This window comes from Halichoerus grypus, chromosome 1 (genome assembly GCF_964656455.1).
Source record: "Halichoerus grypus chromosome 1, mHalGry1.hap1.1, whole genome shotgun sequence".
NCBI classification, from domain to species: domain Eukaryota; kingdom Metazoa; phylum Chordata; class Mammalia; order Carnivora; family Phocidae; genus Halichoerus; species Halichoerus grypus.
In genome coordinates, this window is record NC_135712.1 from 9,797,654 (window position 1) to 9,941,832 (window position 144,179).

Consider the following 144,179-nt stretch of genomic DNA (forward strand, 5'->3'; position numbering starts at 1 on the left):
AGGGTTCCCCTTTCTCTGCATCCTTGCCAACATCTGCCATTTCCTGACTTGTTAATTTTAGCCATTCTGACTGGTGTGAGGTGGTATCTCATTGAGGTTTTGATTTGGATTTCCCTGATTCTGAGTGATGTGGAACATTTGTTCATGTGTCTGTTGGCCATTTGTAGGTCTTCTTTCGAGAAATGTCTCTTCATGTCTTCTGCTGATTTCTTCACTGGATTATTTGGTTTTTTGGGTGCTGAGTTTGATAAGTTCTTTATAGATTTTGGTTATGAGCCCTTTATCTGATAAGTTATTTGCAAATATCTCCTTCCATCCCATAGGTTGCCTTTTGGTTTTGCTGACTGTTTCCTTTGCCGGGCAAAAGCTTTTTATCTTGATGAAGTCCCAATAGTTCATTTTTGCTTTTGTTTCCCTGCCTTTGGAGATGTGTCTAGCAAGAGTTGCTGCAGCCGAGGTCTAAGAGATTGTTGCTGTGTTCTCCTCTAAGATTTTGATGGATTCCTGTCTCCCATTTAGGTCTCTCGTCCATTTTGAGTTTATCTTTGTGTATGGTGTAAGGAAACGGTCCAGTGTCATTCTTCTCCGTGTGGCTGTCCAATTATCCCAACGTCATTTGTTGAAGAGACTTTTTTTCTTTTGGATTTTCTTTCCTGCTTTGTCGAAAATTAGTTGACAATAGAGTTGAGGGTCCCTTTCTGGGTTCTCTATACTGTTCCATTGATGTCTGTCTGTTTTTGTGTCAGTGCCATGCTGTCTTGATGATTGCAGCTTTGTGATAGAGCTTGAAGTCCAGAATCGTGATGCCACCAGCTTTGGTTTTCTTTTTCAACATTCCTCTGGCTATTCTGGATCTTTTCTGGTCCATACACATTTTGGGATTATTTGCTCCAGCTCTGTGAAAAATGTCAATGGCGTTTTGATAGAGATTGCATTGAATGTGTAGCTTGCTCTGGGTAGCGTAAGACATTTTAACTAATATTTCTTCTTCAAATCCGTGAACATGTCCTATTTTTCCATTTCTTTGTGTCTTCCTCAATTTCTTTCATAAGTGTTCTTTAGTTTTTCGAGTATAGATCCTTTTCCTCTTTGGTTAGGTTTATTCCTAGGTGTCTTATGGGTTTTGGTGCAACTGTAAATGGGATCAATTCCTTAATTTCTCTTTCTTCTCTCTCATTGTTAGTGTATAGAAATGCAACTGATTTTTTAAAAAATCATATTGAGCACTTTATTATTTTTTTTAGGAATTATTTTTTTATTTTTTTAATTTAAAAAATTTTTTTATTGTTATGTTAATCCCCATACATTACATCATTAGTTTTAGATACAGTGTTCCATGATTCATTGTTTGTGCATAACACCCAGTGCTCCATGCAGAACGTGCCCTCCTCAATACCCATCACCAGGCTAACCCATCCTCCCACCCCCGTCCCCTCTAGAACCCTCAGTTTGATTTTCAGAGTCCATCGTCTCTCATGGTTCGTCTCCCCCTCCGATTTGCCCCCCTTCATTCTTCCCCTCCTGCTATCTTCTTCTTCTTCTTTTTTCTTTCTTAAGATATATTGCATGATTTGTTTCGGAGGTACAGATCTGTGATTCAACAGTCTTGCATCCATTTTCATCAGGGATATTGGTCTGAAATTCTTTTCATTGGGGTCTTTGTCTGATTTGGGGATCAAGGTAATGCTGGCCTTATAGAATGAGTTTGGAAGTTTTCCTTCCATTTCTATTTTTTGAAACCACTTCAGAAAAATAGGTATTAATTCTTCTTGAAATATTTGGTAGAATTCCCTTATGAGCCCATCGGCACTGGACTCCAGAAAGCTAACTGCACAAACTCGCCTTGCTCCCTGAGACTAGACTGTTTTCGGCCCTGTGTCTGGCCTGTGCTGTGCCTTCTGCCAGAAAATCCCCTGTATCAACCAACTGCCCCCGCTCCTCTCCGATCGTCATCTAAGGACCCTTGCTACTCCATGTCTGGTCCCAACATAGAGCTCACGTGGAGGCCGTGCTGAGTTTCAGCCCCACAACCTGAGGAGTCGGAATCGTTCTGTGACAAGGTCTCCAAGGACTCCTATGCTCTTTAAACTGTGAAAGCACCATCGGGGACTCCTGCTCATCTCTCAGTATTCAGCTCAGAGGCCTCCTCGTCCGGAGAGGCCCCCTGCCCTGCCACCCCACCCCAGCCTGCAGCAGGGACAGTTAGAGAGGCGGGGTGGCCCAGCAATGAGGGCACATGCCACCTTCAGGAGCACTTCCAGTCCCCGAGGCTCTCTCTCCTGCTGCCTGTGACTCTGTGGGAGGACACGTCGTATTTGTCGTGGTTCCCGCTGGTAGCAGCGTCGGCTCCATCAGGTAGGACGTGCGTCCCCTTGGAAATCCTCCCCCTGCACTCCAGCCCCTCCCGAAGCTGCCCTTGGGGTCCCTGTTGTGGGAGCAGCTGGGAGGTGAGACCACCTGCTCACGAGGGCCTTCAGGGACGGTGGAAACCTGGCGGGAGCCCAAATTGACAGGGCTACTCCACGCCGCACTCCTCAGAGTGTGGGCTCCCCACTGCGTGCAATGGGTCCAAGCCTTGCTGACTCTCCTCAGGGCCCCACGCAGAGATTTCACTAAGGGTTCCTTGAGGACGCCCAGACAACACACAGCGATCTTACAGAAGGTGGGAGTCTTTCTTCCTGCCTCTCCTCTGACCCCCCCAACTGCCCCAACACAGCCCTGATCTGTCCTCCCCCTCCATCTCCATGATGACCACCCCAGTGCCAGCCCCCAGTGCTCCATGCAGACCCCGTGAGCCCTCTCCCAGAATCCAGCCCCGTCTCCCCCTCCCCTCGTTCCCTTGTCCCCAAAGCCACGCAGATCTGTGCAGAACACACATCACACCCGTGCCCAGCCACCGGCCCCTGTCTCCAGGTCTACACCCGCCCCGGGTGTCTCTACCCTGCACGAGGGAGAGCTCTGTGCAGGGGCCCTGCTGCCTGCCCCCTTCCCTGTCACCTGTGCCCGGTTTCCCCAGCCCCGGCAGCACAGCCCTGCCTCGGCCTTTATACTCCTGTGCTCCCTGCCTGGAACATTCTGCCCCCTGCCCTCCCAGACTACCTCCTGTGACCTTCATCTCAGCCTGAATGTCCCCTCTGGTTGTGGCCCCTGACCCCTGTAGTCATCACCCTATTGGAATTCTCTGCAGAGCAGAGATTGCTATTCCTTGTCCCCTTGTTCTTGATTCCCTGGCCTTGCCCCCACTAGGACGGAAGCCCTGGGGCTCCTCGGGCCCCACCCCATGCTGCAGGACAGCGCTAAAGACATCTTAGAAGCTGCAGAGATACTCACTACATATGTGGGTGCGAATGAAAGCAAATAATACACACAGGCACACTTTGGATCAAATAGAATCATGAGTGCGCGTCCTTCTCCAAATTGCTCCTGGACCCTTTTCTGCCTGCCCTGTGCCCGAGGCTGACTCCCCTACCTGCACTCAGGCCCTCTGGGGGCTGCCTCCTTGCCCAGCAGTCCATGGAGGTCTGGATGGCAGAGGGGGGGCACTTTGCCCCATTCCTGGGACAGCCCCCCACTGGGCTCAGCAGATGCCACTTCCCTGTCCTCCCTCCAGGCCCAGGGGTGGGACCGCCTCCCCCTGTGGCTGGAGGCTGGGAGCCCCCTCCTTGGTCCTGCCCTCTTCCCTGCTGTAGCTGGGGACTGTCCCCCGGCCTCCAACTCCGCACCGTGTGGGAGAAGCGCTCCTGCCTGGGATCTTCCCTGGTCCATCGGACACTCTGCTCTCTGTGCAGAAGATCAAGGAGCCTGTCCTCTCTTTACACATTGCACACACACGTTTTTTCCTTTCAGTAATTTATTTATCTCTAAGCAATTTTTAAAATGGTCAATTCTATTTTTACATTTTCAGGTACTCATAAAACAACTACAGTAGTCTAGATTCTGCATCCTGGGGTGTGTGCGTGTGCACATGCCCACGTGCATGGGAGTGTATGCTTGGTATCAGGAGAAAACTTTGTATTTTGACTGCATACAATTCATAAATGTTAAACAACAAACAGTATCTTAAACAAAACAACAAAGGCTAAGAAGAAAAAAATTGCAGAACAAGGAAGAAATGGTTGCAAATTCCTAAGTTTTCCTATCTATAAATTTAAGACTAAACTAATGCTATGAATTTAGGACTAAAATATGAATTCAGAACTAAAATATGAACTTAGGACTAAAATGTGAATTTAGGACTAAACTTTGAATTTAAGACTAAAATTTGAATTTAGGACTAAAATTTGAATTTACGACTAAAATATGAGTTTTAGGACTAAAATTTGAATTTAGGACTACACTAACTATTTCATACAGTTTGAGTGAGATGTTGTTTTGTTTAAGTTTTCTCTCTCTCTCTTTTTTTAAGGCAATCACATTTTATTCACATAAATACTGAGTTCTTTCTGCGGAACTGTAACCCTAGTCCTAGAGCACAGAAATGGTCTTGTTTGAAAGTCTCAATCCATGTCCACGATAGAGGATGTCTTCAGTCCCAGTGGCATGAATTTAAATCCGAGCACCGTACCTACAGCAGAGAGTTCTAAAGCGTCCGGCAGGGAAGCTATGTCTTCATGACAATGTGGACGAAGCTCTAGTTACACAGTCCGCGATGGGGTTACACCGCTATCCGGCGGAGAGTCACTGTGGCGTCAGTTCCGAAATAGTAGCCGTTTCACTAGAGAGAGAGAGCCATCAGATGTTCTTCACGGAGCTCCGCGCAGATGCTGAGCCGGGCTGTGGCGGCTCAGAGCCCGGCTGCCCTGAGCCTGGTCACCCCTGCAGGCGACTCCGGGTCCCGGGGCCCTCACGGTGGGCCTTCCCTCCCCCCTGGGGGCCAGATGACCCCGGGGACCCCCCGACACTCCCCAGCCTGCGTGGGCTGTGGGCGGAGCAGCAGGACCCAGAGGGTCCCACAGGACAGGCCGGCAGCTGGACTCCACACCGGCTAGCATCCGCCTCAAGCGATCATTCTCTTTCCTTAGCTCCTGGAACTCCCTCTCTCTGGGCGCAGCTCCCACCCAGCTCTTTGTGGCTCTGTCCTGATGGAAGAGGACCAGCTTGCGATAGTAGGAGGTGGTTCTCTCCAGCTCCTTGCCCAGGTCTTGGACCATCTTCTTGTAGAGGTTGCGTCTCTGGCACGCGAAGTTCATTTCTCTGTGCGCGCTGGCCAGTTTCTTCTTCATTTCCAAGCACTGAGCTTCCGCTTGAAACACTTTTTGGTGAAGTTGCAGGATGTATTGGTCCTGTTCATCCAGGGGGTTCTGACGTTTCAGCTTCAGCGGCTGAATCTCCCTGTCCAGCTGTGAAGTTTCCTTCTGCAAAGAGGCTTCGTGGGTTTGCAGGCTGCGGATTTGTCGTGTCAGCTCCGCCATCTCTCGCCTTTCTGCGCACAGTCGTCTGGCTCTGTGTTGCTGTTCCCCTTCGGGACTTGGAGGGGACCGAGGGCAGCCAGCATCGTCAGGGACGCCCTTCAGATCCACTGCTGCCCGATGGGCGGGCTGATCGCCATTTCCTGCTCCCCTCTCTGGCTGGACTCCCCGGCTCCCGGCACCGGCGTGCTCTGCAGGGAGGTCAGGCGGGGGGACGGCCTGCAGCCCGGGTCCGGCCCTGGACGGGGACTGGCTGGCTTGATCTTTCGGGACCGGCTCCATGCATGCCTTCGACGGCTCCAGCCTTTCTTCCCCCTCCTTCTCCTGCCCTTTCTGCCTCCATCTCGAAACGTCTTGGTTGAGCGGTTCGGGTCCTTCTGGAAAAGGAGTGTTTTCACTCCGATCCTTCGTTCTTTTCCTCAGAAGCTGTTCTCCATCCTTCTCCGATGTTCTGAGGATGGGTTTTTCCCCAGGGACCTGGGGCAGGTCGGGAGGCTGGCTCTTCAGTGCCTTCCTCAGAGAGTTGACAGTGTCCCTAAGCACCAGCCTGCTCGGGTCCGTGTTCATTGCCGTCGAGCACAGGGCTTGTAACGAGGGAGGACTGGCCACCACCGCGGGCGGCCTGAGGGCGGCCTCGGCTTGTGTGCTTGGGCCACTCTCCTCACGGCGGGCTCCACACACTTCGTGGCGGGCAGAGGCCCTGTGGCCCAGCGCCTTCGCGCTTCTTCGAGTGAGTCGTCTCTTCACGAGGAGAACCAGCAGCACAGTCCATACGAGCACCGCCCAGGGCAACACGGGGAGACTCGGGCTGTGTCCCCAGCTTCCAGAAATCAGCAGTGCCCCCAACAGGTGCTCCAACATCAGCTGGCAAGTGGATCCGGCGGCCGAGGGGGGGCCCTCCATGGCTGCGTCGGGCTCCACAGCTCTGTCTCCGAGCGCCAGAGTCCTGTGGCCGCAACTGACCACTCAGAACCATGTGGAGAGTTCCACCCATGAGGTCAACGGTGCCCGGCAACCAGGGCAGAGCAGTTGGGCCGGGGGAGGGGAGGCCAGCCAGGTTCTTTTAAAATTTTTTTTAATTTTAATTCAATTAGCAAACATATAGTACATCATTAGTTTCAGATGTAGAGTTCAGCTATCATCAGTTGCATATAAACCCAGTGCTCATCACATCGGGTGCCCTCCTTAATACCCATCACCCATTTATCTAACCCCCAACCCCACATCCCCTCCAGGATCCCTCAGTTTGTTTCCTATAGTTAAGCATCTCTTGGTTTGTCTCCCTCTCTGATTCCTTTCCTTTCAGTTTTCCCTCCCTTTTATGATCCTCTGCACTGTTTCTTATATTCCACGTATGAGTGAAACCATATAATTGTCTTTCTCTGACTGACTTATTTCATTCAGCATAATACCCTCTAGTTGCATCCACGTTGATGTAAATGGTATTCATAATTTATTTAAATTTCTTTTGGAAACTCTTTGTCCCTGGTATACAGAAATACCATATGTATCTCTATATCTACACTCTATATAGAAATATATCCAAAGAAGACATAGGAATGGCTAACAGACACATGAAAAAATGTTCAACATCATCAGCCATCAGGGAAATTCAAGTCAACACCACATTGAGATACCACCTTACACCAGTTCGAATGGCAAGAATTGACAAGGCAAGAAACAACAAATGTTGGAGAGGATGTGGAGAAAGGGGAACCCTCTTACACTGTTGGTGGGAATACGAGTTGGTACAGCCACTTTGGAAAACAGTGTGGAGGTTCCTCAAAAAGTGAAAAATACAGCTACCCTATGACCCAGCAATTGCACTACTGGGTATTAACCCCAAAGATACAGATGTAGTGAAAAGAAGGGCCATATGCACCCCAATGTTCATAGCAGCAATGTCCACAATAGCCAAACTGTGGAAAGAGCTGAGATGCCTTTCAACAGATGAATGGCTAAAGAAGATGTGGTCCATATATACAATGGAATATTACTCAGCCATCAGAAAGGGTGAATACCCACCATTTGCATCAACATGGATGGGACTGGAGGAGAATATGCTGAGTGAAATAAGTCAAGCAGAGAAAGTCAATTATCACATGGTTTCACTTATTTGTGGCACATAAGGAATAGCATGGAGGACATTAGGAGAAGGAATGGAAAAATGAAGCGGGGGAGATCGGAGGGGGAGTCGAACCGTGAGAGACCGTGGACTCTGCGAAACAAGCTGAGGGTTTTAGAGGGGAGGGGCGTGGGGGGATGGGTTAGCCTGGTGATGGGTATGAAGGAGGACACGTACCGCATGGAGCACGGGGTGTTATATGAAAACAATGAATCGTGGAACACTACATCAAAAACTAATGAAGTATGGTGACTAACATAACATAATAAAATAAAATAAAATAAAAAATAAAGATGATAAAGAAATCTGGGAGGAGAGGTGGCTGCATTGGGGATCTGCACAGTGTTCCAAAACCCATGATTCCTCCAAATGGTGCAGATGCACACAGACACCAAGCCATCAGTTGGCTCTTTATGTGACACATCAAGGAGTGAACAGAACGACAGCTGATTTAGAAATCCTAACTGGTGAACAGAGCTTGTTATAGGACAACATGAGGAGAAATACTGTGACCTTGTCCTTCACAGAAGGAAGAAGAACCTTAAATATTAGTCTGATTTAAAGTTGAGACCTAGAGGTTGAGCTCAGCTCTACCACCCACCAGCTGTGGCTTTCCGAAAGGAGCTGGTGGACATCTACACAGATAGCTCACTTTGTAGATGGAGCAAATACAGAAGGTCTCCCGGCTGGACCACGGTGGGATGGGACCACCCGTGCCGGGACCTGAGCCAGTTCGTTCTCCCGCCCTGCTGATTCCTTTCACCGGATTGGCTGGGGAGGCCATAGAGTGGAGTGGAGTTGAAACTCCTGCTTGATTGTGCCCACTGTGATTTTTAGGGTGAAACAGTAGCAGGGCAGGAGTAAACAAAATGCTTTCCAAGGTTAAAAGTGAAAAATGGAAACAAAGTACTTATTGGATCCCATGGAAACTAACACATAACGATACTGACCCACTAGTTTCTTCCTCTGCCCCATTACCAGACAAAATGAATGTAGTTGTGCTGGCAGCAACCTGTGTTTGAAAAACCAAATTCCAACAGACAAGTGAGCAAGTAGACAGATGATGTTACCTTGATCCTTGAACCAGCCTGGATCTGCTGACTATCCAGCTCTTTCCTCATCTGTGAAATGGGCATAAAAAAGTATTGGCCTCCTATGGCTTTTGTGAGTTACACAAAGAGAGCTCTTAGAGCATCACATGGTGCATAACAAGTGCTCCTTGTGTGGTTGTTGTTATGAAGTGGAAATCTCTTTGTATCTCTCACACGTACCAGAGCCTCTTACTTAAAGGATTTCTATCCACACTTTATTCATTTAGTACATTTGTTTACGTGTCATACTGCAAAAGTAGTATTTGCTCTCAGTGAAAAATTTAGAAAACAGAAACGTAAAAGAATCATGTAGGAGCACTGTTTTTGTTGCATTTTAATCTTTTAAAAATGCATACATTGTTATTTTTATAAAATTGGGATCATACAACTGTTTTGTATGCCTATTTTTCAATTCAATGTAATATGTCATGTCTATTATATACATATATTATATATAATAAAATTTCTCTAGATCATTAGGTATCTTTTGGAAACAAGAATGATTTGAAGCACAGACAGGGAGAGCGCCATGTGAGGATACAGGCAGAGACTGGGGTGATGCTTCTACAAGCCAATAGATGCCAAAGATTGCCACCAAAGCCCCAGAAGTTGGCAGAGACAGTGGAACAGATTCTCCCTCACGGCCCTCAGGAGGAACCAACCCTGACGACACCACACTTTGATCTCGACTTGCAGCCTCCAGAACTATTTCAATTCAAGGATAAGAGGACATCCCGAGATGGCTTGAACTCCATCATGATGGGGCTCGCTGAGGGCGGAATGGATGAGGCATTGTCAGTGACTTCAGCTCTCGTCCGTCACACATTCACTTTCCAAGGCACACCAACCAAGAAGGCAGATATTCAGTTAGCTTGTTCTTTATCTTCTGTCTTCTTGACAACCGAAACTGTTTTTATAACTAGAAGATCAACCAACCAAAGAAGCAAGCAAACAAACAAAACCGAGAATGGCCAGAGATGGGGAAGGTAACATCTGGATAATTTGGAAACCTCGATGGGGTTTTTGTGGCAGGGACCAGTTGCATTTGTTTTTACATGGAAAGGTGAGTGTATTTTAAATTCCATACCCTCCGTCTTTCTGCCTCTTCTGATGTGAATTAATAGCCATGTATGGTGTGTTGTCTTTCTGAACTTTTTAGTGTTTTCCATTGGTCTATCCTATAGAGGTTTTGCATATTTTTGGGCAGATTTCTGAATACTTGATATTTTCATTGATAATTGATTTATTTAAATTATTTTCCTTTGTTTTTTCCTTTTTTAATTTAAATTTAATTAGCCAACATAGAGTACAACATTAGTTTCAGATGTAGAGCTCAATAATTCATCAGTTTCATCTAACACCCAGTGCTCATAACATCACATGCCCTACTTAATGCCCATCCCCCATTTACCCCATCACTCCATCCACCTCCAGCAACCCTCAGTTTATTTCCTATAGTTAAGAGTCTGTGATGGTTTTTCTTCTTCTCTGTGACTTCCCATTCAGTTTTCTCTCCCTTCCCCTATGGTCCTCTGTGCTGTTTCTTACATTCCACATGTGAGTGAAACCGTACGACAATTGTCTTTCTCTCGTTGACTTATTTCGCTTAGCATAATACCCTCCAGTTCCATCCCCGGTGATGTAAATGGTAAGCAATCATCCTTTTTGATGGCTGAGTAATATTCCATGGTGTACATATACCACATCTTCTTTATCCATTCATCTGTCGTGGGGCATTCGGGCTCTTTCTACCGTTTGGCTATTGTGGGCATTGCTGCAATAAATATTGGGGTGTATGTGCCCCTTGGGATCACTATCTTTGTATCTTTGGGGTAAATACCTAGTAATGCAATTGCTGAGTCAGAGGGTAGCCCTATTTTGAACTTTTTAAGGGACCTCCCTACTGTTTTCCAGATTGGCTGCACCAGCTTGCATTCCCACCAACAGTGTAGGAGGGTTCCCCTTTCTCTGCATCCTTGCCAACATCTGCCATTTCCTGACTTGTTAATTTTAGCCATTCTGACTGGTGTGAGGTGGTATCTCATTGAGGTTTTGATTTGGATTTCCCTGATTCTGAGTGATGTGGAGCATTTGTTCATGTGTCTGTTGGCCATTTGTAGGTCTTCTTTCGAGAAATGTCTCTTCATGTCTTCTGCTGATTTCTTCACTGGATTATTTGGTTTTTTGGGTGCTGAGTTTGATAAGTTCTTTATAGATTTTGGTTATGAGCCCTTTATCTGATAAGTTATTTGCAAATATCTCCTTCCATCCCATAGGTTGCCTTTTGGTTTTGCTGACTGTTTCCTTTGCCGGGCAAAAGCTTTTTATCTTGATGAAGTCCCAATAGTTCATTTTTGCTTTTGTTTCCCTGCCTTTGGAGATGTGTCTAGCAAGAGTTGCTGCAGCCGAGGTCTAAGAGATTGTTGCTGTGTTCTCCTCTAAGATTTTGATGGATTCCTGTCTCCCATTTAGGTCTCTCGTCCATTTTGAGTTTATCTTTGTGTATGGTGTAAGGAAACGGTCCAGTGTCATTCTTCTCCGTGTGGCTGTCCAATTATCCCAACGTCATTTGTTGAAGAGACTTTTTTTCTTTTGGATTTTCTTTCCTGCTTTGTCGAAAATTAGTTGACAATAGAGTTGAGGGTCCCTTTCTGGGTTCTCTATACTGTTCCATTGATGTCTGTCTGTTTTTGTGTCAGTGCCATGCTGTCTTGATGATTGCAGCTTTGTGATAGAGCTTGAAGTCCAGAATCGTGATGCCACCAGCTTTGGTTTTCTTTTTCAACATTCCTCTGGCTATTCTGGATCTTTTCTGGTCCATACACATTTTGGGATTATTTGCTCCAGCTCTGTGAAAAATGTCAATGGCGTTTTGATAGAGATTGCATTGAATGTGTAGCTTGCTCTGGGTAGCGTAAGACATTTTAACTAATATTTCTTCTTCAAATCCGTGAACATGTCCTATTTTTCCATTTCTTTGTGTCTTCCTCAATTTCTTTCATAAGTGTTCTTTAGTTTTTGGAGTATAGATCCTTTTCCTCTTTGGTTAGGTTTATTCCTAGGTGTCTTATGGGTTTTGGTGCAACTGTAAATGGGATCAATTCCTTAATTTCTCTTTCTTCTCTCTCATTGTTAGTGTATAGAAATGCAACTGATTTTTTAAAAAATCATATTGAGCACTTTATTATTTTTTTTAGGAATTATTTTTTTATTTTTTTAATTTAAAAAATTTTTTTATTGTTATGTTAATCCCCATACATTACATCATTAGTTTTAGATACAGTGTTCCATGATTCATTGTTTGTGCATAACACCCAGTGCTCCATGCAGAACGTGCCCTCCTCAATACCCATCACCAGGCTAACCCATCCTCCCACCCCCGTCCCCTCTAGAACCCTCAGTTTGATTTTCAGAGTCCATCGTCTCTCATGGTTCGTCTCCCCCTCCGATTTGCCCCCCTTCATTCTTCCCCTCCTGCTATCTTCTTCTTCTTCTTTTTTCTTTCTTAAGATATATTGCATGATTTGTTTCGGAGGTACAGATCTGTGATTCAACAGTCTTGCATCCATTTTCATCAGGGATATTGGTCTGAAATTCTTTTCATTGGGGTCTTTGTCTGATTTGGGGATCAAGGTAATGCTGGCCTTATAGAATGAGTTTGGAAGTTTTCCTTCCATTTCTATTTTTTGAAACCACTTCAGAAAAATAGGTATTAATTCTTCTTGAAATATTTGGTAGAATTCCCTTATGAGCCCATCGGCACTGGACTCCAGAAAGCTAACTGCACAAACTCGCCTTGCTCCCTGAGACTAGACTGTTTTCGGCCCTGTGTCTGGCCTGTGCTGTGCCTTCTGCCAGAAAATCCCCTGTATCAACCAACTGCCCCCGCTCCTCTCCGATCGTCATCTAAGGACCCTTGCTACTCCATGTCTGGTCCCAACATAGAGCTCACGTGGAGGCCGTGCTGAGTTTCAGCTCCACAACCTGAGGAGTCGGAATCGTTCTGTGACAAGGTCTCCCAAGGACTCCTATGCTCTTTAAACTGTGAAAGCACCATCGGGGACTCCTGCTCATCTCTCAGTATTCAGCTCAGAGGCCTCCTCGTCCGGAGAGGCCCCCTGCCCTGCCACCCCACCCCAGCCTGCAGCAGGGACAGTTAGGGAGCCGGAGTGGCCCAGCAATGAGGGCACATGCCACCTTCAGGAGCACTTCCAGTCCCCGAGCCTCTCTCTCCTGCTGCCTGTGACTCTGTGGGAGGACACGTCGTATTTGTCGTGGTTCCCGCTGGTAGCAGCGTCGGCTCCATCAGGTAGGACGTGCGTCCCCTTGGAAATCCTCCCCCTGCACTCCAGCCCCTCCCGAAGCTGCCCTTGGGGTCCCTGTTGTGGGAGCAGCTGGGAGGTGAGACCACCTGCTCACGAGGGCCTTCAGGGACGGTGGAAACCTGGCGGGAGCCCAAATGGACAGGCCTACTCCACGCCGCACTCCTCAGAAAGCGGGCTCCCCACTGCGTGCAATGGGTCCATGCCTTGCTGACTCTCCTCAGGGCCCCACGCAGAGATTTTTCTAAGGGTTCCTTGAGGACGCCCAGAAAACACACAGCGATCTTACAGAAGGTGGGAGTCTTTCTTCCTGCCTCTCCTCTGACCCCCCCAACTGCCCCAACACAGCCCCGATCTGTCCTCCCCCTCCATCTCCATGATGACCACCCCAGTGCCAGCCCCCAGTGCTCCATGCAGACCCCGTGAGCCCTCTCCCAGAATCCAGCCCCGTCTCCCCCTCCCCTCGTTCCCTTGTCCCCAAAGCCACGCAGATCTGTGCAGAACACACATCACACCCGTGCCCAGCCACCGGCCCCTGTCTCCAGGTCTACACCCGCCCCGGGTGTCTCTACCCTGCACGAGGGAGAGCTCTGTGCAGGGGCCCTGCTGCCTGCCCCCTTCCCTGTCACCTGTGCCCGGTTTCCCCAGCCCCGGCAGCACAGCCCTGCCTCGGCCTTTATACTCCTGTGCTCCCTGCCTGGAACATTCTGCCCCCTGCCCTCCCAGACTACCTCCTGTGACCTTCATCTCAGCCTGAATGTCCCCTCTGGTTGTGGCCCCTGACCCCTGTAGTCATCACCCTATTGGAATTCTCTGCAGAGCAGAGATTGCTATTCCTTGTCCCCTTGTTCTTGATTCCCTGGCCTTGCCCCCACTAGGACGGAAGCCCTGGGGCTCCTCGGGCCCCACCCCATGCTGCAGGACAGCGCTAAAGACATCTTAGAAGCTGCAGAGATACTCACTACATATGTGGGTGCGAATGAAAGCAAATAATACACACAGGCACACTTTGGATCAAATAGAATCATGAGTGCGCGTCCTTCTCCAAATTGCTCCTGGACCCTTTTCTGCCTGCCCTGTGCCCGAGGCTGACTCCCCTACCTGCACTCAGGCCCTCTGGGGGCTGCCTCCTTGCCCAGCAGTCCATGGAGGTCTGGATGGCAGAGGGGGGGCACTTTGCCCCATTCCTGGGACAGCCCCCCACTGGGCTCAGCAGATGCCACTTCCCTGTCCTCCCTCCAGGCCCAGGGGTGGGACCGCCTCCCCCTGTGGCTGGAGGCTGGGAGCCCCCTCCTTGGTCCTGCCCTCTTCCCTGCTGTAGCTGGGGACTGTCCCCCGGCCTCCAACTCCGCACCGTGTGGGAGAAGCGCTCCTGCCTGGGATCTTCCCTGGTCCATCGGACACTCTGCTCTCTGTGCAGAAGATCAAGGAGCCTGTCCTCTCTTTACACATTGCACACACACGTTTTTTCCTTTCAGTAATTTATTTATCTCTAAGCAATTTTTAAAATGGTCAATTCTATTTTTACATTTTCAGGTACTCATAAAACAACTACAGTAGTCTAGATTCTGCATCCTGGGGTGTGTGCGTGTGCACATGCCCACGTGCATGGGAGTGTACGCTTGGTATCAGGAGAAAACTTTGTATTTTGACTGCATACAATTCCTAAATGTTAAACAACAAACAGTATCTTAAACAAAACAACAAAGGCTAAGAAGAAAAAAATTGCAGAACAAGGAAGAAATGGTTGCAAATTCCTAAGTTTTCCTATCTATAAATTTAAGACTAAACTAATGCTATGAATTTAGGACTAAAATATGAATTCAGAACTAAAATATGAACTTAGGACTAAAATGTGAATTTAGGACTAAACTTTGAATTTAAGACTAAAATTTGAATTTAGGACTAAAATTTGAATTTACGACTAAAATACGAGTTTTAGGACTAAAATTTGAATTTAGGACTACACTAACTATTTCATACAGTTTGAGTGAGATGTTGTTTTGTTTAAGTTTTCTCTCTCTCTCTTTTTTTAAGGCAATCACATTTTATTCACATAAATACTGAGTTCTTTCTGCGGAACTGTAACCCTAGTCCTAGAGCACAGAAATGGTCTTGTTTGAAAGTCTCAATCCATGTCCACGATAGAGGATGTCTTCAGTCCCAGTGGCATGAATTTAAATCCGAGCACCGTACCTACAGCAGAGAGTTCTAAAGCGTCCGGCAGGGAAGCTATGTCTTCATGACAATGTGGACGAAGCTCTAGTTACACAGTCCGCGATGGGGTTACACCGCTATCCGGCGGAGAGTCACTGTGGCGTCAGTTCCGAAATAGTAGCCGTTTCACTAGAGAGAGAGAGCCATCAGATGTTCTTCACGGAGCTCCGCGCAGATGCTGAGCCGGGCTGTGGCGGCTCAGAGCCCGGCTGCCCTGAGCCTGGTCACCCCTGCAGGCGACTCCGGGTCCCGGGGCCCTCACGGTGGGCCTTCCCTCCCCCCTGGGGGCCAGATGACCCCGGGGACCCCCCGACACTCCCCAGCCTGCGTGGGCTGTGGGCGGAGCAGCAGGACCCAGAGGGTCCCACAGGACAGGCCGGCAGCTGGACTCCACACCGGCTAGCATCCGCCTCAAGCGATCATTCTCTTTCCTTAGCTCCTGGAACTCCCTCTCTCTGGGCGCAGCTCCCACCCAGCTCTTTGTGGCTCTGTCCTGATGGAAGAGGACCAGCTTGCGATAGTAGGAGGTGGTTCTCTCCAGCTCCTTGCCCAGGTCTTGGACCATCTTCTTGTAGAGGTTGCGTCTCTGGCACGCGAAGTTCATTTCTCTGTGCGCGCTGGCCAGTTTCTTCTTCATTTCCAAGCACTGAGCTTCCGCTTGAAACACTTTTTGGTGAAGTTGCAGGATGTATTGGTCCTGTTCATCCAGGGGGTTCTGACGTTTCAGCTTCAGCGGCTGAATCTCCCTGTCCAGCTGTGAAGTTTCCTTCTGCAAAGAGGCTTCGTGGGTTTGCAGGCTGCGGATTTGTCGTGTCAGCTCCGCCATCTCTCGCCTTTCTGCGCACAGTCGTCTGGCTCTGTGTTGCTGTTCCCCTTCGGGACTTGGAGGGGACCGAGGGCAGCCAGCATCGTCAGGGACGCCCTTCAGATCCACTGCTGCCCGATGGGCGGGCTGATCGCCATTTCCTGCTCCCCTCTCTGGCTGGACTCCCCGGCTCCCGGCACCGGCGTGCTCTGCAGGGAGGTCAGGCGGGGGGACGGCCTGCAGCCCGGGTCCGGCCCTGGACGGGGACTGGCTGGCTTGATCTTTCGGGACCGGCTCCATGCATGCCTTCGACGGCTCCAGCCTTTCTTCCCCCTCCTTCTCCTGCCCTTTCTGCCTCCATCTCGAAACGTCTTGGTTGAGCGGTTCGGGTCCTTCTGGAAAAGGAGTGTTTTCACTCCGATCCTTCGTTCTTTTCCTCAGAAGCTGTTCTCCATCCTTCTCCGATGTTCTGAGGATGGGTTTTTCCCCAGGGACCTGGGGCAGGTCGGGAGGCTGGCTCTTCAGTGCCTTCCTCAGAGAGTTGACAGTGTCCCTAAGCACCAGCCTGCTCGGGTCCGTGTTCATTGCCGTCGAGCACAGGGCTTGTAACGAGGGAGGACTGGCCACCACCGCGGGCGGCCTGAGGGCGGCCTCGGCTTGTGTGCTTGGGCCACTCTCCTCACGGCGGGCTCCACACACTTCGTGGCGGGCAGAGGCCCTGTGGCCCAGCGCCTTCGCGCTTCTTCGAGTGAGTCGTCTCTTCACGAGGAGAACCAGCAGCACAGTCCATACGAGCACCGCCCAGGGCAACACGGGGAGACTCGGGCTGTGTCCCCAGCTTCCAGAAATCAGCAGTGCCCCCAACAGGTGCTCCAACATCAGCTGGCAAGTGGATCCGGCGGCCGAGGGGGGGCCCTCCATGGCTGCGTCGGGCTCCACAGCTCTGTCTCCGAGCGCCAGAGTCCTGTGGCCGCAACTGACCACTCAGAACCATGTGGAGAGTTCCACCCATGAGGTCAACGGTGCCCGGCAACCAGGGCAGAGCAGTTGGGCCGGGGGAGGGGAGGCCAGCCAGGTTCTTTTAAAATTTTTTTTAATTTTAATTCAATTAGCAAACATATAGTACATCATTAGTTTCAGATGTAGAGTTCAGCTATCATCAGTTGCATATAAACCCAGTGCTCATCACATCGGGTGCCCTCCTTAATACCCATCACCCATTTATCTAACCCCCAACCCCACATCCCCTCCAGGATCCCTCAGTTTGTTTCCTATAGTTAAGCATCTCTTGGTTTGTCTCCCTCTCTGATTCCTTTCCTTTCAGTTTTCCCTCCCTTTTATGATCCTCTGCACTGTTTCTTATATTCCACGTATGAGTGAAACCATATAATTGTCTTTCTCTGACTGACTTATTTCATTCAGCATAATACCCTCTAGTTGCATCCACGTTGATGTAAATGGTATTCATAATTTATTTAAATTTCTTTTGGAAACTCTTTGTCCCTGGTATACAGAAATACCATATGTATCTCTATATCTACACTCTATATAGAAATATATCCAAAGAAGACATAGGAATGGCTAACAGACACATGAAAAAATGTTCAACATCATCAGCCATCAGGGAAATTCAAGTCAACACCACATTGAGATACCACCTTACACCAGTTCGAATGGCAAGAATTGACAAGGCAAGAAACAACAAATGTTGGAGAGGATGTGGAGAAAGGGGAACCCTCTTACACTGTTGGTGGGAATACGAGTTGGTACAGCCACTTTGGAAAACAGTGTGGAGGTTCCTCAAAAAGTGAAAAATACAGCTACCCTATGACCCAGCAATTGCACTACTGGGTATTAACCCCAAAGATACAGATGTAGTGAAAAGAAGGGCCATATGCACCCCAATGTTCATAGCAGCAATGTCCACAATAGCCAAACTGTGGAAAGAGCTGAGATGCCTTTCAACAGATGAATGGCTAAAGAAGATGTGGTCCATATATACAATGGAATATTACTCAGCCATCAGAAAGGGTGAATACCCACCATTTGCATCAACATGGATGGGACTGGAGGAGAATATGCTGAGTGAAATAAGTCAAGCAGAGAAAGTCAATTATCACATGGTTTCACTTATTTGTGGCACATAAGGAATAGCATGGAGGACATTAGGAGAAGGAATGGAAAAATGAAGCGGGGGAGATCGGAGGGGGAGTCGAACCGTGAGAGACCGTGGACTCTGCGAAACAAGCTGAGGGTTTTAGAGGGGAGGGGGGTGGGGGGATGGGTTAGCCTGGTGATGGGTATGAAGGAGGACATGTACCGCATGGAGCACGGGGTGTTATATGAAAACAATGAATCGTGGAACACTACATCAAAAACTAATGAAGTATGGTGACTAACATAACATAATAAAATAAAATAAAATAAAAAATAAAGATGATAAAGAAATCTGGGAGGAGAGGTGGCTGCATTGGGGATCTGCACAGTGTTCCAAAACCCATGATTCCTCCAAATGGTGCAGATGCACACAGACACCAAGCCATCAGTTGGCTCTTTATGTGACACATCAAGGAGTGAACAGAACGACAGCTGATTTAGAAATCCTAACTGGTGAACAGAGCTTGTTATAAGACAACATGAGGAGAAATACTGTGACCTTGTCCTTCACAGAAGGAAGAAGAACCTTAAATATTAGTCTGATTTAAAGTTGAGACCTAGAGGTTGAGCTCAGCTCTACCACCCACCAGCTGTGGCTTTCCGAAAGGAGCTGGTGGAGATCTACACAGATAGCTCACTTTGTAGATGGAGCAAATACAGAAGGTCTCCCGGCTGGACCACGGTGGGATGGGACCACCCGTGCCGGGACCTGAGCCAGTTCGTTCTCCCGCCCTGCTGATTCCTTTCACCGGAAGGGCTGGGGAGGCCATAGAGTGGAGTGGAGTTGAAACTCCTGCTTGATTGTGCCCACTGTGATTTTTAGGGTGAAACAGTAGCAGGGCAGGAGTAAACAAAATGCTTTCCAAGGTTAAAAGTGAAAAATGGAAACAAAGTACTTATTGGATCCCATGGAAACTAACACATAACGATACTGACCCACTAGTTTCTTCCTCTGCCCCATGACCAAACAAAATGAATGTCGTTGTGCTGGCAGCAACCTGTGTTTGAAAAACCAAATTCCAACAGACAAGTGAGCAAATAGACAGATGATGTTACCTTGATCCTTGAACCAGCCTGGATCTGCTGACTATCCAGCTCTTTCCTCATCTGTGAAATGGGCATAAAAAAGTATTGGCCTCCTATGGCTTTTGTGAGTTACACAAAGAGAGCTCTTAGAGCATCACATGGTGCATAACAAGTGCTCCTTGTGTGGTTGTTGTTATGAAGTGGAAATCTCTTTGTATCTCTCACACGTACCAGAGCCTCTTACTTAAAGGATTTCTATCCACACTTTATTCATTTAGTACATTTGTTTACGTGTCATACTGTAAAAGTAGTATTTGCTCTCAGTGAAAAATTTAGAAAACAGAAACGTAAAAGAATCATGTAGGAGCACTGTTTTTGTTGCATTTTAATCTTTTAAAAATGCATACATTGTTATTTTTATAAAATTGGGATCATACAACTGTTTTGTATGCCTATTTTTCAATTTAATGTAATATGTCATGTATATTATATACATATATTATATATAATAAAATTTCTCTAGATCATTAGGTATCTTTTGGAAACAAGAATGATTTGAAGCACAGACAGGGAGAGCGCCATGTGAGGATACAGGCAGAGACTGGGGTGATGCTTCTACAAGCCAATAGATGCCAAAGATTGCCACCAAAGCCCCAGAAGTTGGCAGAGACAGTGGAGCAGATTCTCCCTCACGGCCCTCAGGAGGAACCAACCCTGACGACACCACACTTTGATCTCGACTTGCAGCCTCCAGAACTATTTCAATTCAAGGATAAGAGGACATCCCGAGATGGCTTGAACTCCATCATGATGGGGCTCGCTGAGGGCGGAATGGATGAGGCATTGTCAGTGACTTCAGCTCTCGTCCGTCACACATTCACTTTCCAAGGCACACCAACCAAGAAGGCAGATATTCAGTTAGCTTGTTCTTTATCTTCTGTCTTCTTGACAACCGAAACTGTTTTTATAACTAGAAGATCAACCAACCAAAGAAGCAAGCAAACAAACAAAACCGAGAATGGCCAGAGATCGGGAAGGTAACATCTGGATAATTTGGAAACCTCGATGGGGTTTTTGTGGCAGGGACCAGTTGCATTTGTTTTTACATGGAAAGGTGAGTGTATTTTAAATTCCATACCCTCCGTCTTTCTGCCTCTTCTGATGTGAATTAATAGCCATGTGTGGTGTGTTGTCTTTCTGAACTTTTTAGTGTTTTCCATTGGTCTATCCTATAGAGGTTTTGCATATTTTTGGGCAGATTTCTGAATACTTGATATTTTCATTGATAATTGATTTATTTAAATTATTTTCCTTTGTTTTTTCCTTTTTTAATTTAAATTTAATTAGCCAACATAGAGTACAACATTAGTTTCAGATGTAGAGCTCAATAATTCATCAGTTTCATCTAACACCCAGTGCTCATAACATCACATGCCCTACTTAATGCCCATCCCCCATTTACCCCATCACTCCATCCACCTCCAGCAACCCTCAGTTTATTTCCTATAGTTAAGAGTCTGTGATGGTTTTTCTTCTTCTCTGTGACTTCCCATTCAGTTTTCTCTCCCTTCCCCTATGGTCCTCTGTGCTGTTTCTTACATTCCACATGTGAGTGAAACCGTACGACAATTGTCTTTCTCTCGTTGACTTATTTCGCTTAGCATAATACCCTCCAGTTCCATCCCCGGTGATGTAAATGGTAAGCAATCATCCTTTTTGATGGCTGAGTAATATTCCATGGTGTACATATACCACATCTTCTTTATCCATTCATCTGTCGTGGGGCATTCGGGCTCTTTCTACCGTTTGGCTATTGTGGGCATTGCTACAATAAATATTGGGGTGTATGTGCCCCTTCGGATCACTATCTTTGTATCTTTGGGGTAAATACCTAGTAATGCAATTGCTGAGTCAGAGGGTAGCCCTATTTTTAACTTTTTAAGGAACCTCCCTACTGTTTTCCAGATTGGCTGCACCAGCTTGCATTCCCACCAACAGTGTAGGAGGGTTCCCCTTTCTCTGCATCCTTGCCAACATCTGCCATTTCCTGACTTGTTAATTTTAGCCATTCTGACTGGTGTGAGGTGGTATCTCATTGAGGTTTTGATTTGGATTTCCCTGATTCTGAGTGATGTGGAGCATTTGTTCATGTGTCTGTTGGCCATTTGTAGGTCTTCTTTCGAGAAATGTCTCTTCATGTCTTCTGCTGATTTCTTCACTGGATTATTTGGTTTTTTGGGTGCTGAGTTTGATAAGTTCTTTATAGATTTTGGTTATGAGCCCTTTATCTGATAAGTTATTTGCAAATATCTCCTTCCATCCCATAGGTTGCCTTTTGGTTTTGCTGACTGTTTCCTTTGCCGGGCAAAAGCTTTTTATCTTGATGAAGTCCCAATAGTTCATTTTTGCTTTTGTTTCCCTGCCTTTGGAGATGTGTCTAGCAAGAGTTGCTGCAGCCGAGGTCTAAGAGATTGTTGCTGTGTTCTCCTCTAAGATTTTGATGGATTCCTGTCTCCCATTTAGGTCTCTCGTCCATTTTGAGTTTATCTTTGTGTATGGTGTAAGGAAACGGTCCAGTGTCATTCTTCTCCGTGTGGCTGTCCAATTATCCCAACGTCATTTGTTGAAGAGACTTTTTTTCTTTTGGATTTTCTTTCCTGCTTTGTCGAAAATTAGTTGACAATAGAGTTGAGGGTCCCTTTCTGGGTTCTCTATACTGTTCCATTGATGTCTGTCTGTTTTTGTGTCAGTGCCATGCTGTCTTGATGATTGCAGCTTTGTGATAGAGCTTGAAGTCCAGAATCGTGATGCCACCAGCTTTGGTTTTCTTTTTCAACATTCCTCTGGCTATTCTGGATCTTTTCTGGTCCATACAAATTTTGGGATTATTTGCTCCAGCTCTGTGAAAAATGTCAATGGCGTTTTGATAGAGATTGCATTGAATGTGTAGCTTGCTCTGGGTAGCGTAAGACATTTTAACTAATATTTCTTCTTCAAATCCGTGAACATGTCCTATTTTTCCATTTCTTTGTGTCTTCCTCAATTTCTTTCATAAGTGTTCTTTAGTTTTTCGAGTATAGATCCTTTTCCTCTTTGCTTAGGTTTATTCCTAGGTGTCTTATGGGTTTTGGTGCAACTGTAAATGGGATCAATTCCTTAATTTCTCTTTCTTCTCTCTCATTGTTAGTGTATAGAAATGCAACTGATTTTTTAAAAAATCATATTGAGCACTTTATTATTTTTTTTAGGAATTATTTTTTTATTTTTTTAATTTAAAAAATTTTTTTATTGTTATGTTAATCCCCATACATTACATCATTAGTTTTAGATACAGTGTTCCATGATTCATTGTTTGTGCATAACACCCAGTGCTCCATGCAGAACGTGCCCTCCTCAATACCCATCACCAGGCTAACCCATCCTCCCACCCCCGTCCCCTCTAGAACCCTCAGTTTGATTTTCAGAGTCCATCGTCTCTCATGGTTCGTCTCCCCCTCCGATTTGCCCCCCTTCATTCTTCCCCTCCTGCTATCTTCTTCTTCTTCTTTTTTCTTTCTTAAGATATATTGCATGATTTGTTTCGGAGGTACAGATCTGTGATTCAACAGTCTTGCATCCATTTTCATCAGGGATATTGGTCTGAAATTCTTTTCATTGGGGTCTTTGTCTGATTTGGGGATCAAGGTAATGCTGGCCTTATAGAATGAGTTTGGAAGTTTTCCTTCCATTTCTATTTTTTGAAACCACTTCAGAAAAATAGGTATTAATTCTTCTTGAAATATTTGGTAGAATTCCCTTATGAGCCCATCGGCACTGGACTCCAGAAAGCTAACTGCACAAACTCGCCTTGCTCCCTGAGACTAGACTGTTTTCGGCCCTGTGTCTGGCCTGTGCTGTGCCTTCTGCCAGAAAATCCCCTGTATCAACCAACTGCCCCCGCTCCTCTCCGATCGTCATCTAAGGACCCTTGCTACTCCATGTCTGGTCCCAACATAGAGCTCACGTGGAGGCCGTGCTGAGTTTCAGCCCCACAACCTGAGGAGTCGGAATCGTTCTGTGACAAGGTCTCCAAGGACTCCTATGCTCTTTAAACTGTGAAAGCACCATCGGGGACTCCTGCTCATCTCTCAGTATTCAGCTCAGAGGCCTCCTCGTCCGGAGAGGCCCCCTGCCCTGCCACCCCACCCCAGCCTGCAGCAGGGACAGTTAGAGAGGCGGGGTGGCCCAGCAATGAGGGCACATGCCACCTTCAGGAGCACTTCCAGTCCCCGAGCCTCTCTCTCCTGCTGCCTGTGACTCTGTGGGAGGACACGTCGTATTTGTCGTGGTTCCCGCTGGTAGCAGCGTCGGCTCCATCAGGTAGGACGTGCGTCCCCTTGGAAATCCTCCCCCTGCACTCCAGCCCCTCCCGAAGCTGCCCTTGGGGTCCCTGTTGTGGGAGCAGCTGGGAGGTGAGACCACCTGCTCACGAGGGCCTTCAGGGACGGTGGAAACCTGGCGGGAGCCCAAATTGACAGGGCTACTCCACGCTGCACTCCTCAGAAAGTGGGCTCCCCACTGCGTGCAATGGGTCCAAGCCTTGCTGACTCTCCTCAGGGCCCCACGCAGAGATTTCACTAAGGGTTCCTTGAGGACGCCCAGACAACACACAGCGATCTTACAGAAGGTGGGAGTCTTTCTTCCTGCCTCTCCTCTGACCCCCCCAACTGCCCCAACACAGCCCTGATCTGTCCTCCCCCTCCATCTCCATGATGACCACCCCAGTGCCAGCCCCCAGTGCTCCATGCAGACCCCGTGAGCCCTCTCCCAGAATCCAGCCCCGTCTCCCCCTCCCCTCGTTCCCTTGTCCCCAAAGCCACGCAGATCTGTGCAGAACACACATCACACCCGTGCCCAGCCACCAGCCCCTGTCTCCAGGTCTACACCCGCCCCGGGTGTCTCTACCCTGCACGAGGGAGAGCTCTGTGCAGGGGCCCTGCTGCCTGCCCCCTTCCCTGTCACCTGTGCCCGGTTTCCCCAGCCCCGGCAGCACAGCCCTGCCTCGGCCTTTATACTCCTGTGCTCCCTGCCTGGAACATTCTGCCCCCTGCCCTCCCAGACTACCTCCTGTGACCTTCATCTCAGCCTGAATGTCCCCTCTGGTTGTGGCCCCTGACCCCTGTAGTCATCACCCTATTGGAATTCTCTGCAGAGCAGAGATTGCTATTCCTTGTCCCCTTGTTCTTGATTCCCTGGCCTTGCCCCCACTAGGACGGAAGCCCTGGGGCTCCTCGGGCCCCACCCCATGCTGCAGGACAGCGCTAAAGACATCTTAGAAGCTGCAGAGATACTCACTACATATGTGGGTGCGAATGAAAGCAAATAATACACACAGGCACACTTTGGATCAAATAGAATCATGAGTGCGCGTCCTTCTCCAAATTGCTCCTGGACCCTTTTCTGCCTGCCCTGTGCCCGAGGCTGACTCCCCTACCTGCACTCAGGCCCTCTGGGGGCTGCCTCCTTGCCCAGCAGTCCATGGAGGTCTGGATGGCAGAGGGGGGGCACTTTGCCCCATTCCTGGGACAGCCCCCCACTGGGCTCAGCAGATGCCACTTCCCTGTCCTCCCTCCAGGCCCAGGGGTGGGACCGCCTCCCCCTGTGGCTGGAGGCTGGGAGCCCCCTCCTTGGTCCTGCCCTCTTCCCTGCTGTAGCTGGGGACTGTCCCCCGGCCTCCAACTCCGCACCGTGTGGGAGAAGCGCTCCTGCCTGGGATCTTCCCTGGTCCATCGGACACTCTGCTCTCTGTGCAGAAGATCAAGGAGCCTGTCCTCTCTTTACACATTGCACACACACGTTTTTTCCTTTCAGTAATTTATTTATCTCTAAGCAATTTTTAAAATGGTCAATTCTATTTTTACATTTTCAGGTACTCATAAAACAACTACAGTAGTCTAGATTCTGCATCCTGGGGTGTGTGCGTGTGCACATGCCCACGTGCATGGGAGTGTACGCTTGGTATCAGGAGAAAACTTTGTATTTTGACTGCATACAATTCCTAAATGTTAAACAACAAACAGTATCTTAAACAAAACAACAAAGGCTAAGAAGAAAAAAATTGCAGAACAAGGAAGAAATGGTTGCAAATTCCTAAGTTTTCCTATCTATAAATTTAAGACTAAACTAATGCTATGAATTTAGGACTAAAATATGAATTCAGAACTAAAATATGAACTTAGGACTAAAATGTGAATTTAGGACTAAACTTTGAATTTAAGACTAAAATTTGAATTTAGGACTAAAATTTGAATTTACGACTAAAATATGAGTTTTAGGACTAAAATTTGAATTTAGGACTACACTAACTATTTCATACAGTTTGAGTGAGATGTTGTTTTGTTTAAGTTTTCTCTCTCTCTCTTTTTTTAAGGCAATCACATTTTATTCACATAAATACTGAGTTCTTTCTGCGGAACTGTAACCCTAGTCCTAGAGCACAGAAATGGTCTTGTTTGAAAGTCTCAATCCATGTCCACGATAGAGGATGTCTTCAGTCCCAGTGGCATGAATTTAAATCCGAGCACCGTACCTACAGCAGAGAGTTCTAAAGCGTCCGGCAGGGAAGCTATGTCTTCATGACAATGTGGACGAAGCTCTAGTTACACAGTCCGCGATGGGGTTACACCGCTATCCGGCGGAGAGTCACTGTGGCGTCAGTTCCGAAATAGTAGCCGTTTCACTAGAGAGAGAGAGCCATCAGATGTTCTTCACGGAGCTCCGCGCAGATGCTGAGCCGGGCTGTGGCGGCTCAGAGCCCGGCTGCCCTGAGCCTGGTCACCCCTGCAGGCGACTCCGGGTCCCGGGGCCCTCACGGTGGGCCTTCCCTCCCCCCTGGGGGCCAGATGACCCCGGGGACCCCCCGACACTCCCCAGCCTGCGTGGGCTGTGGGCGGAGCAGCAGGACCCAGAGGGTCCCACAGGACAGGCCGGCAGCTGGACTCCACACCGGCTAGCATCCGCCTCAAGCGATCATTCTCTTTCCTTAGCTCCTGGAACTCCCTCTCTCTGGGCGCAGCTCCCACCCAGCTCTTTGTGGCTCTGTCCTGATGGAAGAGGACCAGCTTGCGATAGTAGGAGGTGGTTCTCTCCAGCTCCTTGCCCAGGTCTTGGACCATCTTCTTGTAGAGGTTGCGTCTCTGGCACGCGAAGTTCATTTCTCTGTGCGCGCTGGCCAGTTTCTTCTTCATTTCCAAGCACTGAGCTTCCGCTTGAAACACTTTTTGGTGAAGTTGCAGGATGTATTGGTCCTGTTCATCCAGGGGGTTCTGACGTTTCAGCTTCAGCGGCTGAATCTCCCTGTCCAGCTGTGAAGTTTCCTTCTGCAAAGAGGCTTCGTGGGTTTGCAGGCTGCGGATTTGTCGTGTCAGCTCCGCCATCTCTCGCCTTTCTGCGCACAGTCGTCTGGCTCTGTGTTGCTGTTCCCCTTCGGGACTTGGAGGGGACCGAGGGCAGCCAGCATCGTCAGGGACGCCCTTCAGATCCACTGCTGCCCGATGGGCGGGCTGATCGCCATTTCCTGCTCCCCTCTCTGGCTGGACTCCCCGGCTCCCGGCACCGGCGTGCTCTGCAGGGAGGTCAGGCGGGGGGACGGCCTGCAGCCCGGGTCCGGCCCTGGACGGGGACTGGCTGGCTTGATCTTTCGGGACCGGCTCCATGCATGCCTTCGACGGCTCCAGCCTTTCTTCCCCCTCCTTCTCCTGCCCTTTCTGCCTCCATCTCGAAACGTCTTGGTTGAGCGGTTCGGGTCCTTCTGGAAAAGGAGTGTTTTCACTCCGATCCTTCGTTCTTTTCCTCAGAAGCTGTTCTCCATCCTTCTCCGATGTTCTGAGGATGGGTTTTTCCCCAGGGACCTGGGGCAGGTCGGGAGGCTGGCTCTTCAGTGCCTTCCTCAGAGAGTTGACAGTGTCCCTAAGCACCAGCCTGCTCGGGTCCGTGTTCATTGCCGTCGAGCACAGGGCTTGTAACGAGGGAGGACTGGCCACCACCGCGGGCGGCCTGAGGGCGGCCTCGGCTTGTGTGCTTGGGCCACTCTCCTCACGGCGGGCTCCACACACTTCGTGGCGGGCAGAGGCCCTGTGGCCCAGCGCCTTCGCGCTTCTTCGAGTGAGTCGTCTCTTCACGAGGAGAACCAGCAGCACAGTCCATACGAGCACCGCCCAGGGCAACACGGGGAGACTCGGGCTGTGTCCCCAGCTTCCAGAAATCAGCAGTGCCCCCAACAGGTGCTCCAACATCAGCTGGCAAGTGGATCCGGCGGCCGAGGGGGGGCCCTCCATGGCTGCGTCGGGCTCCACAGCTCTGTCTCCGAGCGCCAGAGTCCTGTGGCCGCAACTGACCACTCAGAACCATGTGGAGAGTTCCACCCATGAGGTCAACGGTGCCCGGCAACCAGGGCAGAGCAGTTGGGCCGGGGGAGGGGAGGCCAGCCAGGTTCTTTTAAAATTTTTTTTAATTTTAATTCAATTAGCAAACATATAGTACATCATTAGTTTCAGATGTAGAGTTCAGCTATCATCAGTTGCATATAAACCCAGTGCTCATCACATCGGGTGCCCTCCTTAATACCCATCACCCATTTATCTAACCCCCAACCCCACATCCCCTCCAGGATCCCTCAGTTTGTTTCCTATAGTTAAGCATCTCTTGGTTTGTCTCCCTCTCTGATTCCTTTCCTTTCAGTTTTCCCTCCCTTTTATGATCCTCTGCACTGTTTCTTATATTCCACATATGAGTGAAACCATATAATTGTCTTTCTCTGACTGACTTATTTCATTCAGCATAATACCCTCTAGTTGCATCCACGTTGATGTAAATGGTATTCATAATTTATTTAAATTTCTTTTGGAAACTCTTTGTCCCTGGTATACAGAAATACCATATGTATCTCTGTATCTACACTCTATATAGAAATATATCCAAAGAAGACATAGGAATGGCTAACAGACACATGAAAAAATGTTCAACATCATTAGCCATCAGGGAAATTCAAGTCAACACCACATTGAGATACCACCTTACACCAGTTCGAATGGCAAGAATTGACAAGGCAAGAAACAACAAATGTTGGAGAGGATGTGGAGAAAGGGGAACCCTCTTACACTGTTGGTGGGAATACGAGTTGGTACAGCCACTGTGGAAAACAGTGTGGAGGTTCCTCAAAAAGTGAAAAATACAGCTACCCTATGACCCAGCAATTGCACTACTGGGTATTAACCCCAAAGATACAGATGTAGTGAAAAGAAGGGCCATATGCACCCCAATGTTCATAGCAGCAATGTCCACAATAGCCAAACTGTGGAAAGAGCTGAGATGCCTTTCAACAGATGAATGGCTAAAGAAGATGTGGTCCATATATACAATGGAATATTACTCAGCCATCAGAAAGGGTGAATACCCACCATTTGCATCAACATGGATGGGACTGGAGGAGAATATGCTGAGTGAAATAAGTCAAGCAGAGAAAGTCAATTATCACATGGTTTCACTTATTTGTGGCACATAAGGAATAGCATGGAGGACATTAGGAGAAGGAATGGAAAAATGAAGCGGGGGAGATCGGAGGGGGAGTCGAACCGTGAGAGACCGTGGACTCTGCGAAACAAGCTGAGGGTTTTAGAGGGGAGGGGCGTGGGGGGATGGGTTAGCCTGGTGATGGGTATGAAGGAGGACACGTACCGCATGGAGCACGGGGTGTTATATGAAAACAATGAATCGTGGAACACTACATCAAAAACTAATGAAGTATGGTGACTAACATAACATAATAAAATAAAATAAAATAAAAAATAAAGATGATAAAGAAATCTGGGAGGAGAGGTGGCTGCATTGGGGATCTGCACAGTGTTCCAAAACCCATGATTCCTCCAAATGGTGCAGATGCACACAGACACCAAGCCATCAGTTGGCTCTTTATGTGACACATCAAGGAGTGAACAGAACGACAGCTGATTTAGAAATCCTAACTGGTGAACAGAGCTTGTTATAAGACAACATGAGGAGAAATACTGTGACCTTGTCCTTCACAGAAGGAAGAAGAACCTTAAATATTAGTCTGATTTAAAGTTGAGACCTAGAGGTTGAGCTCAGCTCTACCACCCACCAGCTGTGGCTTTCCGAAAGGAGCTGGTGGACATCTACACAGATAGCTCACTTTGTAGATGGAGCAAATACAGAAGGTCTCCCGGCTGGACCACGGTGGGATGGGACCACCCGTGCCGGGACCTGAGCCAGTTCGTTCTCCCGCCCTGCTGATTCCTTTCACCGGAATGGCTGGGGAGGCCATAGAGTGGAGTGGAGTTGAAACTCCTGCTTGATTGTGCCCACTGTGATTTTTAGGGTGAAACAGTAGCAGGGCAGGAGTAAACAAAATGCTTTCCAAGGTTAAAAGTGAAAAATGGAAACAAAGTACTTATTGGATCCCATGGAAACTAACACATAACGATACTGACCCACTAGTTTCTTCCTCTGCCCCATTACCAGACAAAATGAATGTAGTTGTGCTGGCAGCAACCTGTGTTTGAAAAACCAAATTCCAACAGACAAGTGAGCAAGTAGACAGATGATGTTACCTTGATCCTTGAACCAGCCTGGATCTGCTGACTATCCAGCTCTTTCCTCATCTGTGAAATGGGCATAAAAAAGTATTGGCCTCCTATGGCTTTTGTGAGTTACACAAAGAGAGCTCTTAGAGCATCACATGGTGCATAACAAGTGCTCCTTGTGTGGTTGTTGTTATGAAGTGGAAATCTCTTTGTATCTCTCACACGTACCAGAGCCTCTTACTTAAAGGATTTCTATCCACACTTTATTCATTTAGTACATTTGTTTACGTGTCATACTGCAAAAGTAGTATTTGCTCTCAGTGAAAAATTTAGAAAACAGAAACGTAAAAGAATCATGTAGGAGCACTGTTTTTGTTGCATTTTAATCTTTTAAAAATGCATACATTGTTATTTTTATAAAATTGGGATCATACAACTGTTTTGTATGCCTATTTTTCAATTCAATGTAATATGTCATGTCTATTATATACATATATTATATATAATAAAATTTCTCTAGATCATTAGGTATCTTTTGGAAACAAGAATGATTTGAAGCACAGACAGGGAGAGCGCCATGTGAGGATACAGGCAGAGACTGGGGTGATGCTTCTACAAGCCAATAGATGCCAAAGATTGCCACCAAAGCCCCAGAAGTTGGCAGAGACAGTGGAACAGATTCTCCCTCACGGCCCTCAGGAGGAACCAACCCTGACGACACCACACTTTGATCTCGACTTGCAGCCTCCAGAACTATTTCAATTCAAGGATAAGAGGACATCCCGAGATGGCTTGAACTCCATCATGATGGGGCTCGCTGAGGGCGGAATGGATGAGGCATTGTCAGTGACTTCAGCTCTCGTCCGTCACACATTCACTTTCCAAGGCACACCAACCAAGAAGGCAGATATTCAGTTAGCTTGTTCTTTATCTTCTGTCTTCTTGACAACCGAAACTGTTTTTATAACTAGAAGATCAACCAACCAAAGAAGCAAGCAAACAAACAAAACCGAGAATGGCCAGAGATGGGGAAGGTAACATCTGGATAATTTGGAAACCTCGATGGGGTTTTTGTGGCAGGGACCAGTTGCATTTGTTTTTACATGGAAAGGTGAGTGTATTTTAAATTCCATACCCTCCGTCTTTCTGCCTCTTCTAATGTGAATTAATAGCCATGTATGGTGTGTTGTCTTTCTGAACTTTTTAGTGTTTTCCATTGGTCTATCCTATAGAGGTTTTGCATATTTTTGGGCAGATTTCTGAATACTTGATATTTTCATTGATAATTGATTTATTTAAATTATTTTCCTTTGTTTTTTCCTTTTTTAATTTAAATTTAATTAGCCAACATAGAGTACAACATTAGTTTCAGATGTAGAGCTCAATAATTCATCAGTTTCATCTAACACCCAGTGCTCATAACATCACATGCCCTACTTAATGCCCATCCCCCATTTACCCCATCACTCCATCCACCTCCAGCAACCCTCAGTTTATTTCCTATAGTTAAGAGTCTGTGATGGTTTTTCTTCTTCTCTGTGACTTCCCATTCAGTTTTCTCTCCCTTCCCCTATGGTCCTCTGTGCTGTTTCTTACATTCCACATGTGAGTGAAACCATACGACAATTGTCTTTCTCTCGTTGACTTATTTCGCTTAGCATAATACCCTCCAGTTCCATCCCCGGTGATGTAAATGGTAAGCAATCATCCTTTTTGATGGCTGAGTAATATTCCATGGTGTACATATACCACATCTTCTTTATCCATTCATCTGTCGTGGGGCATTCGGGCTCTTTCTACCGTTTGGCTATTGTGGGCATTGCTGCAATAAATATTGGGGTGTATGTGCCCCTTCGGATCACTATCTTTGTATCTTTGGGGTAAATACCTAGTAATGCAATTGCTGAGTCAGAGGGTAGCCCTATTTTTAACTTTTTAAGGAACCTCCCTACTGTTTTCCAGATTGGCTGCACCAGCTTGCATTCCCACCAACAGTGTAGGAGGGTTCCCCTTTCTCTGCATCCTTGCCAACATCTGCCATTTCCTGACTTGTTAATTTTAGCCATTCTGACTGGTGTGAGGTGGTATCTCATTGAGGTTTTGATTTGGATTTCCCTGATTCTGAGTGATGTGGAGCATTTGTTCATGTGTCTGTTGGCCATTTGTAGGTCTTCTTTCGAGAAATGTCTCTTCATGTCTTCTGCTGATTTCTTCACTGGATTATTTGGTTTTTTGGGTGCTGAGTTTGATAAGTTCTTTATAGATTTTGGTTATGAGCCCTTTATCTGATAAGTTATTTGCAAATATCTCCTTCCATCCCATAGGTTGCCTTTTGGTTTTGCTGACTGTTTCCTTTGCCGGGCAAAAGCTTTTTATCTTGATGAAGTCCCAATAGTTCATTTTTGCTTTTGTTTCCCTGCCTTTGGAGATGTGTCTAGCAAGAGTTGCTGCAGCCGAGGTCTAAGAGATTGTTGCTGTGTTCTCCTCTAAGATTTTGATGGATTCCTGTCTCCCATTTAGGTCTCTCGTCCATTTTGAGTTTATCTTTGTGTATGGTGTAAGGAAACGGTCCAGTGTCATTCTTCTCCGTGTGGCTGTCCAATTATCCCAACGTCATTTGTTGAAGAGACTTTTTTTCTTTTGGATTTTCTTTCCTGCTTTGTCGAAAATTAGTTGACAATAGAGTTGAGGGTCCCTTTCTGGGTTCTCTATACTGTTCCATTGATGTCTGTCTGTTTTTGTGTCAGTGCCATGCTGTCTTGATGATTGCAGCTTTGTGATAGAGCTTGAAGTCCAGAATCGTGATGCCACCAGCTTTGGTTTTCTTTTTCAACATTCCTCTGGCTATTCTGGATCTTTTCTGGTCCATACACATTTTGGGATTATTTGCTCCAGCTCTGTGAAAAATGTCAATGGCGTTTTGATAGAGATTGCATTGAATGTGTAGCTTGCTCTGGGTAGCGTAAGACATTTTAACTAATATTTCTTCTTCAAATCCGTGAACATGTCCTATTTTTCCATTTCTTTGTGTCTTCCTCAATTTCTTTCATAAGTGTTCTTTAGTTTTTCGAGTATAGATCCTTTTCCTCTTTGCTTAGGTTTATTCCTAGGTGTCTTATGGGTTTTGGTGCAACTGTAAATGGGATCAATTCCTTAATTTCTCTTTCTTCTCTCTCATTGTTAGTGTATAGAAATGCAACTGATTTTTTAAAAAATCATATTGAGCACTTTATTATTTTTTTTAGGAATTATTTTTTTATTTTTTTAATTAAAAAAATTTTTTTATTGTTATGTTAATCCCCATACATTACATCATTAGTTTTAGATACAGTGTTCCATGATTCATTGTTTGTGCATAACACCCAGTGCTCCATGCAGAACGTGCCCTCCTCAATACCCATCACCAGGCTAACCCATCCTCCCACCCCCGTCCCCTCTAGAACCCTCAGTTTGATTTTCAGAGTCCATCGTCTCTCATGGTTCGTCTCCCCCTCCGATTTGCCCCCCTTCATTCTTCCCCTCCTGCTATCTTCTTCTTCTTCTTTTTTCTTTCTTAAGATATATTGCATGATTTGTTTCGGAGGTACAGATCTGTGATTCAACAGTCTTGCATCCATTTTCATCAGGGATATTGGTCTGAAATTCTTTTCATTGGGGTCTTTGTCTGATTTGGGGATCAAGGTAATGCTGGCCTTATAGAATGAGTTTGGAAGTTTTCCTTCCATTTCTATTTTTTGAAACCACTTCAGAAAAATAGGTATTAATTCTTCTTGAAATATTTGGTAGAATTCCCTTATGAGCCCATCGGCACTGGACTCCAGAAAGCTAACTGCACAAACTCGCCTTGCTCCCTGAGACTAGACTGTTTTCGGCCCTGTGTCTGGCCTGTGCTGTGCCTTCTGCCAGAAAATCCCCTGTATCAACCAACTGCCCCCGCTCCTCTCCGATCGTCATCTAAGGACCCTTGCTACTCCATGTCTGGTCCCAACATAGAGCTCACGTGGAGGCCGTGCTGAGTTTCAGCCCCACAACCTGAGGAGTCGGAATCGTTCTGTGACAAGGTCTCCAAGGACTCCTATGCTCTTTAAACTGTGAAAGCACCATCGGGGACTCCTGCTCATCTCTCAGTATTCAGCTCAGAGGCCTCCTCGTCCGGAGAGGCCCCCTGCCCTGCCACCCCACCCCAGCCTGCAGCAGGGACAGTTAGAGAGGCGGGGTGGCCCAGCGATGAGGGCACATGCCACCCTCAGGAGCACTTCCAGTCCCCGAGCCTCTCTCTCCTGCTGCCTGTGACTCTGTGGGAGGACACGTCGTATTTGTCGTGGTTCCCGCTGGTAGCAGCGTCGGCTCCATCAGGTAGGACGTGCGTCCCCTTGGAAATCCTCCCCCTGCACTCCAGCCCCTCCCGAAGCTGCCCTTGGGGTCCCTGTTGTGGGAGCAGCTGGGAGGTGAGACCACCTGCTCACGAGGGCCTTCAGGGACGGTGGAAACCTGGCGGGAGCCCGAATGGACAGGCCTACTCCACGCCGCACTCCTCAGAAAGCGGGCTCCCCACTACGTGCAATGGGTCCATGCCTTGCTGACTCTCCTCAGGGCCCCACGCAGAGATTTTTCTAAGGGTTCCTTGAGGACGCCCAGACAACACACAGCGATCTTACAGAAGGTGGGAGTCTTTCTTCCTGCCTCTCCTCTGACCCCCCCAACTGCGCCAACACAGCCCCGATCTGTCCTCCCCCTCCATCTCCATGATGACCACCCCAGTGCCAGCCCCCAGTGCTCCATGCAGACCCCGTGAGCCCTCTCCCAGAATCCAGCCCCGTCTCCCCCTCCCCTCGTTCCCTTGTCCCCAAAGCCACGCAGATCTGTGCAGAACACACATCACACCCGTGCCCAGCCACCAGCCCCTGTCTCCAGGTCTACACCCGCCCCGGGTGTCTCTACCCTGCACGAGGGAGAGCTCTGTGCAGGGGCCCTGCTGCCTGCCCCCTTCCCTGTCACCTGTGCCCGGTTTCCCCAGCCCCGGCAGCACAGCCCTGCCTCGGCCTTTATACTCCTGTGCTCCCTGCCTGGAACATTCTGCCCCCTGCCCTCCCAGACTACCTCCTGTGACCTTCATCTCAGCCTGAATGTCCCCTCTGGTTGTGGCCCCTGACCCCTGTAGTCATCACCCTATTGGAATTCTCTGCAGAGCAGAGATTGCTATTCCTTGTCCCCTTGTTCTTGATTCCCTGGCCTTGCCCCCACTAGGACGGAAGCCCTGGGGCTCCTCGGGCCCCACCCCATGCTGCAGGACAGCGCTAAAGACATCTTAGAAGCTGCAGAGATACTCACTACATATGTGGGTGCGAATGAAAGCAAATAATACACACAGGCACACTTTGGATCAAATAGAATCATGAGTGCGCGTCCTTCTCCAAATTGCTCCTGGACCCTTTTCTGCCTGCCCTGTGCCCGAGGCTGACTCCCCTACCTGCACTCAGGCCCTCTGGGGGCTGCCTCCTTGCCCAGCAGTCCATGGAGGTCTGGATGGCAGAGGGGGGGCACTTTGCCCCATTCCTGGGACAGCCCCCCACTGGGCTCAGCAGATGCCACTTCCCTGTCCTCCCTCCAGGCCCAGGGGTGGGACCGCCTCCCCCTGTGGCTGGAGGCTGGGAGCCCCCTCCTTGGTCCTGCCCTCTTCCCTGCTGTAGCTGGGGACTGTCCCCCGGCCTCCAACTCCGCACCGTGTGGGAGAAGCGCTCCTGCCTGGGATCTTCCCTGGTCCATCGGACACTCTGCTCTCTGTGCAGAAGATCAAGGAGCCTGTCTTCTCTTTACACATTGCACACACACGTTTTTTCCTTTCAGTAATTTATTTATCTCTAAGCAATTTTTAAAATGGTCAATTCTATTTTTACATTTTCAGGTACTCATAAAACAACTACAGTAGTCTAGATTCTGCATCCTGGGGTGTGTGCGTGTGCACATGCCCACGTGCATGGGAGTGTACGCTTGGTATCAGGAGAAAACTTTGTATTTTGACTGCATACAATTCATAAATGTTAAACAACAAACAGTATCTTAAACAAAACAACAAAGGCTAAGAAGAAAAAAATTGCAGAACAAGGAAGAAATGGTTGCAAATTCCTAAGTTTTCCTATCTATAAATTTAAGACTAAACTAATGCTATGAATTTAGGACTAAAATATGAATTCAGAACTAAAATATGAACTTAGGACTAAAATGTGAATTTAGGACTAAACTTTGAATTTAAGACTAAAATTTGAATTTAGGACTAAAATTTGAATTTACGACTAAAATATGAGTTTTAGGACTAAAATTTGAATTTAGGACTACACTAACTATTTCATACAGTTTGAGTGAGATGTTGTTTTGTTTAAGTTTTCTCTCTCTCTCTTTTTTTAAGGCAATCACATTTTATTCACATAAATACTGAGTTCTTTCTGCGGAACTGTAACCCTAGTCCTAGAGCACAGAAATGGTCTTGTTTGAAAGTCTCAATCCATGTCCACGATAGAGGATGTCTTCAGTCCCAGTGGCATGAATTTAAATCCGAGCACCGTACCTACAGCAGAGAGTTCTAAAGCGTCCGGCAGGGAAGCTATGTCTTCATGACAATGTGGACGAAGCTCTAGTTACACAGTCCGCGATGGGGTTACACCGCTATCCGGCGGAGAGTCACTGTGGCGTCAGTTCCGAAATAGTAGCCGTTTCACTAGAGAGAGAGAGCCATCAGATGTTCTTCACGGAGCTCCGCGCAGATGCTGAGCCGGGCTGTGGCGGCTCAGAGCCCGGCTGCCCTGAGCCTGGTCACCCCTGCAGGCGACTCCGGGTCCCGGGGCCCTCACGGTGGGCCTTCCCTCCCCCCTGGGGGCCAGATGACCCCGGGGACCCCCCGACACTCCCCAGCCTGCGTGGGCTGTGGGCGGAGCAGCAGGACCCAGAGGGTCCCACAGGACAGGCCGGCAGCTGGACTCCACACCGGCTAGCATCCGCCTCAAGCGATCATTCTCTTTCCTTAGCTCCTGGAACTCCCTCTCTCTGGGCGCAGCTCCCACCCAGCTCTTTGTGGCTCTGTCCTGATGGAAGAGGACCAGCTTGCGATAGTAGGAGGTGGTTCTCTCCAGCTCCTTGCCCAGGTCTTGGACCATCTTCTTGTAGAGGTTGCGTCTCTGGCACGCGAAGTTCATTTCTCTGTGCGCGCTGGCCAGTTTCTTCTTCATTTCCAAGCACTGAGCTTCCGCTTGAAACACTTTTTGGTGAAGTTGCAGGATGTATTGGTCCTGTTCATCCAGGGGGTTCTGACGTTTCAGCTTCAGCGGCTGAATCTCCCTGTCCAGCTGTGAAGTTTCCTTCTGCAAAGAGGCTTCGTGGGTTTGCAGGCTGCGGATTTGTCGTGTCAGCTCCGCCATCTCTCGCCTTTCTGCGCACAGTCGTCTGGCTCTGTGTTGCTGTTCCCCTTCGGGACTTGGAGGGGACCGAGGGCAGCCAGCATCGTCAGGGACGCCCTTCAGATCCACTGCTGCCCGATGGGCGGGCTGATCGCCATTTCCTGCTCCCCTCTCTGGCTGGACTCCCCGGCTCCCGGCACCGGCGTGCTCTGCAGGGAGGTCAGGCGGGGGGACGGCCTGCAGCCCGGGTCCGGCCCTGGACGGGGACTGGCTGGCTTGATCTTTCGGGACCGGCTCCATGCATGCCTTCGACGGCTCCAGCCTTTCTTCCCCCTCCTTCTCCTGCCCTTTCTGCCTCCATCTCGAAACGTCTTGGTTGAGCGGTTCGGGTCCTTCTGGAAAAGGAGTGTTTTCACTCCGATCCTTCGTTCTTTTCCTCAGAAGCTGTTCTCCATCCTTCTCCGATGTTCTGAGGATGGGTTTTTCCCCAGGGACCTGGGGCAGGTCGGGAGGCTGGCTCTTCAGTGCCTTCCTCAGAGAGTTGACAGTGTCCCTAAGCACCAGCCTGCTCGGGTCCGTGTTCATTGCCGTCGAGCACAGGGCTTGTAACGAGGGAGGACTGGCCACCACCGCGGGCGGCCTGAGGGCGGCCTCGGCTTGTGTGCTTGGGCCACTCTCCTCACGGCGGGCTCCACACACTTCGTGGCGGGCAGAGGCCCTGTGGCCCAGCGCCTTCGCGCTTCTTCGAGTGAGTCGTCTCTTCACGAGGAGAACCAGCAGCACAGTCCATACGAGCACCGCCCAGGGCAACACGGGGAGACTCGGGCTGTGTCCCCAGCTTCCAGAAATCAGCAGTGCCCCCAACAGGTGCTCCAACATCAGCTGGCAAGTGGATCCGGCGGCCGAGGGGGGGCCCTCCATGGCTGCGTCGGGCTCCACAGCTCTGTCTCCGAGCGCCAGAGTCCTGTGGCCGCAACTGACCACTCAGAACCATGTGGAGAGTTCCACCCATGAGGTCAACGGTGCCCGGCAACCAGGGCAGAGCAGTTGGGCCGGGGGAGGGGAGGCCAGCCAGGTTCTTTTAAAATTTTTTTTAATTTTAATTCAATTAGCAAACATATAGTACATCATTAGTTTCAGATGTAGAGTTCAGCTATCATCAGTTGCATATAAACCCAGTGCTCATCACATCGGGTGCCCTCCTTAATACCCATCACCCATTTATCTAACCCCCAACCCCACATCCCCTCCAGGATCCCTCAGTTTGTTTCCTATAGTTAAGCATCTCTTGGTTTGTCTCCCTCTCTGATTCCTTTCCTTTCAGTTTTCCCTCCCTTTTATGATCCTCTGCACTGTTTCTTATATTCCACGTATGAGTGAAACCATATAATTGTCTTTCTCTGACTGACTTATTTCATTCAGCATAATACCCTCTAGTTGCATCCACGTTGATGTAAATGGTATTCATAATTTATTTAAATTTCTTTTGGAAACTCTTTGTCCCTGGTATACAGAAATACCATATGTATCTCTATATCTACACTCTATATAGAAATATATCCAAAGAAGACATAGGAATGGCTAACAGACACATGAAAAAATGTTCAACATCATCAGCCATCAGGGAAATTCAAGTCAACACCACATTGAGATACCACCTTACACCAGTTCGAATGGCAAGAATTGACAAGGCAAGAAACAACAAATGTTGGAGAGGATGTGGAGAAAGGGGAACCCTCTTACACTGTTGGTGGGAATACGAGTTGGTACAGCCACTTTGGAAAACAGTGTGGAGGTTCCTCAAAAAGTGAAAAATACAGCTACCCTATGACCCAGCAATTGCACTACTGGGTATTAACCCCAAAGATACAGATGTAGTGAAAAGAAGGGCCATATGCACCCCAATGTTCATAGCAGCAATGTCCACAATAGCCAAACTGTGGAAAGAGCTGAGATGCCTTTCAACAGATGAATGGCTAAAGAAGATGTGGTCCATATATACAATGGAATATTACTCAGCCATCAGAAAGGGTGAATACCCACCATTTGCATCAACATGGATGGGACTGGAGGAGAATATGCTGAGTGAAATAAGTCAAGCAGAGAAAGTCAATTATCACATGGTTTCACTTATTTGTGGCACATAAGGAATAGCATGGAGGACATTAGGAGAAGGAATGGAAAAATGAAGCGGGGGAGATCGGAGGGGGAGTCGAACCGTGAGAGACCGTGGACTCTGCGAAACAAGCTGAGGGTTTTAGAGGGGAGGGGGGTGGGGGGATGGGTTAGCCTGGTGATGGGTATGAAGGAGGACATGTACCGCATGGAGCACGGGGTGTTATATGAAAACAATGAATCGTGGAACACTACATCAAAAACTAATGAAGTATGGTGACTAACATAACATAATAAAATAAAATAAAATAAAAAATAAAGATGATAAAGAAATCTGGGAGGAGAGGTGGCTGCATTGGGGATCTGCACAGTGTTCCAAAACCCATGATTCCTCCAAATGGTGCAGATGCACACAGACACCAAGCCATCAGTTGGCTCTTTATGTGACACATCAAGGAGTGAACAGAACGACAGCTGATTTAGAAATCCTAACTGGTGAACAGAGCTTGTTATAAGACAACATGAGGAGAAATACTGTGACCTTGTCCTTCACAGAAGGAAGAAGAACCTTAAATATTAGTCTGATTTAAAGTTGAGACCTAGAGGTTGAGCTCAGCTCTACCACCCACCAGCTGTGGCTTTCCGAAAGGAGCTGGTGGAGATCTACACAGATAGCTCACTTTGTAGATGGAGCAAATACAGAAGGTCTCCCGGCTGGACCACGGTGGGATGGGACCACCCGTGCCGGGACCTGAGCCAGTTCGTTCTCCCGCCCTGCTGATTCCTTTCACCGGAAGGGCTGGGGAGGCCATAGAGTGGAGTGGAGTTGAAACTCCTGCTTGATTGTGCCCACTGTGATTTTTAGGGTGAAACAGTAGCAGGGCAGGAGTAAACAAAATGCTTTCCAAGGTTAAAAGTGAAAAATGGAAACAAAGTACTTATTGGATCCCATGGAAACTAACACATAACGATACTGACCCACTAGTTTCTTCCTCTGCCCCATGACCAAACAAAATGAATGTCGTTGTGCTGGCAGCAACCTGTGTTTGAAAAACCAAATTCCAACAGACAAGTGAGCAAATAGACAGATGATGTTACCTTGATCCTTGAACCAGCCTGGATCTGCTGACTATCCAGCTCTTTCCTCATCTGTGAAATGGGCATAAAAAAGTATTGGCCTCCTATGGCTTTTGTGAGTTACACAAAGAGAGCTCTTAGAGCATCACATGGTGCATAACAAGTGCTCCTTGTGTGGTTGTTGTTATGAAGTGGAAATCTCTTTGTATCTCTCACACGTACCAGAGCCTCTTACTTAAAGGATTTCTATCCACACTTTATTCATTTAGTACATTTGTTTACGTGTCATACTGTAAAAGTAGTATTTGCTCTCAGTGAAAAATTTAGAAAACAGAAACGTAAAAGAATCATGTAGGAGCACTGTTTTTGTTGCATTTTAATCTTTTAAAAATGCATACATTGTTATTTTTATAAAATTGGGATCATACAACTGTTTTGTATGCCTATTTTTCAATTTAATGTAATATGTCATGTATATTATATACATATATTATATATAATAAAATTTCTCTAGATCATTAGGTATCTTTTGGAAACAAGAATGATTTGAAGCACAGACAGGGAGAGCGCCATGTGAGGATACAGGCAGAGACTGGGGTGATGCTTCTACAAGCCAATAGATGCCAAAGATTGCCACCAAAGCCCCAGAAGTTGGCAGAGACAGTGGAGCAGATTCTCCCTCACGGCCCTCAGGAGGAACCAACCCTGACGACACCACACTTTGATCTCGACTTGCAGCCTCCAGAACTATTTCAATTCAAGGATAAGAGGACATCCCGAGATGGCTTGAACTCCATCATGATGGGGCTCGCTGAGGGCGGAATGGATGAGGCATTGTCAGTGACTTCAGCTCTCGTCCGTCACACATTCACTTTCCAAGGCACACCAACCAAGAAGGCAGATATTCAGTTAGCTTGTTCTTTATCTTCTGTCTTCTTGACAACCGAAACTGTTTTTATAACTAGAAGATCAACCAACCAAAGAAGCAAGCAAACAAACAAAACCGAGAATGGCCAGAGATCGGGAAGGTAACATCTGGATAATTTGGAAACCTCGATGGGGTTTTTGTGGCAGGGACCAGTTGCATTTGTTTTTACATGGAAAGGTGAGTGTATTTTAAATTCCATACCCTCCGTCTTTCTGCCTCTTCTGATGTGAATTAATAGCCATGTGTGGTGTGTTGTCTTTCTGAACTTTTTAGTGTTTTCCATTGGTCTATCCTATAGAGGTTTTGCATATTTTTGGGCAGATTTCTGAATACTTGATATTTTCATTGATAATTGATTTATTTAAATTATTTTCCTTTGTTTTTTCCTTTTTTAATTTAAATTTAATTAGCCAACATAGAGTACAACATTAGTTTCAGATGTAGAGCTCAATAATTCATCAGTTTCATCTAACACCCAGTGCTCATAACATCACATGCCCTACTTAATGCCCATCCCCCATTTACCCCATCACTCCATCCACCTCCAGCAACCCTCAGTTTATTTCCTATAGTTAAGAGTCTGTGATGGTTTTTCTTCTTCTCTGTGACTTCCCATTCAGTTTTCTCTCCCTTCCCCTATGGTCCTCTGTGCTGTTTCTTACATTCCACATGTGAGTGAAACCGTACGACAATTGTCTTTCTCTCGTTGACTTATTTCGCTTAGCATAATACCCTCCAGTTCCATCCCCGGTGATGTAAATGGTAAGCAATCATCCTTTTTGATGGCTGAGTAATATTCCATGGTGTACATATACCACATCTTCTTTATCCATTCATCTGTCGTGGGGCATTCGGGCTCTTTCTACCGTTTGGCTATTGTGGGCATTGCTGCAATAAATATTGGGGTGTATGTGCCCCTTCGGATCACTATCTTTGTATCTTTGGGGTAAATACCTAGTAATGCAATTGCTGAGTCAGAGGGTAGCCCTATTTTTAACTTTTTAAGGAACCTCCCTACTGTTTTCCAGATTGGCTGCACCAGCTTGCATTCCCACCAACAGTGTAGGAGGGTTCCCCTTTCTCTGCATCCTTGCCAACATCTGCCATTTCCTGACTTGTTAATTTTAGCCATTCTGACTGGTGTGAGGTGGTATCTCATTGAGGTTTTGATTTGGATTTCCCTGATTCTGAGTGATGTGGAACATTTGTTCATGTGTCTGTTGGCCATTTGTAGGTCTTCTTTCGAGAAATGTCTCTTCATGTCTTCTGCTGATTTCTTCACTGGATTATTTGGTTTTTTGGGTGCTGAGTTTGATAAGTTCTTTATAGATTTTGGTTATGAGCCCTTTATCTGATAAGTTATTTGCAAATATCTCCTTCCATCCCATAGGTTGCCTTTTGGTTTTGCTGACTGTTTCCTTTGCCGGGCAAAAGCTTTTTATCTTGATGAAGTCCCAATAGTTCATTTTTGCTTTTGTTTCCCTGCCTTTGGAGATGTGTCTAGCAAGAGTTGCTGCAGCCGAGGTCTAAGAGATTGTTGCTGTGTTCTCCTCTAAGATTTTGATGGATTCCTGTCTCCCATTTAGGTCTCTCGTCCATTTTGAGTTTATCTTTGTGTATGGTGTAAGGAAACGGTCCAGTGTCATTCTTCTCCGTGTGGCTGTCCAATTATCCCAACGTCATTTGTTGAAGAGACTTTTTTTCTTTTGGATTTTCTTTCCTGCTTTGTCGAAAATTAGTTGACAATAGAGTTGAGGGTCCCTTTCTGGGTTCTCTATACTGTTCCATTGATGTCTGTCTGTTTTTGTGTCAGTGCCATGCTGTCTTGATGATTGCAGCTTTGTGATAGAGCTTGAAGTCCAGAATCGTGATGCCACCAGCTTTGGTTTTCTTTTTCAACATTCCTCTGGCTATTCTGGATCTTTTCTGGTCCATACAAATTTTGGGATTATTTGCTCCAGCTCTGTGAAAAATGTCAATGGCGTTTTGATAGAGATTGCATTGAATGTGTAGCTTGCTCTGGGTAGCGTAAGACATTTTAACTAATATTTCTTCTTCAAATCCGTGAACATGTCCTATTTTTCCATTTCTTTGTGTCTTCCTCAATTTCTTTCATAAGTGTTCTTTAGTTTTTCGAGTATAGATCCTTTTCCTCTTTGGTTAGGTTTATTCCTAGGTGTCTTATGGGTTTTGGTGCAACTGTAAATGGGATCAATTCCTTAATTTCTCTTTCTTCTCTCTCATTGTTAGTGTATAGAAATGCAACTGATTTTTTAAAAAATCATATTGAGCACTTTATTATTTTTTTTAGGAATTATTTTTTTATTTTTTTAATTAAAAAAATTTTTTTATTGTTATGTTAATCCCCATACATTACATCATTAGTTTTAGATACAGTGTTCCATGATTCATTGTTTGTGCATAACACCCAGTGCTCCATGCAGAACGTGCCCTCCTCAATACCCATCACCAGGCTAACCCATCCTCCCACCCCCGTCCCCTCTAGAACCCTCAGTTTGATTTTCAGAGTCCATCGTCTCTCATGGTTCGTCTCCCCCTCCGATTTGCCCCCCTTCATTCTTCCCCTCCTGCTATCTTCTTCTTCTTTTTTCTTTCTTAAGATATATTGCATGATTTGTTTCGGAGGTACAGATCTGTGATTCAACAGTCTTGCATCCATTTTCATCAGGGATATTGGTCTGAAATTCTTTTCATTGGGGTCTTTGTCTGATTTGGGGATCAAGGTAATGCTGGCCTTATAGAATGAGTTTGGAAGTTTTCCTTCCATTTCTATTTTTTGAAACCACTTCAGAAAAATAGGTATTAATTCTTCTTGAAATATTTGGTAGAATTCCCTTATGAGCCCATCGGCACTGGACTCCAGAAAGCTAACTGCACAAACTCGCCTTGCTCCCTGAGACTAGACTGTTTTCGGCCCTGTGTCTGGCCTGTGCTGTGCCTTCTGCCAGAAAATCCCCTGTATCAACCAACTGCCCCCGCTCCTCTCCGATCATCATCTAAGGATCCTTGCTACTCCATGTCTGGTCCCAACATAGAGCTCACGTGGAGGCCGTGCTGAGTTTCAGCTCCACAACCTGAGGAGTCGGAATCGTTCTGTGACAAGGTCTCCAAGGACTCCTATGCTCTTTAAACTGTGAAAGCACCATCGGGGACTCCTGCTCATCTCTCAGTATTCAGCTCAGAGGCCTCCTCGTCCGGAGAGGCCCCCTGCCCTGCCACCCCACCCCAGCCTGCAGCAGGGACAGTTAGAGAGCCGGAGTGGCCCAGCAATGAGGGCACATGCCACCTTCAGGAGCACTTCCAGTCCCCGAGGCTCTCTCTCCTGCTGCCTGTGACTCTGTGGGAGGACACGTCGTATTTGTCGTGGTTCCCGCTGGTAGCAGCGTCGGCTCCATCAGGTAGGACGTGCGTCCCCTTGGAAATCCTCCCCCTGCACTCCAGCCCCTCCCGAAGCTGCCCTTGGGGTCCCTGTTGTGGGAGCAGCTGGGAGGTGAGACCACCTGCTCACGAGGGCCTTCAGGGACGGTGGAAACCTGGCGGGAGCCCGAATGGACAGGCCTACTCCACGCCGCACTCCTCAGAAAGCGGGCTCCCCACTACGTGCAATGGGTCCATGCCTTGCTGACTCTCCTCAGGGCCCCACGCAGAGATTTTTCTAAGGGTTCCTTGAGGACGCCCAGACAACACACAGCGATCTTACAGAAGGTGGGAGTCTTTCTTCCTGCCTCTCCTCTGACCCCCCCAACTGCGCCAACACAGCCCCGATCTGTCCTCCCCCTCCATCTCCATGATGACCACCCCAGTGCCAGCCCCCAGTGCTCCATGCAGACCCCGTGAGCCCTCTCCCAGAATCCAGCCCCGTCTCCCCCTCCCCTCGTTCCCTTGTCCCCAAAGCCACGCAGATCTGTGCAGAACACACATCACACCCGTGCCCAGCCACCGGCCCCTGTCTCCAGGTCTACACCCGCCCCGGGTGTCTCTACCCTGCACGAGGGAGAGCTCTGTGCAGGGGCCCTGCTGCCTGCCCCCTTCCCTGTCACCTGTGCCCGGTTTCCCCAGCCCCGGCAGCACAGCCCTGCCTCGGCCTTTATACTCCTGTGCTCCCTGCCTGGAACATTCTGCCCCCTGCCCTCCCAGACTACCTCCTGTGACCTTCATCTCAGCCTGAATGTCCCCTCTGGCTGTGGCCCCTGACCCCTGTAGTCATCACCCTATTGGAATTCTCTGCAGAGCAGAGATTGCTATTCCTTGTCCCCTTGTTCTTGATTCCCTGGCCTTGCCCCCACTAGGACGGAAGCCCTGGGGCTCCTCGGGCCCCACCCCATGCTGCAGGACAGCGCTAAAGACATCTTAGAAGCTGCAGAGATACTCACTACATATGTGGGTGCGAATGAAAGCAAATAATACACACAGGCACACTTTGGATCAAATAGAATCATGAGTGCGCGTCCTTCTCCAAATTGCTCCTGGACCCTTTTCTGCCTGCCCTGTGCCCGAGGCTGACTCCCCTACCTGCACTCAGGCCCTCTGGGGGCTGCCTCCTTGCCCAGCAGTCCATGGAGGTCTGGATGGCAGAGGGGGGGCACTTTGCCCCATTCCTGGGACAGCCCCCCACTGGGCTCAGCAGATGCCACTTCCCTGTCCTCCCTCCAGGCCCAGGGGTGGGACCGCCTCCCCCTGTGGCTGGAGGCTGGGAGCCCCCTCCTTGGTCCTGCCCTCTTCCCTGCTGTAGCTGGGGACTGTCCCCCGGCCTCCAACTCCGCACCGTGTGGGAGAAGCGCTCCTGCCTGGGATCTTCCCTGGTCCATCGGACACTCTGCTCTCTGTGCAGAAGATCAAGGAGCCTGTCCTCTCTTTACACATTGCACACACACGTTTTTTCCTTTCAGTAATTTATTTATCTCTAAGCAATTTTTAAAATGGTCAATTCTATTTTTACATTTTCAGGTACTCATAAAACAACTACAGTAGTCTAGATTCTGCATCCTGGGGTGTGTGCGTGTGCACATGCCCACGTGCATGGGAGTGTACGCTTGGTATCAGGAGAAAACTTTGTATTTTGACTGCATACAATTCATAAATGTTAAACAACAAACAGTATCTTAAACAAAACAACAAAGGCTAAGAAGAAAAAAATTGCAGAACAAGGAAGAAATGGTTGCAAATTCCTAAGTTTTCCTATCTATAAATTTAAGACTAAACTAATGCTATGAATTTAGGACTAAAATATGAATTCAGAACTAAAATATGAACTTAGGACTAAAATGTGAATTTAGGACTAAACTTTGAATTTAAGACTAAAATTTGAATTTAGGACTAAAATTTGAATTTACGACTAAAATATGAGTTTTAGGACTAAAATTTGAATTTAGGACTACACTAACTATTTCATACAGTTTGAGTGAGATGTTGTTTTGTTTAAGTTTTCTCTCTCTCTCTTTTTTTAAGGCAATCACATTTTATTCACATAAATACTGAGTTCTTTCTGCGGAACTGTAACCCTAGTCCTAGAGCACAGAAATGGTCTTGTTTGAAAGTCTCAATCCATGTCCACGATAGAGGATGTCTTCAGTCCCAGTGGCATGAATTTAAATCCGAGCACCGTACCTACAGCAGAGAGTTCTAAAGCGTCCGGCAGGGAAGCTACGTCTTCATGACCATGTGGACGAAGCTCTAGTTACACAGTCCGCGATGGGGTTACACCGCTATCCGGCGGAGAGTCACTGTGGCGTCAGTTCCGAAATAGTAGCCGTTTCACTAGAGAGAGAGAGCCATCAGATGTTCTTCACGGAGCTCCGCGCAGATGCTGAGCCGGGCTGTGGCGGCTCAGAGCCCGGCTGCCCTGAGCCTGGTCACCCCTGCAGGCGACTCCGGGTCCCGGGGCCCTCACGGTGGGCCTTCCCTCCCCCCTGGGGGCCAGATGACCCCGGGGACCCCCCGACACTCCCCAGCCTGCGTGGGCTGTGGGCGGAGCAGCAGGACCCAGAGGGTCCCACAGGACAGGCCGGCAGCTGGACTCCACACCGGCTAGCATCCGCCTCAAGCGATCATTCTCTTTCCTTAGCTCCTGGAACTCCCTCTCTCTGGGCGCAGCTCCCACCCAGCTCTTTGTGGCTCTGTCCTGATGGAAGAGGACCAGCTTGCGATAGTAGGAGGTGGTTCTCTCCAGCTCCTTGCCCAGGTCTTGGACCATCTTCTTGTAGAGGTTGCGTCTCTGGCACGCGAAGTTCATTTCTCTGTGCGCGCTGGCCAGTTTCTTCTTCATTTCCAAGCACTGAGCTTCCGCTTGAAACACTTTTTGGTGAAGTTGCAGGATGTATTGGTCCTGTTCATCCAGGGGGTTCTGACGTTTCAGCTTCAGCGGCTGAATCTCCCTGTCCAGCTGTGAAGTTTCCTTCTGCAAAGAGGCTTCGTGGGTTTGCAGGCTGCGGATTTGTCGTGTCAGCTCCGCCATCTCTCGCCTTTCTGCGCACAGTCGTCTGGCTCTGTGTTGCTGTTCCCCTTCGGGACTTGGAGGGGACCGAGGGCAGCCAGCATCGTCAGGGACGCCCTTCAGATCCACTGCTGCCCGATGGGCGGGCTGATCGCCATTTCCTGCTCCCCTCTCTGGCTGGACTCCCCGGCTCCCGGCACCGGCGTGCTCTGCAGGGAGGTCAGGCGGGGGGACGGCCTGCAGCCCGGGTCCGGCCCTGGACGGGGACTGGCTGGCTTGATCTTTCGGGACCGGCTCCATGCATGCCTTCGACGGCTCCAGCCTTTCTTCCCCCTCCTTCTCCTGCCCTTTCTGCCTCCATCTCGAAACGTCTTGGTTGAGCGGTTCGGGTCCTTCTGGAAAAGGAGTGTTTTCACTCCGATCCTTCGTTCTTTTCCTCAGAAGCTGTTCTCCATCCTTCTCCGATGTTCTGAGGATGGGTTTTTCCCCAGGGACCTGGGGCAGGTCGGGAGGCTGGCTCTTCAGTGCCTTCCTCAGAGAGTTGACAGTGTCCCTAAGCACCAGCCTGCTCGGGTCCGTGTTCATTGCCGTCGAGCACAGGGCTTGTAACGAGGGAGGACTGGCCACCACCGCGGGCGGCCTGAGGGCGGCCTCGGCTTGTGTGCTTGGGCCACTCTCCTCACGGCGGGCTCCACACACTTCGTGGCGGGCAGAGGCCCTGTGGCCCAGCGCCTTCGCGCTTCTTCGAGTGAGTCGTCTCTTCACGAGGAGAACCAGCAGCACAGTCCATACGAGCACCGCCCAGGGCAACACGGGGAGACTCGGGCTGTGTCCCCAGCTTCCAGAAATCAGCAGTGCCCCCAACAGGTGCTCCAACATCAGCTGGCAAGTGGATCCGGCGGCCGAGGGGGGGCCCTCCATGGCTGCGTCGGGCTCCACAGCTCTGTCTCCGAGCGCCAGAGTCCTGTGGCCGCAACTGACCACTCAGAACCATGTGGAGAGTTCCACCCATGAGGTCAACGGTGCCCGGCAACCAGGGCAGAGCAGTTGGGCCGGGGGAGGGGAGGCCAGCCAGGTTCTTTTAAAATTTTTTTTAATTTTAATTCAATTAGCAAACATATAGTACATCATTAGTTTCAGATGTAGAGTTCAGCTATCATCAGTTGCATATAAACCCAGTGCTCATCACATCGGGTGCCCTCCTTAATACCCATCACCCATTTATCTAACCCCCAACCCCACATCCCCTCCAGGATCCCTCAGTTTGTTTCCTATAGTTAAGCATCTCTTGGTTTGTCTCCCTCTCTGATTCCTTTCCTTTCAGTTTTCCCTCCCTTTTATGATCCTCTGCACTGTTTCTTATATTCCACGTATGAGTGAAACCATATAATTGTCTTTCTCTGACTGACTTATTTCATTCAGCATAATACCCTCTAGTTGCATCCACGTTGATGTAAATGGTATTCATAATTTATTTAAATTTCTTTTGGAAACTCTTTGTCCCTGGTATACAGAAATACCATATGTATCTCTATATCTACACTCTATATAGAAATATATCCAAAGAAGACATAGGAATGGCTAACAGACACATGAAAAAATGTTCAACATCATTAGCCATCAGGGAAATTCAAGTCAACACCACATTGAGATACCACCTTACACCAGTTCGAATGGCAAGAATTGACAAGGCAAGAAACAACAAATGTTGGAGAGGATGTGGAGAAAGGGGAACCCTCTTACACTGTTGGTGGGAATACGAGTTGGTACAGCCACTGTGGAAAACAGTGTGGAGGTTCCTCAAAAAGTGAAAAATACAGCTACCCTATGACCCAGCAATTGCACTACTGGGTATTAACCCCAAAGATACAGATGTAGTGAAAAGAAGGGCCATATGCACCCCAATGTTCATAGCAGCAATGTCCACAATAGCCAAACTGTGGAAAGAGCTGAGATGCCTTTCAACAGATGAATGGCTAAAGAAGATGTGGTCCATATATACAATGGAATATTACTCAGCCATCAGAAAGGGTGAATACCCACCATTTGCATCAACATGGATGGGACTGGAGGAGAATATGCTGAGTGAAATAAGTCAAGCAGAGAAAGTCAATTATCACATGGTTTCACTTATTTGTGGCACATAAGGAATAGCATGGAGGACATTAGGAGAAGGAATGGAAAAATGAAGCGGGGGAGATCGGAGGGGGAGTCGAACCGTGAGAGACCGTGGACTCTGCGAAACAAGCTGAGGGTTTTAGAGGGGAGGGGCGTGGGGGGATGGGTTAGCCTGGTGATGGGTATGAAGGAGGACACGTACCGCATGGAGCACGGGGTGTTATATGAAAACAATGAATCGTGGAACACTACATCAAAAACTAATGAAGTATGGTGACTAACATAACATAATAAAATAAAATAAAATAAAAAATAAAGATGATAAAGAAATCTGGGAGGAGAGGTGGCTGCATTGGGGATCTGCACAGTGTTCCAAAACCCATGATTCCTCCAAATGGTGCAGATGCACACAGACACCAAGCCATCAGTTGGCTCTTTATGTGACACATCAAGGAGTGAACAGAACGACAGCTGATTTAGAAATCCTAACTGGTGAACAGAGCTTGTTATAAGACAACATGAGGAGAAATACTGTGACCTTGTCCTTCACAGAAGGAAGAAGAACCTTAAATATTAGTCTGATTTAAAGTTGAGACCTAGAGGTTGAGCTCAGCTCTACCACCCACCAGCTGTGGCTTTCCGAAAGGAGCTGGTGGACATCTACACAGATAGCTCACTTTGTAGATGGAGCAAATACAGAAGGTCTCCCGGCTGGACCACGGTGGGATGGGACCACCCGTGCCGGGACCTGAGCCAGTTCGTTCTCCCGCCCTGCTGATTCCTTTCACCGGAAGGGCTGGGGAGGCCATAGAGTGGAGTGGAGTTGAAACTCCTGCTTGATTGTGCCCACTGTGATTTTTAGGGTGAAACAGTAGCAGGGCAGGAGTAAACAAAATGCTTTCCAAGGTTAAAAGTGAAAAATGGAAACAAAGTACTTATTGGATCCCATGGAAACTAACACATAACGATACTGACCCACTAGTTTCTTCCTCTGCCCCATTACCAGACAAAATGAATGTAGTTGTGCTGGCAGCAACCTGTGTTTGAAAAACCAAATTCCAACAGACAAGTGAGCAAGTAGACAGATGATGTTACCTTGATCCTTGAACCAGCCTGGATCTGCTGACTATCCAGCTCTTTCCTCATCTGTGAAATGGGCATAAAAAAGTATTGGCCTCCTATGGCTTTTGTGAGTTACACAAAGAGAGCTCTTAGAGCATCACATGGTGCATAACAAGTGCTCCTTGTGTGGTGGTTGTTATGAAGTGGAAATCTCTTTGTATCTCTCACACGTACCAGAGCCTCTTACTTAAAGGATTTCTATCCACACTTTATTCATTTAGTACATTTGTTTACGTGTCATACTGTAAAAGTAGTATTTGCTCTCAGTGAAAAATTTAGAAAACAGAAACGTAAAAGAATCATGTAGGAGCACTGTTTTTGTTGCATTTTAATCTTTTAAAAATGCATACATTGTTATTTTTATAAAATTGGGATCATACAACTGTTTTGTATGCCTATTTTTCAATTTAATGTAATATGTCATGTCTATTATATACATATATTATATATAATAAAATTTCTCTAGATCATTAGGTATCTTTTGGAAACAAGAATGATTTGAAGCACAGACAGGGAGAGCGCCATGGGAGGATACAGGCAGAGACTGGGGTGATGCTTCTACAAGCCAATAGATGCCAAAGATTGCCACCAAAGCCCCAGAAGTTGGCAGAGACAGTGGAACAGATTCTCCCTCACGGCCCTCAGGAGGAACCAACCCTGACGACACCACACTTTGATCTCGACTTGCAGCCTCCAGAACTATTTCAGTTCAAGGATAAGAGGACATCCCGAGATGGCTTGAACTCCATCATGATGGGGCTCGCTGAGGGCGGAATGGATGAGGCATTGTCAGTGACTTCAGCTCTCGTCCGTCACACATTCACTTTCCAAGGCACACCAACCAAGAAGGCAGATATTCAGTTAGCTTGTTCTTTATCTTCTGTCTTCTTGACAACCGAAACTGTGTTTATAACTAGAAGATCAACCAACCAAAGAAGCAAGCAAACAAACAAAACCGAGAATGGCCAGAGATCGGGAAGGTAACATCTGGATAATTTGGAAACCTCGATGGGGTTTTTGTGGCAGGGACCAGTTGCATTTGTTTTTACATGGAAAGGTGAGTGTATTTTAAATTCCATACCCTCCGTCTTTCTGCCTCTTCTGATGTGAATTAATAGCCATGTATGGTGTGTTGTCTTTCTGAACTTTTTAGTGTTTTCCATTGGTCTATGCTATAGAGGTTTTGCATGTTTTTGGGCAGATTTCTGAATACTTGATATTTTCATTGATAATTGATTTATTTAAATTATTTTCCTTTGTTTTTTCCTTTTTTAATTTAAATTTAATTAGCCAACATAGAGTACAACATTAGTTTCAGATGTAGAGCTCAATAATTCATCAGTTTCATCTAACACCCAGTGCTCATAACATCACATGCCCTACTTAATGCCCATCCCCCATTTACCCCATCACTCCATCCACCTCCAGCAACCCTCAGTTTATTTCCTATAGTTAAGAGTCTGTGATGGTTTTTCTTCTTCTCTGTGACTTCCCATTCAGTTTTCTCTCCCTTCCCCTATGGTCCTCTGTGCTGTTTCTTACATTCCACATGTGAGTGAAACCATACGACAATTGTCTTTCTCTCATTGACTTATTTCGCTTAGCATAATACCCTCCAGTTCCATCCCCGGTGATGTAAATGGTAAGCAATCATCCTTTTTGATGGCTGAGTAATATTCCATGGTGTACATATACCACATCTTCTTTATCCATTCATCTGTCATGGGGCATTCGGGCTCTTTCTACAGTTTGGCTATTGTGGGCATTGCTGCAATAAATATTGGGGTGTATGTGCCCCTTCGGATCACTATCTTTGTATCTTTGGGGTAAATACCTAGTAATGCAATTGCTGAGTCAGAGGGTAGCCCTATTTTTAACTTTTTAAGGAACCTCCCTACTGTTTTCCAGATTGGCTGCACCAGCTTGCATTCCCACCAACAGTGTAGGAGGGTTCCCCTTTCTCTGCATCCTTGCCAACATCTGCCATTTCCTGACTTGTTAATATTAGCCATTCTGACTGGTGTGAGGTGCTATCTCATTGAGGTTTTGATTTGGATTTCCCTGATTCTGAGTGATGTGGAGCATTTGTTCATGTGTCTGCTGGCCATTTGTAGGTCTTCTTTCGAGAAATGTCTCTTCATGTCTTCTGCTGATTTCTTCACTGGATTATTTGGTTTTTTGGGTGCTGAGTTTGATAAGTTCTTTATAGATTTTGGTTATGAGCCCTTTATCTGATAAGTTATTTGCAAATATCTCCTTCCATCCCATAGGTTGCCTTTTGGTTTTGCTGACTGTTTCCTTTGCCGGGCAAAAGCTTTTTATCTTGATGAAGTCCCAATAGTTCATTTTTGCTTTTGTTTCCCTGCCTTTGGAGATGTGTCTAGCAAGAGTTGCTGCAGCCGAGGTCTAAGAGATTGTTGCTGTGTTCTCCTCTAAGATTTTGATGGATTCCTGTCTCCCATTTAGGTCTCTCGTCCATTTTGAGCTTATCTTTGTGTATGGTGTAAGGAAACGGTCCAGTGTCATTCTTCTCCGTGTGGCTGTCCAATTATCCCAACGTCATTTGTTGAAGAGACTTTTTTTCTTTTGGATTTTCTTTCCTGCTTTGTCGAAAATTAGTTGACAATAGAGTTGAGGGTCCCTTTCTGGGTTCTCTATACTGTTCCATTGATGTCTGTCTGTTTTTGTGTCAGTGCCATGCTGTCTTGATGATTGCAGCTTTGTGATAGAGCTTGAAGTCCAGAATCGTGATGCCACCAGCTTTGGTTTTCTTTTTCAACATTCCTCTGGCTATTCTGGATCTTTTCTGGTCCATACAAATTTTGGGATTATTTGCTCCAGCTCTGTGAAAAATGTCAATGGCGTTTTGATAGAGATTGCATTGAATGTGTAGCTTGCTCTGGGTAGCGTAAGACATTTTAACTAATATTTCTTCTTCAAATCCGTGAACATGTCCTATTTTTCCATTTCTTTGTGTCTTCCTCAATTTCTTTCATAAGTGTTCTTTAGTTTTTCGAGTATAGATCCTTTTCCTCTTTGGTTAGGTTTATTCCTAGGTGTCTTATGGGTTTTGGTGCAACTGTAAATGGGATCAATTCCTTAATTTCTCTTTCTTCTCTCTCATTGTTAGTGTATAGAAATGCAACTGATTTTTTAAAAAATCATATTGAGCACTTTATTATTTTTTTTAGGAATTATTTTTTTATTTTTTTAATTTAAAAAATTTTTTTATTGTTATGTTAATCCCCATACATTACATCATTAGTTTTAGATACAGTGTTCCATGATTCATTGTTTGTGCATAACACCCAGTGCTCCATGCAGAACGTGCCCTCCTCAATACCCATCACCAGGCTAACCCATCCTCCCACCCCCGTCCCCTCTAGAACCCTCAGTTTGATTTTCAGAGTCCATCGTCTCTCATGGTTCGTCTCCCCCTCCGATTTGCCCCCCTTCATTCTTCCCCTCCTGCTATCTTCTTCTTCTTCTTTTTTCTTTCTTAAGATATATTGCATGATTTGTTTCGGAGGTACAGATCTGTGATTCAACAGTCTTGCATCCATTTTCATCAGGGATATTGGTCTGAAATTCTTTTCATTGGGGTCTTTGTCTGATTTGGGGATCAAGGTAATGCTGGCCTTATAGAATGAGTTTGGAAGTTTTCCTTCCATTTCTATTTTTTGAAACCACTTCAGAAAAATAGGTATTAATTCTTCTTGAAATATTTGGTAGAATTCCCTTATGAGCCCATCGGCACTGGACTCCAGAAAGCTAACTGCACAAACTCGCCTTGCTCCCTGAGACTAGACTGTTTTCGGCCCTGTGTCTGGCCTGTGCTGTGCCTTCTGCCAGAAAATCCCCTGTATCAACCAACTGCCCCCGCTCCTCTCCGATCGTCATCTAAGGACCCTTGCTACTCCATGTCTGGTCCCAACATAGAGCTCACGTGGAGGCCGTGCTGAGTTTCAGCCCCACAACCTGAGGAGTCGGAATCGTTCTGTGACAAGGTCTCCAAGGACTCCTATGCTCTTTAAACTGTGAAAGCACCATCGGGGACTCCTGCTCATCTCTCAGTATTCAGCTCAGAGGCCTCCTCGTCCGGAGAGGCCCCCTGCCCTGCCACCCCACCCCAGCCTGCAGCAGGGACAGTTAGAGAGGCGGGGTGGCCCAGCGATGAGGGCACATGCCACCTTCAGGAGCACTTCCAGTCCCCGAGCCTCTCTCTCCTGCTGCCTGTGACTCTGTGGGAGGACACGTCGTATTTGTCGTGGTTCCCGCTGGTAGCAGCGTCGGCTCCATCAGGTAGGACGTGCGTCCCCTTGGAAATCCTCCCCCTGCACTCCAGCCCCTCCCGAAGCTGCCCTTGGGGTCCCTGTTGTGGGAGCAGCTGGGAGGTGAGACCACCTGCTCACGAGGGCCTTCAGGGACGGTGGAAACCTGGCGGGAGCCCAAATTGACAGGCCTACTCCACGCTGCACTCCTCAGAAAGCGGGCTCCCCACTGCGTGCAATGGGTCCAAGCCTTGCTGACTCTCCTCAGGGCCCCACGCAGAGATTTCACTAAGGGTTCCTTGAGGACGCCCAGACAACACACAGCGATCTTACAGAAGGTGGGAGTCTTTCTTCCTGCCTCTCCTCTGACCCCCCCAACTGCCCCAACACAGCCCCGATCTGTCCTCCCCCTCCATCTCCATGATGACCACCCCAGTGCCAGCCCCCAGTGCTCCATGCAGACCCCATGAGCCCTCTCCCAGAATCCAGCCCCGTCTCCCCCTCCCCTCGTTCCCTTGTCCCCAAAGCCACGCAGATCTGTGCAGAACACACATCACACCCGTGCCCAGCCACCGGCCCCTGTCTCCAGGTCTACACCCGCCCCGGGTGTCTCTACCCTGCACGAGGGAGAGCTCTGTGCAGGGGCCCTGCTGCCTGCCCCCTTCCCTGTCACCTGTGCCCGGTTTCCCCAGCCCCGGCAGCACAGCCCTGCCTCGGCCTTTATACTCCTGTGCTCCCTGCCTGGAACATTCTGCCCCCTGCCCTCCCAGACTACCTCCTGTGACCTTCATCTCAGCCTGAATGTCCCCTCTGGTTGTGGCCCCTGACCCCTGTAGTCATCACCCTATTGGAATTCTCTGCAGAGCAGAGATTGCTATTCCTTGTCCCCTTGTTCTTGATTCCCTGGCCTTGCCCCCACTAGGACGGAAGCCCTGGGGCTCCTCGGGCCCCACCCCATGCTGCAGGACAGCGCTAAAGACATCTTAGAAGCTGCAGAGATACTCACTACATATGTGGGTGCGAATGAAAGCAAATAATACACACAGGCACACTTTGGATCAAATAGAATCATGAGTGCGCGTCCTTCTCCAAATTGCTCCTGGACCCTTTTCTGCCTGCCCTGTGCCCGAGGCTGACTCCCCTACCTGCACTCAGGCCCTCTGGGGGCTGCCTCCTTGCCCAGCAGTCCATGGAGGTCTGGATGGCAGAGGGGGGGCACTTTGCCCCATTCCTGGGACAGCCCCCCACTGGGCTCAGCAGATGCCACTTCCCTGTCCTCCCTCCAGGCCCAGGGGTGGGACCGCCTCCCCCTGTGGCTGGAGGCTGGGAGCCCCCTCCTTGGTCCTGCCCTCTTCCCTGCTGTAGCTGGGGACTGTCCCCCGGCCTCCAACTCCGCACCGTGTGGGAGAAGCGCTCCTGCCTGGGATCTTCCCTGGTCCATCGGACACTCTGCTCTCTGTGCAGAAGATCAAGGAGCCTGTCTTCTCTTTACACATTGCACACACACGTTTTTTCCTTTCAGTAATTTATTTATCTCTAAGCAATTTTTAAAATGGTCAATTCTATTTTTACATTTTCAGGTACTCATAAAACAACTACAGTAGTCTAGATTCTGCATCCTGGGGTGTGTGCGTGTGCACATGCCCACGTGCATGGGAGTGTACGCTTGGTATCAGGAGAAAACTTTGTATTTTGACTGCATACAATTCGTAAATGTTAAACAACAAACAGTATCTTAAACAAAACAACAAAGGCTAAGAAGAAAAAAATTGCAGAACAAGGAAGAAATGGTTGCAAATTCCTAAGTTTTCCTATCTATAAATTTAAGACTAAACTAATGCTATGAATTTAGGACTAAAATATGAATTCAGAACTAAAATATGAACTTAGGACTAAAATGTGAATTTAGGACTAAACTTTGAATTTAAGACTAAAATTTGAATTTAGGACTAAAATTTGAATTTACGACTAAAATATGAGTTTTAGGACTAAAATTTGAATTTAGGACTACACTAACTATTTCATACAGTTTGAGTGAGATGTTGTTTTGTTTAAGTTTTCTCTCTCTCTCTTTTTTTAAGGCAATCACATTTTATTCACATAAATACTGAGTTCTTTCTGCGGAACTGTAACCCTAGTCCTAGAGCACAGAAATGGTCTTGTTTGAAAGTCTCAATCCATGTCCACGATAGAGGATGTCTTCAGTCCCAGTGGCATGAATTTAAATCCGAGCACCGTACCTACAGCAGAGAGTTCTAAAGCGTCCGGCAGGGAAGCTATGTCTTCATGACAATGTGGACGAAGCTCTAGTTACACAGTCCGCGATGGGGTTACACCGCTATCCGGCGGAGAGTCACTGTGGCGTCAGTTCCGAAATAGTAGCCGTTTCACTAGAGAGAGAGAGCCATCAGATGTTCTTCACGGAGCTCCGCGCAGATGCTGAGCCGGGCTGTGGCGGCTCAGAGCCCGGCTGCCCTGAGCCTGGTCACCCCTGCAGGCGACTCCGGGTCCCGGGGCCCTCACGGTGGGCCTTCCCTCCCCCCTGGGGGCCAGATGACCCCGGGGACCCCCCGACACTCCCCAGCCTGCGTGGGCTGTGGGCGGAGCAGCAGGACCCAGAGGGTCCCACAGGACAGGCCGGCAGCTGGACTCCACACCGGCTAGCATCCGCCTCAAGCGATCATTCTCTTTCCTTAGCTCCTGGAACTCCCTCTCTCTGGGCGCAGCTCCCACCCAGCTCTTTGTGGCTCTGTCCTGATGGAAGAGGACCAGCTTGCGATAGTAGGAGGTGGTTCTCTCCAGCTCCTTGCCCAGGTCTTGGACCATCTTCTTGTAGAGGTTGCGTCTCTGGCACGCGAAGTTCATTTCTCTGTGCGCGCTGGCCAGTTTCTTCTTCATTTCCAAGCACTGAGCTTCCGCTTGAAACACTTTTTGGTGAAGTTGCAGGATGTATTGGTCCTGTTCATCCAGGGGGTTCTGACGTTTCAGCTTCAGCGGCTGAATCTCCCTGTCCAGCTGTGAAGTTTCCTTCTGCAAAGAGGCTTCGTGGGTTTGCAGGCTGCGGATTTGTCGTGTCAGCTCCGCCATCTCTCGCCTTTCTGCGCACAGTCGTCTGGCTCTGTGTTGCTGTTCCCCTTCGGGACTTGGAGGGGACCGAGGGCAGCCAGCATCGTCAGGGACGCCCTTCAGATCCACTGCTGCCCGATGGGCGGGCTGATCGCCATTTCCTGCTCCCCTCTCTGGCTGGACTCCCCGGCTCCCGGCACCGGCGTGCTCTGCAGGGAGGTCAGGCGGGGGGACGGCCTGCAGCCCGGGTCCGGCCCTGGACGGGGACTGGCTGGCTTGATCTTTCGGGACCGGCTCCATGCATGCCTTCGACGGCTCCAGCCTTTCTTCCCCCTCCTTCTCCTGCCCTTTCTGCCTCCATCTCGAAACGTCTTGGTTGAGCGGTTCGGGTCCTTCTGGAAAAGGAGTGTTTTCACTCCGATCCTTCGTTCTTTTCCTCAGAAGCTGTTCTCCATCCTTCTCCGATGTTCTGAGGATGGGTTTTTCCCCAGGGACCTGGGGCAGGTCGGGAGGCTGGCTCTTCAGTGCCTTCCTCAGAGAGTTGACAGTGTCCCTAAGCACCAGCCTGCTCGGGTCCGTGTTCATTGCCGTCGAGCACAGGGCTTGTAACGAGGGAGGACTGGCCACCACCGCGGGCGGCCTGAGGGCGGCCTCGGCTTGTGTGCTTGGGCCACTCTCCTCACGGCGGGCTCCACACACTTCGTGGCGGGCAGAGGCCCTGTGGCCCAGCGCCTTCGCGCTTCTTCGAGTGAGTCGTCTCTTCACGAGGAGAACCAGCAGCACAGTCCATACGAGCACCGCCCAGGGCAACACGGGGAGACTCGGGCTGTGTCCCCAGCTTCCAGAAATCAGCAGTGCCCCCAACAGGTGCTCCAACATCAGCTGGCAAGTGGATCCGGCGGCCGAGGGGGGGCCCTCCATGGCTGCGTCGGGCTCCACAGCTCTGTCTCCGAGCGCCAGAGTCCTGTGGCCGCAACTGACCACTCAGAACCATGTGGAGAGTTCCACCCATGAGGTCAACGGTGCCCGGCAACCAGGGCAGAGCAGTTGGGCCGGGGGAGGGGAGGCCAGCCAGGTTCTTTTAAAATTTTTTTTAATTTTAATTCAATTAGCAAACATATAGTACATCATTAGTTTCAGATGTAGAGTTCAGCTATCATCAGTTGCATATAAACCCAATGCTCATCACATCGGGTGCCCTCCTTAATACCCATCACCCATTTATCTAACCCCCAACCCCACATCCCCTCCAGGATCCCTCAGTTTGTTTCCTATAGTTAAGCATCTCTTGGTTTGTCTCCCTCTCTGATTCCTTTCCTTTCAGTTTTCCCTCCCTTTTATGATCCTCTGCACTGTTTCTTATATTCCACATATGAGTGAAACCATATAATTGTCTTTCTCTGACGGACTTATTTCATTCAGCATAATACCCTCTAGTTGCATCCACGTTGATGTAAATGGTATTCATAATTTATTTAAATTTCTTTTGGAAACTCTTTGTCCCTGGTATACAGAAATACCATATGTATCTCTATATCTACACTCTATATAGAAATATATCCAAAGAAGACATAGGAATGGCTAACAGACACATGAAAAAATGTTCAACATCATTAGCCATCAGGGAAATTCAAGTCAACACCACATTGAGATACCACCTTACACCAGTTCGAATGGCAAGAATTGACAAGGCAAGAAACAACAAATGTTGGAGAGGATGTGGAGAAAGGGGAACCCTCTTACACTGTTGGTGGGAATACGAGTTGGTACAGCCACTTTGGAAAACAGTGTGGAGGTTCCTCAAAAAGTGAAAAATACAGCTACCCTATGACCCAGCAATTGCACTACTGGGTATTAACCCCAAAGATACAGATGTAGTGAAAAGAAGGGCCATATGCACCCCAATGTTCATAGCAGCAATGTCCACAATAGCCAAACTGTGGAAAGAGCTGAGATGCCTTTCAACAGATGAATGGCTAAAGAAGATGTGGTCCATATATACAATGGAATATTACTCAGCCATCAGAAAGGGTGAATACCCACCATTTGCATCAACATGGATGGGACTGGAGGAGAATATGCTGAGTGAAATAAGTCAAGCAGAGAAAGTCAATTATCACATGGTTTCACTTATTTGTGGCACATAAGGAATAGCATGGAGGACATTAGGAGAAGGAATGGAAAAATGAAGCGGGGGAGATCGGAGGGGGAGTCGAACCGTGAGAGACCGTGGACTCTGCGAAACAAGCTGAGGGTTTTAGAGGGGAGGGGGGTGGGGGGATGGGTTAGCCTGGTGATGGGTATGAAGGAGGACACGTACCGCATGGAGCACGGGGTGTTATATGAAAACAATGAATCGTGGAACACTACATCAAAAACTAATGAAGTATGGTGACTAACATAACATAATAAAATAAAATAAAATAAAAAATAAAGATGATAAAGAAATCTGGGAGGAGAGGTGGCTGCATTGGGGATCTGCACAGTGTTCCAAAACCCATGATTCCTCCAAATGGTGCAGATGCACACAGACACCAAGCCATCAGTTGGCTCTTTATGTGACACATGAAGGAGTGAACAGAACGACAGCTGATTTAGAAATCCTAACTGGTGAACAGAGCTTGTTATAAGACAACATGAGGAGAAATACTGTGACCTTGTCCTTCACAGAAGGAAGAAGAACCTTAAATATTAGTCTGATTTAAAGGTGAGACCTAGAGGTTGAGCTCAGCTCTACCACCCACCAGCTGTGGCTTTCCGAAAGGAGCTGGTGGAGATCTACACAGATAGCTCACTTTGTAGATGGAGCAAATACAGAAGGTCTCCCGGCTGGACCACGGTGGGATGGGACCACCCGTGCCGGGACCTGAGCCAGTTCGTTCTCCCACCCTGCTGATTCCTTTCACCGGAAGGGCTGGGGAGGCCATAGAGTGGAGTGGAGTTGAAACTCCTGCTTGATTGTGCCCACTGTGATTTTTAGGGTGAAACAGTAGCAGGGCAGGAGTAAACAAAATGCTTTCCAAGGTTAAAAGTGAAAAATGGAAACAAAGTACTTATTGGATCCCATGGAAACTAACACATAACGATACTGACCCACTAGTTTCTTCCTCTGCCCCATTACCAGACAAAATGAATGTAGTTGTGCTGGCAGCAACCTGTGTTTGAAAAACCAAATTCCAACAGACAAGTGAGCAAGTAGACAGATGATGTTACCTTGATCCTTGAACCAGCCTGGATCTGCTGACTATCCAGCTCTTTCCTCATCTGTGAAATGGGCATAAAAAAGTATTGGCCTCCTATGGCTTTTGTGAGTTACACAAAGAGAGCTCTTAGAGCATCACATGGTGCATAACAAGTGCTCCTTGTGTGGTTGTTGTTATGAAGTGGAAATCTCTTTGTATCTCTCACACGTACCAGAGCCTCTTACTTAAAGGATTTCTATCCACACTTTATTCATTTAGTACATTTGTTTACGTGTCATACTGCAAAAGTAGTATTTGCTCTCAGTGAAAAATTTAGAAAACAGAAACGTAAAAGAATCATGTAGGAGCACTGTTTTTGTTGCATTTTAATCTTTTAAAAATGCATACATTGTTATTTTTATAAAATTGGGATCATACAACTGTTTTGTATGCCTATTTTTCAATTTAATGTAATATGTCATGTCTATTATATACATATATTATATATAATAAAATTTCTCTAGATCATTAGGTATCTTTTGGAAACAAGAATGGTTTGAAGCACAGACAGGGAGAGCGCCATGTGAGGATACAGGCAGAGACTGGGGTGATGCTTCTACAAGCCAATAGATGCCAAAGATTGCCACCAAAGCCCCAGAAGTTGGCAGAGACAGTGGAACAGATTCTCCCTCACGGCCCTCAGGAGGAACCAACCCTGACGACACCACACTTTGATCTCGACCTGCAGCCTCCAGAACTATTTCAATTCAAGGATAAGAGGACATCCCGAGATGGCTTGAACTCCATCATGATGGGGCTCGCTGAGGGCGGAATGGATGAGGCATTGTCAGTGACTTCAGCTCTCGTCCGTCACACATTCACTTTCCAAGGCACACCAACCAAGAAGGCAGATATTCAGTTAGCTTGTTCTTTATCTTCTGTCTTCTTGACAACCGAAACTGTTTTTATAACTAGAAGATCAACCAACCAAAGAAGCAAGCAAACAAACAAAACCGAGAATGGCCAGAGATCGGGAAGGTAACATCTGGATAATTTGGAAACCTCGATGGGGTTTTTGTGGCAGGGACCAGTTGCATTTGTTTTTACATGGAAAGGTGAGTGTATTTTAAATTCCATACCCTCCGTCTTTCTGCCTCTTCTGATGTGAATTAATAGCCATGTATGGTGTGTTGTCTTTCTGAACTTTTTAGTGTTTTCCATTGGTCTATCCTATAGAGGTTTTGCATATTTTTGGGCAGATTTCTGAATACTTGATATTTTCATTGATAATTGATTTATTTAAATTATTTTCCTTTGTTTTTTCCTTTTTTAATTTAAATTTAATTAGCCAACATAGAGTACAACATTAGTTTCAGATGTAGAGCTCAATAATTCATCAGTTTCATCTAACACCCAGTGCTCATAACATCACATGCCCTACTTAATGCCCATCCCCCATTTACCCCATCACTCCATCCACCTCCAGCAACCCTCAGTTTATTTCCTATAGTTAAGAGTCTGTGATGGTTTTTCTTCTTCTCTGTGACTTCCCATTCAGTTTTCTCTCCCTTCCCCTATGGTCCTCTGTGCTGTTTCTTACATTCCACATGTGAGTGAAACCATACGACAATTGTCTTTCTCTCGTTGACTTATTTCGCTTAGCATAATACCCTCCAGTTCCATCCCCGGTGATGTAAATGGTAAGCAATCATCCTTTTTGATGGCTGAGTAATATTCCATGGTGTACATATACCACATCTTCTTTATCCATTCATCTGTCGTGGGGCATTCGGGCTCTTTCTACCGTTTGGCTATTGTGGGCATTGCTGCAATAAATATTGGGGTGTATGTGCCCCTTCGGATCACTATCTTTGTATCTTTGGGGTAAATACCTAGTAATGCAATTGCTGAGTCAGAGGGTAGCCCTATTTTTAACTTTTTAAGGAACCTCCCTACTGTTTTCCAGATTGGCTGCACCAGCTTGCATTCCCACCAACAGTGTAGGAGGGTTCCCCTTTCTCTGCATCCTTGCCAACATCTGCCATTTCCTGACTTGTTAATTTTAGCCATTCTGACTGGTGTGAGGTGGTATCTCATTGAGGTTTTGATTTGGATTTCCCTGATTCTGAGTGATGTGGAGCATTTGTTCATGTGTCTGTTGGCCATTTGTAGGTCTTCTTTCGAGAAATGTCTCTTCATGTCTTCTGCTGATTTCTTCACTGGATTATTTGGTTTTTTGGGTGCTGAGTTTGATAAGTTCTTTATAGATTTTGGTTATGAGCCCTTTATCTGATAAGTTATTTGCAAATATCTCCTTCCATCCCATAGGTTGCCTTTTGGTTTTGCTGACTGTTTCCTTTGCCGGGCAAAAGCTTTTTATCTTGATGAAGTCCCAATAGTTCATTTTTGCTTTTGTTTCCCTGCCTTTGGAGATGTGTCTAGCAAGAGTTGCTGCAGCCGAGGTCTAAGAGATTGTTGCTGTGTTCTCCTCTAAGATTTTGATGGATTCCTGTCTCCCATTTAGGTCTCTCGTCCATTTTGAGTTTATCTTTGTGTATGGTGTAAGGAAACGGTCCAGTGTCATTCTTCTCCGTGTGGCTGTCCAATTATCCCAACGTCATTTGTTGAAGAGACTTTTTTTCTTTTGGATTTTCTTTCCTGCTTTGTCGAAAATTAGTTGACAATAGAGTTGAGGGTCCCTTTCTGGGTTCTCTATACTGTTCCATTGATGTCTGTCTGTTTTTGTGTCAGTGCCATGCTGTCTTGATGATTGCAGCTTTGTGATAGAGCTTGAAGTCCAGAATCGTGATGCCACCAGCTTTGGTTTTCTTTTTCAACATTCCTCTGGCTATTCTGGATCTTTTCTGGTCCATACAAATTTTGGGATTATTTGCTCCAGCTCTGTGAAAAATGTCAATGGCGTTTTGATAGAGATTGCATTGAATGTGTAGCTTGCTCTGGGTAGCGTAAGACATTTTAACTAATATTTCTTCTTCAAATCCGTGAACATGTCCTATTTTTCCATTTCTTTGTGTCTTCCTCAATTTCTTTCATAAGTGTTCTTTAGTTTTTCGAGTATAGATCCTTTTCCTCTTTGGTTAGGTTTATTCCTAGGTGTCTTATGGGTTTTGGTGCAACTGTAAATGGGATCAATTCCTTAATTTCTCTTTCTTCTCTCTCATTGTTAGTGTATAGAAATGCAACTGATTTTTTAAAAAATCATATTGAGCACTTTATTATTTTTTTTAGGAATTATTTTTTTATTTTTTTAATTAAAAAAATTTTTTTATTGTTATGTTAATCCCCATACATTACATCATTAGTTTTAGATACAGTGTTCCATGATTCATTGTTTGTGCATAACACCCAGTGCTCCATGCAGAACGTGCCCTCCTCAATACCCATCACCAGGCTAACCCATCCTCCCACCCCCGTCCCCTCTAGAACCCTCAGTTTGATTTTCAGAGTCCATCGTCTCTCATGGTTCGTCTCCCCCTCCGATTTGCCCCCCTTCATTCTTCCCCTCCTGCTATCTTCTTCTTCTTTTTTCTTTCTTAAGATATATTGCATGATTTGTTTCGGAGGTACAGATCTGTGATTCAACAGTCTTGCATCCATTTTCATCAGGGATATTGGTCTGAAATTCTTTTCATTGGGGTCTTTGTCTGATTTGGGGATCAAGGTAATGCTGGCCTTATAGAATGAGTTTGGAAGTTTTCCTTCCATTTCTATTTTTTGAAACCACTTCAGAAAAATAGGTATTAATTCTTCTTGAAATATTTGGTAGAATTCCCTTATGAGCCCATCGGCACTGGACTCCAGAAAGCTAACTGCACAAACTCGCCTTGCTCCCTGAGACTAGACTGTTTTCGGCCCTGTGTCTGGCCTGTGCTGTGCCTTCTGCCAGAAAATCCCCTGTATCAACCAACTGCCCCCGCTCCTCTCCGATCATCATCTAAGGATCCTTGCTACTCCATGTCTGGTCCCAACATAGAGCTCACGTGGAGGCCGTGCTGAGTTTCAGCTCCACAACCTGAGGAGTCGGAATCGTTCTGTGACAAGGTCTCCAAGGACTCCTATGCTCTTTAAACTGTGAAAGCACCATCGGGGACTCCTGCTCATCTCTCAGTATTCAGCTCAGAGGCCTCCTCGTCCGGAGAGGCCCCCTGCCCTGCCACCCCACCCCAGCCTGCAGCAGGGACAGTTAGAGAGCCGGAGTGGCCCAGCAATGAGGGCACATGCCACCTTCAGGAGCACTTCCAGTCCCCGAGGCTCTCTCTCCTGCTGCCTGTGACTCTGTGGGAGGACACGTCGTATTTGTCGTGGTTCCCGCTGGTAGCAGCGTCGGCTCCATCAGGTAGGACGTGCGTCCCCTTGGAAATCCTCCCCCTGCACTCCAGCCCCTCCCGAAGCTGCCCTTGGGGTCCCTGTTGTGGGAGCAGCTGGGAGGTGAGACCACCTGCTCACGAGGGCCTTCAGGGACGGTGGAAACCTGGCGGGAGCCCGAATGGACAGGCCTACTCCACGCCGCACTCCTCAGAAAGCGGGCTCCCCACTACGTGCAATGGGTCCATGCCTTGCTGACTCTCCTCAGGGCCCCACGCAGAGATTTTTCTAAGGGTTCCTTGAGGACGCCCAGACAACACACAGCGATCTTACAGAAGGTGGGAGTCTTTCTTCCTGCCTCTCCTCTGACCCCCCCAAGTGCCCCAACACAGCCCCGATCTGTCCTCCCCCTCCATCTCCATGATGACCACCCCAGTGCCAGCCCCCAGTGCTCCATGCAGACCCCGTGAGCCCTCTCCCAGAATCCAGCCCCGTCTCCCCCTCCCCTCGTTCCCTTGTCCCCAAAGCCACGCAGATCTGTGCAGAACACACATCACACCCGTGCCCAGCCACCGGCCCCTGTCTCCAGGTCTACACCCGCCCCGGGTGTCTCTACCCTGCACGAGGGAGAGCTCTGTGCAGGGGCCCTGCTGCCTGCCCCCTTCCCTGTCACCTGTGCCCGGTTTCCCCAGCCCCGGCAGCACAGCCCTGCCTCGGCCTTTATACTCCTGTGCTCCCTGCCTGGAACATTCTGCCCCCTGCCCTCCCAGACTACCTCCTGTGACCTTCATCTCAGCCTGAATGTCCCCTCTGGTTGTGGCCCCTGACCCCTGTAGTCATCACCCTATTGGAATTCTCTGCAGAGCAGAGATTGCTATTCCTTGTCCCCTTGTTCTTGATTCCCTGGCCTTGCCCCCACTAGGACGGAAGCCCTGGGGCTCCTCGGGCCCCACCCCATGCTGCAGGACAGCGCTAAAGACATCTTAGAAGCTGCAGAGATACTCACTACATATGTGGGTGCGAATGAAAGCAAATAATACACACAGGCACACTTTGGATCAAATAGAATCATGAGTGCGCGTCCTTCTCCAAATTGCTCCTGGACCCTTTTCTGCCTGCCCTGTGCCCGAGGCTGACTCCCCTACCTGCACTCAGGCCCTCTGGGGGCTGCCTCCTTGCCCAGCAGTCCATGGAGGTCTGGATGGCAGAGGGGGGGCACTTTGCCCCATTCCTGGGACAGCCCCCCACTGGGCTCAGCAGATGCCACTTCCCTGTCCTCCCTCCAGGCCCAGGGGTGGGACCGCCTCCCCCTGTGGCTGGAGGCTGGGAGCCCCCTCCTTGGTCCTGCCCTCTTCCCTGCTGTAGCTGGGGACTGTCCCCCGGCCTCCAACTCCGCACCGTGTGGGAGAAGCGCTCCTGCCTGGGATCTTCCCTGGTCCATCGGACACTCTGCTCTCTGTGCAGAAGATCAAGGAGCCTGTCCTCTCTTTACACATTGCACACACACGTTTTTTCCTTTCAGTAATTTATTTATCTCTAAGCAATTTTTAAAATGGTCAATTCTATTTTTACATTTTCAGGTACTCATAAAACAACTACAGTAGTCTAGATTCTGCATCCTGGGGTGTGTGCGTGTGCACATGCCCACGTGCATGGGAGTGTACGCTTGGTATCAGGAGAAAACTTTGTATTTTGACTGCATACAATTCGTAAATGTTAAACAACAAACAGTATCTTAAACAAAACAACAAAGGCTAAGAAGAAAAAAATTGCAGAACAAGGAAGAAATGGTTGCAAATTCCTAAGTTTTCCTATCTATAAATTTAAGACTAAACTAATGCTATGAATTTAGGACTAAAATATGAATTCAGAACTAAAATATGAACTTAGGACTAAAATGTGAATTTAGGACTAAAATTTGAATTTAAGACTAAAATTTGAATTTAGGACTAAAATTTGAATTTACGACTAAAATATGAGTTTTAGGACTAAAATTTGAATTTAGGACTACACTAACTATTTCATACAGTTTGAGTGAGATGTTGTTTTGTTTAAGTTTTCTCTCTCTCTCTTTTTTTAAGGCAATCACATTTTATTCACATAAATACTGAGTTCTTTCTGCGGAACTGTAACCCTAGTCCTAGAGCACAGAAATGGTCTTGTTTGAAAGTCTCAATCCATGTCCACGATAGAGGATGTCTTCAGTCCCAGTGGCATGAATTTAAATCCGAGCACCGTACCTACAGCAGAGAGTTCTAAAGCGTCCGGCAGGGAAGCTATGTCTTCATGACAATGTGGACGAAGCTCTAGTTACACAGTCCGCGATGGGGTTACACCGCTATCCGGCGGAGAGTCACTGTGGCGTCAGTTCCGAAATAGTAGCCGTTTCACTAGAGAGAGAGAGCCATCAGATGTTCTTCACGGAGCTCCGCGCAGATGCTGAGCCGGGCTGTGGCGGCTCAGAGCCCGGCTGCCCTGAGCCTGGTCACCCCTGCAGGCGACTCCGGGTCCCGGGGCCCTCACGGTGGGCCTTCCCTCCCCCCTGGGGGCCAGATGACCCCGGGGACCCCCCGACACTCCCCAGCCTGCGTGGGCTGTGGGCGGAGCAGCAGGACCCAGAGGGTCCCACAGGACAGGCCGGCAGCTGGACTCCACACCGGCTAGCATCCGCCTCAAGCGATCATTCTCTTTCCTTAGCTCCTGGAACTCCCTCTCTCTGGGCGCAGCTCCCACCCAGCTCTTTGTGGCTCTGTCCTGATGGAAGAGGACCAGCTTGCGATAGTAGGAGGTGGTTCTCTCCAGCTCCTTGCCCAGGTCTTGGACCATCTTCTTGTAGAGGTTGCGTCTCTGGCACGCGAAGTTCATTTCTCTGTGCGCGCTGGCCAGTTTCTTCTTCATTTCCAAGCACTGAGCTTCCGCTTGAAACACTTTTTGGTGAAGTTGCAGGATGTATTGGTCCTGTTCATCCAGGGGGTTCTGACGTTTCAGCTTCAGCGGCTGAATCTCCCTGTCCAGCTGTGAAGTTTCCTTCTGCAAAGAGGCTTCGTGGGTTTGCAGGCTGCGGATTTGTCGTGTCAGCTCCGCCATCTCTCGCCTTTCTGCGCACAGTCGTCTGGCTCTGTGTTGCTGTTCCCCTTCGGGACTTGGAGGGGACCGAGGGCAGCCAGCATCGTCAGGGACGCCCTTCAGATCCACTGCTGCCCGATGGGCGGGCTGATCGCCATTTCCTGCTCCCCTCTCTGGCTGGACTCCCCGGCTCCCGGCACCGGCGTGCTCTGCAGGGAGGTCAGGCGGGGGGACGGCCTGCAGCCCGGGTCCGGCCCTGGACGGGGACTGGCTGGCTTGATCTTTCGGGACCGGCTCCATGCATGCCTTCGACGGCTCCAGCCTTTCTTCCCCCTCCTTCTCCTGCCCTTTCTGCCTCCATCTCGAAACGTCTTGGTTGAGCGGTTCGGGTCCTTCTGGAAAAGGAGTGTTTTCACTCCGATCCTTCGTTCTTTTCCTCAGAAGCTGTTCTCCATCCTTCTCCGATGTTCTGAGGATGGGTTTTTCCCCAGGGACCTGGGGCAGGTCGGGAGGCTGGCTCTTCAGTGCCTTCCTCAGAGAGTTGACAGTGTCCCTAAGCACCAGCCTGCTCGGGTCCGTGTTCATTGCCGTCGAGCACAGGGCTTGTAACGAGGGAGGACTGGCCACCACCGCGGGCGGCCTGAGGGCGGCCTCGGCTTGTGTGCTTGGGCCACTCTCCTCACGGCGGGCTCCACACACTTCGTGGCGGGCAGAGGCCCTGTGGCCCAGCGCCTTCGCGCTTCTTCGAGTGAGTCGTCTCTTCACGAGGAGAACCAGCAGCACAGTCCATACGAGCACCGCCCAGGGCAACACGGGGAGACTCGGGCTGTGTCCCCAGCTTCCAGAAATCAGCAGTGCCCCCAACAGGTGCTCCAACATCAGCTGGCAAGTGGATCCGGCGGCCGAGGGGGGGCCCTCCATGGCTGCGTCGGGCTCCACAGCTCTGTCTCCGAGCGCCAGAGTCCTGTGGCCGCAACTGACCACTCAGAACCATGTGGAGAGTTCCACCCATGAGGTCAACGGTGCCCGGCAACCAGGGCAGAGCAGTTGGGCCGGGGGAGGGGAGGCCAGCCAGGTTCTTTTAAAATTTTTTTTAATTTTAATTCAATTAGCAAACATATAGTACATCATTAGTTTCAGATGTAGAGTTCAGCTATCATCAGTTGCATATAAACCCAGTGCTCATCACATCGGGTGCCCTCCTTAATACCCATCACCCATTTATCTAACCCCCAACCCCACATCCCCTCCAGGATCCCTCAGTTTGTTTCCTATAGTTAAGCATCTCTTGGTTTGTCTCCCTCTCTGATTCCTTTCCTTTCAGTTTTCCCTCCCTTTTATGATCCTCTGCACTGTTTCTTATATTCCACATATGAGTGAAACCATATAATTGTCTTTCTCTGACTGACTTATTTCATTCAGCATAATACCCTCTAGTTGCATCCACGTTGATGTAAATGGTATTCATAATTTATTTAAATTTCTTTTGGAAACTCTTTGTCCCTGGTATACAGAAATACCATATGTATCTCTGTATCTACACTCTATATAGAAATATATCCAAAGAAGACATAGGAATGGCTAACAGACACATGAAAAAATGTTCAACATCATTAGCCATCAGGGAAATTCAAGTCAACACCACATTGAGATACCACCTTACACCAGTTCGAATGGCAAGAATTGACAAGGCAAGAAACAACAAATGTTGGAGAGGATGTGGAGAAAGGGGAACCCTCTTACACTGTTGGTGGGAATACGAGTTGGTACAGCCACTTTGGAAAACAGTGTGGAGGTTCCTCAAAAAGTGAAAAATACAGCTACCCTATGACCCAGCAATTGCACTACTGGGTATTAACCCCAAAGATACAGATGTAGTGAAAAGAAGGGCCATATGCACCCCAATGTTCATAGCAGCAATGTCCACAATAGCCAAACTGTGGAAAGAGCTGAGATGCCTTTCAACAGATGAATGGCTAAAGAAGATGTGGTCCATATATACAATGGAATATTACTCAGCCATCAGAAAGGATGAATACCCACCATTTGCATCAACATGGATGGGACTGGAGGAGAATATGCTGAGTGAAATAAGTCAAGCAGAGAAAGTCAATTATCACATGGTTTCACTTATTTGTGGCACATAAGGAATAGCATGGAGGACATTAGGAGAAGGAATGGAAAAATGAAGCGGGGGAGATCGGAGGGGGAGTCGAACCGTGAGAGACCGTGGACTCTGCGAAACAAGCTGAGGGTTTTAGAGGGGAGGGGGGTGGGGGGATGGGTTAGCCTGGTGATGGGTATGAAGGAGGACACGTACCGCATGGAGCACGGGGTGTTATATGAAAACAATGAATCGTGGAACACTACATCAAAAACTAATGAAGTATGGTGACTAACATAACATAATAAAATAAAATAAAATAAAAAATAAAGATGATAAAGAAATCTGGGAGGAGAGGTGGCTGCATTGGGGATCTGCACAGTGTTCCAAAACCCATGATTCCTCCAAATGGTGCAGATGCACACAGACACCAAGCCATCAGTTGGCTCTTTATGTGACACATCAAGGAGTGAACAGAACGACAGCTGATTTAGAAATCCTAACTGGTGAACAGAGCTTGTTATAAGACAACATGAGGAGAAATACTGTGACCTTGTCCTTCACAGAAGGAAGAAGAACCTTAAATATTAGTCTGATTTAAAGTTGAGACCTAGAGGTTGAGCTCAGCTCTACCACCCACCAGCTGTGGCTTTCCGAAAGGAGCTGGTGGACATCTACACAGATAGCTCACTTTGTAGATGGAGCAAATACAGAAGGTCTCCCGGCTGGACCACGGTGGGATGGGACCACCCGTGCCGGGACCTGAGCCAGGTCGTTCTCCCGCCCTGCTGATTCCTTTCACCGGAAGGGCTGGGGAGGCCATAGAGTGGAGTGGAGTTGAAACTCCTGCTTGATTGTGCCCACTGTGATTTTTAGGGTGAAACAGTAGCAGGGCAGGAGTAAACAAAATGCTTTCCAAGGTTAAAAGTGAAAAATGGAAACAAAGTACTTATTGGATCCCATGGAAACTAACACATAACGATACTGACCCACTAGTTTCTTCCTCTGCCCCATTACCAAACAAAATGAATGTCGTTGTGCTGGCAGCAACCTGTGTTTGAAAAACCAAATTCCAACAGACAAGTGAGCAAGTAGACAGATGATGTTACCTTGATCCTTGAACCAGCCTGGATCTGCTGACTATCCAGCTCTTTCCTCATCTGTGAAATGGGCATAAAAAAGTATTGGCCTCCTATGGCTTTTGTGAGTTACACAAAGAGAGCTCTTAGAGCATCACATGGTGCATAACAAGTGCTCCTTGTGTGGTTGTTGTTATGAAGTGGAAATCTCTTTGTATCTCTCACACGTACCAGAGCCTCTTACTTAAAGGATTTCTATCCACACTTTATTCATTTAGTACATTTGTTTACGTGTCATACTGCAAAAGTAGTATTTGCTCTCAGTGAAAAATTTAGAAAAGAGAAACGTAAAAGAATCATGTAGGAGCACTGTTTTTGTTGCATTTTAATCTTTTAAAAATGCATACATTGTTATTTTTATAAAATTGGGATCATACAACTGTTTTGTATGCCTATTTTTCAATTTAATGTAATATGTCATGTCTATTATATACATATATTATATATAATAAAATTTCTCTAGATCATTAGGTATCTTTTGGAAACAAGAATGGTTTGAAGCACAGACAGGGAGAGCGCCATGTGAGGATACAGGCAGAGACTGGGGTGATGCTTCTACAAGCCAATAGATGCCAAAGATTGCCACCAAAGCCCCAGAAGTTGGCAGAGACAGTGGAACAGATTCTCCCTCACGGCCCTCAGGAGGAACCAACCCTGACGACACCACACTTTGATCTCGACCTGCAGCCTCCAGAACTATTTCAGTTCAAGGATAAGAGGACATCCCGAGATGGCTTGAACTCCATCATGATGGGGCTCGCTGAGGGCGGAATGGATGAGGCATTGTCAGTGACTTCAGCTCTCGTCCGTCACACATTCACTTTCCAAGGCACACCAACCAAGAAGGCAGATATTCAGTTAGCTTGTTCTTTATCTTCTGTCTTCTTGACAACCGAAACTGTTTTTATAACTAGAAGATCAACCAACCAAAGAAGCAAGCAAACAAACAAAACCGAGAATGGCCAGAGATCGGGAAGGTAACATCTGGATAATTTGGAAACCTCGATGGGGTTTTTGTGGCAGGGACCAGTTGCATTTGTTTTTACATGGAAAGGTGAGTGTATTTTAAATTCCATACCCTCCGTCTTTCTGCCTCTTCTGATGTGAATTAATAGCCATGTATGGTGTGTTGTCTTTCTGAACTTTTTAGTGTTTTCCATTGGTCTATCCTATAGAGGTTTTGCATATTTTTGGGCAGATTTCTGAATACTTGATATTTTCATTGATAATTGATTTATTTAAATTATTTTCCTTTGTTTTTTCCTTTTTTAATTTAAATTTAATTAGCCAACATAGAGTACAACATTAGTTTCAGATGTAGAGCTCAATAATTCATCAGTTTCATCTAACACCCAGTGCTCATAACATCACATGCCCTACTTAATGCCCATCCCCCATTTACCCCATCACTCCATCCACCTCCAGCAACCCTCAGTTTATTTCCTATAGTTAAGAGTCTGTGATGGTTTTTCTTCTTCTCTGTGACTTCCCATTCAGTTTTCTCTCCCTTCCCCTATGGTCCTCTGTGCTGTTTCTTACATTCCACATGTGAGTGAAACCATACGACAATTGTCTTTCTCTCGTTGACTTATTTCGCTTAGCATAATACCCTCCAGTTCCATCCCCGGTGATGTAAATGGTAAGCAATCATCCTTTTTGATGGCTGAGTAATATTCCATGGTGTACATATACCACATCTTCTTTATCCATTCATCTGTCGTGGGGCATTCGGGCTCTTTCTACCGTTTGGCTATTGTGGGCATTGCTGCAATAAATATTGGGGTGTATGTGCCCCTTCGGATCACTATCTTTGTATCTTTGGGGTAAATACCTAGTAATGCAATTGCTGAGTCAGAGGGTAGCCCTATTTTTAACTTTTTAAGGAACCTCCCTACTGTTTTCCAGATTGGCTGCACCAGCTTGCATTCCCACCAACAGTGTAGGAGGGTTCCCCTTTCTCTGCATCCTTGCCAACATCTGCCATTTCCTGACTTGTTAATTTTAGCCATTCTGACTGGTGTGAGGTGGTATCTCATTGAGGTTTTGATTTGGATTTCCCTGATTCTGAGTGATGTGGAGCATTTGTTCATGTGTCTGTTGGCCATTTGTAGGTCTTCTTTCGAGAAATGTCTCTTCATGTCTTCTGCTGATTTCTTCACTGGATTATTTGGTTTTTTGGGTGCTGAGTTTGATAAGTTCTTTATAGATTTTGGTTATGAGCCCTTTATCTGATAAGTTATTTGCAAATATCTCCTTCCATCCCATAGGTTGCCTTTTGGTTTTGCTGACTGTTTCCTTTGCCGGGCAAAAGCTTTTTATCTTGATGAAGTCCCAATAGTTCATTTTTGCTTTTGTTTCCCTGCCTTTGGAGATGTGTCTAGCAAGAGTTGCTGCAGCCGAGGTCTAAGAGATTGTTGCTGTGTTCTCCTCTAAGATTTTGATGGATTCCTGTCTCCCATTTAGGTCTCTCGTCCATTTTGAGTTTATCTTTGTGTATGGTGTAAGGAAACGGTCCAGTGTCATTCTTCTCCGTGTGGCTGTCCAATTATCCCAACGTCATTTGTTGAAGAGACTTTTTTTCTTTTGGATTTTCTTTCCTGCTTTGTCGAAAATTAGTTGACAATAGAGTTGAGGGTCCCTTTCTGGGTTCTCTATACTGTTCCATTGATGTCTGTCTGTTTTTGTGTCAGTGCCATGCTGTCTTGATGATTGCAGCTTTGTGATAGAGCTTGAAGTCCAGAATCGTGATGCCACCAGCTTTGGTTTTCTTTTTCAACATTCCTCTGGCTATTCTGGATCTTTTCTGGTCCATACAAATTTTGGGATTATTTGCTCCAGCTCTGTGAAAAATGTCAATGGCGTTTTGATAGAGATTGCATTGAATGTGTAGCTTGCTCTGGGTAGCGTAAGACATTTTAACTAATATTTCTTCTTCAAATCCGTGAACATGTCCTATTTTTCCATTTCTTTGTGTCTTCCTCAATTTCTTTCATAAGTGTTCTTTAGTTTTTCGAGTATAGATCCTTTTCCTCTTTGGTTAGGTTTATTCCTAGGTGTCTTATGGGTTTTGGTGCAACTGTAAATGGGATCAATTCCTTAATTTCTCTTTCTTCTCTCTCATTGTTAGTGTATAGAAATGCAACTGATTTTTTAAAAAATCATATTGAGCACTTTATTATTTTTTTTAGGAATTATTTTTTTATTTTTTTAATTAAAAAAATTTTTTTATTGTTATGTTAATCCCCATACATTACATCATTAGTTTTAGATACAGTGTTCCATGATTCATTGTTTGTGCATAACACCCAGTGCTCCATGCAGAACGTGCCCTCCTCAATACCCATCACCAGGCTAACCCATCCTCCCACCCCCGTCCCCTCTAGAACCCTCAGTTTGATTTTCAGAGTCCATCGTCTCTCATGGTTCGTCTCCCCCTCCGATTTGCCCCCCTTCATTCTTCCCCTCCTGCTATCTTCTTCTTCTTTTTTCTTTCTTAAGATATATTGCATGATTTGTTTCGGAGGTACAGATCTGTGATTCAACAGTCTTGCATCCATTTTCATCAGGGATATTGGTCTGAAATTCTTTTCATTGGGGTCTTTGTCTGATTTGGGGATCAAGGTAATGCTGGCCTTATAGAATGAGTTTGGAAGTTTTCCTTCCATTTCTATTTTTTGAAACCACTTCAGAAAAATAGGTATTAATTCTTCTTGAAATATTTGGTAGAATTCCCTTATGAGCCCATCGGCACTGGACTCCAGAAAGCTAACTGCACAAACTCGCCTTGCTCCCTGAGACTAGACTGTTTTCGGCCCTGTGTCTGGCCTGTGCTGTGCCTTCTGCCAGAAAATCCCCTGTATCAACCAACTGCCCCCGCTCCTCTCCGATCATCATCTAAGGATCCTTGCTACTCCATGTCTGGTCCCAACATAGAGCTCACGTGGAGGCCGTGCTGAGTTTCAGCTCCACAACCTGAGGAGTCGGAATCGTTCTGTGACAAGGTCTCCAAGGACTCCTATGCTCTTTAAACTGTGAAAGCACCATCGGGGACTCCTGCTCATCTCTCAGTATTCAGCTCAGAGGCCTCCTCGTCCGGAGAGGCCCCCTGCCCTGCCACCCCACCCCAGCCTGCAGCAGGGACAGTTAGAGAGCCGGAGTGGCCCAGCAATGAGGGCACATGCCACCTTCAGGAGCACTTCCAGTCCCCGAGGCTCTCTCTCCTGCTGCCTGTGACTCTGTGGGAGGACACGTCGTATTTGTCGTGGTTCCCGCTGGTAGCAGCGTCGGCTCCATCAGGTAGGACGTGCGTCCCCTTGGAAATCCTCCCCCTGCACTCCAGCCCCTCCCGAAGCTGCCCTTGGGGTCCCTGTTGTGGGAGCAGCTGGGAGGTGAGACCACCTGCTCACGAGGGCCTTCAGGGACGGTGGAAACCTGGCGGGAGCCCGAATGGACAGGCCTACTCCACGCCGCACTCCTCAGAAAGCGGGCTCCCCACTACGTGCAATGGGTCCATGCCTTGCTGACTCTCCTCAGGGCCCCACGCAGAGATTTTTCTAAGGGTTCCTTGAGGACGCCCAGACAACACACAGCGATCTTACAGAAGGTGGGAGTCTTTCTTCCTGCCTCTCCTCTGACCCCCCCAACTGCGCCAACACAGCCCCGATCTGTCCTCCCCCTCCATCTCCATGATGACCACCCCAGTGCCAGCCCCCAGTGCTCCATGCAGACCCCGTGAGCCCTCTCCCAGAATCCAGCCCCGTCTCCCCCTCCCCTCGTTCCCTTGTCCCCAAAGCCACGCAGATCTGTGCAGAACACACATCACACCCGTGCCCAGCCACCAGCCCCTGTCTCCAGGTCTACACCCGCCCCGGGTGTCTCTACCCTGCACGAGGGAGAGCTCTGTGCAGGGGCCCTGCTGCCTGCCCCCTTCCCTGTCACCTGTGCCCGGTTTCCCCAGCCCCGGCAGCACAGCCCTGCCTCGGCCTTTATACTCCTGTGCTCCCTGCCTGGAACATTCTGCCCCCTGCCCTCCCAGACTACCTCCTGTGACCTTCATCTCAGCCTGAATGTCCCCTCTGGTTGTGGCCCCTGACCCCTGTAGTCATCACCCTATTGGAATTCTCTGCAGAGCAGAGATTGCTATTCCTTGTCCCCTTGTTCTTGATTCCCTGGCCTTGCCCCCACTAGGACGGAAGCCCTGGGGCTCCTCGGGCCCCACCCCATGCTGCAGGACAGCGCTAAAGACATCTTAGAAGCTGCAGAGATACTCACTACATATGTGGGTGCGAATGAAAGCAAATAATACACACAGGCACACTTTGGATCAAATAGAATCATGAGTGCGCGTCCTTCTCCAAATTGCTCCTGGACCCTTTTCTGCCTGCCCTGTGCCCGAGGCTGACTCCCCTACCTGCACTCAGGCCCTCTGGGGGCTGCCTCCTTGCCCAGCAGTCCATGGAGGTCTGGATGGCAGAGGGGGGGCACTTTGCCCCATTCCTGGGACAGCCCCCCACTGGGCTCAGCAGATGCCACTTCCCTGTCCTCCCTCCAGGCCCAGGGGTGGGACCGCCTCCCCCTGTGGCTGGAGGCTGGGAGCCCCCTCCTTGGTCCTGCCCTCTTCCCTGCTGTAGCTGGGGACTGTCCCCCGGCCTCCAACTCCGCACCGTGTGGGAGAAGCGCTCCTGCCTGGGATCTTCCCTGGTCCATCGGACACTCTGCTCTCTGTGCAGAAGATCAAGGAGCCTGTCCTCTCTTTACACATTGCACACACACGTTTTTTCCTTTCAGTAATTTATTTATCTCTAAGCAATTTTTAAAATGGTCAATTCTATTTTTACATTTTCAGGTACTCATAAAACAACTACAGTAGTCTAGATTCTGCATCCTGGGGTGTGTGCGTGTGCACATGCCCACGTGCATGGGAGTGTACGCTTGGTATCAGGAGAAAACTTTGTATTTTGACTGCATACAATTCGTAAATGTTAAACAACAAACAGTATCTTAAACAAAACAACAAAGGCTAAGAAGAAAAAAATTGCAGAACAAGGAAGAAATGGTTGCAAATTCCTAAGTTTTCCTATCTATAAATTTAAGACTAAACTAATGCTATGAATTTAGGACTAAAATATGAATTCAGAACTAAAATATGAACTTAGGACTAAAATGTGAATTTAGGACTAAACTTTGAATTTAAGACTAAAATTTGAATTTAGGACTAAAATTTGAATTTACGACTAAAATATGAGTTTTAGGACTAAAATTTGAATTTAGGACTACACTAACTATTTCATACAGTTTGAGTGAGATGTTGTTTTGTTTAAGTTTTCTCTCTCTCTCTTTTTTTAAGGCAATCACATTTTATTCACATAAATACTGAGTTCTTTCTGCGGAACTGTAACCCTAGTCCTAGAGCACAGAAATGGTCTTGTTTGAAAGTCTCAATCCATGTCCACGATAGAGGATGTCTTCAGTCCCAGTGGCATGAATTTAAATCCGAGCACCGTACCTACAGCAGAGAGTTCTAAAGCGTCCGGCAGGGAAGCTATGTCTTCATGACAATGTGGACGAAGCTCTAGTTACACAGTCCGCGATGGGGTTACACCGCTATCCGGCGGAGAGTCACTGTGGCGTCAGTTCCGAAATAGTAGCCGTTTCACTAGAGAGAGAGAGCCATCAGATGTTCTTCACGGAGCTCCGCGCAGATGCTGAGCCGGGCTGTGGCGGCTCAGAGCCCGGCTGCCCTGAGCCTGGTCACCCCTGCAGGCGACTCCGGGTCCCGGGGCCCTCACGGTGGGCCTTCCCTCCCCCCTGGGGGCCAGATGACCCCGGGGACCCCCCGACACTCCCCAGCCTGCGTGGGCTGTGGGCAGAGCAGCAGGACCCAGAGGGTCCCACAGGACAGGCCGGCAGCTGGACTCCACACCGGCTAGCATCCGCCTCAAGCGATCATTCTCTTTCCTTAGCTCCTGGAACTCCCTCTCTCTGGGCGCAGCTCCCACCCAGCTCTTTGTGGCTCTGTCCTGATGGAAGAGGACCAGCTTGCGATAGTAGGAGGTGGTTCTCTCCAGCTCCTTGCCCAGGTCTTGGACCATCTTCTTGTAGAGGTTGCGTCTCTGGCACGCGAAGTTCATTTCTCTGTGCGCGCTGGCCAGTTTCTTCTTCATTTCCAAGCACTGAGCTTCCGCTTGAAACACTTTTTGGTGAAGTTGCAGGATGTATTGGTCCTGTTCATCCAGGGGGTTCTGACGTTTCAGCTTCAGCGGCTGAATCTCCCTGTCCAGCTGTGAAGTTTCCTTCTGCAAAGAGGCTTCGTGGGTTTGCAGGCTGCGGATTTGTCGTGTCAGCTCCGCCATCTCTCGCCTTTCTGCGCACAGTCGTCTGGCTCTGTGTTGCTGTTCCCCTTCGGGACTTGGAGGGGACCGAGGGCAGCCAGCATCGTCAGGGACGCCCTTCAGATCCACTGCTGCCCGATGGGCGGGCTGATCGCCATTTCCTGCTCCCCTCTCTGGCTGGACTCCCCGGCTCCCGGCACCGGCGTGCTCTGCAGGGAGGTCAGGCGGGGGGACGGCCTGCAGCCCGGGTCCGGCCCTGGACGGGGACTGGCTGGCTTGATCTTTCGGGACCGGCTCCATGCATGCCTTCGACGGCTCCAGCCTTTCTTCCCCCTCCTTCTCCTGCCCTTTCTGCCTCCATCTCGAAACGTCTTGGTTGAGCGGTTCGGGTCCTTCTGGAAAAGGAGTGTTTTCACTCCGATCCTTCGTTCTTTTCCTCAGAAGCTGTTCTCCATCCTTCTCCGATGTTCTGAGGATGGGTTTTTCCCCAGGGACCTGGGGCAGGTCGGGAGGCTGGCTCTTCAGTGCCTTCCTCAGAGAGTTGACAGTGTCCCTAAGCACCAGCCTGCTCGGGTCCGTGTTCATTGCCGTCGAGCACAGGGCTTGTAACGAGGGAGGACTGGCCACCACCGCGGGCGGCCTGAGGGCGGCCTCGGCTTGTGTGCTTGGGCCACTCTCCTCACGGCGGGCTCCACACACTTCGTGGCGGGCAGAGGCCCTGTGGCCCAGCGCCTTCGCGCTTCTTCGAGTGAGTCGTCTCTTCACGAGGAGAACCAGCAGCACAGTCCATACGAGCACCGCCCAGGGCAACACGGGGAGACTCGGGCTGTGTCCCCAGCTTCCAGAAATCAGCAGTGCCCCCAACAGGTGCTCCAACATCAGCTGGCAAGTGGATCCGGCGGCCGAGGGGGGGCCCTCCATGGCTGCGTCGGGCTCCACAGCTCTGTCTCCGAGCGCCAGAGTCCTGTGGCCGCAACTGACCACTCAGAACCATGTGGAGAGTTCCACCCATGAGGTCAACGGTGCCCGGCAACCAGGGCAGAGCAGTTGGGCCGGGGGAGGGGAGGCCAGCCAGGTTCTTTTAAAATTTTTTTTAATTTTAATTCAATTAGCAAACATATAGTACATCATTAGTTTCAGATGTAGAGTTCAGCTATCATCAGTTGCATATAAACCCAGTGCTCATCACATCGGGTGCCCTCCTTAATACCCATCACCCATTTATCTAACCCCCAACCCCACATCCCCTCCAGGATCCCTCAGTTTGTTTCCTATAGTTAAGCATCTCTTGGTTTGTCTCCCTCTCTGATTCCTTTCCTTTCAGTTTTCCCTCCCTTTTATGATCCTCTGCACTGTTTCTTATATTCCACATATGAGTGAAACCATATAATTGTCTTTCTCTGACGGACTTATTTCATTCAGCATAATACCCTCTAGTTGCATCCACGTTGATGTAAATGGTATTCATAATTTATTTAAATTTCTTTTGGAAACTCTTTGTCCCTGGTATACAGAAATACCATATGTATCTCTGTATCTACACTCTATATAGAAATATATCCAAAGAAGACATAGGAATGGCTAACAGACACATGAAAAAATGTTCAACATCATTAGCCATCAGGGAAATTCAAGTCAACACCACATTGAGATACCACCTTACACCAGTTCGAATGGCAAGAATTGACAAGGCAAGAAACAACAAATGTTGGAGAGGATGTGGAGAAAGGGGAACCCTCTTACACTGTTGGTGGGAATACGAGTTGGTACAGCCACTTTGGAAAACAGTGTGGAGGTTCCTCAAAAAGTGAAAAATACAGCTACCCTATGACCCAGCAATTGCACTACTGGGTATTAACCCCAAAGATACAGATGTAGTGAAAAGAAGGGCCATATGCACCCCAATGTTCATAGCAGCAATGTCCACAATAGCCAAACTGTGGAAAGAGCTGAGATGCCTTTCAACAGATGAATGGCTAAAGAAGATGTGGTCCATATATACAATGGAATATTACTCAGCCATCAGAAAGGGTGAATACCCACCATTTGCATCAACATGGATGGGACTGGAGGAGAATATGCTGAGTGAAATAAGTCAAGCAGAGAAAGTCAATTATCACATGGTTTCACTTATTTGTGGCACATAAGGAATAGCATGGAGGACATTAGGAGAAGGAATGGAAAAATGAAGCGGGGGAGATCGGAGGGGGAGTCGAACCGTGAGAGACCGTGGACTCTGCGAAACAAGCTGAGGGTTTTAGAGGGGAGGGGGGTGGGGGGATGGGTTAGCCTGGTGATGGGTATGAAGGAGGACACGTACCGCATGGAGCACGGGGTGTTATATGAAAACAATGAATCGTGGAACACTACATCAAAAACTAATGAAGTATGGTGACTAACATAACATAATAAAATAAAATAAAATAAAAAATAAAGATGATAAAGAAATCTGGGAGGAGAGGTGGCTGCATTGGGGATCTGCACAGTGTTCCAAAACCCATGATTCCTCCAAATGGTGCAGATGCACACAGACACCAAGCCATCAGTTGGCTCTTTATGTGACACATCAAGGAGTGAACAGAACGACAGCTGATTTAGAAATCCTAACTGGTGAACAGAGCTTGTTATAAGACAACATGAGGAGAAATACTGTGACCTTGTCCTTCACAGAAGGAAGAAGAACCTTAAATATTAGTCTGATTTAAAGTTGAGACCTAGAGGTTGAGCTCAGCTCTACCACCCACCAGCTGTGGCTTTCCGAAAGGAGCTGGTGGACATCTACACAGATAGCTCACTTTGTAGATGGAGCAAATACAGAAGGTCTCCCGGCTGGACCACGGTGGGATGGGACCACCCGTGCCGGGACCTGAGCCAGGTCGTTCTCCCGCCCTGCTGATTCCTTTCACCGGAAGGGCTGGGGAGGCCATAGAGTGGAGTGGAGTTGAAACTCCTGCTTGATTGTGCCCACTGTGATTTTTAGGGTGAAACAGTAGCAGGGCAGGAGTAAACAAAATGCTTTCCAAGGTTAAAAGTGAAAAATGGAAACAAAGTACTTATTGGATCCCATGGAAACTAACACATAACGATACTGACCCACTAGTTTCTTCCTCTGCCCCATTACCAAACAAAATGAATGTCGTTGTGCTGGCAGCAACCTGTGTTTGAAAAACCAAATTCCAACAGACAAGTGAGCAAGTAGACAGATGATGTTACCTTGATCCTTGAACCAGCCTGGATCTGCTGACTATCCAGCTCTTTCCTCATCTGTGAAATGGGCATAAAAAAGTATTGGCCTCCTATGGCTTTTGTGAGTTACACAAAGAGAGCTCTTAGAGCATCACATGGTGCATAACAAGTGCTCCTTGTGTGGTTGTTGTTATGAAGTGGAAATCTCTTTGTATCTCTCACACGTACCAGAGCCTCTTACTTAAAGGATTTCTATCCACACTTTATTCATTTAGTACATTTGTTTACGTGTCATACTGCAAAAGTAGTATTTGCTCTCAGTGAAAAATTTAGAAAAGAGAAACGTAAAAGAATCATGTAGGAGCACTGTTTTTGTTGCATTTTAATCTTTTAAAAATGCATACATTGTTATTTTTATAAAATTGGGATCATACAACTGTTTTGTATGCCTATTTTTCAATTTAATGTAATATGTCATGTCTATTATATACATATATTATATATAATAAAATTTCTCTAGATCATTAGGTATCTTTTGGAAACAAGAATGATTTGAAGCACAGACAGGGAGAGCGCCATGTGAGGATACAGGCAGAGACTGGGGTGATGCTTCTACAAGCCAATAGATGCCAAAGATTGCCACCAAAGCCCCAGAAGTTGGCAGAGACAGTGGAACAGATTCTCCCTCACGGCCCTCAGGAGGAACCAACCCTGACGACACCACACTTTGATCTCGACTTGCAGCCTCCAGAACTATTTCAGTTCAAGGATAAGAGGACATCCCGAGATGGCTTGAACTCCATCATGATGGGGCTCGCTGAGGGCGGAATGGATGAGGCATTGTCAGTGACTTCAGCTCTCGTCCGTCACACATTCACTTTCCAAGGCACACCAACCAAGAAGGCAGATATTCAGTTAGCTTGTTCTTTATCTTCTGTCTTCTTGACAACCGAAACTGTTTTTATAACTAGAAGATCAACCAACCAAAGAAGCAAGCAAACAAACAAAACCGAGAATGGCCAGAGATCGGGAAGGTAACATCTGGATAATTTGGAAACCTCGATGGGGTTTTTGTGGCAGGGACCAGTTGCATTTGTTTTTACATGGAAAGGTGAGTGTATTTTAAATTCCATACCCTCCGTCTTTCTGCCTCTTCTGATGTGAATTAATAGCCATGTATGGTGTGTTGTCTTTCTGAACTTTTTAGTGTTTTCCATTGGTCTATCCTATAGAGGTTTTGCATATTTTTGGGCAGATTTCTGAATACTTGATATTTTCATTGATAATTGATTTATTTAAATTATTTTCCTTTGTTTTTTCCTTTTTTAATTTAAATTTAATTAGCCAACATAGAGTACAACATTAGTTTCAGATGTAGAGCTCAATAATTCATCAGTTTCATCTAACACCCAGTGCTCATAACATCACATGCCCTACTTAATGCCCATCCCCCATTTACCCCATCACTCCATCCACCTCCAGCAACCCTCAGTTTATTTCCTATAGTTAAGAGTCTGTGATGGTTTTTCTTCTTCTCTGTGACTTCCCATTCAGTTTTCTCTCCCTTCCCCTATGGTCCTCTGTGCTGTTTCTTACATTCCACATGTGAGTGAAACCATACGACAATTGTCTTTCTCTCATTGACTTATTTCGCTTAGCATAATACCCTCCAGTTCCATCCCCGGTGATGTAAATGGTAAGCAATCATCCTTTTTGATGGCTGAGTAATATTCCATGGTGTACATATACCACATCTTCTTTATCCATTCATCTGTCGTGGGGCATTCGGGCTCTTTCTACCGTTTGGCTATTGTGGGCATTGCTGCAATAAATATTGGGGTGTATGTGCCCCTTCGGATCACTATCTTTGTATCTTTGGGGTAAATACCTAGTAATGCAATTGCTGAGTCAGAGGGTAGCCCTATTTTTAACTTTTTAAGGAACCTCCCTACTGTTTTCCAGATTGGCTGCACCAGCTTGCATTCCCACCAACAGTGTAGGAGGGTTCCCCTTTCTCTGCATCCTTGCCAACATCTGCCATTTCCTGACTTGTTAATTTTAGCCATTCTGACTGGTGTGAGGTGGTATCTCATTGAGGTTTTGATTTGGATTTCCCTGATTCTGAGTGATGTGGAGCATTTGTTCATGTGTCTGTTGGCCATTTGTAGGTCTTCTTTCGAGAAATGTCTATTCATGTCTTCTGCTGATTTCTTCACTGGATTATTTGGTTTTTTGGGTGCTGAATTTGATAAGTTCTTTATAGATTTTGGATATTAGCCCTTTATGTGATAAGTTATTTGCAAATATCTCCTTCCATCCCATAGGTTGCCTTTTGGTTTTGCTGACTGTTTCCTTTGCCGGGCAAAAGCTTTTTATCTTGATGAAGTCCCAATAGTTCATTTTTGCTTTTGTTTCCCTGCCTTTGGAGATGTGTCTAGCAAGAGTTGCTGCAGCCGAGGTCTAAGAGATTGTTGCTGTGTTCTCCTCTAAGATTATGATGGATTCCTGTCTCACATTTAGGTCTCTCATCCATTTTGAGTTTATCTTTGTGTATGGTGTAAGGAAACGGTCCAGTGTCATTCTTCTCTGTGTGGCTGTCCAATTATCCCAACGTCATTTGTTGAAGAGACTTTTTTTCTTTTGGATTTTCTTTCCTGTTTTGTCGAAAATTAGTTGACAATAGAGTTGAGGGTCCCTTTCTGGGTTCTCTGTACTGTTCCATTGATGTCTGTCTGTTTTTGTGTCAGTACCATGCTGTCTTGATGATTGCAGCTTTGTGATAGAGCTTGAAGTCCAGAATCGTGATGCCACCAGCTTTGGTTTTCTTTTTCAACATTCCTCTGGCTATTCTGGATCTTTTCTGGTCCATACAAATTTTGGGATTATTTGCTCCAGCTCTGTGAAAAATGTCAATGGCGTTTTGATAGAGATTGCATTGAATGTGTAGCTTGCTCTGGGTAGCATAAGACATTTTAACTAATATTTCTTCTTCAAATCCGTGAACATGTCCTATTTTTCCATTTCTTTGTGTCTTCCTCAATTTCTTTCATAAGTGTTCTTTAGTTTTTCGAGTATAGATCCTTTTCCTCTTTGGTTAGGTTTATTCCTAGGTGTCTTATGGGTTTTGGTGCAACTGTAAATGGGATCAATTCCTTAATTTCTCTTTCTTCTCTCTCATTGTTAGTGTATAGAAATGCAACTGATTTTTTAAAAAATCATATTGAGCACTTTATTATTTTTTTTCGGAATTATTTTTTAATTTAAAAAATTTTTTTATTGTTATGTTAATCCCCATACATTACATCATTAGTTTTAGGTAGAGTGTTCCATGATTCATTGTTTGTGCATAACACCCAGTGCTCCATGCAGAACGTGCCCTCCTCAATACCCATCACCAGGCTAACCCATCCTCCCACCCCCCCCAGAACCCTCAGTTTGTTTTTCAGAGTCCATCGTCTCTCATGGTTCGTCTACCCCTCCCACACTCTGCTATTATTAATTGCCCCGGTTTCTCACCAGTGTTTCTGAATGCTTGTCTGCCAGTGGCCTACCTCAGAATCACTGGTGCTTGTTGAAGCTGCCATTCTTGGGCTTCACCCCACACCTAAAAGCCCCGAATCTCTGGGGATGAGGACCTAGAAGGTGCAGTTTTTTTCTTTAAAAATAAAAAAAATTAAAAAAAATTTTTTTAGTAGACTCCACACCCAATGTGGGGCTTGAACTTACGACTCCGAGATTAAGAGTCTCACACTCCCCAGATCGAGCCAGCTAGGCACCCCTAGAAAGTGTAGTTTTAATAAGCACCCAGGGATGCTTTCAGCATTAATACCCTAGGAGCATGACCTTACACCTTGCTGGTTTTCCAACTGTCTTCTCTCCATTCCAGCTAGACTCCCACTCCCATTAGTTATTGAATTCTTATATGCTAACTTCTAATTATGGCTGTTATTATAGTTTCAGAAATGCACCATCTCCAAAATCCTCATGATCTGACTTTAAAACTCTGCAGAACATGGGAGACAGTATGGTGTGGGAGGGGGCTGAGGGGGCGGGTGAGGAGCAGAGAGATATGGAAGGCGTTAGGTTTTGAGGTCCTTCAAACCTGGGTTTGATTTCCAATTCTGCTGCCGAACTAGCTAAATGACCTTGGTTGATTTGACCTTGTGAAACTCAGATTTCCTAGCTCTTGGGGGATGGTAATTTGTCAGGCAGGGCTGTTAAGGAGGACAAAATGAAACCACACATGTGGTGCTGGGAGGTATGACTGTGTGGTAGCTTTTGTTGATCTTTAGTTTATTCCTTTTATCTTCTCCGTTCTTGTTCTTCTGTCTTTGGTTGTCTTAGCTCCTTATCATTGTCCTTATTATCTCCTTGGATATGATGTTTACCTTCTTAAATTCTCTTTTGCATCTTCTTTTTAAGATACTGCTCTCTAAAATGATTTCAGCTTATTCAAACCTTTTATTATTTTTTAACTTTTTTTTCTTTTAAGTAGGCTCCATGCCCGGTGTGGAGCCCAACATGGGGCTTGAACTCATGACCCTGAAACCAAGACCTGAAACCAAGACCTGAGCTGAAACCAAGAGTCAGACACTTAACCGACTGAGCTACCCAGGCACCCCCAAACCTTTTATTTTTGAGGTACAGTCTAGAAATTTCTCAGGCTGACAGTCTGTGGTAGATACCTGCTCTTTAGTCTGCTCAGCACCCCTCCCTCCAGTATCAGCACTTCTCTTCACCTTCACGGTCCTGCCATTCCTCCCCCATCATGGACGGTTAGGGGAGGCCAGCTGGTGGGATAGGCACCTGACTTGGGCGTGCCACTTGCGGCACCATGTCCTTCCCACCGTGGGATTGGTCTCAGGAGTAGCCATGTGACACAAGCAGGGCCAATCAGTGTGATTTTCTGTAGTTTTCTGGGTGGGACTTACAGGGAAGGCTTGCTTTGCTTTTGGAGGCCCAAGTCTCCTGGAGCTTTGAGATTCCTTTAGGCTGCTAACACTTGCTTGAGGGTGGGGAGTAGGAGTGGGGGAAGAAGGCAGTGTCTGTTGCCTCCTGAGGCTTACTCCCACTCTTGCTCGTAGGGAAACACCTTTCTAATCTCTTTTGGAGGGGGACCCTCTGTGGAGATGCTGGGTGCTGGCTCCTCAGGACTTACGACTTTTTTAATTGTCTGTATTCCATACCTCTTCTCTTTTCCAAGTCATGTACACAGTCAATGTGGTCGAGTTTGGGGAAGCATCTAGGCAGAGGCATTTGTCATACCTGGAATCGCCATTCCCCCCATCCCTTAGGTTCTGTTGGTGAGATTGACCCATCAGATCCAACCCTTTTATCTAATACAGTAGACTCTTTCCCAGGGACCCCCACAATCTCCCTATCCCTACCTTATATTGATTCCCCTTACTTGGCCCTATTCTACCTGCCCCCAGGCTCAACAGATATCCAAGTAATTTCTGGGAGGCTTCTGCCCCCATGATACTTGGTGGATGACATGTGTGTGTTGCTGGGCCATCTATCTCTACAGTCCTCATTCATACCCTAGCCAGGACTTTTGTTGTACATATTCTTAGAACCATGAAGAAGTGTGTACATATATCATTGAAGTATGGGAATAGTTAATAATACAGGAGTCAGTAGTGGATGCAAGTTCAATAATACAATTCTATTTAATTGGTGAAAACTTCAGTGGGGTGTGGTGGAAATAGGAGGAGGTGGGAGTCAGGGTATATATATAATATTTTTGCCTCTGCCTTTGGGTAGATGTGAAGTTTGGACTAGTCAGGAAGACCCATCTTCCCACACTTTTCTCATTGACAAAACAAAGGATTTGTTTTACATAAACCTCCCAACTCTATGGATGACTCTGTGACAAAGGTTTTTTTTTTTTTTAAAGACTTTATTTATTAGAGAGAGAAAGTGGGAGAGAGCAAATGAGGATGGGGGAAGGGCAGAGGGAGAAACAGACTCCCTGCTGAGCAGAGAGCCCAATGTGGGGCTCGATCCCAGGACCCCAGGATCATGACCTGAGGTGAAAGCAGACACTTAACTGACTGAGCCACCCCCCCACCCCCCCGTGACACAGGTTTTAAATGGAAATTTAGTGTCACATGGCAGTGGACTTTGAGCTGTGAGCCCAGGGCCCATAGTGTTGAAGGGCAGGGTTCTGGGGTCTAGAGGGGTTGACTCAGAGGATGGGAGAAAGTCAAGTGGATGAATCTCTGAATCTCCATCCTCTTGCTATAAGAAGACCAGCTCTGATCTCATCAATCTTATATATTGAAGACCTATATGTAATTTTATTCATTAAAATTGCACTGCTGCTAAAAAAATGCTGGAACCTGGAACACCCCTCCTGCCCCATTTATTCAAGCAAGTACCACCATTTTTATCTTGGTCTAGCTTGGTATAACCAGACTTACCTTTCAGTACTCCCCAAATGAACTCTCTACATCAATCAGGCAGATAATCTCACAGTCTTTTAAATATGTCATGCCCATTCCCATTTACATGGGAAGTTTACATGTTAACAATGATCTAGCCTTGGAAAATAGGAAATTGCCAAGTGCAAGAATATTTTAGTTTCTCAAGTTACTAAAATTAGTCTCACTTAGCAATATAGTGTGTAGTTGGGCTAATGAGACAAGTGAGGCCACACTGCTGGCTGGAGGGCCATAGGAGTAAAGTAGTTGATAGCTTTGAATCTTTGATGTTTCTGATGTAACACCTCTGGGGACAGGGGCAGCAAGTCATGAGCTTCACTTCTAATGAGATGAGCAGGGGAAAGGCATCATCCTGTCCTGAGCTGTGGCCATAGGGCTGCTGTGGGGTGCACCTGGCTGATTCATAAGATTTGATCAGATGAAATCATTTCTTTGAATGGTCGCCTGGAGAAGGGGGGCAGCAAAAGCATTAGGAGTCACTGACATGCTCACTGTTCACTCTGCTTAGGATTCCCTCCTGGAACACATGGGCTAGAGGCTTGACATCTACTCTCTGGGTCTCTGGGGGCCAGGACAGTGGGTACAGGACAGGCTTTATTCTTCACATTCATCTACAACACCACCCTGCAGGTGTGTGGATTTATCAGGAATTAGTGGAAGGATTGGGGTTTAATTAAGATAAATCACAACATAAAAGGGCAGGGATAATAAAAACTTTCTATATAAAATATAGCCTTTTTTTTTTAAGTTGAAAGGCAAAGTTACCATGAAGTTCAACATGGCCCAGTTCCTGGTATAGCATCTCTGGCCTAAAGTTTCTTTTCTCATATCATTCTGTTTTTGGCATCAAGATTATGTTAGCATAAAAAGTAAGTTGTACTGTTTTCTCTTTTCCTAGTATCTGAAAAAATTTATGAGATACTAGAATCCCTCTTCCTTGAATGTTTGATAAAACTTATCTACAAAAACATTTCTATATGAGAAATTATTGTTATTATTTTTACTTTTGCATATACTTAAAATTTTCCATAATAAAAAGTGGAGGGAATAGTATAATAAACCCCATGTATTTAGTCAGCTGAGAAAGATTTTAAATTAGAGATTAAATTTTGTAAATGCTATAGGACCATTCAGGTTCTATATCTTCCACAGTCATTTTTGACAACTAATATTTTTTCTAGGTAACTAGCTATTTCAATTAAATTCTCAGATTATTGGCAAAAGTTGTTCATAATTTTCTCTTTTTAATTTGTACATCTATATTTCTGTTTCCATTTTTCATTCTTAATCCTTTTTATTTGTGCCTCTCTCTTTTCTTCAATCAGACTTACAGAGGTTTACCAATGTTTATTTCAGAGTCATTTGAGTCTACTTTTTTCTTGCTGTTCCTTTGTTTCAGTGTCTGGACTGAGCTGCATCCCAGGGCTGGAACTGAGGGTGGGCAAGGAGAGACTTTCAAGACCAAGCTAAAGAAGGTCACTTTCAGGAAGATAGTATATATTAAAAGCCATGCCATTGAGAAAGACAACAACAATAATAATTTTAATACTAATATAGGTATAATTATTGTGTGTGGAGGACTAGGTTAGGTATTTTACACACGTTGACTCATTTAAGCAAGATTTCCATTATTAACTTCATTTTCATATGAGGAAACAGGCTCTGTGTGATTAAGTAATTTTCTCAAAATCATATAGTTTATTGATGGTATTTGACTTCAAATGTGTTTCTCCTATTACCTCATTAGCTATGAACAGCGGGAAAACTGGGTGGGTTTCTGGAGATCTTGAAAGCCTGGGACATGAGACATGAAAAGCCAACGGGATAAATAAAGGTTCAGCTTGTCACCTACTTCCTTGGCCATTCTGGCCCACATGATGAGTTCCATTTTAAATGACTTGATCTTTATTTTATTCTGGGAACTCCAGGGAGAAAAAAACTTATCTGATAAAAAGATGCAAATGGAAATAAATGCCTTTTTTCAATACAAGGGAAAAGTATTTCTTCAGAAATGAATTTTTAGTATGAAAAATTTGGGCAAATACTATTAAAAATTAAAGTACAGTGTTAATGTTTGCCAAAAAACTGAGCTGACCTAGAAGCTTTCTTTTTTTTTTTTTTAAGTTTTTCACAGCAAAAATATAAAGATGATAATTTGGCTTTTATTATTGTTTTGCTTCAGTACTTTTCAAAGAAAACTAATATTTAGTATCTCTGAGAAAACAGGTAAGGAGATAATTGGTAACAAAATCAACTTAACAGAATATCTCTAAAATAAAGACTATTATAGAAACACTACATAAACTATAAAAAATGACTATACTTCCTTTACAAAGAAAGCATATATATTCAGAAACTTAAGCATAAAAATCATCTCAGCTTTTAAAGTATATTGGAAAGACTTTATCTGCTAACACTTTTATCTCCTTATAAAATATTTGCTTTCTTTGAGCAATGTAGCAATGAAGAAGTGTGTCATGTAAACTCTGTCCATAATGTCTGGAAACATAGGTGAATGAATATACTGTTGTCAAAGACATCTTTAATCTGTTAAAAGTAAAAATAATATTAGCTATATCCAGATTTTATGGACATCCTGTATTATAATATTTTTGAGTACTGGAATATATCTATGAGATGGCCTGTTAGTTTCTTAAACTCACATTTCTTTTTTCCTTTACATCCTTGGTATCACTGCCCAGAGCACCCTCTCTCTGAGACTTCCTCTTTCTGCTTCTTACTCTCCCATACCTCAGCAGCTGCTGCTGATGTGTTTACTCTAGATGGTTCCACCCTCCCTCCATGATTGGGCCATTGAGAGATAAGCTGGGCCAATCAGTTCTGGGCACACGGAATTGAGTCTCTGAAATTCCAAGTACCAAGGGACATGTGAAATCCAAGAGTCATGAAGTGGCCACATTTGTTCTTTAGAGCTGAGGGGTGGCCCTTTTCCACCCTGTGAGAAGAGAAGCAGAGAATAAAGTTCTAAAGAGAGTGAACAATTATGTATTTGGACAAAGAGAAGCAGAAATGTGAGGCAGAAAGTAATGGTGGAAGTCCTTCACGAGGCCTCATTATCCTCAGACTCCATGAAGTATTCTGGAATCCATCTGACAAATTTCCTTTTCTCATTAAGGTAGCACAGATTGGTTTCTGTTACTGTTATGCAAAGAGCCTTGACTAAAACAATCTCTACTGCTCCAGAGCTAGCATTCAAGGTTGTTATGGTCTTGGAGCAAAGGCTTCTGCTAAGAAAATTGCTGGAAGAAAAAAACAAAAACAAAAACCTAATTTATGATAAGCATTTATGGAAAGAAGAGGGCCAGTAAATATACATGTTCTGAAAGTGGGAAGTGGGATGTTTTCCTGTTCCATTTTAGAAAGATTGAAACTTGTTCCACTAGAAATCAGAAGAATAGATCACCAAAATGAGCATGAGGCCACAAACCAGCCTTTTGTTGAAAGGGTTGCTCTCAGCTTATTTATGACAGTTATAAAAATAATTAACCATGGTGCATATACAATTACTACCTCTTATGGAACAACATTGATCTATGCAGTCCTAGAATCGCATATCAAGTCATCCATGTGTTCATTGTGTTTGAGTACACCTTCAGGAAGCATCAAGAAGGAACACGGTGGATACTTAGGTTTCTGATTTTTTTTTGTGAAAAGAACTCTATTATTTCTTTTTAAACTCCCTTTCCTTCTTCCTTTCTTAGTGTTTAGTCCTGTTCTAATAGAACATTTTGCTCTGATGGAAGTATTCCATATCTGTGCTATTCAATATGGTAGCAACTAACCACGTGTGGCAACTGAGCCCTTGAAATGTGTGGTTAGCTTGACTGAAGAGCTAAATTTTAAATTTTATTTCGTTTTAATTAGTTGAAAATTAAATTTAAATAGCTACATGTCACTAGTGATACTGAATTGGACAGTGCAGATTTAGTCTGTCAATCCATTCTAAAGTTTTCGCTTCTGGATCTAAGACATCATTTGTGATTTTATAGTGGTTTGAATTACCCATCTGATTTCCCTAACTCTCACATTTCCCACTTCAAAACGATCAGTGGCTGAAAGAGGCAGACTGTATCCTTTCAATCAAATTTGATTTTGTTTTTTGGATGGATTCCTCTCCCCCAATTCTAGTTTATTCTAGATGGGAGTTCTGTGGTTGGGTGTGGGTGAATTGTGGCTTTCTACTATATTGTTGGCATTCATGAAACAGGCTGGATGCTGAGGGCAGTCAAATGCAAGCTGGGAGGAAAGGTATTTGCTTATCTTTCAGCTTGTTTGAAGACCAAACCACAGCCATGTTGGGAGAAAGTAGCTTGGTGAGATAGAACCAGCGCACACTAGGGAGACTTCATCTCGGCTCACCACAAAACCTCAATGTTGATACACCTTTCTATTCTTTATGAACCTCAATGATAGACTTTCCTGGGTCTCAGTTGCTGTGAAGAGGTTGCTTGAACTGAGGAGTAGTATGTTTATTACATGTAATTATTTCCATAGTTGCTGTAGTGTTTTAAATAAACTGAGAGCGAACCTTTCTATAAGAGGTGGGTCAACAGCTTTGTGTTCCTTGTAGGTTACCTCTTGGTTCTTGGTAGGATGGGTTCCAGTCTTCCGGTATCAAGTTCAAGCATGCTGGATCCAGAGTGGGGGTCTTTTGAGATACAACTGAATACACTGATTCAAATGACAAAAACTGCAGACTGGTTGCAGAGAAGGGCCCATCTAACAGAGACAGACAAGAGCGTCTTTTCTGCTGTGTCTCATCAGGTTTCTTTATCAGCAACTTAATTGCTACCTGATTTCCTTCCTTAGTGCCCTGCTGAGAAGCAGCCCTGGTCTCAGCAGCTGGGTCATTTTGTTTTGTGTCCAGATCTTGTCCAACTCTATGGCTGTAACCATTCACAGGCTCTGTAAAGTCAGTCAATATGCATATGTTGTCAGCAGAAAAACTTTTTTTCCCCCAACTTTCCTGAAAAGGTATGGGAAAGCATTTCTCTTCCCACTTTGACCATCTGATTCTCGAAATGCCAGAGGTTGGAGGTGTAGGGTGGGTTACCTACTGGTGCAGTGAGTGGTGAATCCACCTCTCTAGAGGGCTAGAGCTCAGAAGCAGGAGAGCAAGCAGGTTGAAATTTGCAACAACTTCCTGCTATTATCCCAGCAGGTATCCCATTGTCAAGAGAATCCAGAAAGACTGGACTGCCCTTCCTGACTAATGAGCATCTGTGTGATACTCATTACTCTTGTCCTTGCATCTCACATGGCCACAGCTTTGAGGAACGCTGGGTAAGGTCTGTGAACCAGGCAGGTGCGCCCAGAGTCCTCTGCCTGTGAATTTCACCTCAACCCAACCTCTTATGGTGAGCCAGGAGCAAGCAGCCACTGGACTGGACTCCAGGTTTTCCCTGAAGCTCCCTCTGCTAAGCAGCATCTTTACCCTGGCTGATTCATCAAGGTGAAGATGAGCACTCAAGGGGGTGCCCATTCTCTCCCTTCACCTCCCATTGACTTTAAACATCCCTTCACTTACTCATTCAATAGTTACTGATCTGGCACCAACTATAGACCTGCAGTCTTCACTGGGAGACACTTGCACAACCTGTTTCCTCCTAATCCACAGAACAGCTTCCAGACACATTTCCTTCCTTAAAAGCTCTCTCTAGGCTTTCTGTACCATCTATGCCCCAGGGACATCAGGAAAAGCATGACATTTCAAATGTGTTTTTCTACTTAAGTCCTCCTTGTGGATGCAAAGTGAACATAATGTGACAAAAATAGGACCAAAGAGGCTGGAGTTAGTAACATAAAAAACCTTTATTATTTACTTACTTATTTATTTTTTTTAGAGAGGGAGAGGGGAAAGGGGCAGAGAGAGAATCCTAAGCAGGCTCCATGCTCAGCCCTCGATCCCACCACCCTGAGATCATGATCTGAGCCAAAATCAAGAGTCGGATGCTTAACTGATTGAGCCACCCACGTGCCCCCCACCTTTTTTTTCCCCACAGAAACCTTTATAGTACAAGATAATTTACAGGAATTTTTTCTTTTTTCCTGCTTCCAGTGTCCAAGGTGAGAGCAGGGCTTTGTGTCCAGGAGACCTGGAGCTGCCCTTGCTCACATGGCAGAAGCAACAGAGGCGGAGGCATTCTGCTTTCAGAAGTATGTGGTCCCGTTAAGAGAGGGTGGGAGGCAGAAATGGAAATGCTGGGACTCCCTGAATGATGCCCTGAGGCTGGGAAGTAGCTGCAGTTCTTGTGTGTAGGCTGGAGGCCATTCCATGAAGTCCCTAGAGAAAAGGGGGCCTCTGATGGGTCTGGAGTATATGAGGGCTGAGGTGTGTGAGGGCTGGGTGTGTGAATATTGGGATATGTAAGGATTTGGTGTGTGGGCTGGGGTATGTAAGGATTGGATATATGAGGGCTGGGGTGTGTTAGGGTAGGGGTGTGTGAGGTTTGGGGTGTGTTAGGGCTGGGGTGTGTGAGGTTTGGTGTTTGTGAGGGCTGGGGTGTGTGAGGATAAGATTTTGTGATCTCTTGGGCCTTGTGGTGGGGACCAGGTATTGTGTGTGGAGGGCACTGAATAGAAAGGGGGGCTTTAGAAGCCACTGAGACTGACCCCTGACCCAAGCTTCAGATGTGACATCACAATACTATAAGTAGACCCTTCTCTGGCAAGTGCAGAATCATTCACAGCCGACAGGTAGAAGCAACCCTGTGTCCACTGACGGCTGACTGGGTAAACACGATGTGATATATCTATGCAATGGAACATTATTGAGCCCTAAAAGGAAGGAAATCCTGAGGCATGCTACAACATGGATGAACCCTAAAGACATTGCGCTCGGTGAAACAAGCCCGACCCCAAAGGACGAACACTGTATGATTGCACTGATATGCTGTCCCTATAGTAGTCTAGCCCACAGAGAGAAGGTAGAATGGTGGGAGCTGTGGGCTGCAGGAGGGGGATGGGGTTAGTGTTTTACAGGGACAACTTTCAGTTTGGGAAGATGGAAAAGTCTGGAGATGGTTGGTGGTGATGTTTGCACAACAATGGGAATGTACCTAATGCCACTGAATTGTACACTTAAAAATGGTTAAGATGGTAAATGTTTTGTTATGTGTGTTTTAGCACAATTTAAAAAAATGGAAAGGACAACAAAATGGGCCTAACCTGGTACAACTTTTACCAGTGGAAGGAGAAACCTGGAATTAACCTCCCGAAGAGTAAGCTGGAGTAAGAAAGAGGGAGGCTAAGCTGTCTCACAGAGCATCAAGTTAGAGCAAATTTCTGGTGTATTGAAATGGAAGAAATATCATCCCAAATCTCATCTAAGTGGGTTGTGTACTGGGCGGCCCCAGTCCCTGGGCCCAAGCTTGTACATGTGTTTTGCATTCCTTGAACAAGATGGACATTCGTTTCTCTCTCCCGGAGCCGTGAGGAGCAGTGAAGTGCTGGAAGCTTGGTGAGGTCTCCCTGGGACCGGCTGGTGGGGTGGATCTCCATTCTCTCCAGCCTCGTGATTTATCTCGGATGCTAACACTTGTGGAGCACACTCTCTGCTCTGCTTAGCGTCCCCCCAGGGGGAGATGCCCCCAAATCCTCTAACGGGAGGAGAAACCCAGTCACATGGGTGCAGCACTGGGGTAGGGGGAGGTCAACCCGCTTCAGCACAACTGAACGGAGCCGAGTGCCCACCTCCCGACTGGCCTCTAGGAGACAGCGCATGGCTCCAGGCGGTGCAGCAGGAAGAAGTAAAGGGTTTCCTCCCGAGAGAGCCCCAAATGCAGCTGTAGGTTGAGCTTCACCACAAACTTAGTTCTCCCAGGGTCACGGCACTAAGCTTTTGGGGGGGGCTGGATTGGCACACCAGCCAGGCCAAGCCCTTTTGTTCCCGGCGGTGACAGGAAAGGGTGCACTCGGAGGGCAGAGTGCTGGGCAGCACCGAGCGCGGGGCCTTCCGCTGCACCGTTCCCTCCCCTCCTTGCTCTCTGCCCCCAAGGCCACCTGCGGAAATCAGGTCTTCAAATTGCAGGGACTCTGAAGCCTGCGGGAGAGCCGCTGCTCGGGCAGCCCCACACTGTGGGGCTCCGCTTGCCCCTCCTGGTGGCCAAGTCAGAAGCAGCCTTGGGTTGGAGTCGTGGACCTGACCTCTTGCTGCCACAGTGGGCCTGGCCTTTGAGATCCAGTGTCTCCGTGTGCGGCTGGGGTCCTATTCCAGAGTCACTTCAAGGTGAGCTGCTCGCCTTCAAAGTCCTTTGATACTTTAGCTTAAGCTGCTCTCCCGTTTGAGGCACAGATTCAAGTAACAGCTGGAGCCCTTTGTTTATAGCTCTCTCATCTCACATTTCTGGGTGGATTTCTTTTTGGAGATAATGTTCTAAGAATCACCTTTGAAATGAGAATTTATCAGCTGAGGGACTGTTCTCTTTGAATTGTCAGAATAAGAATAAAAGTAACTCCCTGAAGTGCAGTTTCCTAGGCCCACCACAAAGATGGGCATGAACCCCAGCATCCCCAGGACTATTCTTTTTGGTTTTTATTTTTTATTTAAATATTTTTTGATTTCAGTATCGACACACAATGTTGCATTAGTTTCAAGTGTACAGCATAGCGATTTGATAAGTCTATGGTTATGCTGTGCTCACTCCAAGTGTAGTTTCCATCTGTCACCGTGCAGTGTGGTTACAGTGCCATTGCCCATAGTCCCTGTGCTGTGCTTTCATCCCCGTGACTTATTCATTCTATAACTGGAAGCCTATACCTCCAACTCCCCTGCACCCATTTCACCCATCCCCCCATTCCCCTTCCCTCTGGCAACCATCAGTTTGTATTCAGTATTTATAGTCTGATTCTGCTATTTGTTTATTCATTTTTTTTTTAGATTCCACATATGAGTGAAATCATATGGTATTTGTCTTTCTCAGTCTGACTTATTTCATTTAGCATAATACCCTGTAGGACCATCTGTGTTGTCACAAATGCCAAGATCTCATCCTTTTTTATGGCTGTGTAATATTCCATTGTGTGTGTGTGTGTGTGTGTGTGTGTGTGTGTGTGTGTGTGTATACCACATCTTCCTTTTCCATCTGTTGATTGATGGATATGTAGATGGCTTCTATATTTTGGCTCTTGTAAATAATGCTGCAATAAACATAGGGGTGCATATATCATTTTGAATTTGTGTTTTTGCTTTCTTTGGGTAAATACCTGGTAGTGGATTATTGGCTCATATGATATTTCCATGTTTAATATTTTGAAGAACCTCCATACTCTTTCCCACAGCGGCTGCACCAATTTACATTTGTACCAACAGTGTATGAGGGTTCCTTTTCCCCCATATCCTGACCAACACTTGTTATTTCTTGTCTTTTTGATTTTAGCCGTTCTGACATGTGTGAAGTGGTATCTCATTGTGGTTTTGATTTGCATTTCCTTGATGATGAGTGATGTTGAACATCTCTTTATGTGTCTCTCAGCCATCTGTATGTCTTTGTTGGAAAAATGTCTACTCAGTTTCTCTGCCCATTTTTTAATCAGATTGTGTTTTTGGTGTTGAGTTGTATAAGCTACTTATATATTTTGAATATTAACCCCTTATTGGATATATCATTTGCAAATATTGTTTCCCATTCAGTAGTTTGCCTTTTTTTTGTTGTTGTTGGGTTTCCTTTGCTGTGCAACGAAATCGATACCAAGAAATTGGTAGCTTTTCTATACACTAAGTAGCAGAAAGAGAAATTAAAAAGACAATTCCACTTATAATTGCATCAAAAAGAATAAAATACCTAGGAATAAACTAAACCAAGGAGGTGAAAGTCCTGTACTCTGAAAACTATAAAACACTGATGAAAGAAATTGAAGATGACACAAATAAATGAAAAAAGATTCCATGCTCATGGATTGGGAGAACCAATACTGTTAAAACGTCCACACTGTCCAATGCCATCTACAGCTTTGATACAGTCCCTATCAGAAGGCCAACACCATTCTTCACAGAACGTAGAGGAAATAATACTAAAATTTTATGTACCACAAAAAACCCCAAATGGCCAAAATGATCTTGAGAATGAACAACAAAGCTGGAGGTATCACAGTCCCAGATATCAGGATATAATACAAAGCTATAGTAATCAAAACAGTATGGCACTGGCACAATAATAGACACATAGATCAATGGACTCGAACAGAGAGCCTAGAAATAGACCCATGTTTATATGGTCAATCAATCTTTGGCAAAGGAGGGAAGAATATACAAGGAGGAAAAGATAGTCTGTTCAATAAATGATGCTGGAGAAACTGGACAGCAAAATGCAAAAGAATGAAACTGGACCACTTTCTTACACTATACACAAAAGTAAAACTCAGAATGGATTAAAGACCTACATGTGAGACCTGAAACCACAGAAATCTTAGAAGATCACACAGGTGATATTTTCTCCGACATTGGCCATGGCAACATTTTTCTAGACATGTCTTCTATGGCAAGGGAAACAAGAGCAAAAATAAACTGTTGGGACTATGCTTTATTTCATTTTCCTCAAAGAATAACACAGCGGTTGTCACCTGCTTCTTCCGTGTCCCTACTGAGCAGCCAACTGGTCCCCCTGTACTCTTGGCTCTGCCACTTCCTGCTGACTATGTCTCTGGGAGTCTTAGCTTCATCATCTGTAAAGTGGGTATAATAGTTCAGGGTTGCTGACACTTTGAGTGTCCATATGTGAAAGTACTTTATTGATTTATAAATGCTATACAAAGGGACATTACTTTTCTGCTAAGAAGTCTGTGAGCGAATGGGTCATTTGGCCCTCTCTGGACTCACTGCCTGGGAGTGGGGAAATAAGTCTTGATCATGCTGCCATTTTAAAACGTTTTAAACCAAGACCATTTCTCTCTCCTCCTCTTGGCTCTCTCCTCCCTGCCACTTTTGTCCAGGAGGTCATGAAGATTACTTTTCATTTCTTTTTCTCTTTCCTGGTAGCCCAGCCTCTCTCTTTAGAGAGGCTCTCAGAGTTGTTTCCCCTTGAATTTCTGCTTTTTACCATTGTGTTTACAACAAGAGTCAACTGCAGGTAATGCTTGGAGCCAGTGAAAGTATTAGAAAGACGCATAGTTCTTGTCTTCTGACCCACAGAGACTGAGGTCAGTGTTAAGGCAGGAATTTTTTTTTTTTTCCCCCGGAGGAGGTCATCAACCAGGAGGATGAAGAACCACAGAGAGTGGGCTGAGCTCGGGGCTGGCGTGGGCAGCTGGTAAACTCACTTCCTGAGAACGCTCTGCAATCCTGATTCGGCTCTGCCCCTATACTCCTGAATCTCTCTTTACATCCAGCCGGGGCTGGATTGTGTTCCTAGGCCTACAGGGAAGTTAATATTTGTTCTATGGTTTGTTTACAATTTGAATCTGATTGTGAGATTCAAGTCAGTAGTGGCTTTTGGGGAGGAGAGGCGAAAGTTATCCAAATATTGTGACATGGGCAACATTTCTGTTGATTTTAATGAACTTTGTACAGTTTTCTGAGGCTCTTGGCAGCTTGGTGCTGGCCTGATTCTTTGTGTAATATGAGGCTGCCACACAGATTTGGCCACATAGTACTTAGGAGTGTGGTTCATCGACTGTGAACCTGGACACGCATGTTCTGGATTTTATTGCCAACCAACCGTCTTGAGGGAATGATTAGCTCACCAATGTAACATTTCTCCCTGACCCTTGGTATTCCAGCTAGTTCTTATTGAAATTACCATGTGACAACTCTTGGTGGTGTCCCTGTGGAGAAGACAGAGGGACATTGTATGAAAATTGCCTTCGTACTTGGCATTTTGGCTGGCTATCTCAGGAGGGTCGCTGTTGTACAGAGTGATCTGCTCTGTCAAGGGTGGAAGGGAAAAAAGGAGGAGCTTCTAGCTCTCCTACAGGATGTCAGATTGTTAGAAGCAGAGCTGGTGAAAGAGAAGACACTGGGGAAATCCAGCAAGCCAAGAGCATTGTATGGTGTGTGGACATGAGGGGAAATGGAAATCCCACTGTTTAGGTGAAATCAAAGGCTTTGAATAATCATAGATTCACAGTAAGTTGCAAAAAAGTATATCTATATACAGGGAATTCCCATATACCTGTCACCCCTGTACCATCTTGCATAACTGTGGCATGGTGACAAAACTAGGAAATGAAGCATAGTGCTTTTGAAACAGGGGACACATTGAAATAAATCATAGCACTATTGTAAAGATAGTGTTGACAATTTTTTGAACCCCTACTATGTGCCAGTCAGGGGACAGAGCAGCTGGAGTGTAAACAAATCAGTCTTGGGTCCTCCCCTGAGGGAGTTACAGAACAACCAGGGAGACTGACATTAAATTGGAAATTATGCTGATAATTCATTAATCACAATTGTGATAAGTACTAAGAAACAAAAATATAGCCAAAAGAAAAAAAAAAAGGAAATTACATGAAAGAAACCTTAACAATTTCCTTGATGTTTAGTAATCTTATTTTAAGACTTGCCTATGATTCTGGAGTAGCTACAGCTTTTTTTTTTTAGACCATATTTTTTTTGTTGTTATGTTAATCCCCATACATTACATCATTAGTTTTAGATGTAGTGTTCCATGATTCATTGTTTGTGCATAACACCCAGTGCTCCATGCAGAACGTGCCCTCCTCAATACCCATCACCAGGCTAACCCATCCACCCACCCCCCTCCCCTCTAGCACCCTCAGTTTGTTTTTCAGAGTCCATCATCTCTCATAGTTCTTCTCCCCCTCCGATTTGCCCCCCTTCATTCTTCCCCTCCTGCTATCTTCTTCTTCTTCTTTTTTTTTTCCTAAACATATATTGCATTATTTGTTTCAGAGGTACAGATCTGAGATTCAACAGTCTTGCACAATTCACAGCGCTTACCAGAGCACATACCCTCCCCAGTGTCTATCACCCAGTCACCCCATCCCTCCCACCCCACCCCCCACTCCAGCAACCCTCAGTTTGTTTCCTGAGCTTAAGAATTCCTCATATCAGTGAGGTCATATGATACATGTCTTTCTCTGTTTGACTGATTTCGCTCAGCATAATACCCTCCATTTCCATCCACGTCGTTGCAAATGGCAAGATCTCATTCCTTTTGATGGCTGCATAATATTCCATTGTATATATATACCACCTCTTCTTTATCCATTCATCTGTCGATGGACATCTTGGCTCTTTCCACAGTTTGGCTATTGTGGGCATTGCTGCTATAAACATCGGGGTGCACGTACCCTTTCGGATCCCTACTTTTGTATCTTTGGGGTAAATACCCAGTAGTGCAATTGCTGGATCATATGGTAGCTCTATTTTCAACTTTTTGAGGAACTTCCATACTGTTTTCCAGAGTGGCTGCACCAGCTTGCATTCCCACCAACAGCGTAGGAGGGTTCCCCTTTCTCCGCATCCCCGCCAACATCTGTCATTTCCTGACTTGTTAATTTTAGCCATTCTGACTGGTGTGAGGTGGTATCTCACTGAGGTTTTGATTTGGATTTCCCTGATGCCGAGCGATGTTGAGCACTTTTTCATGTGTCTGTTGGCCATTTGGACGTCTTCTTTGGAAAAATGTCTGTTCATGTCTTCTGCCCATTTCTTGATTGGATTCTTTGTTCTTTGGGTATTGAGTTTGATAAGTTCTTTATAGATTTTGGATACTAGCCCTTTATCTGATATGTCATTTGCAAATATCTTTTCCCATTTTTTCGGTTGTCTTTTGGTTTTGTTGACTGTTTCCTTTGCTGTGCAAAAGCTTTTTATCTTGATGAAGTCCCAATAGTTCATTTTTGCCCTTGCTTCCCTTGCCTTTGGCGATGTTTCTAGGAAGAAGTTGCTGTGGCTGAGGTCGAAGAGGTTGCTGCCTCTGTTCTCCTCTAGGATTTTGATGGACTCCTGTCTCACACTGAGGTCTTTCAACCATTTGGAGTCTATTTTTGTGTGTGGTGTAAGGAAATGGTCCAGTTTCATTCTTCTGCATGTGGCTGTCCAATTTTCCCAACACCATCTGTTGAAGAGACTGTCTTTTTTCCATTGGACATTCTTTCCTGCTTTGTCAAAGATTAGTTGACCATAGAGTTGAGGGTCCATTCTTGGGCTCTCTATTCTGTTCCATTGATCTATGTGTCTGTTTTTGTGCCAGTACCATACTGTCTTGATGATGACCGCTTTGTAATAGAGCTGGAAGTCCGGAATTGTGATGCCGCCAGCTTTGCTTTTCTTTCTCAACATTCCTCTGGCTATTTGGGGTCTTTTCTGGTTCCATACAAATTTTAGGATTATTTGTTTCATTTCTTTGAAAAAAGTGGATGCTGTTTTGATGGGGATTGCATTGAATGTGTAGATTGCTCTAGGTAGCATTGACATCTTCACAATCCATGAGCATGGAACGTTTTTCCATTTCTTTGTGTCTTCCTCAATTTCTTTCATGAGTATTTTATAGTTTTCTGAGTACAGATCCTTTGCCTCTTTGGTTAGATTTATTCCTAGGTATCTTATGGTTTTGGGTGCAATTGTAAATGGGATTGACTCCTTAATTTCTCTTTCTTCTGTCTTGTTGGTGTATAGGAATGCCACTGACTTCTGTGCATTGATTTTATATCCTGCCACTTTCCTGAATTCCTGTATGAGTTCTAGCAGTTTTGGGGTGGAGTCTTTTGGGTTTTCCGCATAAAATATCATATCATCTGCAAAGAGTGAGAGTTTGACTTCTTCTTTGCCAATTTGGATGCCTTTTATTTCTTTTTGTTGTCTGATTGCTGTGGCTAGGACTTCTAATACTATGTTGAATAGCAGTGGTGATAGTGGACATCCCTGCCGTGTTCCTGACCTTAGGGGGAAAGCTCTCAGTTCTTCCCCATTGAGAATGATATTTGCTGTAGGTTTTTCATAGATGGCTTTTATGATATTGAGGTATGTACCCTCTATGCCTATACTCTGAAGAGTTTTGATCAAGAAAGGATGCTGTACTTTGTCAAATGCTTTTTCTGCATCTATTGAGAGGATCATATGATTCTTGTTCTTTCTTTTGTTAATGTATTGTATCACGTTGATTGATTTGCGGATATTGAACCAACCTTGTAGCCCAGGGATAAATCCCACTTGGTCGTGGGGAATAATCCTTTTAATGTACTGTTGGAGCCTATTGGCTAGTATTTTGGTGAGAATTTTTGCACCCATGTTCATCAGGGATATTGGTCTGTAGTTCTCCTTTTTGATGGGGTCTTTGTCTGGTTTTGGGATCAAGGTAATGCTGGCCTCATAAAATGAGTTTGGAAGTTTTCCTTCCATTTCTATTTTTTGGAACAGTTTCAGAAGAATAGGTATTAATTCTTCTTGAAATGTTTGGTAGAATTCCCCTGGGAAGCCATCTGGCCCTGGGCTTTTGTGTTTTGGGAGATTTTTGATGACTGCTTCAATTTTCTTAGTGGTTATAGGCCTGTTCAGGTTTTCTATTTCTTCCTGGTTCAGTTTTGGTAGTTGATACATCTCTAGGAATGCATCCATTTCTTCCAGGTTATCTAATTTGCTGGCATATAGTTGCTCATAATATGTTCTTATAATTGTTTGCATTTCTTTGGTGTTGGTTGTGATCTCTCCTCTTTCATTCATGATTTTGTTGATTTGGGTCATTTCTCTTTTCTTTTTGATAAGTCTGGTCAGGGGTTTATCAATCTTGTTAATTCTTTCAAAGAACCAGCTCCTAGCTTCGTTGATCTGTTCTACTGTTCTTTTGGTTTCTATTTCATTGATTTCTGCTCTGATCTTTATTATTTCTCTTCTCCTGCTGGGTTTAGGCTTTATTTGCTGTTCTTTCTCCAGCTCCTTTAGGTGTAGGGTTAGGTTGTGTACTTGAGACCTTTCTTGTTTCTTGAGAAAGGCTTGTATTGCTATATACTTTCCTCTTAGGACTGCCTTTGCTGCATCCCAAAGATTTTGAATAGTTGTGTTTTCATTTTCATTGGTTTCCATGAATGTTTTTAATTCTTCTTTAATTTCCTGGTTGACCCATTCATTCTTTAGTAGGATGCTCTTTAGCCTCCATGTATTTGAGTTCTTTCCGACTTTCCTCTTGTGATTGAGTTCTGGTTTCAAAGCATTGTGGTCTGAAAATATGCAGGGAATGATCCCAATCTTTTGGTACCGGTTGAGACCTGATTTATGACCTAGGATGTGATCGATTCTGGAGAATGTTCCATGGGCACTAGAGAAGAATGTGTATTCTGTTGCTTTGGGATGGAATGTTCTGAATATGTCTGTGAAGTCCATTTGGTCCAGTGTGTCATTTAAAGTCTTTATTTCCTTGTTGATCTTTTGCTTAGACGATCTGTCCATTTCAGTGAGGGGGGTGTTAAAGTCCCCCACTATTATTGTATTGTTGTTGATGTGTTTCTTTGCTTTTGTTATTAATTGCCTTATATAATTGGCTGCTCCCATGTTAGAGGCATAGATATTTACAATTGTTAGATCTTCTTGTTGGATAGACCCTTTAAGTAGGATATAGTGTCCTTCCTCATCTCTTATTACAGTCTTTGGTTTAAAATCTAATTTGTCTGATATAAGGCTTGCCACCCCAGCTTTCTTTTGGTGTCCATTAGCATGGTAAATGGTTTTCCACCCCCTCACTTTCAATCTGGGGGTGTCTTTGGGTCTAAAATGAGTCTCTTGCAGACAGCATATCGATGGGTCTTGTTTCTTAATCCAATCTGATAGCCTGTGTCTTTTGATTGGGGCATTTAGCCCATTTACATTCAGGGTAACTATTGAAAGATAGGAATTTAGTGCCATTGTATTGCCTGTAAGGTGACTGTTACTGTATATTGTCTGTGTTCCTTTCTGGTCTATGTTGCTTTCAGGCTCTCTCTTTGCTTAGAGGACCCCTTTCAAGATTTCTTGTAGGGCTGGTTTCGTGTTTGCAAATTCCTTTAGTTTTTTTTTTGTCCTGGAAGCTTTTTATCTCTCCTTCTATTTTCAATGACAGCCTAGCTGGATATAGTATTCTTGGCTGCATATTTTTCTCATTTAGTGCTCTGAATATATCCTGCCATTCCTTTCTGGCCTGCCAGGTCTCTGTGGATAGGTCTGTTGCCAATCTAATGTTTCTACCATTGTAGGTGACATATCTCTTCTCCTTAGGTGCTTTCAGGATTTTCTCTTTGTCTCTGAGACTCATAAGTTTTACTATTAGATGTCGTGGTGTTGACCTATTTTTATTGATTTTGAGAGGGGTTCTCTGTGCCTCCTGGATTTTGATGCCTGTTTCCCTCCCCAAATTAGGGAAGTTCTCTGCTATAATTTGCTCCAATATACCTTCTGCCCCTCTGTCTCTTTCTTCTTCTTCTGGGATCCCAATTATTCTAATGTTGTTTCGTCTTATGGTATCACTTATCTCTCGAATTCTGCCCTCGTGATCCAGTAGTTGTTTATCTCTCTTTTTCTCAGCTTCTTTATTTTCCATCATTTGGTCTTCTATATCACTGATTCTCTCTTCTGCCTCATTTATCCTAGCAGTTAGCGCCCCCATATTTGATTGCACCTCATTAATAGCCTTTTTGATTTCTACTTGGTTAGATTTTAGTTCTTTTACTTCTCCAGAAAGGGTTTCTCTAATAACTTCCATGCTTTTCTCAAGCCCAGCTAGTATCTTTAAAGTGATGATTCTGAACTCTAGATCTGACATTGTACTAATGTCCGTATTGAGTAGGTCCCTGGCAGTCGGTACTGCTTCTTGTTCTTTTTGTTGAGGTGATTTTTTCCATCTTGTCATTTTGTCCAGAGGAGAACAGATTAATGAGAGAACAAAATGCTAACAGGGTAACAATGTTCCCAGAAAATATACTCTAAACAAATCAGAAAAGACCTGAAGCAGTGGGAAAAGAAAGGGAAAGAGAGAAAAAAGAAAAAGAGAAAAAAAAAGGAAAAGAAAAAGATAAAGATAAAAACAAACGAAAACAGAAAACAACAACAACAACAAAAAAAACAGAATGTCATCAAATATGATCAGGCTGGTATATAGATCAGTGCCACACACTAGATTTTGGGTGTATTTGGTCTGTTAGAAGAAAGGGCCTCCCAAAATTTTAAAGAAAGAAAAACATATATGTACAAAAATAAGGGTTGATATGATGAAGGGATGGAATATGACTGTAAAGATGGAAATTATAAAAAATTTTGTAAAAGGAATTGATAAGAAGTTGTTTGAAAAAAGAAAGAAGAGGATTTAAAAAAAAAAGAGAAAAAAAAGGGAGAGAATGTCATCAGGCAGGGGAGTAGAAAAAAACCATACAATAGAGATTTAGGGTATATTTTGATCTGTTAGAAGAAATTATCTCAAAATTTTAAAGAGAGAACAACTTATGTATATATGCCAAAAATACGGGTAACTACTATGAAGGGATAGAATATGACTCTAAAAATGAAAAATAAAAATGAAAAATAAAAATGTTTGTTTTTTTTTAAAAGGGATTGATAAGATGTTGGTTGAAAAAGGGAAAAAGAAAAATTCAAAAAAAAAAAAAGACAGTTAAAAAAAATTAACTTTGAAAGACTAAAGAATCATGGTCAAAAAGCCATGAATTCTATGTGCAGTATTCCCCCAGCGCTGGAGTTCTGCCGTTCTCATTGATCGGTAAACTTGGTCTTGGCTGGCTGTTCTCACTGATCTTCTGGGGGAGGGGCCTGTTGCTGTGGTTCCCAAATGTCTTTGCCGGAGGCAGAATTGCCCCGCCCTTGCCGGTCCGGGCTAAGTCATCTGCTCGGGTTTGCTCTCGGGAGCTTTTGTTCCCTGCAAGCTTTCCGTACAGCTTTGGAGGCGGAGAGTGAAAATGGCGGCCTCCCAGTCTCCGCCCTGGGGGAGCCGAGAACTCGGGGTCCCGCTCCTCAGTGCGCCCCCAGAGAAAAGCCGTCAGTCACTACCGTCTCCCTGGTCTCCGGCCGCACTCCGTGCTCACCCGGCCTGTGACCGAGCGTTCCTATCTCCGGCACCTGACCCCGTGTGGAGTCTCCAAACCCTGCACATCCCTGCCGTGCGCTCCCGTGCCACTCCTCCCGGGGGAAGAAGGTGAGTCTCCCCGGATCTGCCGCTTGTTGGGTCCCTGCTGGAGGAGCAGTGGCCCGACTGTGCTGCGGATCACGGTTTATAGCAACCCCGAGCTGAGAGCCCGCGCCTGGGCTCCGTCTCTGCAGCCGGCTTCCCTGCTCCATACCTGGGAGCTCTGCCGCACTCAGGCACCCCCGGTCTTTCTGTGACCCCGAGGGTCCTGAGACCACACTGTCCCACGAGGGTTCCACCCCCCACTTCGCCACCAGAGTGACGTCCCTCAGCGGAGCAGACTCTAAAAGTTCCGATTTTGTGCTCCGTGGCTCTATCACTTGCCAGAAGCGGCCGACGGAGGCCCCCTCCCCCGCCGTCTATCCTCCCGAATAACGCCTCGGATTCACTTCTCCGCACGTCCTACCTTCCAGAAAGTGGTCGCTTTTCTGTTCAGAGAGTTGTTGCTCTTCTTTTCTTCGATCTCTTGTTGAGTTTGTAGGTGTTCAGATTGGTTTGATCCCCATCCAGCTGAATTCCTGGGACCAGACGAAGTCCAGGTCTCCTACTCCTCCGCCATCTTGCTCCGCCCCTTGGAGTAGCTACAGCTTTAAAGTTTGCTCCTATGTACATTTATAATTATGTCCTTTTCTGGGCTTATTTTTGTCAGATTTCCTCCTTTTTTTTTCTCCCTGGTCTGTGGAAGCCAAGTATGTCCTGGAGTGAATGGGCACCGACAGCTGTGCCCACAAATGGCACTTTATGAGGGTGTTTTTAATGAAAGTCAGCAATTTGGCTGCAGAATGGGAATCAGAACTCAGAGGCCTGCTTGTTGGTATCGTCAGCGAGTAGGAGTGAGAGCACCAAAACGCACGTCTGCCAATGGGGAGAATTCTGGAATGTTGGCCGGGTTTGACAAGACCCCAGCACATCCTGATTGTAAAGCCTGCTGCCTCTGGCTTCAGAGGGCCGCTTTGGCAAGCCACACAGAGAGTTCAAATGTACAAAGTTCATTCATGTGGTTCATAGCTATGACCTACTTTGGGATCCTTATGGTTTAAGTGAGGAGAGGGACAATTAGATTTATGTTCTCTGTTAAATCCAAGAAGTGGTATCTGGGCAACTCAAGCTGAACGCACACAAGAGAGTGACCCTCCCCACCTACTTGGTAAACTTGGTGCAGGTGGCAGAAATAATACCTGGATAAATACCACCGGTCACTTAGGACATTTTCTTTATATCAACATTTGCTGTAGGAGGTTCTCATGTCTCCCGGCTCTTGCCAAGCAAACAGTGTGCTTTAGACAAGAAGTGGGAAACAAAGGTTTGCCAGAAATGGTCAGGAGTAATGGGCCTTAGCAGTGGTGTTTGCAATGGAGTTTCTCCTCTGATGTCAACTCTGGCTTTTGTTAGATGCAGTCCTGAATTAGGATACCAGGAGGCACGTGATATATAGAAGTGCTGACTTTCCATCTGTTCAAGTGGAGTGTCTTTTGTAAGTTTTCATTACTCATTCTGTGTTCTGCATCACCGAGCCTTTCAAAATGCACTCTTGATACAGAAGCAAGATCTCCACTTCAATCTCTGTATTTGGCCACCTGAAAATTCCAGTAATTGGCCTCCATCATTGAATAAGTAGGGGAGGGGAAGGCCCCACGAAAACCATTGCCCCAACCCAATTGCCCCCCCCCCCCCCGCCGTCTATGGGGAAATCACAGGATCTGCTGATGATCCTCCTGATGTTAGTCTTTTTGTTGAATTTCATTTTAATTATAATTTTTAAGAATGATTTTTCCCCTCAGAATGCTGGAGTCGAGTTTGGGAGAATTTGTTATGGTTAAGGAATGCTGGTGAGTGGATGGGTTTGCTCTTGGTCCTGGAAGCCTCAGGTATCGGTCCTTGCAGGCAGATGCTGCTCCAGTTCCTGGGGCAGGGCCGAATCACCCTGTATCCCCTAGGGCCTGGCATTGTGCACCACACATATTAGCCCTTGGTGCATGATGCCTGCTTCGCTGTTGAAAACTTGTAGCCGGATGGTATGGGGCTTAAGAGCTGGGCTTTGGAGAAGATATATGATTTTGAATCCTGCTCCTGCCACTTATTCTCTGAGTCTTTGGGTAAACCACTCTACCTCTCTGAGACCCAGTTTCCTCATGTATGAAATGGGGATAATAAGGTCCACCACACAGAGCTGTGAAAATGAAATGAGATGGTGCCTCACACTTGGTATAGAGCCTGTGGAGTGCCTCTTCCCTCATTAAAGTGTAAGCCCCATGGGGGTAAGGAAGTATCTGTTCCCTACTATAGCCCCATGCCTGGCACATAGTAGGTGCTCAATAAAATATTTGTTAGATTAATGAACATCTGTTATAGATTTTCCTGTGATATTACCATGAAGAGAAAGAAGTTTAAAGATTTGAGGAATGGTGATATGAGACAGTTATATTGGAAACAAAATAAACTAATTGGAGAAATATTTTTTATCAGCATGAGTTATCCATGTGTATCTTAGTATTGGGCATTAATTTCACTTTAAAAAAATGATTTATTTATTTTTTTAGAGAGCGAGAGAATGCGGGGGAGGGGCAGAGGGAGAGAATCTTCAAGCAGTCTCCCCACTGAGCGGGGAGTCCAAGTGGGGGGGCTCAATCTCATGACCCATGAGATCATGACCTGAGCCAAAAGCAAGGGTCAGACCCTTAACCAATTGAGCCAGGAGGCACCCCCATTAATTTCACTTTTAAGTAAATTTATTATTTTAGTTGAGAAGTCATCATTTGTTTTTCTAGATGATGTTTTTCAGGATTCCTGAGAGAAACTGACTTACATAATTTTATATCTTTGGCAAATATACATATATATTTTAAAGATTTATTTATTTATTTTAGAGAGAGAGAGAAAGTGTGGTGGGGAGGGGCAGAGGGAGAGAAAGAAACTCAAGCACACTCCCCACTGAGCGTGGAGCCAGCCCTGGGGCTCTGTCTCACAACCCTGAGATCATGACCTGAGCCGAAATCAAGAGTTGGATGCTTAACCAACTGAGCCACCCAGGTGCTCCTGTATGTATGTATGTATGTATGTGTATATATATATAATATTTAAATATATATATTATAATATTTAATATATATATAATATTTAAATATATATAATATTTAAAAAATATATATATATTTAAAGATTATTTAGAGACAGAGAGAGAGCAGGAGGGGCAGAGGGAGAGGGAGAGAGAATCTCAAGCAGACTCTGTGCTGGGTGTGGAGCCTGATGAGGGGCTCAATCTCATGACCCTAAGATTACAACCCAAGCGAAAACAAAGAGTTGGATGCTTAACTGACTGAGCCACTCAGGCGCCCCCATATATATTTTTAATAGAATTATGGTTTTTGGTTTCCCATGGAATATGGCAAAGATTTCCTCTCTCTTCCATTCCTTCTCTTTCCCCTTCCTTTCTTGCTATCTTTCTCTGCCTCCAAGATGAAATACTACAGTGCATTAAAATATTTCTGAGCATTAAGGATGTAGGGAATACATCCTTCTGGGCCAAATCCACTGGAATGGGCCAAATCTACGTAAGGATGTAGGGTGTTTGAGTATGTTAGCTTCTAAGGGAAAGTTTTAAATAAAGTTGAAACTGTTTTTCTTTAGGAATTACTCAGCTTTGTAATTCCATAGGTAATTAGTAATTTTTCTGTTCTCCAAATTGCCAAAATCTGATATCGACCGGTAGTCAGTTTGGAGCATCACTATGTGTCTGACTCAGTTGGGAATGAGGTGGGCACTCATTCAGAGCACTCATTGCAAAGTACAGGGTGGCTCTAAGTGTTTTAGGGACAGTTCTTTAACCCACCGCCAGATGGAGAAGGTACTCCACTGAAGGTCTGATTCATGTTTGCCTTGTTGAAACAGGTTTTGGCACTTTTCTCCTTTCTGGACAGTTAGCATTTTTTGGATGCAGAAAAGAGAGCAACACATGAGGGCCTATATTTTAACACTTTATGTAGGAATTAAAGTACATGTTGTTATGGACTTTGGCACTTAATGTGCCCGCTTAAAATATCTAAAGGTTTATGTATTTTTAACCTTTAAGAGACTGGTATTGACATATGAGTTTGATTTTTTTTTCTTAAGATAGACTTTGATTTCCCATTTCATGACTTCCAACCACCAGGCTGACATCCCCTTTCTCTGTGGGGTCATAACACAAGGTGAATAATTAAGAGCAAGAGTGTTGGAGATTCATAGCTCTGTGTTCATGTCTAAACTATTCCACTTGGGTGAGCCACTTACCCAGTCCATCCCTCAGTTTCCTCTAATGTGAAATGCTTATTTCACAGAATTGCTGGGGGGTATGAATGGGTTGATCTAGCTGATGGCCCCTGTATAGCACCTATGCCAGGGGTGCCTACAACAGTTGTGTCTATGTTAGCTGTGGAAAGGCGGTTAAGAACAATATTTTCCCCTCAGTTTTACTGAGATATAATAGACTATGAAATATTTTATGTCTCTCCTGAAAGCATTAAAATTTCAGACTATGCTAAATTATCATTTAATTATGGCCCCTTTGCTTGCTCTTCCAATTGTCACCTGCACCCTTGGGATAGGCTACTCCAGTGGTTCTTGGGGGTAGTGATATTGCCTCCCCAGGGAACAGTTGGCCATGTCTGGAGATAGTGTTGGTTGCCACAGTTGGAGAGTGGGTGTTAAGTGGCATCAACTGGGTAGGAGCTAGGGATGTTGCCAAACATCCTACAATGCACAGGACATGCCCCACAACAAAGAATGATCTAGCCCTAAATATCAATAGTACCAAGGTTGAGAAACACTGGGCTATAAGTTACTCAGAAGAAGAAAAGTTTCTTGTCTTTGGTCTTGTCAATTCAACTTGATTAAATTCCAAACATATACTAATCAGGACCTGTGCTAGATTCTGGAACAACTAAGGATGAAAAGACACAGACTCAGTCCAGGATGTGTGAAGGGTCTGGGGTTGTGCTCTATTTACAAGCTAGTACATTAGCCTGTTACTGTTTCATGGATGCCAGCAGAAGACACAAGGCTCCTGGGTCAAAGACAAAGGACTTGTTAATCATGGCATAGCAAATGGAATGAGCATTATGTTGACATAGGTTCCCTTTATCTCCTGTCCTACAGGGCAACATGAGGGTGCCTAGGTGGATATTAAGCATGCAGTGGGTTTGCAGCACAGTGGAGGAACACAGAACTCAGGGATTCCAATGCTCTTAATAATAAGTGGTAAGCAAATCTCTTCTTTGGGGGGAAAACAGTATCTTGTCCCTCAAGTGTATAAAGAATAATATACAAGGCACAGAGGATATGGAGCAAGGTATTTCAGATTGGTAGTGTTTGAGAAGGCTTCATGGAGGAGGAGATATCTGAACTGGGTTTTGAAGGGTGAATAGGACTTTAGCCCACAGACAAGGGGAAAAAAGTTTTCTCTTTTCTTCCTGACAATAAATTAACTTCTGTACATCTCAGCACAGGTTATGTGAGGACAGGGGACACTCTAGCTAAGTTAGATCAAACTCTGGCTAAGTTTGATTAACTAGTGAGCACATGTGGACTGTTGCCAATTATGTTACAATATTATAAACTTAACATCTAACATTAATTTACTACCAGGGTCTCCTCAACACAGGAGAGTATGTTAGGCCAAGGTTGATAGACTGGAAAGCAAGGCCTGCTGGATCACCCATAGAAGGCACTGCAGAGGTGATAAAAGCAAGGAATGCTGAGTCTAATGGGTAAGCATGAGCCATTTGGGTAAGCACCGGAACAGTGTCTTGTTGCTCATGGTAGTATAATCTGGGGACACTGGCTGTATTCAAAGCATCAAAGGCTGCACAGGCAGGGTGTAAAATGGTGCCTAACTGTGGGGAATCCTATGTGATACTATCCTGGAATAGAATATTACACCACAATGAAAATGGTGGGACTGGGCTCCATACACGAACATGGATAAATTCCAGTCTTTTAATCAGAAAACCAGAAACCATTCTACATATTTTCAGCAGGAAGAGTTGAATACAGGAAATCCGGTCCTACAAAATTATTGGAAGGGATAGGGAAGGAGCAAAACCCAAGGGTGGGGGTGCTCCCAGCAGATCAAGAAGTCACAGCAGCCACTATTGCTAATGCAGAGTCCATGTAATTCTGCCACCATCATTGCCTGAGGATGAGGAAATCTGCCTTTGTCCTCCCATCCACCTCTCATTGGTAATAGAATAGAAACCCTGTTTGCAAGGGATTCTGGGAGTTGTTCTCAGGCCTCCACATCCTGTGACAGAGCTGAGAGCAAAGAAGGGGGTGGGATGATGCTGGGGGTCCAGAGACAAGAGTAACATGATACGTGATAAAACAGCTCCCTGAAGATTACATATAGCATGATCCCATTTTCATACAATGGTGTGTTAGAGCTGGCTTGAACTGGCTTATGAGACCCAAAAATTAAATTTTCAGCAACTTTGTAAGACAGTTGTTAAACACAGCCAATATTAAAAATTAAATTATATAAATTTACAGTAAAATAAATTGTACTAAAGACAATGGTAATAAATATGCTAAACTCATCACCTAGTTATCTTACTGAATTTTACTCTTATCTATGCTTTTGAGGTTGTTTATACCTATTCTAGCTGTGTGGTGAAAACCCTATATACTGATGTGCTACTACAATCTATTTCAAACTCTGTGTTTGGTGGCATCACTGTGGTAGCTTGAAATAGGCCACCAGGAGAGAGCTTATAACTTACATGAAAGAGACTAGCTAATGCTACAAACTAGGGCTTGATCATTCTGTATCAACATGCACATCTGGACATAACAAAATGGTGGACAAAATGTTAATAATGTTGAACAGATTAAACTTAAAAGTTGGTATGTCTGTGGCTGTTACATCGTGAATAGCACAAGAATTGAGGAAATAGGGCACCTGGGTGGCTCAGTCGTTAAGCGTCTGCCTTCGGCTCAGGTCATGATCCCAGGGTCCTAGGATCGAGCCCCACATCGGGCTCTCTGCTCCGCGGGAAGCCTGCTTCTCCCTCTCCCACTCCCCCTGCTTGTGTTCCCTCTCGCTGTCTCTCTCTCTGTCAAATAAATAAATAAAATATTAAAAAAAAAAAAAAAAAAGAATTGAGGAAATAGTCTTCCAATATTTGAAAACTACTGTCTGATTCAACAAAGAAATTGCTCACATGATTGATGAGAAATTTACTCTCTACCATATACTTTTGTCATTTTGCTTTCTTCTTACTTACTAATGTAAACAAAAATATCAACCAACATATGTCTTGGAACTACATTGGTTTCTCCATTGCAACCATTGGTTGGCTGCAGTTATGAAGGTGTGGCAAAATTCAACAACAAAAAAATCTGTGTGAATCAACTAACTGTGATTTACAAAGGATGTTATAGGATTTTATGTATTTGATCATTATTTGTAAATTGTGTGCGATATGTCCTTTGTATAAAAAAATGTATAACAAACTTATATAGGGAAACACACATGTGCACACATACACGCACACACACACATTTGATTTTTGGAGAGGTGGTTGTTAAATATTTACCATCACACCTCTGCATATACAACAGCGAGGGGATGATGAGCAACATTCCAGATAGCAGTTACCTTTGGGGGAAGATCTAAACATGGATATATACCTAGGCCCCTTCTGCTTGGACTTTCTCCCCTCATTTGCCATCTACCCTGTCATCCAAGTTCAAAGTTGGGGCATCACTGAGGAATCCTCTCCCCAGCTCACATCTCATCCACCAACTATTGTTGACTCGTCCTCCTGAATGTGTCATGGTGTTCACGATTCCACGTGCTTGGAACCCAACGAGAAACACCTCTTGCCACTGGTTCCTCACCTCTGACATGCAGGGAGCAGCCTGTGGTGGAGGATGTGTTTGCCAGAGATCATGGAGGACAGAGAGGGAGCCAGAGAGTTCTCTGTTTCACCTGGGTTCTTCAGCAAAGTGGCTGTGGGCATTTATCAATCTAGGGGAAGCCAAGCTCTGCAAAAAAACAATCAATGGAGGTATGTAATCAATATAGAGGGAACTTGGGGCAGTTCATAAGAAGACACCGAGTTAGGTCCCTGAAAAAAAGAGAGTGACATCCCAGGGTAGGCCCCGCAGAAATAACACAGGAGAGGATAAGCAGAGTCCAGGAAGAGAGATGCTGCCCGGAGTGCTGGGGCTGCTGTAGGGGTGGAGCAAGAGGAAACTGGCACTCAGGGCTTTGCTCTGGCCCCACGGTGAAAAGGGGCCACCTGCCTGTGTCTGGAGGCAGGACATAGGCCCCAGGAACTACACCCCCCCCCCACAACACAGCTGCTTCTCAATGGAAACTCCTGGAGGAGAAAGTCAGAAAAGAGGGTGGAGTGTGGAGAGCAGCTGGGGAAGTGGGCTCTGTGAGGTTGGGGACCGCAGTTCCCCTGACGAGAGCAGGAACTCATTCCTGAGGCTGCCCTCGTCAACTGTGTGCATAGGACAGTCATCGCCTGTGCTCCAGGCAGACACCCTCTCTGCTTAGATGTGCTTTTCTATACCAATAACACAGCCTCCCCCTGCCTCCCTCTCTTTCGCCCTATGTCTCTCTAGCACACTGTCCTTACTTAGGCTTCAAAGGAGAGAGAGGAGGAGGAGCATGTTGTCGTACCAAGAGTGCCCTGGGTCTTACCCCACTGACATCAGCATCTTGCTGATTACAGTTCTTAGATGTGGATATATCTAATGCCCAAGTTGACTCTGAGGCGAATGAACATACATCTAATTTAGTTTTCAGTTCACAGGCAGGGTCTAATAGTTCTGCTGTTTTCACCAAGTCTTGCATTTGAAAGCCTGGTCAGTGTTCAACGTGGAGGCCCAGACCAGGTGGAACCCACTTTACTCATGTGGTCCAGTCCCGTAGACTGAGCTGGGCACAACCTGGGAGCCACGTACTCTTTCAGGATGTATGTAGCTCAGCTTCCATATGAGTGTGTTCTAGGTCTTATACAGACAGATTGCAAAGAAATGAAAGCGTGTTTGTGTCTGGTAATTTGGAAATTCACAACGTAAAGACACTAACTACCCAGTCAAGGCAACCACAAAGTCTGAGGATACAAAAGGGCTTGATTCCACTTAATGAGGGAACACAAATTGAAGATGTGGCTTCATACTTCTCCCAACAGAGCAAGAAGCTGGGCGGTCCTGTGCCCAAGGAGAAGCTTCTGAGTTCACTGTGCCGACCCTGGAGGATGACTGTGCCCAGGGTCAGACCTCAGGGGGCCTCAGTATTAAAGACCCTCTTCCTTTTTGTCCCTTCCATCAGCTGCCGTGTCCTCTGGGGCATTCGCTGGAAATACAGGTCCCAGCTCCAGCCCCAAGAAACCTCTCTGCTTAGCAAAAGCCCCTGGCCAGCCCTGGTTCCCTGAGAAAAGGAGGAGGCTGCTATGCTTTGTACACATGCATCCACCTCTCCCCACTAGAACATTCCTTAACGGGAGATCGCCACCTGGTTTTTCAACAGTCTGCAGTCTTACAGAAGTCATTCATTCATTCATTCATGCATGCATTCATTCATTCTTCTCACTCCATCTCATCCTGCCTCAGTTCTGGAGGTGGGGTGGGGCACGCACCCTGTTAGCTGTGGGGAACTCTCCTTTGGAGCAGAGGAGAGCATGCTTTCTTGGATGCCAGCTTCTGTGTTTCCTGTGTTTAAGACTGCCCACTTCCCTGGCATCCCTCAGACATGGACACGGAAGGCCTTATCCCTGTGCAGAGACAGGCACAGCAAGAAGGGGCAGGGCAGGAAGGGGAGGCTGCAGAGCGACGAGGTCTACCAGGAAGCCTGTTAGTGTGGCCCACAGCCAGGCCTCCAGCTGTCCTATTATTTCCTGCTTGTGCTGGCGCTGTTCAGGCTTTGTCTGGTTCTAGTCCTGGAAGGGAAACACTGGCTGATGCTCCAGTCCATTAATCATTTTCAGGCTTTGCGACTAACCACGGAGCTGGATGGAACGTTCTCTTAAGACATGGAAGGGCTCTATGGTTAGATCAAAAGGAGCCCCTCTTCGTAATTTGGCAGCTATGTTGAGAGGCTGCTTGGCCTTGGCTGTGGGTGTGGTCACTCTCATCACATTGCACTGAAATTCTCTGCACTGTTTGCCCAGCTGGTGTCTGTTTAGAGAGCTATTTAGATTCTTCTAAAGAAAGGAAAGCTTTCCATTCTCAGAGAAACCACAGTGATTAAGTACATATAAGAGAAAAGCATTATGATGACTAATCAGAACAAAATCAATGATTCCCTTTTTGCATTATACATGATGACGTTTATAGTCCACTGCTTTTAGCAAGAGTGTGGGTGTGACTTTGGGGTCAAGAAGGAGCTGGGAAGAGCCACCCTGATGCCACTGAGCAGGGGACCTGCTGGTGGGGAGAAGGACTGGAAACATTAATGATGTGATTAGGTGCCCAATCAATATCTGACCCGGGAAATTCTTAACCTTGTAATAGGAGGGAGCCAAGAATTTCTGGTTACCTTTGATGTGGTCATTTGAGGCCACCCAACCTAACCTCTCTGTCCTGGGGGACACTTTCCACAAAACCTGACTTGAAGCCTGAAGAATGTCATGTTCCCCCTAAATTTCTACCCAGCCAAGAAAGTGGAAAGACACCTTTGTGTGAATATATCAGTGACAGGATGCTCACCACCTCATGAAACTGTTCCAGTTTTTGAATGGCTTTAATCATTTGAAAGGTCTCCCTCACATTTGGTTGAAAATTGTGTCTCTGTCACTTTTCTCTATCAGTCTTGGCACAGCTTTGGGAACTATATGGTAAAATCTAGCTGGCTTCACACTGGTTCTTGCAGCATTTAAAGATGACACGGTGTTTGTGCTGTCTGTCTCTTGTCTGAATGTCCTCACTGATTCAAAGAACACTGTTCACCACTCTGCCACTTCCTGCAGGTGTCCCCCAGTTCTGACTGAGGAGGGGGGCATATGTTGTTCATATTTGGATATCTGTTGACCTCTTTGCTCATGACACTATACTTTTATTAATTCATCCATCCTAAGATCTTGTTCGTTTTTTTTGGCAGCTGTGTCACACTATTGGCTCATGTTTACCTTAAAGTCTGAAGAGCAATCAACCTCCTATTCATTTAAATTTCCATGTACCAGAGGGTTTGGAAAGAAGCAGAAGCAAAAATGTTGACCTCGTCACTACTGACTTGTTTTGCTTTTATCAGGGCCTTTGAATGTGACATTTGATACTAGAGTTTTAGGCAAGTGGATATGTTATGTTGATAGGCAACTTTGCATGTTTTTTGTACTTAATGTGATAGGATCACATCAAGTTCATGTACTCCTTTGGGAATGGTGGCTGGAGCTTTGTTAGACTGTGTGTACAGACCACAGCGACATGAGCTGTTCAACAGGCTGAAGGTGTTAATGTCAGTAAGGAGCCGGCCCTGCCCCATTTCGAAGTTTGAGAGCATTTGTGGGCAATCTTTACAGGGCCCTGGGATAATCTTCTGACCTCCTGTAAATAGCCTTTGTGTGTCTGGTGCCTGGGTTAGATTCGGGGTAAGCAAAGTGGCACCAGACACAGTCCCAGCCTTCAGCGTCCAGGACAGCCTTTGGGGTAACTACTCCTGTGCTTTATCCAGAGCAGGCCTTCCAAAACTGTTTGTTGGGTGGGCACATTAATTTAAAAGTATGTTTGTTTTGTTTTCCTGAACCAATAGACAGATAGTGCCTAAGAGGTTATCTACTTTGAGTAGACAGAGCTTGTCCAAAAATCTGTCTTCATCTGTCATTGTTGGGACAGTTGGCAATCTGGAGATGAGCATGGACTGGAGAGGGCGCCTGACTGAGCCATGGAGGTCCTGGCCACTGGGAAACAGGAGCAGTTTCTGTCTTCGCCTCCCATGCTGAGTCGTTAGCCTAAATCCCAGGAGCCTAGGCAACTTGCTCCTTCTGTGGGTTTCCTTAGGGCTTTTGCCTAATATTGAACACTGGACATTTACAAATTTTATTTATAACCTGTTAACTTTCCCCCATGAGTACATCTTGCCTCCCTGCCTAGTTTGTCTGATCACTGGTATCCTCCACAGACTTCAGTATGGCATTTTGCCCATCAAAAGGCCTAGATAAATAAATGTGGAATTCAACTGTGAAGATCTGAGAGGAGCCGACTTCTCCCTCAGAAGAAAGGGCAAGAGAAAAAAACCAGACTTTTAGGAAATTCATGCTCTGGGCCAGGCACTGTGCTGGGAACTTTATATTTGTTATTTTCCATAATCTCCATAAGACTTTCAAGTATTAGTATCCTCATTTTGCAGAACAGAAAACTACATCTCAGAGAAGTGAAGGAGCCTATCAAAGTTGATATGAAGAAGAAGAAGAGATAGGTAGGATTTGAACTCAGGATTCTCTGTTGGCAGGAGCAGCAATGCTGTGGAGCCTGTCTGCTTTCTGTGAAGGCTCAGAGGGGCTGGAAGCAAAGACATGGTGTGTGGCCGTTAAGTTGACATACAGCCACCTTTGAGTTATCAACCAGAACCATCTTACTGCTGGAGATAGGAAAAGGCCAGGCCTGAAAGAACAAAGAAGCAAATAAATAAGAAAAGAAGGTGTGGGGGGGGCACTGGGTGGCTCAGTCAGTTAAGCGCCTGCCTTTGGCTCAGGTCATGATCTCAGGGTCCAGGGATCAAGCCCCACATTGGGCTCCCTGCGTGGCAGGGAGTCTGCTTCTCCCTCTGCCCCTCCACCCCACTTGTGCTCTCTCTCTCTCACTGTCTCAAATAAATAAGTAGTCTTAAAAAGAAGGTGGGAGTATGAAGAAGGAGGGAGGAAAATTGCAGATTAAAATTCCCTATGCAGGAAGAACCTCACATCTATTCAGTAGAGCAAAGGGTTCATCAATGAAGTAATTTATAAACCCATGAGAAGGCATACCAATGGCATGAGTTTATCTTAGCCCTTTTCTCCCCAAAGGAGGAAGGAGTATTCTTCGCTATGGAAGACAAGGACTTTTAATAGTGTTGGGGAGCTTTGAAAAGGTGGATCGTGTTTGGAAACTATGAGTCACTAGGTTAGCACTAGGCTGTCCTGTAGCAGTAAATAAGTCTCGAGGTCTCAGTGGCTTACACATAGAGAGTTCTTTCTTGCTTGTGATAATTCCAGTGTGAGTTGGGCGAGCCTTCAGGGCAGCTGCCCCCCATGCAAGGACTTAGTGATACAGGTCGCTTCCACCTTGGGAAGCCACCATTTCAGCACGGGGCTTCCCGGTCAAGCACCAGTGTTTAAATGCTTCAGCATGGAACGTCACAGATCACTTCCACTCACAACCCGTTGGCCAGAACTAGTCCCATGGCACTACCCAACATGATGTGCCCCACTTGGCTGGAAAGTGTGGGGGGATGCTTAGGTATGTATGGATTACTCAATGTCTCTGACACATTTCCCTTACTTTCTTCCGCTCAAAACCCACTTGAAGGCAGTTTATTGGTCTTGAGAAAAAGAACATAGACTCCTGAATATATTATGTTCAGCCCCTTGCCTCGTCCACCATGTTCCAGTCACATTAGACATTTTTCACGTCTTTTAGTTCAACATGCTTTCTCTTACCTACTCTCTTGATTTTCTGCCTCCCTGATAAACTCTCCTCCTTCTGTTTTTCTCTGGATAACTCCTATGATTATTTATGTTGAGACTTAGATAGTGCCTCCTGTAGAAACCTTTCCTGAAGCTCTAAGTTGGGGTTAGAGCTTCTTTGAGCATCCATATCATCCTTTATTTCCCCCATCACATTACACTGTGGAAATTCACTATTTATTAGTCTATAATCTATCAGATCGTGGGTTCTCTGATGCTTGGGACCATTGTAAGAGCCCCTAGCTACCACGTCCAGGACAAAGAAGATGCCTGCTTAGTGGACTCTGGTTGGAAGAGGGAAAGGATTCTTCTAAGGCAGAATGTATATGATGATACTATTGCAGATTTGATTCTAATGTTAATCTGGAAAAGCAAATGTGCTAAAGAGCCAAGAAATTTTTGAAAAAGAGTAATAGGGGAGATTTGTACTTTCCTTAATGTGAAAATGAATTTAATTCATAGTAATTAAAAGAGTGAGATGTGGGGCACCTGGGTGGTGCAGTCGGTTAAGCGTCTGACTCTTGATTTTGGCTCAGGTCATGATCTCATGGGTTGTGGGATCGAGCCCCATGCCGGGCTCCATGCTCAGCAGGGAGTCTGCTTGAGATTTTATCTCCCTTTCCCTCGTCCCCTCTTGCTGCTCATGCTCTCTGTCAAATCAATCAATCAATCAATCAATCCTTAAAAAAAAAAAAAAAAAAAGAGTGAGATGCCTGCCCAGCATTCAGCCAAGAGATTAGCAGAATAAAATAAAGAGTTGATATTGCACACTTGAGTCCAAATTCTGTAGGCAAGCCAGGCCAGCTGGAAACTCAGCCAAGGTTTTTATTTGCAGAATCAAGGCATAATTGTTTCTTCTTTTGAAAACCTCAGTCTTGGCTCTCAAAGCCTTCAACTGTATATGGAAAACTGGTATATGCTAAAGGAGTCATTTTAAATCAGTGACAAGAGGATGAATTAGTGAATAAATTATATTTTACGACTGGCTGTTATTTGGTAAAATTGAAAAACAATAAAACAAAGATTTAAGAAGTTAAAAAATTTTTTAAAAGTTATATTCCTTGCTTGTACCACATACAAAAGTAAATTTGAAATGATTATAGATCTGAACATAAGAAAAATCTGTAAACTACTAGTAAAAACATAGGAAATATTTTCATTATGTTGGAGTGGGCAAGGCCTTTTAAATAATGACATGTGACCTGGGAGTCATACTGTTTTAGAATGATACATTTGATAGCATTGAAAGAAAAACTCTCTTATATAGCAAAAAGCAATAAAATCCCAATTAAAAAAATATCAAGGTGGGGAAAATATTCACTATATATAGTTACAAAAAATTAACATAAGAACTGCCTAAGTGCCTACAAAATCAGTAAGAAGCAATGAACAATCCAGTTTAAAATAGCAAAGGATATGAAAAAGCAATTCACAGGAGAAAAAGTATAAATAGCTTATAAATAGAAGAGGTGCTTAATCTCACTGATAATAAAATTAATACAAATTAGAATGACTAAAAAACATTTCCTCCAGATTACAAGCATTAAGAGAATTAACAGTAGTCAGTATTGATGGTGGTATAATATTTTAGAGAAAAATTTGACAATATCTACTAGAAGAAAGAAGTGCCTATGTTGTGACCTTATAATTCTACTGCTTCATCTACCAGGGATTGGTTAAGTGACTTCTAGAATGTTATTCAGTGTTTAAAGGAGTGAGGTATATTTTCTGTGTATTCTGACATAAAAAAATCTGTAATAGAAATTTAGATTTAAAAAGTGACTTATAGGGACACCCGAGTGGCTCAGTCGGTTAAGCATCCAATTCTTGATATCGGCTCAGGTCATGATCTTGGGATTGTAAGATCGAGCTCCATGTCAGGCTCCATGCTGGGTGTGGAGCTTGCTAAAGATTCTATCTCTCCTTCTCCCTCTTCCCCTCCCCCACTAAAAAATAAAAAAGAAGTGACTTACAGAATAGTTTGCAATACATGATCTCATTTTGTTAAAAACATGCATGTATGTTTCATGTATGCCAGGAAAGCAGCCTGGAAAAACGCACAGCAAGCTCTTAGTGGAGGTAATAGCTAAAGAGTATGATTTGGAGAACTTCATTTCTTATTTTCCACATTTTAGTATTATTATTTTTAAAATAAGGGTGATACTTGTTTATGTTACTTTAAAACAGAGATGAAAAAGACACTGCTTCGTTGATCTTACCAAAGCTCTGACTAGTTAGATGGGATCTTAGATACAGGCAAACGCATGGGGTGTCATGTCATTCATTCATTCCTTCATTCATTCATCATGTATTTTGGTGGATACCTTTGCTGTGTGAGGTTCTTTTTTTCTACATGGCTCTCTCTCATCTGTGTAATATCCTTTCTCATTTTACTCCAAAAAATGAAGAGTTTGGAAAACAGTTAAGAACCTAGAGCAAAGTATGCTTGTGAGGGACCCTTTTGCACGTCTGGCAGTGGGCACCACGATGGCTGACAACCAAACATTGATCAGTTGTTTGCTTGGATGTCTAAGAAAGCCCCTTTCTAATCCAGTCCGAAAGACTCATGTTGGAAGAGAGGATATTTTTATTGGAAAAAAAAAGTCCCCTCTGTATTCATATTGTGGGTTGATAATGTGTTGGCTGTCTCTACTTCAGAGCTGTCAATCTTGTTGCTCCGTAAGCTCTTGGCAGCACTCAAGTCACGTACTCCAAAGATAGTTGGATACAACTAAAATGAAGGGTTACTCTTTGAACTTTGTCCTGTCATGGCATTCAAATGCCATGTGAATGTTGGTTTACTGAATGCAAAACCAGAATGTTATGATAAGTGCCCATTATCTTGGGTTGTAATAGGAGACTTTGTAGGCATGGCAAATGTGCCATTGAATACATTTTTGCTTTTGCTCTTATTTTTGGCCTGTGCTGAATTGTATTGCCTTCTGTTATTCACTTAATACCAAGGTGAAGCATGTTTTGGCTACTAAGTCCTAAATTCAGATGTATGAAATACAAGGATTTTCTGAAAGGGTTTTGGATAGACTTAAACATATAAAACAGATAAAATAAATTATGATTATTCATATTGCAAGATGACACAGCAATAAAAATATTCAATGCAGTATCTTTAAAGACTAATTTTCATCATTCAGATAAAATATGGTGTAGTCAAATTTTATGCCACTTTAAGAGCAGAATCTATAATGAAGTCAGGCATAGTATATTTTACAATCAAAATATCCCAAGTCTCTCAATTCAATTTGGCTTCTAGTAAGTACAAATGGGAAGCACTCTTATTCTTTCGTCTCTCTCTATCTTTTTGTCTTGCATTTTACTCAGTTGTAGTCTCAGACAAGTGGACTCCTGCTCCTAGTGCACAAGCAGAGCTGCTCTGCAGTCAGAGGTGTCCATCAGCTGGAGGGCGGGTGAGGTTGTAAGAAGTTGAAGGAGTTTTGGCTTTAAAGTACAAATGAAGTGCAGAATTTATGCAATTTGTCCAGCTAATTCCAGCAAAACTCCAGAGGATAGAATAGCAGCAGTGGGCTGTAAGAAGGTACCCAATGGGATAGAATTTATAATTTAAAACAATTCTGGTTCCATTTATTGAAGAGACTGTCTTTTTTCCATTGAAAGAGCCAAGATGCCCTTCAACAGATGAATGGATAAAGAAGATGTGGTCCATATATACAATGGAATATTATTCAGCCATCAGAAAGGATGAATACCCAACTTTTACATCAACATGGATGGGACTGGAGGAGATTATGCTAAGTGAAATAAGTCAGGCAGAGAAAGTCAATTATCACATGGTTTCACTTATTTGTGGAACATAAGGAATAGCATGGAGGACATTAGGAGAAGGAAGGGAAAAATGAAGGGGGGAGAAATCGGAGGGAGAGATGAACCATGAGAGAGTATGGACTCTGAGAAACAAACAGGGTTTTAGAGGGGAGGGGGTGGGGGGATTGGTTAGCCCAGTGATGGGTATTAAGGAGGGCACGTACTGCATGGAGCACTGGGTGTTATACGAAAACAATGGATCGTGGATCACTACATCAAAAACTAATGATGTACTGTATGGTGACTAACATAACATAATAAAATTAAAAAACACACACACACACACACAAAACACAAAAAACAATTCTGGTTTTCTAAATTCACCTTATTGGGGGCACTTGGGTGGCTCAGTTGTTAAGCATCTGCCTTCGGCTCAGGTCATGATCCCAGGGTCCTGGGATCGAGCCCCACATCGGGCTCCCTGCTCCGTGGGAAGACTGCTTCTCCCTCTCCCACTCCCCCTGCTTGTGTTCCCTCTCTTGCTGTCTTTCTCTCTCTCACAAATAAATAAATAAAATCTTAAAAAAAAAATAAATTCATCTTATTGGTTAAATAGGTAGAATTCCCTGAAAATTGTGGTTATTTTCTTAGGTTCAGTGACTGCACAAACACAATATCAATATCTTACTTGCTATACAGTTTTCTTTCTTTTAAAAAGGAAACAACAACAACAACAAAAAACTAAGGATGTGAATTCGAGAAAGATGAGAAAAGATTTCACATGATTTTGCAAATCATTGTATCTTGTGCCTGTGCTCATCTTTTTCTTTACATCCAACTCATTGACTTATTTATATCCCAATGCAAGGCTAGTGTTTTAGGGCTTGTGCCAGACCCAGCTTATGGACCCACCCAGATCCGCCCACTGCACTCTGCACATCTACCTAGCCTGGCTTGGACTGCTCCTGCTGCTGCCACCACAACTGCTTCAGGGCAAGCCGCTCTCCATGCAGCCCTGACTGGCAAGAAGAGGCTGATGCACTTGAAGAGGCTGGGGGCTATGTCTTGAAAGTGTAGAGAAATGAAAACCCCATGGGGCTAACTTTGCCCAGTGGGAGGCTGCTGATAGGAAGAGGCTGATCTCAGCAACTGTTCTGAGATGTCATAGTCCCTACAACCTTCCCAAAGACATCCCAACCAGGCTGTTAGGAAGCTTTGGCCAACTTGATGCCCTGCCCCTCTGCATTTAGGTTCCCTCTCCCCTGCCTCGTTGCTCCCCTCACCCTAACCCTGCTTCTCTAGGACCACACTTTGCAGTGAAGTGTTAGCACATAAGTGTATGCTCCGGGATCTCTTGTCTAGAGAACTTGGGCCAAAAGATTTGGAACTTGTACTGACCCCAGGAAGCAGACCCTCTTGTGGGCTTTGTGGTAAGCACATGGCGACAACATCTGGCATCCGGTAGCATCACAGCTACCAAAGCTTTTATCTGTAGCTAATGAGGATAAGGAGGAAGTGGAGGTAAAGTGTGGAGATATCAACTCACTGTGAGACTTGATCCATTTTGGGGCAATGAAAATTATAAGGATCGTGATGTGGGATAATCACTTTGGAAGGCACTGGAAACTTTGCAAAAAGAAAGGAATGGATGGAAGACAGCTAATTGCTATCTTGCAGCTCTCTCTGAAAGCCAGGGTATTCCTGTGGTAGCTTTAAGGGGGTTCTCATCTCCTATAGCAGCAAGACAGAAGGTTCTAAAAGTCAGGATCTGATAAGAAGGGCGGAGGAAATGCAAAAGACTAATTGTATAGTCTTAAAGTCCCTTCAGTGTCAAAGAAAATTCCCTGATGGAGAAAGAGGAGACCTTGAGAATGTGGATGGTGACATTTGCCTGTTGAGACTGAGAATATTGGATCCCAAAGGCCTGAAGCTTCCTGGCTGGCAGAGGCTGCAGAGATCAGCCTCCCCTTCCCAGGGGATTATGCTGTGACCTCACAGAGAAGATGCTTCACAGCTAAGCATTGTTTTCCTTGAGATCTCTTCCCATCATTCATCCTTCTCTCCTGACTAATAACCAGAGTCAGGTCTGAGCACAGCTTTGGTGAGGACATGTACTCCCTGCTCCAGGAGAAATCAGTCTGTGTGTCAGAAGACTTATAGGAATTGGCAAATGTGTCAGCAAAGACATGTAGAAGTGGATCTCAAGGGTATTAGGTTGTCACCATCACTGGAGCTGGTCTTAGTAGTCTGTTGCAGTGACTCCTTGACAGTAGGCAGGATGGCCTACAATTGATAGGACAGAGATGCTGGATTATGTTTGGCATAATTTGAAGGAAAGAGTCAGGCTCAAAGAGTTAGGAATGTTAAAATGGATTTACTATGTAAAACCTGAGTACCCTCCACTTAACTATGTTTCTTGAAAAGAGACCGGAGGGCACTTCCTTCTGAAGGCAATAGGAATACCTAAATTAAGGGCTCACTGGCATCGGTGAGAGGTCGGTGTCTGTCTTCTGTAGGCTGGGGCTAATGATGATAAACACTGCCGTGGAACTGGGCTTCTTAATGTCAATGAGGGTAATGAGATTCCAGAGCAGCTTTTAACCACCAGAGGCAAAGGTGGCCATAATTATCATAATTGGAAGCACTGCAGAGTAGCACTTAGGGTGCCTTAACCTTCAGAGATTTATAGCAATGTCTAATAAATAATGTTCCTCAGCAGGAGACAGATGGACAGCTGACTAGGGTATTGTTAAAATTGAATAATAATAATAATATTAATAATAATAAAGCTGGAGAACACAAGGTCACTGAAATGGGAAATTATGGCCTCTCACTCAGTTTCCAAATGTAAGTCTGTTTTTGCATCTAGACTCCATAGATTCTAGGGAGGCTGGGGCCTCCTTGAAGAAGGACACTACTGCTGTTTCCCACAAGTTTACATGAAAAGTTACTATTCTAATCCTCCCCTTCAAGGGATCTGTAGATATTTCTCCAAGTCACTAGTGCCAGAGAGTGGGAACTAGCCAGACTGAGCTGACACTCATAATAGGGAATTTGAAATGCCACATATTGGTTCTACAGTTAGATTAGCAGGTTTAGGAGACCAGGTGACAAATGAAGTTTTACCCCAAGTCCATTTTGCAATGGGCCCATCGGGTCCACAAGATTATCCTGTGGTTATTTCTCAGGTCCCACCATGGGATAGATAATATTTAGTAGTTGGCAGAACTCCCCAGTAGGTCTCCTGACTTGTCGAGTAAGGGACATCATGGGAGGAAAGGCCAAGTAAGACTATCTGACACTGTTCTTCCCTCATTATCCAAGAGAGTAAATCAGAAATAATATCGCATCCCAGGAGGAACTATAGATATTATTGTCACCATCAAAGACATAAAGGTTGCAAGGTGGTTGTCCTATAATATCACCATTAAATTTATCCATTGTGTAATTATCAGATGAATTATGGCAGAGGTCATCAGGCCACCACAAACTGATTCAGGTGATAATCTCTTTTGAAGCTGTTATACTGGACATGCTGTATTTGCTGGTGAAGATCGACATGTGTTCTCAAACTTGGTATGTGACTATTGATCTGCAAATGCTTCCTTCTCAATCCCCATCAACAGGGAAAATCTATAGTGGTTGCCTTTATATGACAAGAATAGCTGTATATAATTAGTGTCGACATGTCTGCAGGGACCCTGTCATCTTGCCATTGCTCGAACATTACTCTGGTCCACCTACTAATGACATCATGCTACCTGGGCTTGCCGATTAGGAAGTGGAAAGTATCATAAGTGCCCTAAAACATTGGTTCTTTTTTTTAAAATTTTATTATGTTAATCACATATATTACATCATTAGTTTTTGATGTAGTGTTCCATGATTCATTGTTTGCATATAACACCCAGTGCTCCATTCAGTACGTGCCCTCTTTAATACCCCTCACCAGGCTAACCCATCCCCCACCCCCCTCCCCTCTAGAACCCTCAGTTTGTTTCTCAGAGTCCATAGTCTCTCATGGTTTGTCTCCCCCTCCGATTTCCCCCCTTTCATTTTACCCTTCCTACTGTCTTCTTTTTTTAAACATATAATGTATTATTTGTTTCAGAGGTACAGGTCTGTGACTCAACAGTCTTAAACAATTCACAGCGCTCACCATAGCACATACCCTCCCCAATGTCTATCACTCAGCCACCCCATCCCTCCCACCCCCCACCACTCCATTGGTTCTTAGGGGATTTTAACCCTCAGGGGACATTTGAGAATGTCTACAGACATTTTTGGTTGTCACAAGTGGAGGATTGTAATCAACTGGTATTTAGTGGGTAGACTCCAAGGATGCTTCTACATGTTCTAAAATACTTAGGAGACCTCCCCACCCTCCCAATTCTCCACCAAAAAATTATCACATGGCTCCAAATTTCTGTAGTGCCAAGGCTAAGAAACACTGCCCTAGTAAGATACCTGTGTACCAGAAGTAGGAGATGAGCCTCGTAAAAATTCAAGGGTCTGTCACATCAATGAGGTTTCCAAGAATTCAGTAGTCTAGGGGCCTACCAGACATCCTTTTTTTTTTTTTTTTAAGTTAAAGGGTAAATGTTACATATTAGGCACTCAAAATTATTTGCTGAATGCAAGTGAAACAAAAGGCAGAGAGGGAACCAGAGTTCCCTGTGTAAAGAGAAGGGTGCTTGAAAGAGATAGCTTCCCAGAGGAAGGCAGGAGTTTGCTATGGCAAGGGGCCAGGAGAGGGGTGCAGGTGGAGCAGGGAGAGGCTGTGGTTGATATGTTTTGCATGCTTGTATGTAGATACCTGCCCACAGAAGGTGGGGGACAAACAGCTCTAATCAAGGGAGCAACAAGGTGTGGTTTGTATTCTAGAAAGATCACTTCAGGGCTGGTTCAAGAGGTTGTTCTGGACTTTCTCTGGTTCAGCCATGAGATCAGAATCAGGTAGACCAGGCTGGTCTCTTTTTGGAACTGTCCAGTTGAGAAACTATGAACACTTGTACTGGGACAGAATAGAAATTGAATAAAAGAAGAAAGACGTTCCAGAAAGATTTGGGAGGAAAACCTTTCAGGACTTGGTGACTGAATTGGGAATGTTGGGTGGAGGGAGGGGGAGGAGTACAAGGAAACTCAAGTGTTTAAGTCTTTGGATAAGTGTGGAATACAGGAGTGTAAGCCAGTTTTTAGTGGTAGATCATGAGTTTTCTTTGGGTATTTGCAATTTAAAGATGTGTGGCATACAAGAGGAGGTGTTCAGTTGTCAAGTGGAAAAATGAGGGAATTCTCAGCTGAGGATGGATGCTTGGAAATTGCTTGAAGCCACAACACAGGTTGAGAAAGGCTTTCTAACCTGCATTGACATTGCTGATAAATGATAGAGTGAAGGTTCACACATGGGCTTGTCTGGTTCTAAGGCCTAGCCCACCATTTCCTAACTTACTTTTTTTCAAAATTTTAGATTTCCAAGGTGAGACTTTACTTTAAAACACATATGCATGGCAATTTATCAAAATTATGAGTACATTTCCACTTTGACCCAACTATCCCACTTCTGCAGGAATTGACTTTACAGTCAGACCTGGACAAGTATAAAATAACAGGTGCACAATGTTATTCACTGGGGTCTTGTTTCAAAGAGTGAAAGACTAGAGGGGAAACGGCTAAACAAACTATAGTGTATCCATATAAAGCCCTACTGTGGAGTCGTATAAAACAGTAAGGAAGCGCTCAGTGAATTGATTCAGAGAGATCTTTGGAATACGTTGCTAAGTTAAGCAACAGCAACAGCACAAAACCAAGGTGCTAGACAGCGTGTATGGTTTGCTCTCTTTTGTGTAAGAAAGAGTGAAAATAAGTGTATATATTTGTGTTTGCTTGTATTTGTGTAAAGAAACACAAAGGATATAAGATACTAATCAAAGTAGGGTGACTTATAAGGACAGTGAAGAATGGAATAGAAGGATTCAGAGTAGGAATGAATCTTCTCAGTGGGTATTTTTTATTAAAAAAGATTTTATTTATTTGAGAGAGAGAGGGGGAAAAAGGGGGGGAGAGAGAAAGAATGAGCAGAGGGAGGGGCAGAGGGAGAGGGAGAAGCAGACTCCTTGCTGAGCAGGGACCCCCCCCCCCCCCGACTCAGACTCAGGGCTCAATCCCAAAACCCTGGGATCATGACCTGAGCTGAAGGCAGATGCTTAATTAACTGAGCCACCCAGTCACCCCTCTAAGTGGGAATTTTTTAGATTTGAAGCATGTGAATGTATTACCTGTTCAAAATAATTAAAACATCGAAAATGTAGTATACTTACCCTTTAGCATCTGTCTTGATTTAAAACTTATTTCTGTCCCAGAAAGATGTATTTAGTTTATGGATTTACAATATTCCTGTACTTAGGAATCCATCCATCCATCCATCCATCCATCCATCCACCCATCCATCATTCATCTTTGTGTCATTCAACATTCATCTGTGTGTCAGGTGTTGGGCTAGCTGTGAGGGAAATAATTAAAATAACAGACATAGTTTTTGCTCTCACTCTAGGTATAAAGACAGAGATTAGACAGATCACCCCATAAGTACACTAAAACAGCAACCATGCTACAAAAAATGTGAAAAAAGGATGTTAAGTTATTCTGGGATGGGGTAGTTGAGGACATGTCAGGGAAGGCTTTCCTGAGGAAGTGGCTTCTGAACTTTAGGAAATGTAGGAGGTAAGGGGTGGACAGAGGGAGCAAAGGCAGAAGAAATACTATTTGGAAAGTCTCTGTGGCAAGAAAGAGTACAGTGTTTGAAGAACTCAAAGAAGGCAGTGCTGCTGCTGTGTCAGGGGCTGAGGACATGGGTGGACATGTTAGAGAGGGAGGGGGTGCAGACATGTAGGATCTTGGGGGGGCATATTGAGGATGAGGGTCTTTGTAATTAAAGCAGAACTGGAATCCACTGTAGAGGTTGAGACTACAGTGGGGCAACATGATCCCATTTATGTCTTGAGAAGATCAGTGGCTGCTCTTTGGACAATGATGGAGTTGAATTGGACAGTTGGAGTGCTATTGCTGGAGAGTAGGCAAAAAGTGACCTTCATTTGGACCAGGGTGGAAGTTAGGGTTAAGTAGATAGATTCAAGAGAAAGTGAAGCCAAGTGGTCTTGATGATGCGTTGTATAAGGGTGAAGGAGAAAAGTTGTCCAAATGGGTAGGTTTCTGGTGATTGTGACTGAACAGATGGGCTGCCATTTCCTGAAAGAAAACATTAGGGCAGGGTGTTCATTGGGGGACACATTGAACATGGGGATTTTTGGACTTCCTGGTAGGTGACTAATGATCTGGAAAGGCAGTACGCAGATTATGTCACAATTACATTTTTAGAGGACTACAGACTTGGTTAACAATACCAGTAAAATGTTGCTCACTTAGGAGTCTGACGTTCTTTATTTTTCTACATACGACATTAGTTTTTGACAAAGTATTTCTCCACACATCTCCTTCTAAAAAACACATACCATGTATTTTTGGGGCATGGTTTTATTAGATCCTTTCTCTGCCTATTCTTGAAGAGGAAGATTGTTGCTTCCCCCTGATGAGCCCTTTGCAGTCTGCTTTCTCGGTTGGTATTTTGAACAGTCAATAACGAAGTTGTCTTTTTTCTTCTGGTTCCCCCTCTGAGGGCTTAGCTGTTAATCTTCCCTTGTGTTTCATTTTCCATTTGTTTTTTTAAAGAGATGCCCTATCATTGTTGTTCTCATCACTGGTTCTGTATTTACAGGGACCCCTTTTCTTTATTTTCTTTCAGCCTTCAACAGGATGATTTTGGTAACTTGAGACTACCTTGGGGAATACAGCCATTGTACATTCAGTCCTGTTGTGTGGCAACACTGCTGCCGATGTTTTCACAGGCCCTGAGTGTGGTGGTGCTGGGGGTTTTGTCTTCCCAATTTTTAAAATATAACACTGATGCTGTTTCTGATAACCATAGAAGGATCAGTGGGATCATTGGGACTTTCCCAAGGGAAACACTTTTCTGTATAAAAAGGAGAAGATGAGAAATTCCTTTATGTTCCAGAAACTGGTATACAATTGATTAGTTAAAAAAATGCTGTTTGTTTCTGCATAACTTATCTGACCATAGAACCACATTCAGCAAGAGGCACTGTGACCTCCTTGGGGAAATGGAGCAAACTGAACACCTGCCAAATCTTGTGGCCTGAAGGCAACTCTAGTGACTGACATCTGACAGATCTACTGTGACAGCTTGTTTTGAAAATGTGTTTGCTTTAGCAGTGCAAGACCCATTTTTCAGCTAATCTTTTCAGTGTCTCTGAATGGGGTGGTGGACGACCAAACTCTCATGTTATTGGTAGAGACATATAGAAAGATGACAGAGGTTCATCAAGGGAGCAATGTCAAGAAGATGAAGAATGCAACTTTAGTGAGGCTCAGGCAGAGTTTCTAACTGTTGGCCTTCAGGTGTATCTTGTAGGCACTATGGCAGCCATGGGTATGGCCTCAGGTCTCCAATGGTAAGGCTGGAAATTAACCTACAGCCCCAGCTGTTGTGCTCTGAAATCCATCGCTGGATGGCACTGAGGCCATCCTTCCCATGACTGAGCAAGGTGGGATAGAGAGGCAGGTCCATTTCTGGGAGCGATGGGATGCCTCTGACTGTGGCTCCAGCCCTCCCCAGTAGCATTGCCCAATCTTCTGTAGAACTGCTCTACAGTTCAGAAGGCATCCCCTTGAACTTCCTTCCTCCCCTTGGGTCAGACCTGCATCATGATCCAGCATCTCCTATAGCCTCCTGTGGCTTATTCCCATGTCCTCTCATAAGGCAGCTGTCTTAATAAATGACTTGTATATGTCATCCTCTCTTGGTTTTTGCTTTTCAGAAGACCCAGACTGACACAGGCCCCCGCTCAAAAAAAAATCCTCCTTAGAAGAGAGACATGCAACTCCCACTTGCCCACATTTCTTACTGTCTTGTATCCCACCTGATTCACACGTAGGTGTTATGTGTCTGGCCCCTGGAGGTGTTTGATTTTACTTCCCAGGTCTTATATCTCATTTATCTATCTATCTATTTATTTATTTAATTATGTTCAATTAGCCAACATATAGTACATCATTAGTTTTTGATGTAGTGTTCAGCAATTTATTAGTTTTGTATAACACCCAGTGCTCATCATATCATGTGCCCTCCTTAATGCCCATCACTTGGTTACCCCAACCCCCTACCCCCTTCCCCTCTAAAACCCTCAGTTTGTTTCCCAGAGTCCAGAGTCTCTCATAGTTTGTCTCCCTCTCTTAATTCTTCCTATTCGATTTTCCCTCCCTTCCCCTATTGTCCTCTGCACTATTCCCTATATTCCACATATGAGTGAAACCATATGATAATTGTCTTTCTCTGTTTGACTTATTTCACTTAGCATAGTCCCCTCCAGTTCCATCCATGTCGATGCAAACAATGGGTATTCATCCTTTCTGATGGCTAATATTCCATTTTATATATGAACCACATCTTCTTTATCCATTCATCTGTTAAAGGACATCTTGGTTCCTTCCACAGTTTGGCTATTGTAGACATTGCTGCTATGAACATTGGGGTGCATGTGCCCCTTCTTTTCACTACATGTATCTTTGGGGTAAATACCAGGTCTTATATCCTCTAATACAGAATAGTGGAGTTAAAGAAATAGGGGAGGTCTGGCCAATTAGGAAAATATAACACCTTTGGGATTATGGGGTTAAACTATTTGATTTCTTGAAAGTTACCAAACTTGGATGTCATGACAACTTAATTTATGAATGACTCATCTAACTTTTATTTTCAGCAGCTAATTTAAATTTTCTCTATTTTAACTTAACCGGAGCGTTCATAGAGTTTTCTTAAAATTAGAAAGTTGTTGAATTAAAGATACACTTTGCTTCTCATTAATTTGCATAATTGTTGAATGGCTAAATTCTCTCCAGTATTTGAGAAGTCTTGGGTTATGTTTACTAGTCCCCACTCTTCCCCTGGGGAAGAGGTGGATTAAACAGTTCTCATTTAGTACCTGGTGCACTTGTAGTAGATATTGTCCAATGATTTCAGTAAATAACTTTTTGAAGAGTTTCCAAACAATAAAATAGTTTCCAAGCTGCTATTATTAACATTTCCAATAATTACTTTTTAAAAATATTTTATATTTTTTAATTACCATATAATGTATTTGTTTCAGGGGTACAGGTCTGTGATTCACCAGTCTTACACAATTCACAGTGCTCACCATAGCACATACCCTCCCCAATGTCCATCATCCAGCTACCCCATCCCTCCCACCCCTCTCCACTCCAGCAACCTTCACTTTGTTTCCTGAGATTAAGAGTCTCTTATGGTTTGTCTCCCTCTCTGGTTTCATCTTGTTTCATTTTCCCCTCCCTTCCCCTATGATCCTCTGTCTTGTTTCCCAAATTGTTCATATCAGTGAGATCATATGATAATTGTCTTTCTCTGATTGACTTATTTCGCTTAGCACAATACCCTCTAGTTCCATCCATGTCATTGCAAATGGCAAGATTTCATTTTTTTTGATAGCTGCATAATATTCCATTGTATATATATATCACATCTTCTTTGTCCATTCATCTGTCGATGGACATCTTGGTTCTTTCCATAGTTTGGCTATTGTGGACATTGCTGCAATAAACATTGGGGTGCATGTGCCCTTTTGGATCACTACATTTGTATCTTTGGGGTAAATACCCAGTAGTGCAATTGCTGGGTCATAGGGTAGCTCTATTTTCAACTTTTTGAGGAACCTCCATACTGTTTTCCAGAGTGGCTGCACCAGCTTGCATTCCCACCAACAGTGTAGGAGGGTTCCCCTTTCCCCACATCTTCGCTAACATCTGTCGTTTCCTGACTTGTTAATTTTAGCCATTCTGACTGGTGTGAGGGGGCATCCCATTGAGGTTTTGATTTGTATTTCCCTGATGCTATTATTTTATAAAAAATTTTCTCTACTTTTTCTTTCCTTTCTAAAGTAACTCATTGCCTCAATTGTTGTCCTTATTTTCTGTTTTTATGGAATCTGAGCTTTTTGGTGGTGGTGATTGTTAGCCAAAGATATGACCATATTTCTTTCAAGTTGGGAGAACACATAGTAAGATAGAATGTATTTTTGCCACCATAGAAAGTTTTTGTTGCCTTCCAGAAATAACATGGATAAAGTCGGGGCCAACTACCTAATTGTCGGGGTCCTGTGCCCTGCTTGTTGAAAAAGGTAGGCAAAAAGAGCTGTTAAAGGCACTAAAATATGAAGCTTTTCCCTTCATTTCATGATTCTTCTCTGCTCACTTGTACTCTTCATTGTCCTATGGGACTTCACTTATAAAACACAAGTTCAAAGGTGAAATTGTTAAGAATTTCAAGACATTGACAGCAGATCATTAAACCAAACATGGGAGGCCTTCTGAGGGCACTCTCGTGAAGCTGGCCCTGGGAACAACTGACCAGTGACTCAGTAAGCAAGCTGGATACTAGAGGGAACATTTCCTCTCTTCTCTCTAGAGTCTATCAGGTGGAGGTGTGCACAGAGATCAGGGTTGTTGCTGGAGTCAGGGCTCCAAAGTGGAATGGAAGGCACAAGGCTTTGTGTCTGGTGTGCAAGGACCTGAGCAAGGTTTCTTCTCCTATTTTTGTCCTTGGTTCACCTGCACAATGACTTTATCATACTGTCTTCCTTAGTGAAGAGAAGGGTGATGATTACTGTTCATGGTGGGCAATTTTATTTTGACTTTCCATTTTAAACATTTTACATCATTGTATTTACTGAGTGACTGCTCTATGCTGGTTTCTGGTTAGGTGTCATTACTATTCTCCCTGTCCTCATGGTGAAGACTGTCAAATATAGAAGTGCTATGAAGGAAAGCTGAATAGAGAAAGTGGTTGGGTGTGGTGGGGCAGGGGCTCTACAGTTATCAACAGGGTGGTTAGGGAAGTCCTCACCCAGAAGGTGGCATTTGAACGAAGAACTGCAGGAGAGAAAGGAGGCAGCTGAGCTGCCTTCAGGGAAGAGTGTCTGGGAGGGTCATAGCCAGGGCAAAGAATCTGCAGTGGGAGCAGAAAATGTCATCCTTCATTGACCTTGCATGAACTTTTGGGGCAGTTTTAGCTTGTGCAGAGCCACATGAAAGTATCCTTTCCCCCCTTTTAGGTAGAAAAATAGCTTCCTTGTCAATTCAGTTACAAATAAATGAAAAAGAGGTTCTATGCCTTGACTGGATGTGGACACATCTCCCTCAGAAGAGGCACAGCTGGACTCTGATGTGGACTAACTTCTACAGAGAGACCTTTCTTATTAAAGGACATCTCTTATTAATGGCTGAGTTCAAAGCAAACTTTAAAAAATCCAATCGATTTCTCATTTATTACATTTTGTTTTGTGAAAGATTTTCTGTCAGTGATTTCAGAATGAAGGTGCCAATAGTAAAATAATTGGTTTATAAATGGAAAGTTAATCAGGCATTCCCCTTTACACTGTCCCCTCCAAGGTCAGGGATATGACTGAAATGCAAAGAAAACACATTTGTACAGTAGGTAGATGATAGGTCTATGTGAAGGGTTGTCAGTCTTGAGACTCCCACCCAGAGGCAAGTGTTGAAGCAAATGGCTTTGTGAGCTTCAGAGGAACAGGACACAGTTGTACCTGGACACAGAAGAATGGTGTCTGCAGTTACATTAATTGGGATAGCAATTATGAAAGCCTCAAGTTTCAGAGCCCACACTAATCCCCAGGAATACTTTTCCCCTGGTGGATATAATATTGCTGTTTTCCAGGTGCATTCCTCAGATGAATTACATTTCTCAGGCTCACATTGTATAGGTCACTATCAGGAGCAGGATTTGGGGGTTGCCAGAAGGTTCTTTGGTTTTGTCCAGGCAACTCGCTGCCTTCCTGTAGTGTCAGTGAACTTGGTAGAAGGGAGGATCAAAGCCGATTTAACTTTTGTCTGGAAGTATGAGCTCTGTGTCCTGGTTTCAGTGAAACACAAGGCAGGAATACAGAGGCCTGCTTCCTGGAACTATTCCTGTTTACATGATGATAATGTATTTCTTTAAGATGTTGACTCAAACAGCTGCATCCTGGGTCTGCTGTGTTGAATGGCTGCTTTGGAATTTCATGGCCTTCTGTTGAACGTACACTATGTTTTCCTGGAAAACAGAATATGAAAATAGTTGGCAATTCTTCCATAAGCTGAGCTGAATTCCAAGAACAGCATGTAGGTAATCCTACCTGATTCACCTTCAGAGCTCTACTTTGAATTTCTGTTGGTGGCAACAAAGCCGTCATGAAAAACAGCATACTTCACCTTTGTAAATGAAGCCTTCCATTAAGAAAGGCAGACAGGTTTAAAAAAGTTGTTGTTTAAGGTTTTTGTCTGATCCTTACCTGAATGAGAAACCCTTCAATGTAACAAAAATATCTACTGTCAAGCCATTGTTGGTTTATATGACATATTCCAAAATCCTTGTAGGAAATTCGGATGGCATTTGATAGGGTCAGCGTGACAGAGGTATATTCCATAAGTAAGTTCATCTCAACCTGTGACATTTCTGTATTCCCATGGGGGTTGACTCTTGAAGCCTTTAGATAAGTAAGAATTGGCACATGTCGGACACTGCAGGTCTTGCAAGCTTAACATGTCATTTCTCTCTTTCTCTACCATCTTTATGGAAAATGCTAAGGTATTAAGTTCATTGCTATTTCCTGAAATGGTATTGTTATTTCCTGTCTGAAGAGCTGTAAGGGTGGGTCTCTAGGACACTGTGCCTAAGAGTTAATGATTCTATTGCTGATGTTTCCCAGAATATTTCATTCTTTCTTTTCTGTTAGGCAAAGATCCAGGGGGGTTAGGTCTGAAAAGCAACACAAAACATGCACCACTCCCTCCTTGGACCCTTTCTGCGAGTAAGTCATTTTTTTTTCCCTCTAGAAAGCGCTGCCACTTTTGGACAATGTCTCATGCATGTCTGGTGACACAGGGGATGGGGAGGGGACTGGACAGGAATGTACTGGAGCTCTTTGCTATTGCATTCATGCTTGCTTGGCCAGAATTGATTAGGGAGTAGGCAGAGAGCATTTAGGCTGAGTTTGGTATAGAAGATGAAGGGAAGCCAGGCAGGACACTCATTATAGACCCATATGCTTCATATTTAGAGAAAAATGTGTTTTTAGGTTAAATTAACTTCAGAAGCATAAACCAGGATGATTTCCATTAGAGCACTGTTAAGTTCCCTGTCCCTAGCTCTGGTTCCACAAACCTGCCCTTATGCTCATCCTTTCACATTGAGTCCTTCCCTGTTTTGGAGTCCGTGGGCTGGAAATGAGCACATCTGCAGTCTGAGAATATCAACAGTTGCCAGAAGCTCACAGAGAAAAGCATCTGGAAGCTTTTTATCTCTCAGCTGAAATGTCTTCCTGAGGACACACGCATAGTGTCATTGGGACACTTATGATCTTAATTTTAAATCCTTTTCCTATCACAGAGAATAGTTCAAATAATTAACTACCCATTTCTCCAAGAAGCCAGATCCTTTGGAAATCATGCAAAAACACCAACAGCAATAACAAAACCAGCAACACAAAATAGGTTAGAAAGTCTGTGAAGATCTATTTCTATTGGCTTCTTTGGACAGTAGCCAGGAGAGAGCTTTGGCGTGTGATCTCAGTTCAGGGGCATATGGCATAGCATATTAAAGGAGAAGAGGGTGCCTTTCAAAGACCAGTGTGGGTTGTCTGTGCTTCCCAGGCAGTGGCTATCCAGCCAAAAGTCACACTTGTGCTTGCAGTGGACATTCTTCACTCTGAGACAGTTTGTTAGGGCTCAGCATGGTCTCGAGGTTCTTCTCTACCTCTTCTTCTGCCACCCTGACTGGCTCTACACTTGTCTTTTAGAAGACTGACTCAAAGGTCCACCGTGGTCAGTATGGAAACAGAGTGGAAGGATCTGGAATGACTCCTGGCTAACTGAGGAGCTCTAGTCTTCTCTGCTTCTCTGTCCTTGCATGACCAGGCATAGGAGAGGGTCATCTGCAGAATGGCCAGTGGGCATTTTCTCTAGAAGCCTCCCTGGATGGCTTACCAAAGGGAATTTACGGCACTTGGGTTTGGCTTCAGGCAACAGCCTCAGGAAGAGTATTGGGTCAACGCATTTCTGCTGGCTGTTCTCCCTGCCTCCTCTACCCTCACAATCAGAAGTGTGGTCAGTCAGGATTCAGAACTGGAGGTGTTTGTGATAAAGTTTCAGTTAAAGTGATGCGTGCTCTCTGTTGTAGGTTGAATGGTGCCCCCCCCCCCAAAAAAAACATAGGTCCACCTGGAACCTGTGACTGTGACCTTATTTGGTCTTTGCAGATGCAATTAAGTTAACAATCTCAAGATAAAATTATCCTAGATTAGGGTGGACCCTAAATCCAAAGACAAATTACAAATTTTAAGTGTCCTTATAAGAAAAAAGGAGGGGAGAAGACAGACAAAAGAGGGCTCTGTAAAGATGAGACAGAGATTGGAGTTAAGAAATTTCAAGTCAAGGAACGCCAATCCCACAGGGCTAGGCAGTTTCTGTGGCTCACCAGTCTCCTTTATAAGGAGCACATTTTATCTTTAGATGTTAATCTAGTCAGGAGGGAGCTATTCTTTCTCTTGAACCTCCTTTGTGCTCATTATCTGATGGTTTTACAGATCAACTCACAGAGTGGCCACCTTATTCCCCAAAAGTTCTTGGAGACAGTGATGAAAGGGGAAGATCCACTTCCACAGAAACTATACTCTGCAAGGGCAGAGAATATCAAAGTATATTTTTTTGTTTCTGTGTGTGTGCATTTTCTTGTGAGACCTTGCCAGCTCTGACTGGTTCCAAGTCTATTTTCTGAGGCCAGGATGGCAAAATCAACATCGCTTCCATCCTGGTATACCGAGTCCTTTTCCGAAGGAGTTGTGGGTACTGGATGGAAGAAAGAACAGAGCCACAAATTATCTGAGGTTTGGTGTAACTTTCTCTCCAGGGTCAAGACCATCTTTCCTGTCTCCTCCAAAAAAGGCACTGATTCAAATGTCTTTCATAATTAAAAACTGAGTTTTTCTAAGACACACGTTTCAGGGGAGGTGGAATGCTTGCACTGAGTCTTGTAGGATGAGTAGGGGTTGCTTTTCTGGTGACCAGGTAGGGTGAGGGGGGTCCAGGTGGGGGGACTGCACATGTGGAGGTTTCGGTGGGGCTGCAACGCTGGTCTGGCATCCTCACTGAGCAGTGTCAGTGACATGGACCCATTGGGGAGGATTAGGCAGAGGAGTATCATGATCAGATTTGAATTTTTGAAAGAGCCATTTGATGCCCTGATGGAGAATGGGCAGGAGTGGGATGAGGGTGGAGGAGGCAGGGAGAACAGCCAGCAGACAATGGAAGTAAGTAGTAAGTGTCAAGGTGGGATCTGATCTCGAGTTGTATGGTTTTAGAACATTCTACGTCTCAACTCATCTCACATTTCTTCTCCATCCATCTTTCAAAGGTGTTACGAAGCACAAATGAAATAAAAAGCAGCAAGGTATGTGCAAAAGCATTATACATTATTAGAAAGCTCGTAAGAATGACATTCTATTATGCTGAACAGACCAGAAAAACAGACCTCACATGAGGCTGAATGGAGTAGGAGAAAAAGGGATGGATAATGATGGGAAAGGCAGTGCCCTGTGGGCTATATTTCTCATGGTCTAACTTTTCAATATTTATAGGAATTCCTAATCTAAATGCCTTTTCGTTGAAGCCAAAATAGGCATAATACACAATTAAACCACTGTCAATGACAGGTGTTTCTGGAGAAGGAATCATGGCTCTGTAACAGGTACTAAAACCAAACATAGAGAACAGAACATGGTCCATACATGAGAAAGAAGTTGCTAGATTCTTCCTAGGGTGTAGGGCCAGTTACATCTATGTTCCTAACTCTGTTCCTGGCACATTGTAGATGACCATTACATTAAAAAACATAATGTAGGGAGCCCACAAAGCTTATCGAGGGTTTCTTTGCCGTCTGCCGGTGTACAACTTTCTTTTCTCTATATCATACAACTGGAATTATTCAAGCTGAATCAAACTAATCAAACATTTACCTTTACAAATACAAGGGACTTCTAACCCATACTTTGGTTATGTCTGCTTACATCTTTCTTTTTCTTGGTCATATGCAAACACAGGGTGAACCCTGAGCTTAGGAACCTTTCTGTTTTTTTCTCCTTGTTTTTGTTAGCTGAGATTGGATGTAGAATGCTGAATAAATAGAAATTCATTCTGGGCCTCAGGACTCTTTATGAAGGCAATTCTGACCTCCAGCAGCACACATAATATTGGTAATCTGACCTCGGTTTGATTTCCACATAAGCTGTCATTTTGTACACCTACAGAAAGCAAGGGAGGACATTAATGAAGAGGATATATTTCTAGTAGCAAACAGAAACAGAGTCAGGTACCAAAAGCTATCCTTGCTCCAATAACAACTCATGAATTTTCTTTAATTTTTGATTGCAAGTGTGTATTTTGTGCTTCTGGGTGTTCTGGTACACAGTCTGTAATGACTTTTGAGTTTGGTTATAAAATGTTACCTGATGGGCTAACGCCACTTGTATGCAAAAAGTAATCAGTAGTCACATACTTACAAAGTATGTGTGTCATTGATAAATGGTTGGGATAAACTATGACATTTTTCTCTGATGAAAAAAGTAATGCAAACTCATTTTATAGTAAATTTGGAAAATACATAAAGGTGCAGAAATTACCTGGGACCCATTACTCAGCTATAAATGCCATTATTTGAAGTATTTCCTTTTTTTTTCTATGCATATGTTAAATCATTATGTGTGCATATATATACATTACATTATATATAATTCTGAATCCCACATTTTCCCCTTTAACATTGATGTGCAAATATGTCCCTCATGTTATTAAATTCTTTGAATATACTAGGAATGGTTAAGGCTTTAAGTGGCTAATTTAAGATTATTTGATCCTTGGCATGGCTTGATATTTGGTGCTTCCAAGCCAGCATCACATAAAGGATCCTTTCCTCCTTTGTTTATTAAAAATAAGGGCATCTATATTTCATCTACAGGGTGAGAGATGTTTGAAGGGAATCAGGATCTACATATTTTATATTAAAACTCTAGTCAGATATATGATACTGCCTCTTCTATTTCTTATATTCTATGTGTTCTCTTTTTTTTGCAAGTCATAGAAGTGATTAAACTTTAGTAAGAGAGGTGATTCCTCCAAATCTGGAGGGCTCAGCTCAAGCTGGTGTTGAATGTAATGCAGTATTTTCCAGAGCTCAAACCAGCCCCTAACCCCTGTATGTGTCTTCTCTTTCATGGCATGAGACCCAGACCAGGAATCACCAAGGATGCAGAGGGGTTAGGATTGAAGAGTGCAGAGTGGTGTGTCGGTGAGACAGGTGGTCAGAGGCAGCTCAGAGGCTTTGGGGGCACACAGGCCAATATGTAACTTATTAGGCAAGGCTTGAGGTCAAGGACAGAGGCAGACTGGACTTTTGGAGAAGGATTTCTACTTTTACAGGGTAAC